This window comes from Fringilla coelebs (genome assembly GCF_963513975.1).
Source record: "Fringilla coelebs genome assembly, chromosome: 2".
Classification (NCBI taxonomy): Eukaryota; Metazoa; Chordata; class Aves; order Passeriformes; family Fringillidae; genus Fringilla; species Fringilla coelebs.
The window spans coordinates 57,752,978-57,897,156 of NC_140029.1; the positions used below are offsets into that span (position 1 = coordinate 57,752,978).

Consider the following 144,179-nt stretch of genomic DNA (forward strand, 5'->3'; position numbering starts at 1 on the left):
CCATAGAATCCTGCAAGCACAATTTCCATGTTGTTGCTATCATTTACCTCCAAAATAAATTAAAAAAAAAAGTAAGTTTTTTTAATTGCTTTCAAATAGAAGCTGCAAGGTAAATACTTACCCTAAGTATAGTCAGTCTTGTAAGGCAGAAAAATGATGCAATAAATGAGAGTTTAAAATACTCAGATTCCTTCAAGATAATTGTTAAAGTACTTGTAGTGTCAATTCATCCATTATCCCTCTCAAGTATAGCTGAGTTTCATGTAGCATGGGGTTACAGAACTCCTTCATGAAACCCCAACAGTTCATGGCTTCTGCTCATGAATGCTGGAGAAACAAGGGTGCTTTTTCATAAGCAAAAGATTTTCAATTTGCTAAAATTTGCTATCCTACCCATTTTCTCTCATAGACTGGATGTAATTTCCTCTTTAGTTAGGAATCAGTCTTCACCTTTTGCATGTGAATAAAAGTTTTGTGGATTCAACAACTGCAGAGAGTTCAAATAAAATGTAACTGAAAACCTGCATCCTCATCTTTTTTCCTACATCTCTCCTTATGAAGCCAAAAGTATCCTATCCTCACCTAAGTCAATAACAAAAGTCCTTGTTGACATCACAGGTGTATGGTTTTACCCTTTGAAAATACAAAAGTGCATGAAACTCACTTTACACTTCTACTATTCATCTCTTATTGTATAAAATTAGATGCTAATAAATATTTCTTAGCACTGACTTAGAGAATAATTTCATGTTAGCTTTTGCAGGCTTTAGTTGGTAGCACTAAAGTGTTGATCTTTTTCCCAGCTGTTGCAGCTATTCACGATTTTGGGTACTGGAAATCAAAGAGGAAATGTTTCTGGTAAATGTAATAAATAAAGGTAATGGTGCAAAGCTGTGAGAGGGCTCTAACATTAGTCTTGAGGAATGCACACCAGCAAAAAAACACTTGAAAAATCAATAGAAAGGTCTCACCTTTCTTCAGACATCTAAGTGAGCAATACTTTGAAGGGAAAGAACATAATTTGGAAAAGTCACTGTGATGGTCCTGTGGCTCTTTCAAGTGGGGATATAAAATAATATACCTTATTCTGAGCAAAGTTTCCAAAATGCAAAGGCCTTTTCCTATTTTCTGCTGCTTGCAGAGTTGCGTTGAAGCACTTACAGCAAATTTCTGATGGGTTTTGCTGTTAGAGTCTGCCATCAGTTCATATATTTTTAGCAAAATACACTGGTGATAGCAACCTGTGGATAAACTATTACAATTGAATTTGCTGCTCTCTGAGACTGACTCTGCTTTCTATGCCTCACAATATTAATTTTTGTGTTTTTTTTCTTGCTTTAATTGTAACAATAATGTGACAAGTAGCCACAGCAATTGAATCTATATAATAAACAATTTATTTGGGTATTTTATAATTTTAGTTGCAACTGATTTTTCTTGTCCTCCAAATTTACACATTTTTTCAAACATATTGGTGAGACTAGGACTGATGCTACACCATTGAGCACTGAGGTGAAGTGAGACAACTCACAGTAAATCTTAGCTTCAGTGGGAAAATGTTATGCAAAATGTTTTACAAATGCAAGTTCAGAACCCCTAGATTTTGAATTTTTATGGAAGAAAAAAAATAAATAAAGGGGTTTAGGCATCTGATTTCCTATGAAATCAAGTGGAATGGAAAGATTAGTGTTGAAATACATTTAAATCTTTGTGCAGAAGATTTTAAGAAAAATCAGTGAACAAGAGGACCGTAAAAAGCCAGTAAAAATATTTTTACAGTGCTTTATCTCCCAGTTAATTTGTCCTGGTTTTTCCATCTTCTAGATTTTTTTCCCTTTTCTTTCATAATGTATTTTATAATCCTCAAATTCTTATGTCAAACTCGAAGTATTCAATGGGGATCCTATCAAATAGACTCCTGTAGGACTTGAGATTTCAACAATCTTTAAATTATTTTCTCTCACAGCATTCTGTTGTGTATTTTGCATTTCACATATGGAAAACTACAGCATTGAGAATCTAATTATATTGTGGGAGGAGTGGGAGCTTCAGACAAGCCCTGCCTTAGCCCTGGATTTTGGCAACAGCTTAAATTTTAAAAAATCACTCTGGCCTGCAGGTTCTTATGATGGCAAATCAGGACTATTTATAAAAATGAATTTGTAACAAACTATCAAGAGATAACAGATGAAAGACCTTAATCAGAATTACTCACTGCACATTATAAAACTAAAGGAGCTGCTAGTGGATTACAGCCCAACATAAAACAGTGCACGACCCTGAGGTACCAATATTAAAGATAGTGAAAGAAATTGTATTGATAAGGAGTCAAGTGCAGCTTACCACCAAAACCACAATAACATAGACAGAGCCCTTTCACTTAAACCCTGGGCAGCAACCACAAAGCAGGTATCCCTACCCACAGGAGAAACTCCACACATTTCCAGGGAAGGTGTAGAAGATTTCTACTTTCTGGAAGTTTAGTGTTGCTTGTATAGTCTTAAAGTGAGGTGTCTGTTGGTCAGAAATCCAGCTTATCTTTCCAGATCTCTCTTCAGCTGTGAGATGTTTATTGGCAGTAGGGAGATGCCAGACCAGTGTTAACCCCATGGCACCGAAATCTCTCACTGTAAGACAGCCTGTCCTGTTTGAGTTATCTCACCGCTTAGCAAGCAATCAATAAGCTCTTGGTGGGGCCTGAGATGCCCTGCTACAAATTAATGGACCAAAACCATAATTCAGGCATCTAACATCAAATACACATGCAGTTTAGCAAGCATCATCCCCACGTCATTATCCTTAAGACTCCCCCTCAGAATATCTTAGAAATTCCCAAATTTCAATGATTCTTTACTTTGTGACCTTTAAAAAAATCTTCCTAGGCAACTGAAGCTGAATTGTAACACATGTATTTTAGCCACTCAAACTATAACATTTTTGAGCAACACAGCACCTAGACATTAGATAAAGCTATTTAGAGACACCAGTCATTCTTTCCCTTAAATTCCATGGGGAATTTGACCTTACAGATGCTCTAGGAGCAAGATAAATGTGCATATTAAGCTTCTAGTAGAGGACAGAACTTGAAAACAAATCTATCTGGAAGACCAAAGATTAATTTTAACACTGATATGGTCAGTTTTGTGATTGCTTTTTTTTGGGGGGTTTTTTTCAGAGCTGGCTCTCAGATCTTGATTTCTGACTTTATTAGTTCGTCTAGTTAGGGAATAAATAAATACAAATTATGAAGTGTATAGTTAGGCTCATGAAGTTTAAGCACTTAGATTAGCCAGGCCTTTTGTCAGTTAGAACAAAGTGTACCTCAGTATATTTCCAGTTAATATTTTTAACTGCAGTATTAATTAATTCACAATAAATTTTATTATTTTAAAGGAATATGTCATGAGGTAGAAGTGAATGGTGGGGGTAGAGGGACAACATAAAAGTGGAAGATCAATGGGATTTCAGAGGCTTTTTTCCCCAGTGAGGTGGCATCTATGTATTAGTTTCCCAAATTTTTTTTTCTCTCTCTCTCTCTCAGATGATCCTAAAGTCCCACATGCTATTACACATTAATTCCCACTTTGCCAATTATGCCTTCAGAATGTGAACATGCTGTTCTGAGAATTCATTGGTTTTTTTCCTCGTAATATTAATTTACAATTACATAGGCAATAATAATGTTTCTTAAATTCTTCCAGGCTTTACATATTTTAACAGCCTTTCTGAGTTAGAAAGCCTGCACACTTATACCTCATAAAATCTGAATCAGAGCTAGACTATGGGCCTGCTTTTGCTTTACTGAAATTTGGAGTTTTTCTGCTGGTTTCCACAAGAAAACAGTTTGAGGCCCAACTGTGGATAAAAGAAATCTTTCTGTAGCCAGTACATCTCAACCAGTCCATAATAACCTGTTGGGGTGAGAAAAGTTCAAGCCAAAAGCTGTTGATTTCCCTAGAGCCAATCAAAATGATAGATGCAGTGGTGGAAGATCACAGCTGACTGGGTTTAGTCCTCTCATCTCTAGCTGCAGATGGCATGCAATTTAGGGATGCCCATTTGGTAAAATTTACCAGTTTCTCTGGAGATCACACATATGGGTTTGCATTTAAAAAACAATTGTATCAGGAATAGCATTTTAAACAGCAGATGTAAGTATTGACAGTGAAAGAATGCCCAAAAAGCCAAATATATCCCCACCAGAGAATGGAAAGAACATGTGTTATGCTTTACAGAACTCCATTTGACATTTTAACTTTTTTTTTTTTTTTTTTAAAGGACAGAAAATGACCATAAAACTACAACATTTGCCAAACTTCATAAATTAGATACAAGCATTTTTCTTTACAGTTTGTGGCCTTTGGGCATTTGACATAATCTTTTTTTCCAAAAACCCACAATCTCAAATCTTCATGGAGCAAAGAAGAGTTCAAGAGAATCTTGAAGACAAATATGAGTTGGGCTGATGTCTTTACTTGCTTTGAATTCTAGATTTAGCTAAAAGGAAACACACAAACAGATTGTTTACTGTAATCTTGCTTTAATTCAGAGTAGATTTTTTTCTAGTGTCTAGCTTTGACCAAATGACTGGTGCAGAATTTCAGACACTTGCATGACTAAAATAAAGCAAAATATATTAATAATTAATCCTGCAAAGTTATCTTATCAGTAAAACAGCTGTCAGGGTAAATCATAATACTGAACAAAGATAGTTTAAGAAACAGTTATGTTCACTATAAAAATCCACCAAAAAAACCCCTCAATTGATTTCCTTTTTTCTGTTTAAGTGTAGGTGTGGATATTTCCTGATGAGAAGCATCTGTGTCATCAACAGCATAGGCCATTAAGTCTCTCTAAGCTAACGCTACAAATGAGAAGATAACATAACTGAGAGGCTGGCTTTGAGCATGTACCTTTCACACCAAGCAGTCCTTCATTGGACACAACTGTATGTATTCTTTTTCTCAGTCTCCTGATTTAAATAACCTGGGTTACAAGAAGACATGGTAATTATAACATCAGAAAGCAATATTCATAAGTTACATAACTTTAAAAAATGATAGGATTTGGTTCGGTTTTATTTGTGAGGTAGAAAGATGGGAAATGAATGTTCTGCAGATTCAGTAAATGTGAAATTGGTTTTTACAAAGGTGAAAAAAATTATCTCTGTGATGAAATATTTATAATACCATTATGAAAGGAAAACCATGAACAAGCAGCAATAGGACCTTTAGTATTCTGTAATATGTAGGCAAATCAGTTGCTGTCATCCATTTCTGCTATGTTGATATGTATATTTTTACCTAAAGCATTTTCACCTTAACCTATTTCATTGATAAACTGCTAGCAACTTTTGAGCATGCTAAATCCTGTAAGTGATCTTCATGTGCCTAGGCAGAAGTAAAAACATTTCTGTGGCAAAAAAAAAAAAAAAAAAAAAAAAAAAAGTAGAAGTCTAAAGACATTAAAAAAATGCAATTTACAACTTTTACTGATTTTGTTGAACCAAAGAAAAAAAGAAGTGTTAGAAAAGATTATCAAGTGACAAAAACATACAGGCTTCTTAATCTAATACAAACTAGATTCTGAGGACCATTACAGATAGTACAATCTAATCTGTACAATCAAGTTAAAAAAATATAATGTTTTGAGGCAACTAAATTAATTTAACTTCTCATTTCAGGGACCTTCTTCTGTTGACAATAAATAAATAAGATTAGATCATACTATGTTGTTCTTTTTCTCTTTTTTTTTTTTTTCTTTTTTTCAGGTTTGGCTTTTTTCCCCTTCTTAAATACTTTTGGCCAGATATGCAGCTGGCAAGGCCTGGAGGAGACAATGCAACCCGAGCCTGAGGCTGGGTCACTTAATGTTAAGTCACTCTCAGACTGAGATAAAACCAAGTGTGTAAGGCTATGAATAAGTCAGGGATAAGAAAGACAAAAAGTGACACACATCACAGACAGTCAAAACAGTTAATAACTAAAGATTGGACATTGAATTTACACAAAAATAATAGCTTTTTATTAATTCAGAACTTTGTAGTATAGACAGCCTCATAATAATAGCATGATTAATCTATACTATTATTGCTTTTTTAATAAACTGTTTAGGATATTTTGCAAAATATGAAAATAATGTGATGTGCCAGTGAACTTCTGAGCCTTTTGTAAATGAAGAATGATATAATAAAGGGAAACAAACTCATTGTCTTGAAGGCACCAAGCAGTCGGGGAATACCTCATAGGTCACAACAAACGGAGCATACCACGGACAAGGAAATAGGATTCCTAGGCTTTAGAATCGTGCTAAAAATGCCTTTTAAGATTTGTTAGAAATTTATTCAGTTATGTCCCCAAATACACAATTTCCATGTCAGAAAGGGAGGTAATTTGCAAATCAATACTGGAGGGAGACCTGCAGGATAATTGAAGGAGCTGAAGGGAAAGGAAGCAGAAGAACAGTGAGAGCCTCTGTAAGCATCCCTCACTACACCAAGGTCAACATGAAAACTAAATGTGCCTGTCAATATCTAGGATGTTTTTGGTGTGAAGGGGATATCTTGAGCTTTTATTTGCTGAAATAACTGGGACTACCAGTGGGATTATCCACTACAGTTGTACCATTGATGTCAGCTGAGTTTTTGTTCTACACTCTCAACTGGCCATATACAAATGAGAACCTAAGTTCTTAAAGTGGAATGACAACAAAGTTTCGATAATAAAAATGCAATCATGGTTCATCTGATCTCATAGGTGACCCAACATCCACAGATATTCCGCTGTTAGATTATCAACTCTCCTATTTGTCTAGGGACAGGTTCACCCTCCATACATCAACATGAAAATTAGGCACCTAACTTCCTTAGTTATCCTCTTTAAAAACTGGTGACATATAGATAGCCACAGAAAAGATAGCTACTTTTTTCTAAAGTCAGAATCCTAAGCTTTAGATTTTCTGTGTTCTAGAACGGAGCAGTTTTAATGTGGCTGGAAAATTTATCACACCTCACAGCTGGTATTCAGATGTTAGTCTTTCCTACTGTAGTCTTTCCTACTATGTTCATATTAATGGTTCAATTCAGAAGTTTTCTACAGAGCATGTGTAACACATCACATTCAGATTGGTTTCATCCCAAAAGATAGAGCCAGAGCTTCATCCTTAGTTTATAATGGGCTAAATAGTAGTATCCATCCTTTCCCTATAAAGCAGGACACATGAGCTGAAATTCTTTCAAGTCTGGTAACTTTCTATCACAATTCTATCATTACCCAACCCAAGGTCCTTAACTAATGGGATATAGTCTTTCTGAAATATTGGTACAGACATTCTTACTGTCAAAACTGATTGGGAAGAAATTCAAGATTCATTGGCACCGACAGTATTTATTATATGTCACTTACACTTACACCACATCTTTTCATACAATTTTTTCCAACACAAGGCACCAGTAATATGAGGCTGCTTAGCATCTTTTCATTGATTAGATCAATATCAGCATCTAGACTATTGTAGACTCTGTTAAACCAGGTGAGAGATGTTTTAAAGAGAATAAAAGGAACAAACTTGAAAATTGTTGGTGATAGGTACAGCACAAATTATTTTTAATATTAAAGATAGACTAAGGGAGATAAAACTGACAGAACTGGTTAATAAATAGAAAAGGTGAGGATTAAAAAAATGCCAGCAAATTAACAGAGAGGTGGTTTGTCGTTTCACATTAAACTCCATGTTTTTTAATAAATTTTATTAATGATCTAAAAAGAAGATTGTGCAGTGAGGTAGAAAGATGACACAAAGTTGGCAGTGAAGACTAGAAGGTATTGCAAAAATCATTAGCAATGGAAAAGCACCTGATATTCCATTTTAGGCTTCCTGGTTTCACAGATAATAATTGCTTCAAAACTACCTAAATCCATTGCCTACACTGGAGAAAGTAGGAAGACTGTGCTGCAGTGCATTTCCATGGCTTGGGATTTGTTTTTGTCCCAGCTGGAAAACAGGAACTCTGCAGACTTGGAAAGTCTGTAAACAAGTCAATGAAATACTTGCATCAAAAATGTCACCAAGTTATTTGGAGGAATAGCACGATAGTAATTAATGTGGTAAAAGCTAAGAAGTCTTTCCATAAATCAGTAGTGTGGTCTTAATTCCAGCAAGTGTTGTACAAATTAGCATCCATCAGAAATATTATTTGGGAATTAAAGTGTATAGAAGAAGCAGCAATAACCCAAATTCAGAAAAAAAAAAAAAAGAAAAAAAAGAGTAAAGTTTGGCAGAGGAAGGGCAATACAAAAAACGAGCTGAGAATTAGCTTGCATATTAAATTTGTGTCATCAGTGCACTAATAAGTCTTTATGCCCTGGAGCAGTCTCACCTGGCTGCTCAACTGCCACTTTGACCACATGCCCAGAAGCCAAATTCCATCTCAGTCCTGGGCCTCCAAACACTGTCTGGACTACATTATAGGGGTTCCTGTCTCCAGCCCTGCTGCCTGGATTGACCTCATTCTCATGGACGTCTCATGGATGGATCCCTTAGATGTACTCTCTGTCTTTGCTCAGGGGCAGTCTCTGTCCTGTGTCTTGCTGCCCCTGATGGGAGCCTGTGGATGTCTTCTGCAGCTGATGGATTAATTGCCATGTTGGGAGTTAATGATGGACATTACATACAGAGCCTGTAGCTCTGCCCACTGTGCTCCAGCCCTGTAGGACTGCATCCCAAAGTGAGAGCTCTACCTGCTCTAGGGTCACCATGGCTCCCTTCCAGGCTCCTGCTACTTCAGGAAGCAGCCTGCTGCTGCCATTCCTTATTCAGCTGGGAAGTGAATTTTTAGATGTCTATTTCTAAACCAGAAAAATTAGTCTGAGACCCCTTGTTTAGTCTACAAAATAACCTTATTCACATTAGTCCTGTTATGGAAAACATCTGGAACTGACAGTGTCTTGGCTGACCTGAGCATCTAGATACTACTCACCTAAACCCATTCATTCTGCTGGACTTCACGTCTAAACCAGCACCGCAGTAACACAGGCTGGCAGGGGTAAAGACTTGTTGGTTGGCTAGCTAGCATTTGAGACTCTAGAGAAGGAAGAGTCTCTGCTAAAATTAATAACTCAGTGTTCAGAGCAGGGTCAGAAAAGTGTGTGCTAAACAAGGCTTTACATCACTCATTTTGAATAATGACAATAGTCAATGAACATCATCCCCAACTTTGCATTAAATGAGGGAGAGGGTTGATTATGTCAATGAGGACAGTGCCACAGGAGGAGTTCCAGTTGCTGTAAATTATAGGTACATATTGTGCCTTAGCTTTGGGTGTTTAGTGATTATGTTCTCTTGAAATGAGTGGTTTTTAAATGGATAAATTGAGTGTCCTTGAGAACAGTCAGGAAAAGATTGGTTCCACCTATGTGTAGACATCTAAACATAAAACTGATTTAAAGCGACCTTATTACTGTCATTTTGCAACTTTGTATTTTTTGATTTTTGCATCCTTTACGATTATCTGTCAGATTTTTTTTTTCCTACAACATATTCAATATGCAGATGAAACATTATCTGTTAACATCCTGAATTGTATCTAAAATGTGAAACAGATTTCCTCTTCCTATTATTGTACAGTAAGGGAGAATCCCAGCCATTGCTAATATCCATCACATAATGCATTATATACTCTTTTCTTTTCTGGCTTCATATGCTTATCTCTTGATGAAATGTAACACTTCTTGTAAATATGATCCTCCATGGTCTCTTTTTCTGAATCGCTCACATTTATAGCAAAACATTAAGGTCATATGAGGAGTTACTGTGCAGAAAACAATTCATATCTTGTTTACTCCTGGCTTTTTCTTTTACTTTCAGGCAACTTTATGTATCTGACACTCTTCAACTTGTTTATTTTGCAACACCATTGCATCTTTCACAGCTGTCTCTGTGGAAATCTTAATTGCAGGTTTTAAGGTTAAGTTCCTGCTTTTAAAAGCTGCATCTTTGAGTGCTCATTACCATGCAGAGTGTGCAAAAAATCTCTTTGGATATCACTCCAGTTATCAACAGACTGGCAGGATTCAACCACTCACCTTAGCTTTACTATGCTGACTACAGTACACTCACTTTTTGGCTGAAATTAGTTGGGAAAAACAGCAAGGCATTACAAACAACAAGGTGCATGTTTTAACTCATAGAGAAAGGCAAATTATTTTCTTACTTTTTCTGTCAAAAATTTTTCATTTTTTAAAAACTCTTTCTGAGTGCCTGAATCAGTTTACCTTATCCAAAAACTCAAATTGGGGTCGGGCAAAACCCTCTTTCATAATGTGGTGCAGATAATACTGAGCTAGTCAGAGTTCCTATCCCAGTCTTTCAAAATCTCACCAATCCCAACATCTGAAAATGAACCTATCCTCAGATTCACTGGCACACTGGAGGCAATATTCCACACACACCCCTGGAGCCCCAACCCAACACTAGAGTAGCAACCAGAGAGGAAGTCCCCCCTGGGGGAGGGTCCCAGGAAGGCCAAAGGCTGCTTAAACCAAAGCATGAGACAGGTGCAAGTCCTGACCCAGCCTCCTCTTGGAAGTTATGTCAGCTGAACACTGCTGGAACCAGGGATGATAGCCATGTTTGTTCTCTTCATATCTTTTCTGCCTTACTCTCTTTCTCCTTCTCCTTCTCTTTGCAGAAATTTGAGTAACTGAAAATTGGGCAGGCTTGGAGTTTGCTAAGTTGAATGGGCCAAGTGAATGCTTTCAGATGTGTTTTATGTTGGCTGAATGCTGCTTTAAGCTTTTTGTCAAAGTTTTCTGATTTTCTGAAGTTGCCAGTAAAGTTTCTGGTTGTTTCGACCCCTTGAGAATATCCTGTTGGTATTTCCTCCATGAAGCTGATTCAGAATACACAAAAACCACACAAGCCCTTTCAAGAGGCTCTTTGAGGGACTTTTTTGGCAGTCTTACACAAGGATGAAGCAAATAATATGTAGAAGGGACTAACTTTGAACAGTTTGGACACAAGTCACAGTACTTGGCCCTGGAGAACATGGATCCCTCCCTTGCAGCGTGTAGCTACTGCTGTCTTAATATCATCTGAGTTAGGCTGATAGAAATCAATCTGAGTCAAATTTAAGGCATTATGTTCAGTGAAAAAAAGATAGAAACATTCTTAGTGTTCAGCTTAGGTTAGAAAAATGCATAAGTTTTATATAGAAAGAAGTATGCATCATGAATGTAAATCTGTATATATTTATTTGTATAAAACCAGTTTCTTACACCATCAGAAAAGGTAGTTTTCATTCAAGCAATTTGCATGGGCACTCTAGGAGAATACACTGTTTATTAGTTTATAGTTCTTGAATGAATGAATGAATGAATGCATCTCAAATGGTAGATAAGTCTATAAGGTGGCATGTGTGAAAATCCTACAGGTCTCCCAAGAACATTAGTGTCCCCACAGCAAAAAAAAAGAGATGATTCATTTAGACCAACGTCCCATAGCCTGCAGTGAGTGATTAGAGGAAGATGATGAACTAGACAAGGATAAGTGACATTTTCTCTGGTCTTGCTTTCCTGTTCCAGGCATCAACTGTCTAGGGCTTCTAGAATTGGAAATTTCATGCAGAGCTTTGTCTTTAGTAAGTACAGAAGGAACTTCACTTTCTGAACGTTATTGGCACTTCATGAAATTTATCAAGTTCCTCTGAAAATAAAAATCACTTTTTGAGTACACACCGTATGAAAAAATACTTCTTTTTGACCTTTATAAAGCTATTGTTTCTTTATCTGCTGAGATGCTTGTTAGATCTTGACTTATGAACAATTACAAATTAAATTCCCTATTCATTTACTATATATTTTTTTATTATTTTATCATATTCTTTGTGTATGTGTGTCTGACTGTTTGTCTTCTTTTTCTAAATCAGCTTTTCTGGATACCCATTAATTTACAATTGCTGTAGATTACATTTTCCCCACTCTGTTTTAGAGGGGCAATTATGAACCTTACATTTCAAACTCTGAGGGAGATATCCTACAACAGGTATCTATAGGAGCTGAACTTCTATCTGATCTGAACTACCTCTCTCAAGACAGCTGCTTTCTATCTTGAGACAGCATAACATAACAATCACAGGAACTCAGAGGATCAGTTTCCCATCACTTCTCTGACCCTGAAGAATTTGAGCACTGGTTCTCTTTTCAGATCACTGCACACAAACTCGAGTTCTCATTTCCAGGCTTTCTTCTGAGACTCAGTAAATGCAGCTGTGCTGGAGCTTGCAGCTCCCATAGATTTTGTGGTTTTTCCCAGATTCTTCTGGGTATCCTGAAATACTGTTCTTCAAGAGCTCTGTGGCTGTTAAAGGAAAAGATAAATATTTTACAGAAATGAACTTTTATAAAATAAAAATAGTTATCTATACCATCTTCCATTATGAAATGAAAGAAATGATGGTCAGGTTTCTTATAAATCCATGTCCATCATCACTAATGAGCACTTTTAGCAGACAGATCAAAGACTTCCATGAAGTAGGGATGAAGAATGTCTTCTCTCAAATCTCCAGCAAAGAGCCCCTTTGATAAGTTTTGTCATGACTGGTCAAGGCAAGGAGAAGCATTTGCTGTCAGCATTGCTTAAGAAGAGTAACCTGACTGGCAGCCTGACCACTGCAGGTAGCATTAGGCATAAAATTATTCACAAGGTGAAATGGAGCATAGTAGCTTGAAAGGATTTAGTACAATCCTTAACAAATACACCTCTGAAATACTAAAGGTGTTTGTTCTATAAATCATGTTCCTTCTGGTTTCTGTGAAGTATCTTGTCCTCATGATCCTCTTACTCCTTATCAGCCTGGATTCAAAAATACTGTTCTTGAACTTCTAGTGTGGGGTATCTGCTGAAGATATTACTTCAAGCAGTTTGCATTAAGACATTCTCCTTCCATCTACCCCCCCACGCCCCCCTTTCACAGGCAAAGATTTATGAGCAGTGTTGTGGGATCCAAAGGGCATCACACAGATTGTAGAAGACGCCTGAGGCTGAGGGATTTTTTTCCCATGAGACCAGTATATTCTTGAAGGACATAGCAAGCTGTGAAAAAAACAAATATGAGCTAACCTGTCCCTTGGGGCGCAGTTCTGGCCTCAATCCCATCTTATTTAGCAATATTGACACAGGGTACATGATGTGGGTTAGAGAAATATAGATAAGTGAATTTAGAGAGGAACAAGTTTTCTGTAATACTGGATGGCAGTAGCCTCAAATGGAATCCTTTAGCCACTGTATGATACTATGCCCTACAACATAATGAAAGATTATTTCTTTTTAAGGTAATTTTAAAGTGAAATGAATGCAAAAAAGCAAAACACCCACAAAATGCCTAAACATTTTCTTTGACATCTGTTTATGTACTCTTTGTACAGGCTTAAACTGCTGGTGATAACAGACGTTCAAAACCTAAATTATACAAAGACCAGGGTATTATAAAAAGCATAACTGAAAAAAAAAAACCCAATTATCCCTAAGGATTACTTTAAATAATTATGTATTTGTGTTGCATAAGCAAATATAGTGGTCAAATATTTATGAACAGAGTAAATAAGCCCATACAGAATCTTTGTTTAAAACAAAAAAAGTCTCAAGAATCTTTCCCTGTAGCACTCTAATTATATGAATCTTTAGATCTCCTGACTTTCTGGATCAGAGCAGAGGTCTGTTTAACATGATGTTCTATTCTGACATGTCCGGTGCCAAATGCTTCAGTGGAAGTAGCAGTAGTTCCCCAGAGTGAAAAGTTACTGAATAATCTGCTCATTAGAGAGTTTTCCTCCTGCCTCTCATAATTTGGAAACAGCAGCATGTTCCAAGGTATGAGGGTATCATAGATTCCTCAGAGCTGAGGCTGGAAAGCATTAGTGTAAACCATCTAGTTTGACCTTCTGCATATTGCAAAGACTTCTCTAATCTTTCTGTCAAGTCATTAAATAGCATAACCAAATCACCAGATTTTTTGTATATTTGATCCTATTTCGTAGAAAGGAAAATGTTCTTTATCTAAGTAAATTAGTTAAACTCTTTTGTTGGAGCTGACTGTAGTTTCTTTTTATTATTATTATTTTGTTTTTAAGGAACATTGGTTAGTATGGTTGAGTAATCATGTCATTATTATTTTAAATTATAATTTCAGTGTTGTTTTAATGTTCACTGATTGTTCCTGCTGAATGCACATGATGAACAAAATTTTTCAAAAGTGACTGATTATTTTGCAAGACTAGGAGCTATTTATTTAGGGAAATCTCTCTCATTTACATTTTTGCACAGAAAATTTCTAGAAGCTAATTCATCTTCCCAAAATTATTTTAAAAGACGTTATTCCAGCAATCTACAATGCCATCTGCCAGAAATAAAGATTCCTTCCTGAAATAAGGTGAAAAAATCCTATATGGCTGTAAGAGTTGTGTCAGATGTCTGAAAGGAAAGGCCAAAAGGCAGTCTGTTTCTGATAAAGCCCATGCTGAAAAATTGTTCTTCATTTGCAGACAGGATATGCTCTGAAAGCTTTATACAAAATGAAAATGCACCTTGTGTTGTTGAGTAATAAATTTTTTTTTGTTCACAGTCCATTTCTTTCTGTAGTACAATGTTAAAGGAAATAAGTGTTCCGTTCATCCCATGTGGCATGTTAGAGCCCATATTGTTCCATACAAAGGATGCATTTGCATCAGGATCAAATATTACCAGCAAAAACCTCTGACATGCATTTTTAGCCACATTCTACATCTAATACTAGCCTGGAAATAATTTGATATGCAGGAAAGGGGCTAAGGAAAGGAAGAAGCTGCTTGCTTTTATGACCAAAAAGCAAACCACAGGTGGATGGAAGAAGAGGAAGGAAAAAATTGATAAAACATCTGAAAGTTTGCTAAAAAGTTGCTGAAGGTTTTTCAGATTTTGTCAACAGAAGAAAGAAATTTGATGTTATGTGTAAGGCAGACAGCAGCTGTCAAATTTCTAAGCACTCAAACCCCTTCTTTGGGTGCTAGAAGGAAACGTAATTGCATGATTAAAGAGGACCTTCTGCATAATTAATACAAATAACACGTGTTACTTTATCTTTCTCTCTCACAAGCTCTTTTTTTTTTTGTTTTTTTAAGAAATTGTTTATTCCCAGGGTGAAAAAAATGCTGTCTTTCTGAAGTATCTTTTTCACCATAATATTAGCACATCTTTTGGACAGTTCATTAAAGTTTCAAGAAGTAGTCATGCAAATTAGCCTAAATATCTTATTTTGCCTTGCCACCATATTCCTGTTAAAACAGATCAGATCATTACATTAACTCATTATCCTGTGGCTGTGAGGTTCCAGGATTCCAGAAATAGTAAACACTTGTGGATTCTACAATAATTGAGAGCAACAATAAATTACATTTTAAGTGCTCACAAGGTGAGAACAAGGCACTTCATGACTCTTCATACACCCTTGTTAGGAATGTTGCCAAGCTGGAAGAATGTACAGGTTGATGTAGAAGGTTCTATGAGTGCTTTTGTGCCAGAGGAACCCAGTGATTTTTTTTAGAGACACCTCTTCTAGATTTTTTAAACAAACAAACAGAAGAGGAAAGTAAAAATAGACTTCCTTGGATAGAGATTCGGGCTAAAGCCTCTAATATATGATGCACTTGTATTCCAATTTGGTAATTTAAAAGGTGGCCTGGATAGTTGTTTCATTTACTTTGGGGTTCAGGCAGGATGAAATCCTTCATTTAGCTGCAGCTTCCTATAAAAAAAACTTCCCGCAGCAAGGCACAGCATCAATAACTTGACATTGAATATTGCAAATAAAGCAGCTGTTGCTTAATTTATCAACATACACATATGCTATAGAGTCGGTAGAAAAAACATTTTAGAACAACTGTCTGCTTTTCATACTTTTTTTTCACAGTTCCACCCTTATGCAATGCAATTAAAGGAGCTGAAAAATTTGCCTTTGGCTTTAACACAGCATATTAGCAACACACATTTTTTGGAATATCCTCTAGCTGGAAATTCCATTGCTTGGTCTTGAAAAATTCAATTTGTAAAACCTACTTGGTCTTCTCTTGCCATATATAGATAAATCACATAATCAAGCTTAATCACATGATAAATTAATTGCGTGTTGCTCCTTTGTGTTGGCTTTTCTAGTGTCCCACTATGCCTGGAATCAGATGATTTGGACCAGAAAAGTCCCAAGGGGTCAATGGTACATCTTACATGTGCAGTAACCAAGATGGGAAGGACTTGATCACTCATGCCAGGAGATGACAACAGGAGACCCAGGACATGGCAGGGCCTCATCTTTGCTTTCCCACCCTCGCCCCTTCATCTGCTTTCCATGGGTTTGGCCAAATCCAGTGCCTGAGGCAGCACTGCCCACAGCAGCCTGTCTTCCTAAAAGCTACTCTGGGCATGTGGGGGTTCAGCTCACTCTGGGAACAAGAGGGACAAAAGACTGCCACCACCCTTCATCCTCCTTCCAGACCATGGAGGCCATGAAGAGTCTCCAGTTCCTTCTTTATTGCCCATGGGATGAAAAGGATATATCCTGTATCTAAAATTCTTGTTCTTATAGAAAGTTTTGGGGTGGATTTTTGTCTTCTGATGGCTCTTCTCTCTAACTGTGCTACTATAGGTGGCTCCAGCTGAGTGGGATAAGAAGCAGATAGCAATAATTATTGAAGACATTATACAGGAAGTATTAGAATGAAATGATATTTTAAAAATGTGAATGCTACACTGAATGCAAATTGCATTTCTAAGATGCACAAGTCCTTCTAGACTGTGGTCATATATTATCAGGTGACTCAGATAAACCTTGGGAAAGCATAATAGACACAAAGATCCCCTTTGAGATATTCTGAGTGGAAATTGCCTTTCCTTTTATTCTCTTAGCAAAGAAGACAAACGGCTTTAGAAAAATTTTTGAAAGGTTTTGTCCTATAAAGATAAAGGCCTCCTGCAATCCAAGGCCTCCTACATATCTTGTTTCTTCTCTTTGCAGGTGACATGATTTGGTAAATTATACAGTTGGCTAAATTCTGAAGCATTGAAACAATGCTCTCAGGCAGAAACATTACCACAACATGGGTTTTGGTAAGGAAATCTGGCATTGTCTCTCCCCTATCATTCTTCCTCTTGTGTTAAAAAAACTGATTAATGTCATGCTGTGAGAAAAAACAGAGAAAAAGTTAACCATGAGATGATGGAAATCTGAGATTCTGGATACCCAGAATATGCATAGTTCTGGATATCCATGTGTATTTAATGAAATTCACAGGTTTCTGGATGTTAACTGCATGCAGTGAGACCTATTAGCAGAAACTGGACTGTATGCTCAGAGTTTTGACTTAACAAAAGCACCTTTGATTTCCTGAAAAATACAGTCAAGTGAGAAAAAAATTAAATTCAAACATGCTAAGTATATACTTGGTTTAATGAAGAAATCCTTGAAAGCAATGACTGAATATAAAGCAGAAATAGCTTGTTTAGTCATTTCAGGTTTAGAATAAATCTTTGTCTAATTTTTGTCTGAGTTTGATTTTGGTGAGGAATTGGAAAGTTCAGGAAGTTTCTGCTATCAGTTAGTCTCTCTCTTTCCTTGTTGACAATGAGACTTAAATGTTGTTGTGCCCGCTCACGGCAGTTTGATCTGGCAAAATGCTGGGTGCCCAAGAAAGATGCTCTACCACTCCTCAACTGGACAGGGGAGAGAAAACAATGAAAGGCTCCTGTTAGAAGATAAGGACAGGGAGAGATCATTCCCAATTGCCATCAGGTCTCAACTTTGAGAAATTAATTGAATTTGTTACCAATCAAAATCAGTGTACAATAATGAGGAATAAAACAGGACTTAAAAATGCCTTCCTTAAAAGTGCCTTCCAGACTTAGCTTTATTCCTGACTCTCTGTGTCCTTCCCCTCAGCTCCCTTCATTGCCCCTGAGATGGGCAATGGGGGTTGCAATCAGTTCATGCCATGCTGTTTCTGCTGCTGCTGCTTTGTCCTCTAGAAGAGTCCTTCCCCCTTCTCAAGCATGGCTTTCCTCTCATGGGAGGCAGTCCTCTACAAATTTCTCCAATGGGAATTCTTCCTATGGGCTATAGCTCACCCCTCCGTTAGATCCTCCCCAATTCCATTTTTATTTCTCTCAAACTAAGTAGTCCAAAACTGGATGTAGTACTTTATATGCAGCTCACTGGTGTGAAGCAGAAGGGAAGAATAACTTCTGTTGATCTTGTGGCCAGAATTTCTTACCAGTATATATAGTATATAACAGTTGCATACTCAGTATGTAGTTTGTCTTATTCAGAAAGAAAGAGTGCTGTGGAATTTTCTCCAATCTCATATACACCATAACCCTCAAGCTCTCTTTAGAAGGGCTTCAACTCACCTAGTCCCTTCCTAACCTCTGTTAATGCATGGAATCCTTTCTCCCTTGGTTCAGATAATTTTGCTTGTTCTTATGGAACCTCAAGAGCTTTCTTTTTCTCTGTTACTGAAGTTTATTGCAATCCCTTTGGGTAGAGTTATGACATTTTTCATGGCCACAGTTACACTTTCCAGTTTATTTCATCTGCAGATGTTCTAAGTGCAGTTTGTGTTACTATCAAGGTCACTGAAAATGTTGAACTTAACAGGTCCGACTATGGACTTCCATGGTACTGAACTTCTCTCTGATCTCTCTAGAAAGACATTATACCATTGGTCATTTCTGTGGCTGAGTCCAGTTAATATTCATACCTCAAAACAAATCCACCTAACTGTTTTCTCAGCACATGCTTCTTCATGTGTGGAGAATGACAAAAAACTCACTAAAGTCAAGAAATGTCATACACCATTTTGTCTTGTCCTATACCAAATCATTAAATTGCATACTGGTAAAAGATTTTTTACGCACAATTTACTCTTGAAAAATCAATGTTGAGTATTCCTGATTACTCTTCTTGTTTTTCACTTACTTGGATGGGGATATGAATTCCAAGAGCATGTGTTTCTTGATCTTCCCAGGGACCGAGACCAGCCAAAGTTTCTTTGATTCTATTATTAACTTCTGAGCTGTCTTTAGGCTCTCCTTAAAAATTACCTAGCTTTCCTTGACATCCTTGTTCTTCATGGCAGCTACCCAAAGAATTCTCAAGCAACATCCTGAATTAGAAGAAATATGCAAATGTAAAGTTCAGAGTCCAAAATGGGCTGCTTGCCTTCCCATTTCACCTCCAAGTCCTTAACTTAATCATTTTGGAGATGCTGGAATTCAAGCCAGATCTAAGACTGCCAGCAGGTCTTTCCTATTTGTGAGTAGAGAACTATCCCTGGTCATCCCAGCCAAGACTTGCATTAGGAGATATGCTAGAAGTATAAATACACCATTCCTGGAGAGCTTTAACTTTTCCCCAAGGATATGAAATCTTTCCCTGGCTAGTATAATTACATTGCATGTAATAAGAATGCATGGTTAATGAGAAACAGAATTTTACACAGTTATGAACTACCTTTATTCTCTATCACCAGAGTTCCAAGAGATGCATTTCATGGCAAAGCGCAAAGAAATTTTTTTACCTATTAATTACATCTTACACACGGCAGTGTGGTCACACAGGGCAGTGTGTGCAGTACAGCTATTTTGTGTGCTTGCTTTCTAATATTCTGTAAATAATTTTCATTCGCTTAGTAACTGTACAAACATTTGTTATAATGAATCTACCTGCATGAAGAGAAACAGTAATTTTCCAGAAGAGCTTCAAATATTCCTGAAGATAGAAAATCTTTTTTGGCTAATATAAAATTTCAAATTGAAATCTGCTCCAAAAATCCACAAAAGTAAATATAGTTTATCTACAAAAACTGCCTCTGAGCCATTAATAATCAATGACATGTTGTTTTACTTGCAATCCAAAAAGAAGCAGCTCAAGGCAAGACAAGCCCTCCATTCTTTCCCAAACCAGGATGGCAGTAGAAATGTGGCTTTGGATGAACCCACTTGGAGCAGAAGGAACAGTTTCTTCTACTTCTGGCAGCCATGTAATAGATGCTCAAGGCTGCGGAATACCACAGCTGACAGAACATTTGGGAAGAGTCCATATCAGCTTAGAACATAATTTTCAATTCATCTTGGTACAAGAAGGAGGAGAATGAGGGGTTCCACTATAAGCTCTGAAAAGGCAGGGAACTTATTGAGTGGAATAGTTTTGACTAATATTGATTAGTTTAATGTTGACATGGAAGAAAAGGACAGTATCACCTGATAAACAGTCTAGTTTACTTAGCAGAGTTTTAATTAGTACTGTTTTTCTTGGAGAGGTCCCAAGAATTGGTTAGGGTGAACTCCACTTAGTTGATTGGATCTGGCACAACTATATCATGTAGTAAAATATTTTTTATGTACACTGAAGATTCAGACTGCAGCTAAAATGTAAATCTCTCACGGTCATATATACTCTAAAAAATCTCAGTGTCTGTCATCAAAGAAATTATAGTGCCTTAAAGAAGCAATAAAAATATAATGTGTGAGAAAAATTTGCAAAATAATTTGGATTAGTAATGTGGACAGAAACAAATAGCTCTGTTATACTGAAATGTTGATTATAATCCAGAATTTTGATTGTGGTAAAATAAGGGCATTTTAAATATTTATCTATATTTCAAAAATATTTCTTCATGATGAAAATACAAGCAGAAAACATTCACAGGGAAATAAATAATGTCTAGATGCCATTTAAATATTTGTAATTTAATGGATTCTCAAAAATGTGATAAAGATCCCCAGATAAGAATGACAAACTTTTGATTAGCTAACCATGTAGTAGTATAAAATTTGTCCCTTTTTATGGGTAAATACATCTATACAAAAGGTTTGGCTCAGAATGTATTTTAGCTGAATCTGTGCAACTCGGTTTTAAAACTTTTACCTTCCTGTAGTTCTTCTCCTTGAGTGTGTGCATGTTGCTAGATTTTAAATTTTAATTTTCACATTCCATTAAAAGATAGGCACCTTTTTCATGATGCCAGTTTCCTTAGTTACTCCGAAAGCCAAAAGAGAATATATTTCCTAATATTATTTAAAACAAAAACCTTGGCTCATATAGGGATTTTACTGCCACACTCATTCATGTTCTACTGTGTGTCAGATGCTAGTTTTGATATGTATCTTGAGATAGAAAACAAGCATAACCAAATGGTTTTATACAGATTTTTTGTGTGCAACAAAATTATAAATGATCTTGAATATTGTACACAGAGGTCAATTAATTATCTTAAATCAAAACAAGTAGTTACAGTGATATACTACCTATTTATCTAAAATTCTATTAAAACAATATTCTTCCTGCCAGAAAATTTGACTTTGAAAAATCCATAGTTTAAGCAACTATCTGAATCATATAACAAGACTCAATTACACCAGGTGGTATTGACTGATATATTTGGTAATGTAATAGAGATGCCAACCCTGACAAAATTTGTTAGTTTGAAAATAGGGCAAAATGCCATTTTATTGCAAAGCTAATGAAAAATATTGCTTACAGAATGATGAGACCCATCAAGTAGATTTATAGCATACGACATTTGTAAGATCTCAAATATTCCAAAGAGGTTGGAAGGGCAATATGACTATTGTCTACTCAGTATAATGAACCAAATAAAATGGAGCTTTGACATTCAGACTTGCATGATAGTGGGCTAGAAACTTTCTGAATAGTAGAACTCTTAAAGAGAGCAGGATGTTCCTTGAGCTTACACAGACGCTGTAATAGCTGGGCCACCACCTGGATGTTTTGCAAGCTCCACAATTCAAAAAGATACTGCTTGGGGGGATTAAAGACTGTGAGTCGGATTCAGCGAACCCAAATCCCAGCAGAAGTTTGGCAGAGGAATGAGTCAGTTCCTGGGATGCCAGCATTAATGGCTGAGGTCCAGACACTAATCTCAGATGCACGGCACGTGTCGCCTCCTATCTTGGTTAAGCCACGTCTGCGACTTGCACACACAGTGCAAGCAGATTGTCCAAGGCATATGCTACTTCCAGTGCCATACGTTTTAGTTTAAAATCTGGTCCATAAGGTATGAGTATTTTGTTGGGTTTTTTTCCTTCAGTTGTTTGATGAAGAAATAAAAACAAAAGAAAAAGAAAGCAAAAATTTATTTACAGCACTCACCCTTGATTTACCCCTCTGACTTCTTCATCCTCTCCTTCAAGAGGATTCAATCAGAACCACACCAAAGGTGCAAAGAAATTAAAGTAATAATAGAAGCAGCACAGGAAGATTATTTTCCTTCATTTGTTCTTCTGTATATGTGAGACATGACAGGATTCGATAAACTCGCAAGTATTTACTCTTTAAGCTAATTCTGCAGTGTTGTAAAACATGCAAACTGCAGGCCAGAGAGAAATAAGAGAGTCAGCATAGCAAAACTCGATTAGAAAGTTTGATTTGATTATCTGTTCCTTATTTGCATCACACTGCTGTTTCACTCCAAGCTACCTGACTGGAATATTTTCACTGCAATCTGAGTGTGGAAACCAAAGCTATCAGCAGAATAACAGGCTGCAGGAAGCACAGTGTTTTATGCTGGAACATTCCAGCACACTAATTGCTGCTTTGACAATCATACTCCAAACATTTTCTTGCTTCATTTAATCTCTTGGTTTCCAGTGGAAAATGTCCAGAAACAATGCAGTTGAGCTTAAAGATGGGAAATGGGAGATTAAGTGGCTGAAAGGTACCGTACGAGCGGACTGACGCAGTGCCTTAATGTACTGGCCTTGAACTGTACAGGCTTCATGGTGAATTCAGCCAGATTAAGGAGGGTGAGAATCAATCGGTTTCAGATGGTTCTAAAAGTTGCAATAAAAGGGAAGATGGTGGTCCATTCATTGTCTAAGACCTATGTGGAAGACCCTCTTGTGTAATAATAATTAAAAAGATTCAACTAGAAGGGTAAGTTTGAAAAACAAGGAAGAAAACCACCGACCCTTCTGTTCTGAGAAGAAAGCACATTAGCTAAATTATTGATTTTGTGCTTAAATTTTTTCTTCTTTTTTTTCCCCTTATTTCTCAGCAAGTATTGATCTCATTTTCTGTATTGCACTAAACACCCCAATGTACTATCAATTGCATACTTAGCCCAGATTGGGAGAGCTAAGTGTGAGACTCATCTAAAAAAGTCCAGTCATATAAATTTTCACTTTTTGATAAGCTGTCTTTAACCTTTCACATTAAATCATGACAGGCACCAGAAAACAAGCTGCTGTTAGCTACTTTTAAATGAAAGTTTGTACAGGTTGCATGCCAGTTTTTAAAAACATGTGCCTGTTTTGCTCATGTATAACCACCAAAAAAGAAATAAACAGTTGAAAGGAAAGGGACACAACTCTGCTTCTGAGGTGATGTAACAAAAAATGATCTTTACTGTCACTGTCCCTGATTTACAGAAATTTCTGTCTTGCATCCTGGAATCATATATAATCTAGATGAGATTGGTAGGGCCAGAAATCTTAATTTATTTATTGTATAAGCATAATGTCAGCCACCTCCTGTTTTCATTATACCAATCTAATGCCAGCCATTTCCTGTTTTCATTAGACCATTGTAATGTTAGACTCCTACTGTTCTCATTAGTGCAGGACTGTGTAATGGCAACCACCTCATGTTTTCATTATAACAGAACTGTATGGTGCCAGCTGCCACTTATTTTACTTTACAGAAGAGCATTTGAATAGTCTATATCTTTTTCAAGAAAATATATACAGAGATGTCAAGGACCCTAGGGGTCTAAGGCCCCTGAGAAAATGATGGGAAACACCCTTCCTGACAATTTTGTGGCTGGAAGAATAGCAGCATTCATACAGTATGTACAGAGAAGAGGTTAAAGGCTGGGGTTAAACTGTTGTGGAACAGGTTTAAATTCTAGGAACTGCCTTTCTGATCCATACCCTGTCTGATCTTCCTGAAGAAGATAAAAAGGTAGCTGCAATAGTTCAAGGTCTGGATTAGAATAATAGGGAAATGCAAGTCAAATTCCTGGTTCCAGTACACATTGCCTGTGCAGACCATAACCTATAAATTATGTCGTATTACTCCAGTTGTGACTGGTCTGGAGATAATAAGATTTTCACTATCTGAAATATTGTTTTGTTTTGCTTTGCTTCGCTTCTGTAATACTTTTTCAGTATGAAACATTCCACTGCTTATCAGTAGTGCTTAAAAAGAAGCTGTAACTCCTTCTCTAGGGTCATCCAATGCTATTGTGATGATATTAAATAGTACTCAGTACTGCCTGATGACACAAAAATTTTCAATTGAGACTTCTTAAAAATACAGTCCGAAAGCTGAAAGGGTTCTGTTACTAAGGTACAGTTAAGTTGTTCTTACACTGCTGAACATTAGGGCTATACTTATTTTTTGTAATAGGTATCAGAATAAAATTTCCTCTAAATAAAATAAATAAAGGAAAAATATAAGATGCTGTAAAAGTTTTTTTTCTGAAAGAGTTTTTTGTATTATTATAAATAATTTATATCTAAATGCTCAGGTTTCTGTCCATATTGAACATGATATAGGTGTCAAAAAACCTCTCCAAAATATACCACTGTCATTGCTCTGTAAAAGCTATGTAACTTCTATGTGCATACCTTGTAACATCACTGCAAAAACCTGGTTTACATAAGGGGACTGCAGCCTCAGTTCTATAATGAATGAATGAACTGCATATTAGTCTGGTAGAGCTACCACATCTACTGGTACACACACATCTGCTGCCTCTATTCTGAAACCTTGGGAGCTTCAAATGCTTGGTATCACAACCAGAAAAAGCACCACAGTGAAGGCCATTACTCTGTACCTGACCAAAATTATCACTTCTGCACAGTGACTTTGATTTTAATTATTTGTGTGATGTCAGCTTGTCATGTTTTATCGGTTGTATGTTTTAATGATTTATAGCTTCCCTGCAGCTCAGGAGAGGAGAAGAAAAGCTCTGTGGACATGTATTATGAAAATAATTTTTTCCTGTTACTATAAATGCTGGATGTGGTGGGTTGACCTTGGCTGGAGTCCAGGTGCCCACCAAACTGCCCTAACAGTCCCCTCTCCAGGAGGGCAGGAGAAGGAGAAAATAAGATGCAAAAAACCCTCATTGGAAAAGATAAAGACAGTTTAAAATATCAAAAGCAAGACTGTGTGCATTAGCAAAAGAAAACAAAAGATTTATTTTTTACTTCCCATCAGCAGGTGATGTCCAGTCCTTTTCTGGGAAGTAGGACTTCAGTACATGCAGCAGTTGCTCCAGAAGACAAATGTCATAAATAATGAATTCCTCCCTCCTGCCTCCTCCTTTCTCTCAGCTTTCATGTCTGAGAAGACATCATATAGACTACCCCTTTGGTCATCTGTCCTGGCCATATCCTGTGCCAAGGTCTTTCCCATCCCCAGAGTACTGTTGGGGGCGGGAGTGTGCGCGGAATGTTGGGCAGGCAGCACTGATGCTGTGCCAGCCCTGCTCAGCAGCAGCCAAAGCACTGGTGTGTTACCAACACCTTTCCAGCTACCAGTGCAGAGCACAGCACTGTGAGGGCTGCTGTGGGGAGAATGAACTCATCTCAGCCAGACCAAACACCCTGGAACTTACACTGATTTGTCTGGGAGAAAAGAGCTCTTCCAAAGTGTTTTTGTTCGGTGTTTCCAATCTTGATGGAAAAGTTGTGTTTTCAAGAAAAGAAGTGTTCTTTGTCATTCTCGGATTGCTGTATTATTAACATCACTGAATAGAGTAATTGACAGATGTGTATAAGTGTTGCTAAAATGATTAAAAGCTCTGGAAATCATAACCTGTCAGTGTTCCCTGGGAAACAAAGACCTTTCCATCTGTTAGGGGACTCTGTAAAGGATTTTAATGAGTCACCTTTAAAATGACAGCTGTCACCCTTAGGATTTGAGCCTCAAAGGAAGTGGAAAAATATAAAGAAATACATATAAACCGTCAATCAAAATATCCTTAATTTGTTATCATTTTGATCACCTCACTCTGGGCAGGGTGTGATAACTTGTAATTTTTCTATGATCTCTAGTGTCTGGATTAGCTCCAAGTCAATAGGAAAGCAGTTACATTTAGCAATGTTATAGCTTGATAAAGCACCATATCCCTGCATATGTCTTTGCACATTTTCTGTCACAGTCTTCACAATGAATAAAATTTTACAAGGATAATGGCATGTGATAGCAGCACATTTGAAAATTACTTCTGAGTTTTGGAAACCCAATAAAATAGAAACTGAGTGATGGAACTGAAAGATGTGAGGGGATTGGTACACTTTCAGTTCACTTGCAAAATGGTATACTCTATACATTCCACCACACCTTCCCCTTTTTTATTTGTTTTAGTAAATGTAAGTGGATTGTCATTCTTCTGCTTGTGCCATTTTTCCTGTTTCTGATACATTTTCTGAACTAAGGCAGGTGGAGTCATAACATTTTCTGTGAAATAAAATGCAAATTCTGTTATGCTAATGGACCACTAAGAACTGAATTAGATTAAGCAGTGGTGGTAAATCAGCAATTATGCTGCTTTTTTTTTTTTCATAGCAAGATTTCAGCAGAAATAAAATTCAGTGGTAGTCACCACTAGAGGAGAAAGCCTAGGGCTGTTGATGTGCTTTACTGAATTTAGTATACATTTTACCACTACTCAGATGCAGTCTTTAAAACCAAGGATGCTGAGCAAAGTGCTTTGAGTCAGCTGGTAACACAGTATATTAATTACAGCTCATAATAACTTCCATTTTTACATAATTGTTGCATGGTTTTACAAGTTATGCCAAATAAAATCCTCAGTCTTGACTGGTGATTGTGATTAATATTTATGCTGCTTTTAAAAATGAGCATGCTTTTAGCTTCACCGATGCTGAAGATTTTCTGGATTATTTATAAAATGCAACAAAAACAATAACTAAAGAAATTCCCAAACTTAGGAAACAGGTGGTTTCTTCAAATAGAGCTCTGATTTTTTATCTGTCTGCAAGAAAGCATTCTCTGTTAACACACACAGGCATTGAACCAGGATTGGTCTTTCTCCAGACCACCCTTCAAGGCTTGGAAGTGTCAACTAGCATTTACTAGTATGCCTTATAAACACTCAGGATGAAGGAAATAAAGTGAATGAGGGGAGCTGGCATGCACTTACAAGAAACTATGGGATTCAAGATTTGGTAGCTGCACCTGGTAGCTCCTTGCAGTTGCGTGTTGTCATTGCCCATGGAAGCTTGAAATTTTTCCAGGCAGGAGGTGATGTGAACATCACCTTAGACTACAGGAATTACTGGCTATCAGCAGAGCTGTCTCAGGTTTACATTCTTGATCCCACAGTAAGCTTGGCAAATCTCCATGAAAGCTTTTTGAACAAGAGTGCTTGAATCAGACGTCCTCCAATTGTTTGTACTTCTCCTCCTGTTGCCATAATATGATGGGCCCCTGACATTTCACCTCTGCTAAAGGGATAAGATGTAATAGGAACTGGATGTTTGCCTAAAGCATAGTATTCCTTTTCCTTCTCTATCTTGATTTCTACTGCCAGCCACATTAATACTGCAGCTGCAATGGTTTTACAATTTAGGAGTGCACAGAAGGTTAATAATAAGTGCAGAAGTAGGAATCTTTTAAAAGAGATGATTCATTTGGAAATTAAAGGACTGACTGTGCTCGCTATCACTTTACAGGCTATTTTTTTTCAAAAAGTGGGTGTTCTTTTCCTTTAGAAGGATTGTTTGTCTTACTTTGACATATCCAAAAAGATGTGCTAACAAAATCGACCTTCTGTCCATATTGGATCCCTAAAGAAGTCACCTAAACAGACTCTGCTAAGGTAACATCGGAGCACTGAGCGGCAGTGTAGCAGTGAGCTGGTATGTACCAGGGAGCTTGGTTCACTTACACTGGCTGATGGAGGTGCAAAAAATTATTATGGAAGCATAATTGCCAGCCTCTGGAGTCTCTTCTAGAAGAAGACAGCCCAAAAGAAACCTAGAGTCTGAACAGAACCCTTATTGTGGTACTCTCCACTAGTACTACAACCCTCAAACTTAGGCAAAGCCACAGTTAAGAAGCTTATCTTGTGGTCAAAGATAAAGGCTTATTAACAGTTGCTAATCTCTGTTCTAAATCTCTTATAATACAATGGTACTATAATGGTGTTAAAATAATTTCACATGCATTCTGCTCTACTGTATTTACTATATTCACATGGCATTCTACAAATACTTATTAAATTATATAGGAGTGCTTATACTTCTTTTGTTCTCAATTTAAAATGAGACACAAGGGAATACAGAATCATTCATATAGCCAATGCATCTTCAAGCATAGAGACTCAAAGGGTATTCAGAGTAAATACAATTTCTCATCTGGTCTAAGATGAGGTAAGTCCCTAAACATATACTCATAACGAAATACAACTACTTTGAACTGCATTGTAGTTAGAGGATGCTAAATTTATTAGTTATCCAGAATACACATATTAGATTTTTTCTCATAATTTCAGTATAAAAAATCACAAAATAAATGACTTTTCACTCTAGATGAAAAGGCTATATGTTTAGTTATCAAGAAAAGATTCTTATTTAGAACTGACTAGTTTCTTGCAATACTCCTAATGAGATTCCCCATGGAACTCACAATAGTGAATGAAGAATTTGCTCATAAAAATATAAGTATTTCAATTGGAAAATAAAAATATTTTTTAATATAGTTTAGCAGCTTTATTCAATTTTTAAATCAAAGAATTTAAAGAAATAAATTGAGGTCTTATCCACAAATATTATGATGAATATTTTTTATTATATGGTAAGAAGTGTGAAGACAAATAAGAAATCTACTCTAAATTCTCTACATTAGATAAACTTTCCGTGTAAAGAATTTTAAATTGACGTATATAAAGAAAGCAGTGATGACTAATAGGGTCACTTGTAGAAATCATTACCGCATGCAGCATCATAATTGATGCCTGTTGTAAAATGCTTAAAAAATATATGCATGGAACATTTTCCTATAGGCAGTAATAACAGAAGTAGATGTCATTTCCTGACGGTCAGACACCTATGGTGTTTTTATTTCAGTGCTGATGGCAGTCTAGTGATCCATTTTTATTGCTCTCAAATCAAACCATTGAAAAGACCGTGCGACTGTGTGTGATTGCCCTCACAGAGATGGAGAATGTACAGGTTTTGCAAAATGTAATTGTACATTTGTTAAGGAGTATTTCTTGTTGCTGACATTTCTATGCTGCTACATGAATCAATTGATTTCCAGATACAACTTCAGTGTTGCTTTTAATTTGGAAAACTCTGAGGATTACTGGCCAGTTGTTCTCCTAGTTCCCTGGTAGCTGTTCAGTAGGTGCACTCTAATAAAATTTCCATAGAGTTAGTATTCAAAATATTAAATAAAATATGTTTACAGAAATAGAATTTTCATTATTCCTTTCCTCCATAGGTTAACATCTGAATCTGCTGTCCAAACATCTATGTTTCAAGCTAGTCCTATACTATTAACTCTTACCAAGAAAAATTTCAGAATGTTTACAGACAATTTGGAGTCTTGTCCAAATCAAAGGTATTATCTCTAATGTAAAGAACCTAAAGGGAGAAACCATGTCAGAACACCATTTTCACAATGTAACAAAGGGCCCAACATATGACTAGTCTGTATTTAGGAAAAAAAACATTCTTAAAAAATATTAAACATAATTTGTGTCTCAGACAGAAAAAAAAATCCCCAAAATTAGAACTAAATATTTTCATAAGCCAGGCATTATCAGGAACAAGATGCTGTGCTCTTTTCCCTGAATCATAACATATGCATTATGGAGTGTGCATCTTGGAAAATTCTTAGATGGCTCATTAATTCCCTGATCCATTTCTTCATGCACCACTGAAACTAAGGTGACCTTTCACAAATCAAACTATGCGTACAGCAGACAGTTGTCCTTTCTACTGGAGAAATTTCATTTTTAGGGAAACATTACTAACTGAAGAAATAAGCTTTCAGCTGCCTTCATGTCTTAGACTCAATAAAGGATAAGGATAGGGTATTTATCCCATGAGTGAGCACCCTGAAGCAGTAATACGTGGTTGGCTTAAAGGAGATCTAAGAATCTCTGTTTGATGGACTGGCCACTTTCCAAATGAGAAATCAATGACTGTATTCTGGGTAAAGAAAAGCCAGGATGGTTTATGACTTGTTCTACATCTACTGTGGATCCAGCCAAGCTCTGAATCACACACAGTTGAAAACAGTAAAAGTAACATCCCATGTCCAGTGAGGTCATTAGAAGCATAAGGTACATTCTGTCAGGACTCTGCACAGACGGTGACTTGCTAGATTTTAGAAATTAGCCAGTAGAAAGACAGGTATATGTAGCCTGGAAAAGGGGGAATAACATTGTTGAGTTTCAGTGCCTAAGATGGGCAGCTAACTAGATGCAGCTGGTTTTGTTTCTGGTGAGACTTGCAGAAAAAAATGAAATGGGTAAAAGGTAATTCTGTCTGCAGGAATAGCACACACCTTTATAGTACCTGTAGTGTTCTGAACAAACTGAAATTCTATTTACATGTCAAAAGCAATACCTATATACTTAATTACTTTTTAAAAAACACCCAAACAAACAAAACTCAAAAAACTCTCCACTTAAAAAAAACCCAAAAAACAAAAACCCTAAAAATTCCGGTTTACACGCTTTACACTATTTGGTATGTCATTGCTACAGTAACACAGGGGCAGACAGAGAGGGCCACACATTCTGAGGGATTGATCATTGTGCTCAAACGCATTAAAACCCAACCAAATAAAAGAGGTTAATGAAAGTTTTAAATTATAACAACAAACTCAAAAAAAACAGACATAGGACTTAGTAATAATTTTCCCAGCAATTTGTCATATTGTTTACAGCAACATGAAGAAGATTACTCACACGCTTAAGAAAGACATACTTTAAAAAGTTAAAAAGCAAAAACCAATTCCTTGCATTCTTCAGGTTGTTCTCCACTTGTATACTCAAGCCGTGTTTTGATCTCTCCTGCTAGGCTGACAATCTCCAAGAACTTACAGCCCCACGCCATTTTTAATGCTTCTGGTGAACTCACACCAATGTACCAAACCAAAATATCCTTTATTCTGCTCCATGTTCCTATGAGCAAATAACAGCCTGTAGGGATTCAGTGCATCAGCTGCTTAAAAGATAAACCTACCCAGCTTGATGAAAACTCTTCTCCACTTTCCTGTTGAGAGAAAACGGTTACACATTTCTAATAAATGAAGCAGGAACTGTCATTTTTTTGGCAAACTGATAACTAGCTGTAACAGCCGCATTGCCACAAGTTGCTTTTCCAAAGTAATTACCATCAGGCTCCCTGTGGTATGCAGTGTTTAACACATTTCTTCTGTGTTAATGAATGCAAAAGCAGGCAACACCACTATTAGTAATCGCTTTTTATTCGTAGTCCTCATTTTCCAGATAGGTCACATTAAACACAGCCATTAAACAATAGCGGTTGAGAAAATCCATACAATGTATGCTGCTTTTGTTTGGTTTTTTGTGTCATTCACCAGTCATTGGTGCAACTTTGAGCCATATGGGGAGACAGGGGCTGATAAATGAGAATGCCAACCTGTATCACAATTGGGCCAGAGAAGTCAAAACCTTAATCAGATTTCATTCAATTACACTTCAAGTCAACAAATCTTGATAGCCAAAACTCCCATTTAAATTAATGCAATAATAACTGCTGTCTGATGTCAAAAGAAAGCAATTAGACAATAATGAGTGGGTGTATGTTATGCTAGGCTTCAGACTCCTCCTTGACCTAAGCAATTTCCCTTCTATTTGACAGCAAGCAACATGAAAGCTTGTTTGAATGGTTTATCTTGCTCCACTATGAACACAGTTTGACTTCTAGGGATAACTTGGGTTGGGAAGCATCTATTCTTAAGTGGCAAATCACAGTTTAGGAGATTCTGTTTCCTGTTAAACATGCCAATTAAAGCAAAAAAGGAAAAAAAGAAAGGTCTGATTTTGAGTTCTGATTTGATTGGCCAATTGTATAAGGAACTCCCAATTGATGGCTTTTTTTAAATTAAAAAAAGATACAGAATGCCTTTTTCGTTATTCACAGTGTACAGTACAAATTTATTAGTTGCTTTACTTGCCTCCCTTAGCTCCAACTTTCCTTTCATACTCTTGTGACAGATATTTCCTTTCAGTCTTATAAAGCATGTGTGTAAAAAATGAGAGAAATAACTCATAAACTTTATCTTTCATTCCTGCCTCTTTCTCCAATGGTGATAGTAGAGATATCACGGAGAAAAAATCTTTTGTGTGCAATATGTCCTTCACACACAATCATGTTAATTTTGAGTGAACCAGCAAAACTCACACTCTATAAGCTCTGCTGGTTTACTGGTTCATTATGTATCCATTCTAAATTGTGAAATAAATTTTTTAACCTGGGGTAATCTTATACCGGGAAGCAGTATGCCAGAGTTCTACAAAACAAGGCAGTTGAAAGACAAATTAAATAAAAGCAAGATTTCCTAAACTCTTCTATAAAGCTGTGAGTCATGAATTCTGAATTACATCAGAGTGGTAAATAAATAATCACTACTAAATACAGATAATGTGTTAAACAGCTAAAGCTAGTAAATCACTAGTGACAGAGAGCCTTAAGGTAAATTCCTCTTACATTGGCACAGCCCTTTCTCAGAATGTTGTGGTTTTTATGTCTTCAGAAACATACAATGAATTGTACAATTGGTTACTCAGTGTTAAAATCATTTATAAAATACACAAATCTCCATCACTTGACTGCATTTACATACTGGCGTAGATTTTGCTGAATAATGGATCTCACTGGCAGAGCTAAAGACTCGGTGCACAGACACTGAAGTGATGGGCACCACAGAAATACGTAGAAAAGACTGATCAAACAATAAGAATCCTCTTCACTATGGAATTTCAAGCTATCAAGCTATCAAGCAAAACCAATCTCGGGTCTCCTGGCCAAAAAAAAAAAAAAAAAACCAAAACCAAAATTATATAACACAGACAACACCACGTTTTAGATACATAAATTGTCCAAAACATGGAGAGTAGCTTGATAAGACATGTACAAGATCCTTCCTTTTGCATGTAATCGTAGACATTTTTTAACAGGAGCTAAAAGCAAACTCTCAGAATTGGTGTCTCCCAAAGACAATTCATTGTAGGACTGACTAGGTAAAATCACCATTTAAATGCAATCCCTAGACCAAAATAGGCTGTTGGGTAAACTTTTGTTTTTGAACTGATAAAAAAACCCCTATGGCTTGTGGTATTTCAGATTGCCAACCCCTTTTATAAATGTTTTTATAGTACAGATTAAATTTAAGAAACCAAATTCATAGTTTTTAAACAACGTGCCAGTGGTATTTCCAGCACAGTATCTAAAGTATATAAGGGACAAATCCTGAGCTAAACATTTTATTCTTCTGCTTCTTCTTGTACTGTGGAAGTTCATTTGCTCTTTTCCAAGTTTCATTCAATTTTGAATTTTTCAAATGCAATAAAAACATTCTTAAGAAACAATAATAAAGTAGAAACTATATCCCAAGTTATTTTAAGTTATTCTGCAAATATTATTCAGATCAATTGAAAACCTGACTAAAAACACCTGCCCAGAATAAGCAGTATTTATCTAGAATTGCAGTAAGCTATTGCGCATTCTATAGAATCAGATAAAATACTGCTCATGCCACATTGGCACTGACATAATTTTCAGCTCTATAAACTTAATATCAAATCTTTTAAAATGGTGGCATCTCTGAAGAATTCAATCAAATATCCTACATTGAACAGGCTGGCTGCATGTGTTGGGGAAAAAAAAAAACAAACCCAAGGAGGTTCCAGATGTTGGTTCGAGTGTAATTTTTGTTATTAAGCATGGGCTCGCAATAGAAGCTTCTACAAGGACTTGCACATAACCATGACTGATGGATGTATTTGTAGGCTGTTCAGTTAGCTCCATCAGCTCACTCAAACATATTTTGAACAGATTATGTACTGCAGTACTTCGTAGACCATACATTAAACAAGAGACTTTGCTCTGAGGCGCTGCTTCCCATATTCCATGGGGAAAAGGAAGCAGGAAAAAACAAAACTCATAGAGTTCGACAGCTACTGAGGCAACACTTGCCATTTACAATATAAGCCCAAATATTTTTGCAACACAACTATATATTAATTTAATAAAATACACAATATAGCTCTTATACACTCAACAATTTGGCTCATATGCACTGAATCTGCAATAAATCAATAAAAATATGTCATTTGATGTAAACACACTGAATCTTCTTACATTTGCACATTTAAATGACTATGTGATTTTTGTGGATGTCTGACATTTTCACTTTCCTGAGCTATTTTAGTGTCCACAAATGAATAAAAAAGTGTTAATTATGTTAATTTCTTTTCTGTTTTACCGTTAAGGTAACTCTTTTTTACCCGAACTTTATTTCACTTCTTTTCTTTTTTTTTTTTTTAGCTTATCACTAACTATTTATAGCTTTGTTGGACACTAAAATGCTAAATAGATATTAAAATCTTTTTTTTTTCATTTTATCAAGTGAATTAGCTTATGTGTGTGCAGGACAAGATGTACTATATAATTTTACATTTAACCTTAATATGATATGTAGTGTTTCATTAATGATGAGGATATGTTTTCTTGAATAATGATCTGGAATGGTTCTTTTTGTTTTATTGTTCTTTTTTTCTTTTTTTCTTTTTTCGTATTTGTGGCAGATAACTTTGTACATAAATGTTTACCACAAATGAATGTTAATGTTTGGTGTCGCTTGGACTACTACAAGAACTCTTTATAGGACTTTCAGTAGAAGCCTGTGGTGGCTGCTGGAAATTCACCACAGATCAGCATTATTCAACCCTGTTTTTCTTGGGGTTTATACGTAAACAGTAAAGTCAGCATCAGCTATTGAGGACAGTCTTAAAGTATTAGACGTATTTCCATTCCATCTTTCTCACACCTTCCTATCAGATTGTCAAAATGGCACTGTCTTTCCTTCTTTCATTTTGTTCTTGGTGTACTTGACTCTGTCCTAATGAAAGTTTGGTCAAAATGAAACCAGTGTTATCTGTCAAAAAGAAAGAGCAGTGAAAAGAACATACTTGTGGGCACTTCAGATGTTCACTAAAAGCCTTAAAGCAGCATTGGTCTTCCTTCATTCCTGTAATTCTGTTATAACCAGGGAATTTATTTATTTATTTACTTTCAATCAGCAGAAGAGGAATGCAACTGCCAGCCTGTCCTTATTTTCCCCCTCACTTTCTGATGGCCACAGGGTCGCTTCCCCGACAGTCCTGCAAGAGCTTGTCTATTTCTCTCACAACTTCCTCGGCATCCACCGACTCCCTGCCTAGATCCCGGGCTGAACGGTCTAACTGCTCCAGAACAGAGTCCATCTCGCTCGAGTCTCGGCTCACTCGGGAGTGCACGTCTGCAAAGGCCCTAGCCATCTGATCTGATGCAATGAAGGAAGCGTCCTTTGACTGTTTACTGGGCGATAGATACTGACTGTCAGTTGACAAGTACTGGCTGCTTGGTTCAGCCAAGGCTCCTGATTTCACTTCACAACCATCCAGTGGTCCTTTTGTTGAGGTGCAAGGCTCAATGCATGTCTTGGTTGGGCTGCTCGATGCTGAGGGAACCTCCTGAAGCAGAGGACTCAGGGCACGTTTGGCTTTTAAGTAAGGTTTAACATTGGCAATGAGAATAGTGTGCTCTCTCTTGTCTTTCCCAAATGTACAAAAAGTCTTTTTCCCAGTGGGATTCACAGTTTCATATGTCTCAGTCTCAACGTTAGCTTCAACTGTGGGTACAAAGAGATTTGTGCGATAATCTGCATTCTCAGCCTGACTGGCTGCGGGGAACTGTGGCATCCAACACCTGTCAGAATGACCAAGCACTCTGCATTCATCTGTGCAGTTAACACATTCTTCTTGTTCTGCAAAACAAAGGAGAAAGAGAAAAAACTCTCATTATAAGTGGATTTATTTAGGCTAATGAATAGGCGATGATCATCACGTGATGGGCTTACTTGACATCTGGTTTCTTAATTATGGAGAAAAAGAAGAAGCTATAATTAAAATATTTCAGAAGGTTTGCATAAACCTGTTAGTCGAGACAATAGATTTATTTAACTCTGTTCTCCACATATTAAAGCATTCACACAGCCCAATGGAAGTATAAAGGGGTCATTAGAGACTCATTCTCAGTGGAATTGAGCTTCATCTGTAAACTAATCTGCTGTAGAAATCTTTTAGGCTTTATTCTGTAAAACTCATACTAGAAAAGAGTGAACAGTACTTAGGGAACTCAAAAGGAATTATAAGGATTAATTTTTCAAATCAAATAACTGAGCAGTGACTGCCTTTCTGGAAATACAAACACTTCATAAAAAATCAGCAAGCTGTTTTTTCTTTTTTTGTCACCTCCATTTCATTTGTAATTGTTATGTTGTGTGACAGTCAGAAAATAAAAAGGTTTTCTTGAAAAGCCTACTTTTCCTGCTGAGAACAGAGAACTAGAATCTTCCATCAGTATGCATTAAATATAAGCTTGTCAAAAAGTGCATATTGCAATTTTATTAGACATGAGTATGGATCATGTAATCAGTTTTCCCCTTTTTTGTTTTGGTGCAACTAAGTGAAAATGGATTTGCTCAATACATACAATTTAGAAGAATGACAAATGGTGACACACTATTTGAACTGATGATGTTTTCAGATAGGATTTCTGTATCCTTATTTCTTTCAAAGAATATAGTTAAATGAGATTCCTTGGTACACTTTTAGAACATAAGTTTTGGTAGTTCCTATTCTACAATTCAAAGTAAACGTTCTGTTTTAAAAACCTTGGCTCATGTGTCATTTGCATTAAATATGTTACATTTGGGCCAATATTCACTGTCTTATAATTGCACTCACAACTCTAACCAACTATCAGAAATAAGAAAAATAATATATAATATAAATCCTTTTATCATCTCTAGGTTTCAGTTAACTATACATTGATCTTAATAGTTTCTCTTTCACAAAATGGACATATTGGTTTAATCCTCATTTTTTGGAGGAATTCAGTACTTTAAAAGTGAATGGAATCCCAATTAGACCAAAAACTGTTAGCATGCCTTTAAATATAAGGATGAGCCACACATACAGACATGCAGAACAAGTCTTCAGAAAAGCAGAACAAACATATTGACCCAAAGATGGGGAGAATTTAAGCAATCATCATCTTTCCAAATTAGAAAATAAATTCCTAGTAATCTTATTAATGAATGATTGCACTGCAGAAACATGACAAAAGAAACACCAAAGATGATCTATGGAAATCCAAGAGTATAAACCATTTCTCACATTTCTAAAAAGATATTAATAAATAGGACTTTAATTAAACTAAAATTGTATTATGCCACAGTGATGTTAAACTGTGATAATTTTCTCAGAACTGATAGTTGTTAGTGATACAGCAGTATGAAAAAGTGTCATTCTGTATATGACCTCCCTTCCTTCAAGGCTTTAAAATCTAAGTATGGTGTAAACCCTGAAAAAATACCAAAAACAAGTGAGAATTAGGTAGAGAGGCAACAGAACAAAGTGATTGTTGAGGAAAAGGATGTAACATAGGGGCCTTAAACGTGAAATTCATAGAGGTGAGTCAGCCTCAGCTGTGTATCTGGAAAAAACCTACAAGATCTTCCTGGAAGATGTATCAAAAACATATGGAACATGGGGAGGTGATTAGACACAGACAACAAGGCTTCATTGAGGACAGATCGTGTCTGACTAATCTGGTGGCTTTCTAGGATGGAGTGAATGCATCAGTGGACACAGCAAAGTCTTTTGTAAGGCCTTTGATATGGTCAAATATTGATATGGCCACAATATTGTTGGTGCTAAATTGGAGATTGATGGGTTTGATGATGGATTGTCAGATCAATAAGGTAGTGGCTGGATGGTCACATGCAAACAGCTGCAGTCAATGGCTCAATGTCCAAGTGGAAACCATTATGAGAGGTGTCCCTCCAGGGTCCACACTGGGGCCAACATTATTTATTATCTGCATTAATGAGATGGACAATGGAACTGAGTGCACCCTAGAATCACAACAAGCTGAGTGGTGCATCTGGTTTGCTGGAGGGAAAGGATTCCATCAGAGGGACTGGCAGGCTTGGGAGGTGGGGGCCACATGAACATCATGAAGTTCAACAAGTCCAAGCGCAAGGTCCTGCAGCTGAGTTGGAGAAGTCAGTATCTACAGAATGGGGGATGAACAGATTGAGAGCAGACTGGTTGAGAAGGATTGGGGCTACTGGTAGATGAAAAGTTGGACATGAGCCAGCAGCCTGTGCTCACAGCCCGGAGAGTCAATTGTGTCCTGGGCTGCATAAACTAAAAGAAAGCAGATTTAGATTGTACACGAGGTGGAAGCTCTTTGGTATGAGAGTAGGGACACATTGGAACAGATTTCTAAAAAGATATTAATAAATAGGATTTTAATTAAACTAAAATTGTATTATGTCAGAGTGATGTTAAACTGTGATAATTTGCTCAGAACTGATATTTCCTAGAGAAATATCAGTTAATATCAGATAATTTGCTTAGAACTGAATTTCCTAGAGAAATTGTGGATGTCCTATCACTTGGAAGTTTCAAAATCAGGTTGGACAGGACTTTGAGCAGCCTGATCTAGTGAGGGACATTCCTGCCCATGGTAGATATTTCAAGGTCCTTTCTGACACAAACCATTCAATGATTCTAGGATCTCCAAAGAAAATTAATCCACATGCTGCTTTTAATATCCAATAAAAACTAAAATCATCATGATGAAAAGCAGGAGTAAAATAACCCCAACCTTAGGACTGTAACAAAGTGGCAGAACTGAAAAGATTTTGAGCAAGAAATTTAAATTTGTTGCATTTGATTTTACTTCACTTGAATGAGATGGCATTGGTATGCATAACCACAGAGACAACATATGTGTGGCAATTGCTTAATGAAATGGGAGCTGTACAAATGAAGGACGCAGCTATACACCTCATTCCACCCATTAGTTCACCTCCACTAAAGTTCTCTGTATCTGGTTTTCTGGAGCTTCTACAGCATCAGACAGCTGCTGCTTTAAAACAGCCAAGGGAAACTGCTACTCTCACTCTCTCTCTGACTCTCTAAAAAAAAAAAAAAAAAAAAATCCCCAAACAATCAAACTACCTCCTCCTGCTTCAAAAGAAGTCATTCAGAAACATAAAAATCCACAAAACAAACCAAATTAATGTATTTTTGAAAACACCTTCATCTTCCTGATCCTTCAGAGTAGACTTGTGGCAAGCTCAGCCTCTAACTTTAAAAGTGGATTTAGAGAAATAGGAGAAATAGGTGCTTTCTTCAGGATTTTCCCTAACAATAACTAAAGTTACTTTTTCTCTCATATGGAATTCATGACAATTCTGAGTAAATGCCTTCTGTCACTTTTAAAAATTTACCTAAACAACTAATCAGCTTTCCAACTAACTTTTATGTTGTAAGCTTTACTATCCTTTGTATGGATATTTGTAAACAAGTTTGTTGCTTCGTAACAAAAGACAAAAATAAAACCCTGCTGCACGTTAGCTACCATAAAAAGCTCAGAATTGCACAATCAACAGACCAGTACTTTTCTCAGCTCTTCTCTTTTCAATTACTCTGTCAAAGCAAGACCCCTCTTTGCTCTTTCCTTTCTCACAAAAAATAATCCAAACATTACAGTCTATTTCATTATACCACAAAAAAGTCCTCTGTAGCAGAAAAATTCTTTCTGTCTTTAAGGGAGTAGTTCTATGTCATATTATCTTAAAATAAATTAAACAAATATACATGTATATATAAAATATATATATATATGTAATCCTCTGTGCATTGACAACACACACACACACACATATATATATATATGTATGAAATATAGAACTAGGAAATTCTATTTTCACACTGACTCTTTTTCTAAAACTCGACTGAACTGTATTACTTAAAAAAAAAAATATTCCCTGAACTAAGATTGAAACAAACAAGCTCAGATGAAAGGTAAAGTTCAGAGAAGTTCTCAGTCACTGGAAATAAGGACTGCGAACTTAGTCAGTAGGTATTCTGTTCTGTGCCAAAAATGATACTTTCAGATTTTCAAAGCTCATAGGATTAATTTATTACAACCAAGTTATGTTTGAAGAATAATATTTTTAGCTCTCACACACATGCATACACATCCATTGGTATGAAGAGGGGCCTTTCACAGTGTTTAGATTATTCATTACTGCCAACAAAAATACAAAGTTTGCTAGCAATCTCTAAGTAAAAGATCTATATGTCATATAGCATTTATATGTTATGTACATATTGCATGCTCTATTTTCTTTCCCCTTCTCATTTCCTGTATTTGTTAAAGCAATTTTTATACTTGCATTCCTAGTCACTGTATTGACTAACTTTCCATTTCTTCTCCCTGGACGTGGTAGCAGTGACTGAATTAAATATGAAGCAAAAAAAAACCCTACAAAAAATACAGGGAATGACCTCCACCTGCATTACACGAGCTTTGTTCCTCTAGCCCTGAAAATGTCTGCCTTCACATTTCATTCTTTAATGTCACATCGTAGGGAATGGATTTTGAGTATTGATTATCATACATTATAAGCTGCTTGTCTCACCATTAGCCTGTAGTTTTGACTGCTACAGCTACCACACAGTGAAGAAAATCAAACAGGGGTTTTTATACTAGTAGCAGAAACTACAAACACGAAGTGAACTATCACCACCAAGGGCCAAATTAGTACATATGAGAAAATAGAATCAATTTAAAGGTAAATATATAAATATATATATGTAAAATAGGTTATATGCTGTGCTGTACAGCAAGATGTGCTGGTAGAGTGATATGCACCATCAGTCTTTATCTCTGTGCTTGTCTCCCTCCTGTTGAAAATAAACCCTTAACAGTGCATATGTGTACAATAAACAGAAGCAGTCTAGAGGTTTTCCTAACTCTCTGGAGCTTTAAGGGTAAACAGTCAGAAGTGCTTTATGCACTTAGGGGAGAACATACACTAAAATAGAACTGCTAAATTATCAGCTGTAGAAAGAAAAGGAAACAAGATATCTGTAAACAACAGTCGCCTAGATAGGAAACATATTCTGGATGGAAATTCAGAGAGGGTGTAGGATGAAAGTTATATTGGAAATGTATAAAATGTAATGCAAGGTATGTATTTTGGAACAGCAGAGACATATCTTACATATTTTAGTCTATCAGCAGATGAGTTCTATTTAATGTCTGCCTTCTCTAGTAATCTAAGAGGAAAAAGATTCTTTTATTGTGGTATATACAATTTCCTACACTTTCTTTATAAATATTGAACAAAATTAATTGTGGGTACTGATTTCACCCTAAATATATTGCACTATGAAGTTAATTAATTAATGTTTTAGATAACCGTCTCTTTTCAATGGCTAAAACAGATATCTTATTTTGACTCACTAATTATTTGAAATTTGCATAATGATAAAAAAGAAGAAGCTCAAGAATTATAATTTTTTTAAATGGCAACTCAATGGAAAAATCAAGTCAATAAATACAATGTTTTTTGCAATTTAACTAGTCCCTAATTATTTAAATTTTACATACATACAAAACAAAAAGCCAAATTTGAGGTAAACATCAACATACAAAGAATTCCAAGAAATGTTTTATGTACTATATTTATAAGATGAAGAACGCTATAGTCTGTATTGAAGTACTCCATGCAATTTAATACTAAATGTCAAGATTCCCATATATGGGAAATCAGACTATAAATATACATATATACACATATACATATATGCTTTTACATATATTTATGTAAATAAATGAATCTATGTATATTTAAAGTCTGATTACCCCTATAAACAATTCTGGATATATAAATAAGCATAGACTTAGACCTACAGCTAGATCTATGCCATCCTACTCCTCACAAAACCTGTTAACTATTTTATCAAATTTTATTTGTAGCTAAACAAGGCAAACAGAGTAAGATCATTATAATTTATAAGATTTGAACTGATTGTCATTCAAGTGCATTCTTTTCTAAGAACTTCTCACTCACTAAATTTTTAAAAATATAGCTTTATTTGCCAGTTGTTCATCAATAAAGACTAAATAAGAATACGGCTAGCTAAGTACATGCATAACAGGAAATATTTTAAAATACCAGTAGCTTTTGTAATTTTTAATTGTACTAGGAGAGCCTATCTTTCAGATTTCCTTTTTTCTCTTTCAACGGGGAATGTCTCATTTTTGCTATTTCATAAACACCTTCTAACTGACTATTTTTCAAATTCCATTCTATGACTGTGGAAGCTAAAAATAAGCCTTAATTGTCAGGGATGCTTCATAGGTTAATTCCATTGACTGGAATGACTATCAACTAACAGATTCAAACAAAAAATAAACTAGAGTACCCATTTCAAAATATATGCTGCCTTCTTCTTGAAAGCAGGCAGTTTCACAGTACCTTCACTCTTTAAATAAATGCTCTATTCTTCACTGCATTGCAGAGAATAGTAAAGCATATCTTTGATGACCCTTTTTTCACATGACAAAGATCTGTCTATGAATGCATGCAAAGAGTTCACACTGACTTGTGTAGGAGATCACCCTTGATGTTGTGAATTTTTGTTCAGTATTGAAAGTATTTCCATTTAGATTTTACTCAGTTATGAAACAAAGTGTAAAACTCTCTGCAGCTTATATTTCCCTGATCTAACCACAAGCACAGTATTCTTTACTCTGAGGGTGGTGAGGCACTGGAACAGGTTATCCCGTTCCTGGAAGTGTCCAAGGCCAAGATGGGACCTTGAGCAACCTGGGTTAGTGGATGGTGTCCCTGCCCATGACAGGCCAGTTGGAGCTAGATGATCTTTAAGATCCTTTACAACTCAAACCATTCTATGATTTTATTTTAAAAACCTCCACCAACACCAGTACGTGTTTTAGACTAATAAAATAATGCCACGCTTCATATTTTTAATACCTTAAATAGATATGAAAGATCTGTATTTTCTGTACATATGTGTAAGCAGATGGACAATAAATGCCACATAATATCTAACAGAGGATGTAATTAACTCCGCTTTTCAGAACTTCAGTAATTCCTAAAATATGACCAGAAACCTCACAGAACTTACATTAAATGGTGGCTTACTCTTCTTAATTTTTTTTTTTTTTAATTGAGAAAGGCAATTGCCTGTACTAAAGAACTGGAAAGGCTATAAGTAGATATTTATTACAGGAGACAAATAATGTGTGCTTTGGCATGTCTTAAACACCGGGTCTATATGACATTTCTATTGAGAACAATCAGCTAAAGCACTACCTCTGTGGTTGGATTTCTGTTTAATTACAATTGATTTTGACATAAATGAGCAGAGATAAACAAATACTTCTATACTTCTCTTGCTGTTATTAAACAGAGCTGTCTCCTATCTGAGTATTTATATTGGCTTGTCTGTTTAAAGGCTCCTTTCAGTCAGGCAAAGCAATTAGGTAGCTCAGATTAGCAAAATAACTGGCAGTAAAATGAGAGTGGACTGCCACATTTGTAAACCTCTTGGATCTCATGTTTTTCTCCTGATATTATAAATACAAGTTTCTGAGGTCTATAATCCTTACGCAGTTTCTCACAGGTGGTGCTGGGTTTTTGTTCAGTTGGCTTTGTTTGCTTGTTTTCTAGATACAGGATAATGACAATATATAATTAATTCTGTTATGACATAAAACACTTCAAAAGCCATAAAAGCATGATGACCTATGGATTTAATTCTAGTTCACATTTGTCCCAGACAATAAATATCGGAGGAATATTTCAGGATTACAGGGAGCACTAAGGGAAATTTAAAACATTTCTTACATAAGTATGCTTTAATTAAATGCTTACAATTTAATGACAATCACATATTTTTATTAAAAACAATATAAGAGAAAGAAAATATTTGTGTTACCTGAAAATTTTCCATCCTCACAGCGGGCTGGTCCACAGATCCCAACAATGGGTCTTTGGCCTCTGCCTTGCTGTTCTGGAGGCAAATCAGACCTGTGAGTCACAGACAGTGATAGGCTCTGCTTCCAAAATTCACAACAATGTCAAAACTTCTGCAGCAGAAAAACAGCTTCTACCTGTGATCCAGACACAGCTCATGGCCCTTGAAACTTTTCACTAAGTTTCTCAATGGTACAAACACACAATTTTATAGTTGGTAGTGAACTGAAAATGTCCAACTAGTAAAAAATATGTCTCATTTCTTCCTAATAGAGGAGAAAGAAGAAAATGGACACCCAGTCTTGATTTCCACTGTTTGCCTATAACTTTACTGGCCCAACTAACTGGCAGTGAAAACACCATACAGCAGTCATGAAACAGTCATTTTGGTCTCTTCCCCATCCCACATAAGAAAGTCTTCCTAGCCCAGGGCTGCAGGTAGAAAATGTACAAAGGCTAGCTGTGCCAGCCTCGCACTTAGCTGAGAAGCTACTGGGAAACTTTAGCGATATGACACATTCATAGTTTTAAATTGTGAATCTTTGTTGTAGAGCCCCAAACTGTTTCCTGAGAAAGAAGGAAAAAACTGCAGTAATTAAGAGAAGACAGCCACGTGGATCTTTTAGAAAGAACATTTTTAATAAAGCGCATTTTCATTCTTGATCAAGGCAGTGCAAAAGATATTACAGTGGGATTGTTTTGGCACTAGCATCTACAAAAGCAATGGTTCTTAAATCTGAAATTTAACTGAATTTGTGTAATCATTTGCACAATTTGCATGATATTCACATTCTTTTTAATAACTTTATTGTGAGTTAGTCATAATTATAGTATCAATGATTTCCATATCTAATTTGCAGCACTTAGTAAATGCTGCATATTGTAGTATGGCAATGCTTATAATCTAGTCATTAACCAGGACCATTGTGAGCCCGCCTATACAAATATTAACAGATTGTACAGTTAGAGACAAAAGGTAACAAGTGATTATGACAAACAAAAGCAATGAATGAGAAGAAAAGACAACGTTAATGAAAATATAATCATGCTGTTGACATTTCCTAAAAATACCAATATAAAGCTCCATAATTTCGAGTAGCTATCTCCATCTGTTGGACCATCAAGTCACCAGCAATGAGCTATATGTTACACCACTGAACTTTCCTTACCAGTTGCCAATTATCTCAGAGTACAAATCTTTAATTAGAAGGTACCAAGCTTTTGCTTTGCAACCTTGCCTCAAATTTGGATATGACAACTTGTTTACAGACATTGACTGAGGAGGGTGCCACTGAGGAGAGACATGACAGGTTTCTGAAGAAATCCCTATGTTCTTTTGATGGCTCTGTTTACATCCTGACTGTAGGTAGACTCTGTTTAATGGAAGTCTGTCAGCTCTGTGTAGGAGCCTGATTTTGTCCGAAAAAAAAATCAGTGCAGTAGCGCTCCTCAAATGCTACCTGTTTTCCTTTGCAAAGTCTCATAAAAATAATTACAAAGGCTGCATGGATGCTGAACCATTCAAAATCTGAATGGCCACTTTGGTGAAAGAGAGTATTTTTCCTCCCCATTCCTGCCAGTATGCCTGGATTTAAATTCAAAATCTCTTTTAACAGCCATAATGAGACCATGTGGGTTTTATACTGACAGATGGAAAACCCTACTGGGTATCATACTCTCCTTCAAGGGTTGATGTCGTAAGCAGGTCATATACTTTGGACTTCATGGAAGGTTTACAATGCATCTGACAGAACAGGAGGAAGAACAATTTTTATGATGCTGCTCTCGGAAAAAAGTTTAGGCTCTCAAGACGTCTTAAGGAGCTCTCACCTGGACATAGAGATGCAGAAATATCTTCTTATAAAAGAAAAAAACTTTTAAGAGTTTCATGTAGAGTCCTCCTCAAGCTAAGTAATTTATTCATTATCATATGATTAGAGGGCCCCTTAGACTATTATTTAGAAGATTTCTGGTGTGTTGTTACCCCTTTCCAATGAGATTTGCAGAATGGGATTACCCTTGTGCCACTTTATGAAGAACCCAAATTCTCTTAGCAATTTAGGTTTCATAATGCTATCCTACTTAACTTTCTGCCTGGATAGTGCTCCAATTAGATCAATCAGAAAGGATAATTAAGGATGTCTTTTTCAAATCTGACTCTCTAAATATAACCAGTTTGGCAAAGAGAATTGTACATGTAAACAGATTCAGGACTGCATTTTCAGATTCTCCATGAACAGTGGATTAATTTCTGAAAGACACTTACTGAAGATATCTTAAGAATATTCATATCTTCTTTTTCCCAGATCCTTCATCAAGAACTCTAAGTTACAGATCACCTTCTCATATTTCAAGGATTGTAGGAGGAGATTTTAGATATTAACACCACTAATACAGAAGAATCTCTCCTACAAGTTACTTTTATGTGCAGCAGTTCAGTTGCTCAACTGAGACACACCTTTTTACTTGTCATCTTTTCATTTGTTATAGCTTCAATTTCTGAACTGATGCCAGACTACTTTGATGCAACAAAAGACAGCTTTAAGAAAAATTGTCAATTTCTGGAATTATTTCCAAAGATGTTGTCATTATGTGTCCCTTGTTTTCACTAATATCTTCACTTTTTAAGCCTGGTAACTATTGGAAGCTATTTTTCTGGTGTCTAGCAACCGCTAATCTGAGCCATGTTCTTACAAAAAGTGTATTCTAGTCTTGGAGATAGACTTAAAAGCTAATTACAGATATCACCACCAAGTAAGATGTAGTCAGGGTAATTTCTGTTAGCTGTGCCCTCAGCTTACTTATCTGAACACCCTACAAAGGAAATCAGCAGTGAGGCCTTAGATAAGTTAAACACTATTCTGGTAAAGCAAGTAAAAGATGCAGCTGCTAAACTTAAAGCTATGGAAGGATTCAGAATAAGCCAGTTAACATTAATCTATTGACATTCTTTAAGAAAATCTTTACTCTGTAAAGATGATGAAGATACTACATCCCTAGAAACGGGGAAAAGCTGCTATAAAATGCAGTAAAACCTATTCTAGGTAGGGATCATTGTCAATTTTCTCAGGGTATTTAAAGCAATCTTTTAATTTACTGGAACTCATCACTATAATATTTACTTCATTTAGGGTTTCACGTATGCTTTACAACATTACTTTGGTGGGTCCCCCTCCTCCCAGATTTATAGTTTTATTGGAGAAAAAAGGCAAAAGACCTGTACAGTTATTATTGGCTTGAATTCTGATTATCACAGATAATGGAAAGCAGAGAAATCTGAGCCCCGATATCTACTGCATTGTTCTTCAAAAACAGCCTCTAGATTCTCTAATAAAAATGTAACTTTGCTTTGTTTTTTTTAAGAAGAATTTCTTTTATTCCCAAGGAGACAAAAATAAAGCACCGTATCTGAAAGTAAGGCTCAGCCTGACCGTGAACAAATTCTGTAAGGAATTAAGGTAAGAAAAATTTTTCTTACGGGAAAAATAACCAAACTTTTTTGTTGTTCTTTTGTTTCCACCTGTTACATAGGTGCCTGTACTAGGGCATGGTATGTATACCACTTTTCAGGTACTTCTCAGGTACCCGAGCTCTGCTCAGTCTAGCAGAGCTCTAAACTTATTTGTAAGCTCTCAAGTGACTCTGCAGTTCCAGCTGAAGATGGATACAAGGCAGCTAATTTGCTACCACCAAGGGAAAATGTTATAACATAAAAACATTCCCTCCCTTAGCTTCAAAACTGTCGAGTGCCTAGGGAGCCTGACTATTTGTAGAGCTGATACTATGCATATGCTTCCTCTGTAACTGTTACATGCATACATCTGGCATCTGTCTCTGTGTTAAACAGACTTAATTGTCCCCACTATTGCTGCGTAGAAACCCTCTAACCTAGATGGGTAATGTGAAAGAAATAAATGAAAGGGTTGAGATGATTTTTTTTTTTTTGGTGGCACTGTTTTTGCATTATTGGCAAGATTTCCAATGAACTCTGTTCTATGGCTATAATAAAAATATTTTAGCTGTGCCTTCTGTGTAACTTTGGGTAGAGATTATGTTCTTGTCTTAGCATGACATTTGCACTTTGAACAGTCTTTTAATCAAACAGGGTTGTTTTAATTGGAACTTTTTTTTTTCTATTTATTCTTCTTTTATTTTTTTTTCTTGTCTTGGTTGTTTATGACTCCTATTTTATCCATATCAGACTTCAGAGCTTTTAATCATTTGATAGACATAGCTGAACTGATTCTGAAGATATGCCATTTTTTTTTAGGTGTTATTTGGGTATTCTACATGCTATTACATTATTCAGATCACTGTTGCCAGCAGAGTCAAGACTCAGGCAAAGCACTTGATTTCAGATTTCAATATATTTTTAAAAGATCAAAGAGCATGGAAAATCTTGTTCTTTGGTTAGACAGACCATGCAGAACAGTAATACTCTGAAAGATGGAGGCAGCTGCATAGAACTAATACTAAATTGAAAGCCTTTTGAAGTTACTTTAACCTTTGTGTCAATGTTCATCTCAAAATCCCCCAGCAAAGTAAAAAATGCTTTTAATTGAGAAAAAACACAGAAATCAGTTCCTCCCGTTAAAATAAGAGGTGGAAATAAAACAAACAAAAAAAAAAGTTGCTGGTTTGACATCTGAAATTTGTCATGCTAGCAAAGATGAAATATCCTCAAGGTGTTTCTTCTACTAAGATTTATTTCTTTGAGCAAGACTGTAAAGCATAGACTTTTCTAATGCAACTGTACCCTCCCAAGTCTATTTAGGACTCTGAGTAAAGCTATTCCTACAGCTGAGGAGAAGATCTTGACTTCCTCAAGCATGTGCATTAAACCCTAGGGAACAGGAAGATGACAGGCCACAGGTTTTTCACCTCTCCTGTTAAAGTTTTATTATCATGCAACAAGCAAACTAGAGAGTGCTTCCATTTAAACTCCTCTTTAAGGTTGTCAGTCAAGGGACTGAATAAAAGCCCACAGGATGTAGATTCAGATGCTGTATATTAGGTTCATCAGTGACAGAGCAGCAGCTATAAAATAGAACAATTTCATTCAACAGAGAAAGTCACATAATCTAATTTTTGACAATTAAAATTAGGCTAAAATTCTTATGTCATCTCTGGAGACAATGGAGAGGGATGGATTCAGAGAGCCATTTAGAAAGCCACTGAAAGGATCCTAACCTAGAACACTTCATAGGCAGGTCTATCTATCTTCACACGCATAGAGTTGATGGGATATAGGGATATATATCAACTGGTCTGCCTTTTCCTATAAGCTCAGCTTTTCATCACTCAGAAAATTGTCTGCTTTGAGTCTAAGAGCCCAATATTTCCTAAATTAATGTAGGTGGGATTGAGGTGTGTAACTCAGCGACATGAGTCTCCTTTTCCACAATGAACATTGTCCTACCATTGGTAAGAAAATAGTCCCTTTGCAAACTAATAGCTAAGTGATTCCACGCACACATAAATCCTGGGAAATCCACAGAATATTTGTCAGATCAAATTTCATGGTATTTTTCCACTGAGCTATTTTCAGGAAAAAGCAAACAAATTTCCTTCTTCCCTTGTACTGTGATAGCATGCTTATAACAAGATATGGCTTTTTTTTACAGAATTAAGACTTGTGACAAATTGCTGCACTTTGAATGCCTAAAGGAACACATTGGGATCTGATGTTCTTCATTGACAAAATTTGTAGCCGATCCAGACCCCTCTTGCAGTTGCAGCCCCGACTCCAAGTTCATATCACAAGCATAGCAGGGAGTGACTTTGCTGATGTATAGATTCTTCCACAATTACAAAAGATATTTGACATGGTGTGAAGTGGCATTTTATTTTAATTCCAGAAATTTAGCAAGAGAAATCCAGATGAGATGATCAACTCTGTCTCCTAGCAAGCCAGCTTAATGTTGCCAACTTAACCACAGCATCATCCCATCTCCTGAAGGAATCTGGGGGCAGAGCCAAATCTTCTGTCCAGCCATACCTTGCTTTTTGCAGCCCAGGCTCTGCTGGCTCACACATCTAGCTGAATCCTAAACATAGTAGACTACTGGACAACTTGTAAATCTATTGATATAGACCAGCATATTTGGAATTCCCACAAGTTGCTGATTCCGTTCTCAGAAATCCGATCTCAACATTTTTATTTTAAAAGCTGAGTGGGACTGAGCTCTTTCATTCATCAAATCTGTTGCTTTCACAATCAGCCCAAGTATTCCTTCTTTAGATAAATTCTCAGTTAACATTTGGCATGTACTTTTTCATTCAACAACGTTAAGTTGGTATTTCTCCGAGAACCAGACTATGATGATAAACAACTGTCAAAACTTTGTTCATAAAATACCAGTCACAGTCCTCTGAAAAGCTAATACATTTACTTAGCAGTTTTTTTTTTTCTTTAAACATAATCAAGTGGAAAACCAATGATGGTAATCCTGCAAGTGTATCTGCATTTTCAAATGATCTTGTGAAATTTTACCACCGCTAGATTTAGGGACTACAGCTTATTGGTCTTCTTGATATACAAATACATTTAATTCCAGCTTGATGTTACAAATTGTCTTCAACGAGTTTATTTGCAGTTCATTGCACCTGTACTTCAAGAGGCTTTTCAGAGCCTTAACACAGAAGTAAGGCTAATACTCACAAGATACACTGGGATAGAATCTGCCAGGGTAGATATCTTTAGGTTTAGACCATGTTTTTTTTCGTAGCTAAGGGTTATTAAAAAGGAAATAATTATATTAAGAAAAAGTAGAACTAGTATGGGAAAATAAAGAACAATTCTTTGTTAGGCTAAACACTCTGAATAAAAAGAAGGTCTTATGTAAGTCTGTTTTTCAAGACAAAAAACAAAAGAGAAGAAATAATATATTGAATTTAAATGTTTATGTAAACCATCTTCCCTAAAGTTTTCTATGACTAATTCATTAGAAATTAATTTGTTTGAAATCTTTATTTGAAAAAATCATATCTAAAGTAATATATTTATTTTGCTTACTGTGAAAATCTGTTTTATAAAAAAATCAGCAAATGTTGTTCTGGAGTGTAATTGCCTATTAAATTTCAAAGAGGTAATCAAAGAGGGGTAAAAATACAGGATAAATTATTTCACACAAAGAGGGATATGTATATTTCAGTCACTTTTTATTTTCTGACTTTGGAGAGGAAAATACAGCATTTTCTATAAGCTTTCAGTGTCCCAGTTAGCCCGCTCTAACTATGATGACAACATGCATCTTTGATGACATGGATGAATACATCTAAAATTCAAGGCTTCCTCCTAGCAAAACTGGAATCCAGGACAGAAGGTCAATGACAGCCTGCCTTTTAAGGCCAACTCTCTGTGAGTAGTAAAGCAGCATTTTTTTGTTAGGATTTTGCCCTCTGCTTGCTATCTGATTTCTGCAGGGACATGCATCTATTTACCACACTAAATCCCGTTGTTCATCATCTTTTGCATGTAACATATTCTTTATTCATTTAATAGAAGCAGACAAAAAGAACTAGCTTTTTTGTCAGCAGTCTCCAAAGACACAGACAATGCAGACCTAGCTAATCCCCTCCTACTTATTGTTCAGCAATCAGTGTCTGCCAATAGGATTTGGGAATCCCAAAAGACAATGTTTAAAGGGAAGGGTTAAATTCAGCTTGTGTAATGCCATTCTCTGTTCATGGGATAATTCATCATATTCAAGAATCTGTTCCATGGAGGGACCAAAGGCTGCCAATTAAAATAAATTAAACTGGATGGAGAGCCATTTGAGTGAGTGAGATTTCTGCCATGATCTGAAGCAACTTTATTAATGGTGAGAAGCTATGTTGGTAGAGGCAGTTCTTTTAATCTGCTCCAAAGGCCCTCATATTCCTTGCAGAAAGTTGCGTTTGGGAGGTCTGGAGTTAAGCTCCCTGAGAAGCAGGGATATTAAGAGAAACCTGCTGGGGTACTTTATTTAACATTAAAGTGAATTTATCAGCTGCTCCCAACTTTTTGAGAGACTAATTGAATTATCAAAGGCTGCAATGGGAAATGTAAAGCCTTCTGAGAACAGATTTGTAATATAGATAAAATCCTTAACTCATGCCATGTGATTATCTTAAAACATAGAAACAGCCTGGCTGCTAAAACACACCTGAATTTTAAATTTCTTTTGCCTGTCTAAAGCCTCTCTCTACCCACCAAAATTATGGGAAAAGTAAAGTATTTGAATAGGTAAAAAGAAAAAATTATTTTAAAACATCTATTCTGTGTCCCCTATCAATGTCTTCAGGTGTGCTAGGTGGTCACTAGGGTAAGGTCTGTTAAATTTGTTGCTCAGCTGTTTACAGCATGAATTTTAATCTTTTAGTTTTTAAAAGCTTTCAGAAAGAATATCCAAAAGTTCTTCTTTTCAGTGAGACCACATGACTAAAATCAAAGACGAATTCGTCATCTGCATGATCTTAGGCATATAATAGTTATGGAAAAGCTGTTATTAGCCTAGACAATGATTTTGCCTGTGAAAATTCAACCTTGCTTAAAATTTTGCAAGATAATTATCTGAAAATATATTTTTATTTTTTAATTATGTCACTTCCATATACATATTAGAGTGGAATTGTGGAACGGATCCTGGCAAAAGAGACTAGTGCTTGGGAGTGTCTGAGTCTGAAAAACTTAAGGACCAAAGGCCATTTATTGTATCACACTGACATTTTGCAAGAGATCACTTTTATATACATAAACAGTAATGTTCACAAGGATGTTGTTGGATTTATATCATAAAGTCAAATCTTTTTCTACAATACCTAACTTATCATAAGTTTTTTAAGAAATGTATAAGTACTTAATTACCCTACTAACAATTATAAAATACCTATAAAAAGAGAAAAAAGTCATGTTAAAATTGAAACTATGAGTAAAGCTTTCAATACTTGCATGGCAGAACAAAAGATATAAAACTAATTTTGCACCTCTTAGCCTCCTATGCTTTAATCAAGTGCAGTTTCAGCAACCTGGAGGAAACTGAAGAGGTGAAAGAGATGATTCTAAGTGTGAATGCAATCCTATATACATAATAAATTAATTTCAGAGTTCAAGGGCATTTGTTAAAATGCTTTCTCTTAACAAGCAGGTTTAGAGATATTTGAGAAAAAAAGCAGGTAAAGAATCACAAATAGAGGATAATTTAATAAGATGCTATAAGGCAGCAGAAAGAAAATATACTGTAATCTTATTCAATGATAAAAGTGCATCCTGTCCCATGAATACAACTGGTATAATTGCGAGTAATTAGTAATTATACCAAGAACCAACAGCTTATCTCTTATGCACAAATAAAAGCAGTCCCAACACATGCTGTGTTGTTTGCATTGTCCCTTTTATGGGGACTTTAATTTATTTTTTATCTCCCTTTTATTTATCTCCTTTTTATGGAAAACCTTTTATTTATCACCCTCTTATGGAGACTTCTTAGAGAATGCAGAATCCATCATTGAGTAAAGTGGACCTGGGAGCAGATCAGAAGAATATCCTTTTTTTTTTCTAAATAGAAATATTCTGGTTTTAAGAGAAGGTAAAGAGAGGTACAACAGCCCTCTGAATTCAATCCATGTGTATTCTTTCAATAGATGCAAATCAAATGTCTTTCCAGAGTTCCAAGAGCCTCAGAAGTGTGCTTGTCCCTGATTTTTTGGGAGTCATTTCACTGACAATTACAGATTTCACAGAATATTCTGGGTTGAAAGGGACCCACAAGGATCTTTGAGTCCAACTCTTAACTGAATTGCCTGTACATGGACTGAACCCAAAACCTTTGCTTCATTAGCACCATTTTCTGACCAACTTCACAAATCTTAGTGGCCCACATCTTTTGACTTTCCATCTGTCACCAAAGGGAAATTAAACTTTTTCAAAATTTTGAATATTTTTTGCAGGGTTGAGTGGGGCTTTGAGCAACCTGGTCTAGTGCAAGGTTTCTCTGTCCATGGCAGGGGGGGTTGAAGTAGATGGATCTTCAAGGTCCCTTCCAGCAAAAGGTATTCTATGATTCCCTGATTCTATGCTCTTTGTCCCACTAATATAATAACCTATTTGTGACAGTTCTGTCCTCCTTGAGCTGCTCCAAGGGGCTGCTAGTGTCCCTGTGCTTGGTTCTGCTCCCTAGACTGGATTCTGTTGCACTGCCTACAAAGATAATGTGGTTACAATATCACACAGTGCCATGAGCAGTGGAACTAATTAAAGCTTCTCTTCAGAAAATTTTTGTATTGACTAACATGTCTTGGAAGACACAGTCTGCTTGAAGCTTTCTAAGTAACTGAGGCTTTGTTAATGACTCTCTTCAGTCAAGAGGCTTCAGCATCTAATAATCTGTGACATCAGTTTTCCACTGATATTGAACACTTAAATAGTCCATTACAGCTGTCTATATCCACAAAATTCATGGAAACTTACTTTTGAGTCCTGCGTCCTTGGATAGATACTGGTTCAGAAGTTATGGGTAATCAGGGAAATGTGCAGACACAGAATGTAATTTCATGGATTTATTACTAAAAACCCACGAAAAAATATCTAAAAAAATCAGGTAATTCTTTCCAGAACTGTTGTTGAAAGACTGACTTCCCTACATAGGATTTTTTTTTCCCTTGAATATCTGGAATGGACTTTGGAGATCATTAATAGTACCATAAACTACTTATTAGCCAAGTTTTTCAAATATGGCTAAGCAAATCAATGTAAAATATGTTTAAATGACTGCTCATGGAGAAGCAGATTATCCTGATTATCCTGAAGAAACCCACTAATTATCAGATTATCCTGAAACAATTCACCAAAATGTCCAGGTTGACTCTGAACTAACTCAGACACTTCCACTCAATGTGCAGTACTGTACTGCTCTGTGCTGTTTACAGGTACGCACATTTACACCTTGACAAGGAATGTCAGAGGGACATAGCACCAGATTCTGATCCTTGCATGCCTCCAAGGAAGGTGTCCATGAGTGAGATAGCATATGGAGTCCTACTTAGGAGAATCACCATAATGTGCAGGCCAATTTAGATATTTACAGTTGATCTAAATCCCTAATTAGGTGTATGAATATGGATCAAACTGGCACTCCAAATATCTAAATATAGATGTAGGTTTCTATCTTTTGGCAGAAAATACTTGGTTTCCTACCCTAAATATATTCTTACAGTCTTCTGTAACAAGACACTTTGCAAAGAATTTTGTCAGTGATTATGAGCAGAGCTGCAGAAGCGGCTTCCAATTGGTTTCTTTTTGTTTCTGTGTTAGGCAAAGTCCTATTTTGATTAATCACTCTTGCTACAAAAATGTGCTATTTTTTTCATAGCAGTTTTCAAGAAAGCTGTCTTGAAATTTCTTGGAAGACGTGCTCTGGCTTGTTGTGCCCATCTGTGTTACATCACATAACAACACACTCACACATGATTAATGAAAACCATACCATCCTACACAAGTCAAGAAAGAACTAATTTAATTCACTTAAAAATTCCTATCCCTTCCATAAGAAAAAAACGTCTTCTAGTGCTACTTTAAAAAATGAAGCAGATTAGCTTCTGTACTCACACTTAGAGCAAAGGACAAGAAAGAAGTTTCGAGAGATAACAGGACAAAACTTAACCACGAGGCCAACATATTTCTATCAGAGAAAAACATAAATGTTAGGGAGAAGAAAAAAGCAAAACCTGAAGAAATGCGTCTGATAAGAAGCAATTCCATCCTCCAGCGTGAACTACATTGTAAACCTCCAGCCAACAATAAATTTTACTTTTTGGATACACTTTTAATTAAATACCATCCAAGATCAGTTCACCCAAGGAAGGAAAATTTATTAATATAAGTGTTCAGGCCAACAATCTTTAAACCTAGCAAGATTAAGCATTCCATTTTCTACATGAGTAGAAAAAATCTTTTAAAATGGAGAATTTATAATTGGTCAATTTAACAAATTCAAAGCACAAGGAAAAATTTACAAGTATGTATATAATATGTGATGGCAAGCATGAAGTAAAGGGAATGTGGGGTATATACCTGCTTTGTCTAAAGGCAACATCCTATTAAAATCAAAATAAAATCAAAAAGGAATCTGTGATCATAAAAATTATATAGACTGCCTCATAAAACATTTTAAACTAAACTTTTAGTTTATCTGAATTGTGCTGGTTAAATTCAGCTGTGTTAGGTATGGCTTTGTTCGATTATTTTGGATTTTTTTCCCCAGCTGATATTAAACAAAACTAGAAAATAAAATGTTATTTGTCTAATAAGCTCTACACAAGATTGCATTTCAGCACATTTTAACTTGAAGACTGCTTAACCAACATTGGTTCTGTCATAAATACATAGTGAAATTAAACTACTGTAATCACTTCCATAATCTCTAGTATAGAACTAATTCTTATTGGTGGGAAGAAAAAAAAATGTAGTGAATTTTAATGGATGTCCAAAAGTGGGCTCTGGCTAAGGTAGAACTGAAGTTGTTCCACATATCCAGAGTTTTAGTCAAAAGGAGGTGACAAAGATGAAATAAAAACAGCAGGAATTTTTATCCTGTGCACACCTAGAGGATCTCCTTTTAGGAATAAATTTGGATATCTGTGGTGATGAACAGGAGACATACCTTCTGAAAAGTATGTTTGCTTTAATGAAGTATAAGCTATTCTCAAATATGTAAATTAAATATATTATTAATAACTAATTTTGTTTATATTTTATCAATCAGTCTTTTGTTTCTCATCTTGATCTTGTGTTTTTTCTGCCCATGTTTCTCTTATTCTGTTCCTTCTGAAAAATGTGTAATGTTCTATCAATGCTATTTAGAGAGCTGGCATATGGTTTTCTGAAGTCACCACAATTTTATTTTTTCATTGAAAAAAAAAATCCAAAACTAAAAATAAACCATGGAATTAATCTCCAAATATGAACAAAACCTTGAAGGGTTACCACCTTTAGTTATTTTAATTTGAATATTTTAATGAATATGGGGGTTTCCCTCATGAAGTACAGATTAAATAAACTCATAATTGTAAACTGACTGCAGCTACATGACAACAAATGAGAGTCAGTCACATTCACTCACATAAGGAAAAAGTAGTAATACTGTTTCAAGCTTTATGGTTTTGGTCAGGTATAGAATTTCTCTCAGCATGAACAGGCAGGTTGTAAATGAAAAATTTTCTCATTCTCAGCTGAAATTTGTGTCTTTCAGTAAAGTAGGTAATAATAAGACAAAATATTTCATGCTTTAGCAAAAACTGCCTTTTCAATACATTTAGACTAGGTAGTAATGAGCTATATTGTTCATGGTTTAATCTGTTCTTAAAAAAACTGGGAAGTCATTCTTCTGCCCTGCTCTCAGGTATTAAGTCTGTACATCTTTTATGTTGACAGTTCAGCTTCAGGCTATAAAATAGAAGAACCTGTTCTACATCTACTATTTAAAACAAGAGCAGAAAAACTAAACCTCCATCAATCTGCTGTCTTTGTCTTATGGCTTATCTGTGGCAAAAAATGAATCATAAGAAAGATTTGTTCTGGTTCTACAGACAGATCCATCAAGCTACCAGTACCCATGAACCATGCATTCCTGAAGAGATGGGTGCTAATGGTGAAGCTGGGATTTTAAACCTAATATAACATCAAACTACTGCTATTCACTCGCAATCTGTAAAAAGAATGTATTTAGAGAAAGAACATGCACACAGCACACCCAAAGTAATATGGGTTCACACGGTCTTTTTTACTTCTTTCAAATATTTTTTACTTCTTTCAAATAGCATGCTTCCTTTAGACCTCTATCAGGACCAAAATGAAGACAGTGATATTATTTTGAACAGGTTTTTAATGTCTAAATCTCCTAAATGCAAAATTAATACAAATATGCAGTTTCTTCACCAAATTATTTGTAAGATCTTCAAAGAATAACTGTCTATCAAGCTCTGAGATGTGATTTTTTTAAGCTGCAACTTTTCAGAAAAACAAACCCTACACATCTTTATAATCTCACATGTAACCTTTGAATCACAAGAGAAGACAGCTAGCAGATGAATTATTTGCTCACCTGAAAGAAGCAGATCAACAGACTGAAGTCTACTTGTGATGGTTTGTAGGGTGAGGATAGCAAAGGAAAGCAAAGTCAGGAATGCTTGAAAAATAAAATATTTTTATTTTAACAGAAGAAAACTAAACTTTGGAGAAAGGATTCATTTTGCATTTGAATCCGTCTTCCAAAATGGTCTCTGATTTAATCTTAATCCTGTGAATATCCTTGTCTGAAAAAGTGTGGTAGCAGTTGCAATAAAGCACACAATTCTTTCAGTCAAGGGCCACTGCAGAGTGTATTCAGGAATATTTCTCACTCTCACAGGTAACTCTAACTCTCACAGATAATAATCAGGGTAAAATGGAGCATACAGTGTAGCAGTAATGCAAATGATTTAGTGTAGTGCCTACATGTAGTTTCATCCCCCCGTTTTTTAGATAGTTCTATACAGAAATTTCTTAATGCAATCAGACCCAGTACCAGAAAATATCAACTAAGTGGAGAAAAAAAATGAGACATTCTTTAAAAAATATAGATCTGTTGGATTTAAGACATGACACAAGTGTGAGAAACATAGAAAGCATACAAGTAGTTTGATGGCATTTATTCTGTAAAGATTGTGAAAAATATATCTTGTATGGATTATCTGGATACTTGCAAAGGATGAAAAATACAGCTAATTACATAAGCTATCAACAACTTCCCATGAAAAGAGCTTATAGGGTTTCTGACCTGATATGATATTCATTTAATCTAATTTATGAAACTGCTTGAGGAAACATTCAGCTGCTCTCTTGAAAGACTGACTTGGGGATTATTGGAGCCGTATAATTGTTCAACTGATCAGACTTAAAAAGAAACATTTTGTTTTACATTAATCTTGCCAAAATGGGCAATGAATTTGAGAAATAGATTGCTGTCTAAAAGTCTTGCCAAAAAATGTCTAGCTGTGAACAACCACAACTATTTTTTTCTGAGTCTCATTTTCTTATTTTCGATCTTTATTCAACATCTGTTTTCTCCCCTCCTCTGTAACATAATTATGCAGAAATCCAGCATGAAACAGGTTGAACAGTTAATAACAGGCAGCTTTAACACTTTTTTTTCCATTGATGCACTGCAGATGTTTCCTTCTTATTATTATTTTCCTTTGCCTTCTCATCTAATTTGTATACATTTCTATCCTGATCTTGAATATGCTCTCATAACATATGGAAGCACCTGAAAGTAAGTCTGGAAAATGCACTTGTTTATAAGGCTTTTATTGGATATGTAGCACACGGAGCAGGAAAGCAGAGTTTGTCCAAATAGCATTGAAGGAATTTGACTGAGATCAGTGGTCTGACACAACAAGAAAGACTTCCAGACCTTTTAAAGATATTCTGCATAAAGGCTTGATGTCTTTCAGTACATATCTATACTTATATATTATTTTTCCATGATAAATTCACTTTGCTTTTTGTTTGACATGAACTTATCTCAAAAGTAGCCATAGCTCCATGATAATTATTCCTCATTTTACAAACACTTCATTTCAGTAATTAGAACTTGACATCTAGCTTGAAAGAGATGGCAAAATGTCAGGTATTCAAAACGTCACTAAAATATAAGGGTTCCTCCATACAGAGGAATGGATAAAAGATGCTGTTTTACCCTTAATTTCCAAAGGATATTCTTATTAAGATAAATAAAGGATTCTAATGCATCTGGAAGAAAAAAAAAAAGTCTAAACCTGTTGAGGCTAACTTTGGAAAAAGTACTAAAATTCAAGGAAATCTTCAGTTCACACAAAGAAAAACAAGAAGATGCAAATTACAAAAGACAATACTATGCAGAATTAGAATGGATTTCATTTTATGTGGTACATGCAAACAAAACACAGTGAGTGTAATTGAATGTACAACCTATTGTAATTAGAGGATTCTATATTCAGGATCACATAAACACCGTAATTGGAATTATTCCTTCAATGTTGAATGAGTTTATATGAGATGAATCCTAGCAAGCCTGGTAAAGGAAATAGTTTCCCCTATGGGTTTAATAGTGTGTAGCTGCTCCTGTTTGAAAACTGAGGACTGGACAACTTGGGGTTTTTATTCATACTGTCACTGATTTAGTTCTATATTCTTGGTATGGCAGAAAACTATTGAATATTTTCCATATATTCTGGATGCTTGTGCAAAAATGTTGATTTTAACATTTTTCAGCCTGTCTGCTGCATGAATTTTTTACATTTATTTGCACTCCATATTTAATGTATTATATACAATATGGATGAGATACTACCCTTTGTTACTGAGACACCACATAGTCTGATGGCTGCTGCTGAAGGAAAAATATTATTTGCTTTCATTTTTCTCACAAGATATGATGAATAGTTAAAAATTAGCCCAGAAGACACATGTAAATTCCTCGTTTATCTATGAAGCACTTATTCTTTAAGAGGTCAAAAACCTGCAGCTTCTAAACTGTTGTTTTAAACTAAAAAAGAAATTCTGCCATTGAATAATGGCATACCTAGTAAAGTAAGTTTGACAAAGATGAATAAAAGGATGTTTCTTAACTAAATATGAGTTTTAAAGAGATCTGAAACATTAGTATCTTTTTGAGGGGCAAAATTACATTTAGGAAAGTTACAGATTATTTAATTATTTAATTTTCCTTTGTTTCCCTGAATGATGGTTAGTTTGTCTCCAAGGCAGAAATTAAAAAATAATTTTCAACTTCAAAAGAAGCCCCAAAGAAAAAAAGACCAAAACCAGAAAAAAAAAAAAAACAATCAAAACCAAACTCAAATTTCAAATGTCCCTTTTCCTAAAGGTAGGAAAAACATTTGATATTTTTTAACAGCTACCTAATGCTAGAAGCTGCTTTAATAATGAAAGATTACATGGATAGTTTTTGTAATGTGCCCAGTCAAGTTAGCCATAAATATGTGCATACAAAACAGGAAAATTCTTTTGTAATGCAAAATATTATTACTTTGTGAAAAAATATTATTTTCATGAAGGAGTTCTTCAGTATACTTGAAAGGCCTATCTTGATAGTTGCACTTTTAAATTATCGAAGTTGCAGAAAACTCTTGTTGTTCCACATCGTCCTCACCTGCCCCCAGCAAAGGAATCAAAGCAGAAGAGGAAGACTGGAAGCAGAAGTATGTGGGAAGAAACTGAAAGACATCCTGCATCCAGCATATCTCAAAATTGCCCTGAAAATCTGCTTAGAACTACCTGCCATGGAGTGGGTCAGAACTCACAGTGCCCTTATGCATGCCTAGAAAATTGGGATTCTTGGAATTAATCCATCCAGACTGCAATTTAATGAAGTTTATTAGATTAATTGGGGGGTGAAATTAATTGGGGGAAGAAAATTTAAAAAGAGAAAATAAAAACCATGTAGCAGCATTTTCAATACAAACACAAATCTTTGATATGGGATTGACAAGACTGTGCTATGGTTTATGGTAGAGTTTTTCTGCGCACCACCATCATACCTGAAGGAAGCCTACAAGAAAGGTGGAGAGACAATTCAAAAAAGTATGTAATAACAGGATGAGGAGCAATTTCTTAAACTGAAAGAGAGTAGCTGTAGGTTAGATATTAGGCAGAAAATCTTCACTGTCAGGGTGGTGAGGCACTGGCACAGGTTGCCTAGGGAAATTGTGGTGTCCCAGCCCTGGAGGTGCTCAATGACAGGTTGGATGGGGTTCTGAGAAACCTGGTTCAGGAGCAGTGTCCCTGCCCATGGCAGGGGAGTTGGAAGTTTTATGATTTTTAAGAGCCATCCTAAAACATTTTATGATATTGTGAAAAGTATATTTTACATGGATTTAATTTGTCTGTTATTTTATTTCCCTTTTCTTTCAATACATGAAATTCAAGATTTTTTCCTAGTAGTCACCAACAGCAGAGCTTTTGTAATTGCTGTTGAGTAATGTTTCTTATACAACAGTAAAAATATAATTACTACATATACATGAGATCACTACAAGGTTCTACCAAGACATGATATTTCTCAGAATAATGTCTTCCTGTATTTGTGGAGGGAATTTTTCCTGACTTTAAAACATGTTTTTTACAATGTTGACAAGCCTTAGTTAAGGTTTGCTGATATTTAATTTAAATTATTTTCAAATTTCAATATTTATGCTGTTCTATGTATTCTGATAATTGTCTTCCTCCTCATGAGAACTGATTTTTTTTCTTACCTCCAGATTTTACCACTTTAGAGTTTTCTGACATTGTTGTCAAAGTTCCCAGAAAAAAAGTATTATCTGGTATCTGCTTCTTGAATCTCTAGTCTTGTAAATATAACATTCTGCACAAAACTGCTTTTACAATTTTAAAATTAGAACATATGTATTTATATACAGAAAAAAACTATTCTGGTATGGCAATTTAAAATAATACTGCCTATTTACTAATATTTTAATAAATAATAGCAAAATAAGTCAATTGATACGCTGTTTAAAATTGAATCATGCAAGCTATGTGTCTACCAAAAGTCTCAAACTTCAATATAGCTATTCACAAAAAAAAAAAAAAAAAAATTATCCCTAAGTAAATGTTTATCCAAAAAGTCTGAATTATGGCCTTTGCAGCTCAGGAAAACAAATAGTGTTGACTGGAAGGTGGCTGGTTCCAATACTTGCAAGAACAGACATTCAAATAAGTCATCTCTCTTTTCTTTACAAAATGAGTATTCTAAAAAAATGCTGAGATTCACCAACTCTATCCACTCATCTAAATCTTTAGTAAGCTAAAAAAGATTTGAATTAATTAAAAAAAAAATCCTAAACAAGCTTAATATTCTTGGAAACTTAGTCTGGACTTGGGTCAAGGATCAGACTTGGCAGTACACTGGGTTTTGATCTAAAGAGAAGACATTAATTATTCTTATACTTCTCTACTTCTGTGTTGTTAAATATTGTCAACAATGAGATCTGTCTATCTTCTTTGATCTAGGGAGAGGATGTGCCATACCTTTATGTCAGAAATGAGCAATAGTACCTAACTAAGACCCACACTTGTGGTGAACAGTATAATTATCAGTATAGCTTCAGGTCTTACCTAAATATGATCATTTGATAATATATCATGTATATTACCTGATATAATTCACATGATATGGACTAAAAAGCGAACAGCTTGCATTAGATGACAGCTTTTTCTGTCTTTATCTCAGGAAAATGATGCTACCTTCACCAGGGAGATACGTGGAAAACATCAGCTTATGAAGGCATATTTACTAGTTCAGCAGAGCAAATGGTCCTAAAAGACTCACAAAGGTATTGTGAAACTCTCACAACTATATCATAGTCTCCTGGGCTGAAATTCTACCAGTATAAAGAATAAAATAATCTGTGTTCTGGGAGGGCTACATTGCTTAGATATGTAAATTGAGAAGTTGCCCTTTTTATGCTCCCTACCTAGTCTGTGAAAAAAAAAAAGGCTCTGTCAGACAGAATTTCAGTATAAATCCTTAATACAGAAATTCAAACACTATTTAAGTAATCTCTCTCTGTTGTTTTTTTTTTTACCCCTTTATCTACCAAAACTTAGGAACAAGAATCTTTAACCTCATGAACTTCAAAAAAGCAAAATGCAATGCAACAATACTGGAATATGCATGGATTGAGAGCAGCCCTGCTGAGAAGGACTTGGAGCTTCTGGTGGATGAAAAAGTGGACATGACCCAGCCATGTGCACTCACATCCCAGAAAGCCAATGGTATCCTGGGCTGCATCCTGGTAGTCTGCTGTGGCCAGCAGCACAAGGGAGGGGATTCAGTCCCTCTACCCCCCTCTCATGACACCCCACCTGCAGTGCTGTGTCCAGCTCTGTTATCCTCGGCACAAGAAAGACATGGACCTGTTAGAGAGGGTTTAGAGGACTAGAGCACCTCTCCTGTGAGGACAGGCTGAGAGCTGGGTCAGTTCAGCCTGCAGAACAGAAGGCTCTGGTGACACCTTACAGCAATCTGTCAGTATTCATTTGGGGGTTCATAAGAGAGATGGAGAAAGGGCCTGTGGTGACAGAACCACGGTCCAATGGTTTAAACTGAAAGAAGATATGTTCAGATTAGATATAAGGAAGAATTTTTTCACAATGAGGGTGTTGAGCCCTGCTTTTGTTAGAGAGGTCAGACCAGATCATCTATAAATGTCCCTTCCTACCCATACCATTCTATGATTCTCTGACTACATATATAATGTATCTTAACTTTTATGTTCTTTGTTAGTATGAAGTTATCACAAAGAACAGCCTATATAGCCTTGGCTACAAAACTGTCTCAGCCAAGGAGAAAGTGGTAGGCCCTTGGTCCAGTCTTCAGTTTTCTGTATGACATGCCATAGTTCAACCACAACTACAAATTTTAATTAGAATTGGAGTCCTTTGGGACATAGACTACCAAAAATGCATTGATTTAATGGCGCACTCAGCTGTTTTCTCCTTCTAGAGAGAAAATGAGAGAACTTAAGTCAAGAGCTTTATACACTGCTGGGAGGTACTCAGACTGCTGTGATGAGTATCAACAGAATGAACAGAATATCTAATATATAATAAAAGCAGTGTAGGAAAAGGTTGATTTTCAGAGAACTACCTGCTCTTTTCATGAAAACTTGGCAGTATGTGTGCAAGGTGTGTGTGTGTATGTATATATATATATATATATATATATATATATATATATATATGAGTGTATGTGTGTATTAATATAACTAATATAAATATAACAAATATAAATTATAATTATAAATATAAATATAAATATAAATATAAATATAAATATAAATATAAATATAAATATAAATATAAATATAAATATAAATATAAATATAAATAGTTATTTCTTCAGAAAGAGATACATGACTTTCACGTCCAAATTGAAAATATGGGTGAAAGGCCTGGATGCCTTTAAGTTATCGCATTTTTCAAGAACAAACAGTAATACAAATCCTGAGCATGAAATAACTAACATGAACAAAATCAGCAACCAACCATCCTGCTGAATGGCAGCACACTGGAATGAACACAGCATGAAGATTATTATAAAAAGATAAAGAGTGAGATGGATCACAGGGTGCAGTCACTGTTACACTTTTTTCTTGTTGGACTCTTGTTTTGAAGAGTAAATTTAAGAAGTAATCTGAAAAAAAAAAAAAAAACCAAACCAAACCAAATCATTAAAACATGGTTAGGGCAGAAAGGATTTGGGGTCATTAACCTGGACAGAGCTGTCTTTGCTCTAAGCAGTCTTTGTGTTTTTATAACATGAACCGCCAATGTTCATTTTGAGACTGAGATGAAAATACAGCCACATTTCACTCATGGACTAATACTCATGTTTTGTTAAATAACTAAGTTAGTCACTGACATAGACTTGCTTCCTTGACAAACTTTAAGAGATAGTGAAATTATTCAAATGTGAAAACACTATAGATTTTTTTTTTTTTTAACTCATGTATTACAGCAATTTAGGCTGTTTCCAGGGTGATTATGTAATCACGTTCAAGTGCATTGCCCTAATCTATACAGAACTGCCAAGAAGTTGCAAACTTAGACTTCTAAAATAAGGAAATCACATTGCTGTAAACAAGGACAGTACAGTATGCAAAATACCTACTGGAAATTAAAAAAAAAATATTAGAAGTAATGTTTCTGATCAGAGGGGAGTGTCATGGTTTAACCCCACACAGCAACTAAGCACCACTCAGCTTTGCTCAGTCACTCCCCACTGCAGCAGGATGATGGAGAGAATTGGAAAAAAAAAAGTGAGAAAATATATGGGTTGAGATAAAAGCAGTTTAATGGTTCAGAAAATGAAAATAAATTGATATGTAGTGCAGCTGCTCACCCCTCAATGACTGGTGTCCAGCCAGTTCCCAAGCAGTGGCCCCCGGTCAGCTTTCCCCACAGTCTGTATGCTGAGCATTTTGCCGTACAGTATGGAATATCCTCATGGCCAGTTTGGGTCACCTGTCCTGGCTATGCCCCTGCCCAGCTTCTTGTATCCCTCCAGCCTTCTCCTTCTCGAGAAGCTGAAAAGTCCTTGATTTTGGGTAAGCACAACTTAGCAAAAACTAAAAACATCAGTGTGCTATTGACATTATTCTCATACTAAATACAAAACACAGCATTGCACCAGCTACTTGGAGGATAATGAACTCTTTTCAAGCCAAAAGCAGGATAGGGAGTCAAACTAATGGACTGAGGTTAGCCAGAAAAAAAAAAATAAGAAAGGTAAAACTGTGTAGGGGAAAGTGGTGAAAAGATTAAAAATACATACCTTATGCAAAATAAGACAAAAGGTGATCAAAAGGAAAAATGCTAATTATAAGATCAGAGGTAGAAACAACATACCCTAATTAAAACGTAATTAGAGGAAAAGTCAAATAACAAGGTGAAAAACAGTATGTGACTATCAGGAATGATTTAAAATACTAAATAAGAAAGATAGAAAAGGTGATACTGTAAGAAAAACTTACGCAACACCAAAACACACGAAACAGAGGGAATGTTAAGGTGCTGGGGGAGAAATGTCATGATTCTATCACAGGACTGCAGTAAAAGTCACACAAGTGTGAATAAGAATAATGATGAAGATAACTGTAGAGATTTTTTTTAAAAATACAAGTCAGGAACTAAGAACTGCTATGATGGAAACAAAATAAAAATCACAAAAAGAACAATTTGATCCACTTGAAAATACCACTAATATCTGTGCACTAATATCTGTGCAATCTGACTAAATGTACATTTCCTAATACATATTTTTGTGCCCATCAATAGCAGATAAGGTATTATGCAGAAATGCATGCATAATACTAACACAAGCCTAAACCATTCAGCTGTATCACAAATAATAATTATCTGGGACACTAAAAGATCATGGCAAAAGCTAATCTAATAAGTCTTCCATTATCCTTTAATACTTTAAAACTGTGCCGTGAGCTAAACAGTTGTCAGAATTGAGTTCTGTTTACACCGAGCTGAGTATCAGTGAAACAGAGATCACTGCTGAGCTCTAATTACAAAAACAAATTGTTCTCTCTGTAATCGAGCTGCAAAGGTTAGTCTGCTTCTCCTTCTGCCTGTCCTCCACTCCCCCAACAGATTTTATGCTTATTGGAGACACAAAGATGGATGAAAGATCATATGTCATTTGCTGATCAGATAGGAATTGTATGAGAGGGGACATAATACAACCCCACCAGATAACACTGATTAGCTGCAGCCTGGCAGGGATGAGGTCACAGAGAGCCCGGTGACTACTTTAACCCGGATATTGTATTTCATTTTAACTCAGCTAATGGCATACTCCCTTTTCTCCAAAGTGCATTGGCTACCAGATAAGTGCTGTTCTTGGCTATCCTCCTTCTGAAGGGAAGTACAGATGGCAGAATTTATCCAAAGAGGCACAGGGAGTATCCACTGCTCAGGTTGACATGGACTTCCATCCTCCACTGCAGTTGTACACACTCCACCTTATGCAGACGTGAGCTAGCTAAGCATTTGTGGAAAGCTGGTGTGCAAGTCTGCATCAGGATTGAGGTCAGATTTTGTATTGTGGAGTTCTGCCCATATAAATGTCCAACATGAATGGAAGTAAGAGAGCTCACTAATTATCATGTCTTCTAAATGTTTATTCATTCCTGACAGGAAGAGTTAGGGTTCTATTTGTTTTGCTGCAACAAAGTCTTACATTCATAGCCAGTTTGATATCCAGCTCCCCACTTCCCTCTTGCCAATAATTTCCTCTATCACAATCTCAGGTTAGATAGTGTCTGGCACCAATGCAGATTTTCATGTCTGAATATAAAATTCTGATTGTGTACTAATAGCCATGGTTTCCTGTGCCACCACATCTCTATGATATGCAATTCACTTGTTGAAAGAAATGCTATTACAATGCAACTAAATATAACACTGTTCCACAGCAGGTATCACTGTGGTGAGAATAGCCCATCACAGTCAGATAGTAAAAATTTGTTTTACACAAGCCAGTCTCTGCTTGTTCACTGTCAGAGAAAATACATTTTGCATCATCACTTACGTTGTTTTCCTTATCTGGCATGATAGCTACAATCTATATTTCTCAGCTTTGTACCCCAAGGACTGAAAGTATCAAAGTAGATGGAAAGAAAATATGCTAATAAAAATGCAGTACCAACCCATCTCATGAACAGAACCGGAGTCATCTTTGATTTCCAGCATGCTTACAGCTCTTTCCAAGACAGCTGCTAAATTACTACTTTAAAACACTGAAAGCCAGCATGAGAAAAACTCTTATTTTATGAATAACTGCTACCTAGTACACACAGCCTAGCTCAGGGAAGAATATTGTTTCATTATGGCTAGTACTCACTTTTGCATCTAGAACTCAAATCAAAGGAAAGGTTGCTGAGAAACTTTATATTATGATGGCAAAGCGTACTATTCCTTTGAATGATGAATTACTAAAATGAAAATAAAAACAAACAAACAAAAAAAAACCAATTAAATCTACTTAATTCAGCATTCTACAAAACTCACCAGATCTAAAAATCTAAGGCTCATTTAAAGCAAATGGAGTGGGTCATTAACAGCTTATTGAAGATGTCAATCAACTGGAGATGTGGTAAGAATTTAAACACGTGTAAGTACTGGCAGTCTTCATGCCTGACTTTTTTTTTTTCTTTTTGTTCTACTACAGAGAAAATTTATATCTTTCACCCTGTTGGAACTAGAAACTCCTCCTAATGTAGATCTGCATTTGTAATTAATTCATAATGTATCTCTTTTAATACTACAGATGTTTAGAAACTTCATGCCTTAGGAGTGGAATGTATACTTCCTTTATCTAGGCTAATTAAATAAAAATTGTTTTGCTATTCTGAACTTCAGATTTTTAAGACATATGACTAGGTGCATTGCAATGGCATGTGTTTTTCATTTGTAAAAAAATGAATTTTACAGATTTACAATCTTTAAAATTATTTTAATTTGTTTGTGTGTAGTGCAATTCTGAATTTTCTGCTGGGGAAATAATTATTTCACAGTAGCCATTTACAATTTGCAAGTAAAATTCATTATTGTTTAATATACCTTTAATAATTTTAAATGGTAGAATAGAAAGTCGTTACTCTGAAAAAAGTGAAAACTGAGCGGAAATCTGCACTCCCTTCTCAGCCCGGAATGATGAATTTTGGGGTATTTACTAGCAAAATGGGACTTGTAATCTGGTTAGGCCTGTAAAACAAACATAAATCACTACATAATGAATAAGAGTGGAATTTCTAATATCTTATCTGTAAGTACATTTTATAAATACAATATTTACTGTTAAATGCAAAGTAATACATACACATTGATATTAAGACTTTTATGTCTCATCGTTTACACAATGATAGTTTCCATCTTGCTGTATATCTTGCTTGGTAAATGGAAAATCTAACCTACTACTTAAATTTTAAGGCCTACCCTTTTTGCATATGCAGAATGAACATTCATTCATTCTGTGTGCCAAACAAGTAGCTTACATTAGAAAGATAAAAAACCACCAAAATTGCAGATAATGTAATTAGCTGGAGATTATCTTGCAACATCTTGCCTATATGTACCACAAATTATTATTCAAAAGGTGTGATTATTTTAGAAGACATAGGGAAACATTTATCTCTTTTTTTTTCTCCTGTTGCAGCATCTGTGGAGAAACACATAAAATTCTCTGTGTCAAGACGTGCCTGGTTTCAGAAAGCTGTTTAATCGGCAACAGGCTAAAGTGACTGCCCACTTCTTCATTTGCTCAGATGTTTTGATGATGATCTGCTCAATATTTTTACTCAAATGTGGGAAAAAATCATGGCATTTGTCATCTTTTTGTTTTGCTTTAAGCAGTTTTGCAGGGTGGATTCACAATTTTTTGGGCTAGGAAATATCCCTAGTGAGACCTGCCTTCCTGCTGAGGCAAGCTTCTCCTTTCTTTAGGCTGTTGTTTTACAATATGTAAAATTAAGCCAGATAATTCCTGCCTGGAATCTACTCATTGTTTCTACCCAGTTTCAATTTTACAGTGAGCCGGTTCAAGTGCCTAAAAGAACATTTAAAAAAAAAAAAAATTAGTTCACCTTCCTGAACCAACTTGCTGAGGGAACATAAGTCTGCTGTCCTTTGAAATTCTCATCCAGAGAATGGAGAATGCACTGTATGGAACAGGATGTTTTAATTGATTTAAACCAGATAATATTGAGAAAGTTTCTAATTTTGAAGAGACTGTGAGCGATCCCATCCTTGCTATCAGGATCTAATACTTATGGACAGTCACTTGTATTTTTATTGCTTCTTTTAATGTTAAAAGTTTCCTTCTTATTTTGAACACATTAATGCCCTTCTAGCAACGATCCTTTCTGGGACCACAAGCTGCAAGTTTGCCCACAAGCTTGCATTACAAAGACGGTGTAAGTGGAGCTGCTATGAGCAACAAACTCATGGACCCCAGTCTCTTATCTTCTGGAGTAGTGTCACAAAATCTAAAGGGTAAAGAACAACTTATTTAAGGTCAGTCAGATGAAGAAGGATGTGGTGCTGGAACATTCTGAATGTCTGTATGTTAGTAATATCTTCTGTTTCCTTAAATTATATATCTTTGTCTTACTCAAGTAGTTCAAAGTCTCAAGAACTCATTCGACATCCTTCTCATCAGAGAAAGGAACTGAAATTCCTTGGTTTCACCTCAAAAAGCATTGTTCTTTTTCTTAATGTTGGATTGGATAGCAATCATCAATGTGATAATCTTGTTGTGCTCATACAGTTGTACTTAGTGTTATACAGAAAACAGCCCAGGACTGAATCACAGAAGAAAAAAAGTTAATTGTTTAAGAGGACAAGCCACCTCAACCTGTCATATCAAGAACTCATATTTTCCATTGGTTCTCCATTTATTTTCAATTCCAGTTCAAGAACCTAGCCATAATATTTACAGCTTTACTGAGCAGGATGTATCTGAGGATAATTCTCTGTTCACTGCACAATGAGACAGCTGTGTCCCTCTAGGCCACTCTCATGAGTGTGAAGCTCTCAAGACTAGAAATAAAATGTTCTCTGTTGATGTCCGTCATTTGATGGAAAAGACATCTCACAAGAAATAAACAGGGGCTCCAGTCAGATTCTTCTGCACTGAGGAAACAATCAAAGAATAATAACTAAAGTAAACAATCCCAAAAGTTTAAATGGAGTAAATAAAAGCAGCCATATCTGTTAGCTACAGGTTGGAAAGTCAAGTCTCTCATTAACACCTCCATGGCTACATCAAACTTGCATTGTGTGGATCTGCTGGGATACACCATGCCTCCTTCTTCCCATCCACACACCTAATTCTAATGAAAATCAGGGTGCAGTGAGATAAAATTATTCCAACAGACTTGTGGGGTCCCATCCAGGACACCTTCTCAGTAAACAGTTGAGCACAGGCAACTCTCACATCGACATCCAAATGTCTGCGGTAGTTGGCTCTCACAGGCTGCAAGAAGAGGCACCTGGAATTGTAATTAAGGGTTCGGCAAGATCTGAATCCTATGGACTTCATTTCAGCATACTGTTCTAAACAAAATTAATGTCCTGTACCTTTCTTCGTCCTTTCACAAGAAATATGGCTTCAATTTTTATTTTCTTTTTTTTTATATATCCTAACGCTTTTCACAAGGAAAGAGGATGGATTTTTTTCCCCTTCATATAACACTACTGTCTTTTTTTTTTTTTCTTTTTTTTCCCAAAATCATCCTCCTTGTGAGCACTATTCCTTGAAGTATTTGGAAGAGCTCCTTTGGAATGAAACCCGTTTCTGCTGGATAGAACAAATGGCAGGATATACTTGAAGAGTTACACGCTGGCAGTCACTGCTGAGAGTAAAGCATATAATGCTAACTCTCAGCATGCATCAGGGTGGAATTCAAGCTCAGCTGAACAGAGTTGCAGGTATCCTTGTCTACCTTTGAGCTGTTCAACCTGACAGAGCAGTGTACCATAACTTTACATTCAGACCTGTTTTGTTCTTTTCAGTAAGGAAGTCCTGAATACAGCATTGATGGCATCGCTCGTTTGAACCAGCAAGCAAGCTATTAACAGGACACGTCTGGGTCAAATATTGCACAAGTTTCAGCTGTTACTGCAACCTCTTTGTAAAACTGAAATGGAAAGAAGTTATCTTTCCCTAAGGTTCCAGATGAAGGTTTTTAAAATAAATATATATTGTAATTGAATGAGAGTCGGAGGAAAAAATATGTTAAGCCCCTTAGATAAACTGTGAGACTCCTATTCTTGTCTGAGAACATGAGTGACACTCTGTGGAGCTCAAAATGTTGATTCCTTTTCTATGGATTCTTTAGCTGAATCTGGCTTAATAAGTGTAAAACTGCCACAGCAGAAAACTGTCTAGTGTAAAAGCTGTACCCATAATTTCCATACGGCTGGAGTCGTGCTGAGCCCACCTTTGGCCTGATCCAGCTCTCATGTTGCAGACATGATTCAGAAGTCAGCATAGCCAGGATTCATGGCTGTGTGATCCTTCTTCTTAGCATAATGTTATTTTTGGATTTTACCTTGAACCTTTACAGAAATTCTGTGAAATGGGCTCTTGGTGGTTACACAAGGAGGTGACTTTTCTGTACTGCAGGGTAAAAGAGACAACAAGCTGTGCCTGTGGCCAGGCTGGTGAGTTCAGTTTCAGGGTCAGAGAACCGCTGACATCGGAGTGCCATGCTTTATTTGCACAAAGCAAGAGTATGAGGATGCTACTGATAGGATCTGAGCAATGGGTGAATGAGGATGCATTACCAACATGCTTCTTTCATCTATAATGACCTTGTGTTTACCAAACTCAACCAAGAAGCTGCAGCAATCCCCACAGAGCTATGGCAGCCGAGTCAGGAGCTACAGCAACCCACAGATTCCACTGCAGTCCAAAAAAGAGGTTTGAACATCAGGTGGAAAAGCATCTTACGGCATTGCTTTGATGAAAGACCTCCATAGTGGACACAAGAGCATGTAAAAGCACACCTACTTCTATCTGAGGCTACAAAGAAACAGTCTGAAAAATTAAAGAAGACAGACAAAGAAGATTTGCTCAATCGCATCAAACCACTAAGTAGATATTCTTATACACACTTCTTGTTATACTCTTACTCTTTTCATTATTTGTTTTTCTAATTCTTATTCAGATCTAAAATGTCCTGATTCTCTTTACTTTTATTCACTTTGACACTTTGGATTTAAGCTCAGGTGAAGTGACTGACTGTATTTTATGCCTAAATAAAGATAAAAATAAATAGCTCTACAGGGTTAATTTGGACAAGTTTTCACAGCTGCCTCACTGTGAAAAATAGAAAAAAAAAAAATTAAGATTTGTGCTAGATTGAGGGGAAAATGGTAATAATAATATTTGCATTCCTAAGAGGAATTCTGCAACAATAGAGTGTGAAAGATCTCTTAAAGTATTTTTCCAAGGGTGAGGAAAGTCAAAATGACAAAAGGGTAATATACAAGCCTAAAATAGCCATTTGAAACATTTTGTAACAAGGGAACAATAAAAATATTGTTGTTGCCTTTGATATGTGATATTACTAGTATACCGAGGAAAAAATGGACATTGTCTGTATATGTACATAAAAAGGTTATCCTTGTTGCCAAAACTTGCAGGAAGAGTTAGAATAAAAATGAGAAGGAGCTGAAAATGGGAAACTGGTGGCAGTCATCAGAGACAACAAATATATGGTGTGGGTGTTTTTTCCAGTAAAAAAGGAAGTGCAACATTGAATTTCACTTGAATGTTAGTTACAGGTATAACTATCAAGGCTCTCTCTCTCATAAAAATTCATTATGAAGAGGCAGACTTGAGTCACTTGAATCACAAGCAAGAGATAAAATTCAAGATGAAAAAGAGACAGCTAAGGATCTCTCTAAAATTGATTTGGAATAAATGTGTCTTCTTTTTCCTTTTCTCTCTTACTGTAATGGCCTAAGAAAGAGCTGAAAATGACATCAGATTTCTGCACCATTTCCACATTTCTGTAGAGATTCTGCTTCTACTTTCTGACTTTTAGATGCTAAAGCTCACATACTCTTTTGAATTGAAAATTGGTGAGAGGAGAGTATATTTTAAATAGCAACCAAGGAAATGTTTGTTATGAATGGTACATATTCAAGAAGACTAGGCTTTATGTAAACCAGCAGTAGAAAAAGGCTGGTGACATTTGAATTGTCTATGATAATGGTTTTTAGATTGAAGACAAATGACAGGTATGGAAAAGCTTGTAATCTCAGATAACTTATCAAGTAGACTGAAGTCACAAACTGTAAAGTGAAAAAGGAAAAAAAATAGGGTAAAGTAAAAGTTGGTGACATTCAGAGAGGGAATAGCAAAGAAAAACTTCAGCAAATAAAATCCTAATTGAACAAGGAACAGGAAAATTGGTAGCCAGACCAAAATCAAGTATTTACTTGATTCTACCTTTTTTTTTTTTTTTTAAATCTAAAGGATAAGAACTCCAGCAGCTGGTTGTAAGAGAGAAATGTGATGTAAAAGATGACTCACAAAGGTAATAGAAAGAAAACAGCCAGTGTAACCCAGCATAATTATAATTCCAAGATACAAATTGCATAGGAGTGATGAAGTACAATGAACTTATAACAACTAGTCAAAGAGTTCAGGAGAGGATAAACAGTGCTTGCTTGATTTATTTTTTAGCATTCAACAGGCCAGGTGGAAAAAGTAACTATAAGTTACACTGTAATGCTGGCCACTAAGCTCTCAAATTTAACGTCTACAGAAAAGAGAAAAAGGAAAGGAAAAAAAAAAAGCTACAGTATCATTTAACTAAAAAAAAATGGGAACTACCTGAACATGACAAAGCTTTTTGAAAAGAAATTGAGGAGGACAACTAAAAGACTAAATCCTTGCAGATAGCATGACAGACTGCCTAAAGATACTATATTAGGGAGATCAGAGAAACCGTATACCACTTATCAAAAACGCTTTTAAAGGACAAAAAAATAGCCAGCATGGTGAAAAAGCAGACTGAAGAAGGCCATTAAGAGTAAAAAGATACTCTGAAAAAAAGTCAAAATTGTGAGCAAATTAGGATGAGGAAAATGAATTAAATCCAACACAAAAAATGTTACAATATTGTAGGGAAGTATGAAAAAGGTTTTGAAGACTATTTATTCATGACATAGAAATTAATGAGGATTTTTATCCAAAAAAATAAAAAAAAAATGAAAGTCTGCCAGAGGATCAGTGAGGCTAACAGAGAATCTGTACATACAGAGTGCTAAAAGAAAATGAGGTCATAAGTACCCGCTCCTAAAAAAATTAATAATCAAAAAAAAAGAAAGTAAAAAATGTTTTGGAAAGAAGGAACCCAGGGTGATTCCTACAATGCAGATATTTTGTGGATAGAAATGAGTCACTAAAACTGCCTGGAACTAAAAGATTAATAGGGTAAAATAACTCCTAACAAATCAGCAGACCATATGGAATCCAACTATGAAATTTGAGCATTGTAAGAGTGTCACTTAAATTAGCTTTGATATCAAACAAAAGTGAGTAGTAAAATCTGAGACTGGGAAGAGCTGCAGATAGATGTCATGCAATTGAATAACCAGTGAAATGCCAGTAATATTCATGAGGAAAATAGTTAACAAGTCTCAATACCTGAGCAAGGGACTCTAAAACTAATCTCTGTATTAGTCTGGACAGTTAAATGAAGATGTCAGCTCATAATTCATCAGCAGAACAGTTAGAATAAGAAGGTATTTTGGAAAAGAATAAAGATTAAACCACAACACATTACTCTTTTAATCCATAGCTGCTGTGTCTAGACTTCTGTATTCAGATCTGCTCATGCCATGTTCAAAAGAATATAATGGAACTGAAAAGACAAAAAAGAGCAGCAAGGATGATCAAAGTTATGAAAAGGCTTTCATAAGAGAAGAGATTAAATAGACTAAGATTTTTCAGCTTGAAGAAGACACAACAAAGGGAAAATATGAAAAGATTTTTGAATTGTGATTGTCACTGAGAAGACTAATAGGAAACAATTATTTACTGTTTCCCCTTAAGCAAGAAGTAGGTACTGCCAGTGAAATTATCACGTGGCAGGTTTCAATCAAAAGCAGTGTGTTTGTACACTCACCAAAGTTGTAGAGATTGTTGTGCAGGACAAGCTAAGGGTCCATAAAACCATTTCACAAAATCACAGAACAAAAATCCTCACAGGTTTGACAAAAAAATATCCTTTTTTTTTTAATTTTCTTGCATTCTTTTCTTTAGACTTTTAATTGTAATTGTCCTGAAGTCTTTGTGCAAGAGCTGGAGTAACAGGAAATTCCACAAGGTGACTCAGATGTGGCATTTGGGTGGATGATTGAATTACCTTCAGCTGCTGTAATGAAGGACATACACATACTACTGTTGCCCTAGACTGCACAATGAGTCAGAGTCTGTTACTCCATGTGTAACATCCACATCTCAACCCTTTTTAGGTGGGGTTGTTTTCATATGCTTTTAAAGCCCTACAGATTAATATCTTATGTACCAAAGAAAATGTTTAAATCAGTGTGGTAGTTGCTGAATCAGTGCTTGCACTGCACCTTCCCAGCAATTTTTATTACTCTTGCTTTCATATCCATTATTCTGAATGTCAGGGAGCTATTTTTAAGTAGTAGCTTAGTTCAGTTTAATAAAAGATATTAAATTATCTGTACCAAAAAATTAAAAGAATTCGTTATTAAGAATTTAGTTTCATAAAATCAAATGCATATGTAGCTGCCAGTGTGCCTGCTCCAGAAAAGCTACATTTTACAATCTGCACTGGAATGGTGAGATAGAAAAAGAGAGATGAGACCCAAATTATGAGAAGTCACAGAAGGAATACAGTTAAAAATTTCATATGTCCAAAAGAAAATTTACCTGTCTTTTCAATAATTCTTTTATATGTCCAATATTATTACTAAGTTACTGCTTTAAGCTTAAAGTAATTCCTTTTGAAAATCACTTCTATTTTTTCTGGGAATACAACAATCATAATATTGAGTTCTTATCTTTCTCAGAGTGAAATTTTCTGATGATAGTAAATAAAAAATTTAGTTAACTTTCAAAAAGCTGAGGGACCTAAAGCCCAAATCAGAAATAATATTAAGAGTTAAACTGACCTGTATTATCTCTATTAATACAAGGCAAGGTATAGATATATTAAAACCTGTGCAAAGATGTAAATTGAATAAAATGTTACACTATTTTCAGTAATAAACACTTTGGCTTTCCTGCTCTTCAAAATAGATAAACTTAGAATATTTTGTGAACTACAAATTTAGCTGTAAATAGCAAAGCATAAAGTATTATAAGGGGCGTTAATCTAAATTGTATTTCCTATAATTTCTGAAATAGTAATCTGTAGTCATTTAAAACTGTCTAGTTAATATTTTCACAAGAAATCATTATTTTTTATCTTAAAATAGGGGGGATTTGTTTGTTTGTTTTATAAACTACTTCTTTATTTTCTCATCCTTTGTAAAAGTAGTAAAATATTGAATAAACCAACCAAACAATTTTTTTGGAGGGTACAAAAATAGTAAACTGAACCATCAGAAGAAAATACTCAAAATTCCCAAAGTAAAGGGACTGCCTTGAGAGAGAGTGAAAAAATAATCCAGATAGGATGGTTACTCCGCTACTTGTTTTTATGTTAACAAAGCTGAAAGAGCAAACATAAAAGCAGAATTCAGTCATAAGGATTTGAGTGACGTACAATATAGAGGATTTACTTTCTGAGATAGTTCTGAGAGGCACTTACAGAGTTAAATAGTCATTATTAGGGTTAATCTGTACATGAGAAGATGTGTAACATACTTCTGACAACAGTGTTCAATTTGCCAAAAATGCAGTTCAATCTTTCTCTGTGTGAGCCTTGCAAGAAAGCAGACAATGTTCCCTATCAATAACACTGATGCTGAATAGCAACTTGTGAGACCAGATCTATATTGTGAAGCATTGCTGGCAAAGATATGTCATCTAGAAGTGTGAAAAAATATATGACAACCCCGTTTCTCACAGCTACTTGGCAGAAAACTCTGACATTCATGCAGTTATATGAATATATATTTAGTTTAGTTTATCTCTTTCAGGGGCACAGTGCAGAAAGGTTAGAAGCATACCTCTTTGTGCCAGCATGTGCAACACCTCCAGCAGCTGGCTCTGCTGATGGAGCTGAGAGGAGAGTGGCAGGTGTACTAATGCAGATAAACCTCACCTTGCCATCATAGCGGCACACCCTACAGTGGGTGTGATAAAACAGGACAGAATTGAAGTATCTTAAACAAATATTTACTTAGATTTAATGGGATTGCTCCTGTATGTTTATGAAATGCCAGTTGATTCTTAAATGTATTTGCTGGGGATTAACAGCTATTCCAGAATCCACTGCTATTTAATGAACATACAAGAACTGTCTTAGATGTTATAAGGAGCTAGGCTTAAAAAGTTCATGAATTACTTCCGTTCACCAAATGATAAAAATTTACTGAAGATTAACATTATGTAAGGTACAGATATGTTACACAGAGATTAATCATTAAATAATTATATATTTCTTCATCCCTTGGTATTTAATTAACTTAAATTAAAATAGTTCCAGCAGTCAGATAAATAGGTTAATTTATTTTGATTTTAAGAAGTCCATATAATCCAAGACCATGCCTTTCTTTTCTTGTGAGTCATTTCAGTAAGGCATTTCAGCACATTGGGCTTCTTAGAAGGTTGATCTCAGATTCTAATTTTAAACCTCCAGCACACTATACTCCATTGCTTCTGGCACCACCAATTTGGCCATAAGAATCCAAACCAAAAGCCAAGTAGATAAATATTTAAGCGAAGCATAAAAAATAATGCACCTTACACAGTTGCCTGATTTTGTGAGGGAAAAAATCAGTTCTCATCTGCAGTTCTCATCTGCAAATACATGGAAGAGGGAATAATAGGCATGCAAACAGAAATTATATTTCTGCCATGGAAGAGAGATTCAACACCTCCACAGCATGACTGATGAAATGGGAAAGATTTGCAAAATAAATTCGTGATGATGTCTCCAGAATAAACTTGGGCTGCAACAATTAACACCTATAAGACAAATAAGAAACACAGAAGCCCAAAACTGGTAATAAACAACAGTCAGTCTGCAAAAAGCTCGTTCCCTCAAAACCTGAGAATACTTCTTTCATAGGTTTAGGTATATACAGTTATTTATATCAGTTAGTCATCTTTTACTGACAGTAAAGAAGATGTGATTCATCTTAAACAGATCAAAAGAATCATACTCTGGAAATACCTCACACTCCTCAGCAATTCTAGAAGGCTCATCAGCTAATTGACTACAAAGAATTAGGGTAAATAGCTCAGATGTAGGTGAGATAGTAGGTGAAATGATAGGGACAATGTTCCTGCGAACATGTGGCTGTTCTTTTCTTCAACAGGGTTGAAAATGCAGAACTTTGGGAAGCATTCTGTTCCTTTTTTTTTGTAACTAACAAAACCTTCAGATCTTTCCATCTTATTGTATTTATAGAGGACTGAAAATCTAGAAGAAAACCCATGCCTCAGTTTCAAATCTATTTTGGAAATGTAAAATGAAGTCTAAATGAAGATGCCATTAACTAGAATATCTTGTATTTCTTTAAGATTTTGAAGAGTATTTCTGGCTGCCTTAAACATTTTTCTTAATTTTTTTTCTTTTTTCCAGAGTATTATATTTACACATCTAAAGGAAAAATATCATCCAAGTTTTTTGAAAACTTTTTTTTTTAATACAAAGGCTTATGCAAAAAAATGATATTACCTGACATTGAATTAGAAATACAAAGTTATATTTTGTAGACTTATAACAAAACAAAATTAAAAAATAGTATACAGTGTTGATTCAATATGGACAAGGTGGTACAGTTCTGCTGACCATGATGAATTTCTACAAAAAAACAAACACTTTTCTGATATGAAATATCTCCAGTTTAGAAATATTTAAATGCAGGTCAGCTCTAGAAAAATTACAAATTTTTATCACTTTTTTGGCAGAGAATCAAATTTAACAAAAGAACACTACCTCTCACAGTTTCTTACTTCCTATGAAATCTAAATGGCTTGATTACATGTTTGGCTTTCTTTTCTCCTCTGTGCTATACGTTATGTTCCCACACCCTTAACTTCTAAGTTAATATTTTTTTTTCTTTTTCTTCTTCTAACTCTCATCCTGTCTTTCCAGATTTCTGCATATCAGAAAAAGACATTTAATAAGTTTACAATAAATCTGAGCTTCTACTGACATCCGAATCTATGTCTTTGAAGAATTTAAAGTAATCTTTAGGCTCTAAGTAGCAATGAAGTTCTCAGGCTTTAAATATTGGCTTATTTTGCCATACTTATGAAGGTTACACATCTCCTGAAATCACTGTAAAATAATGGCGAACTAGTAATTGGGTTAAGATTTCCCAATAACAAAAGGAAGGTGAGTTCACTCTAATCAGTAACTGTCCAGCCTGTGTTTGGGAGGGTCTTTTCTTGCGCCAAAATTCTAGCAAAATATTTCTGCTACTCTCCATAAAATAAGAAAAAAAAAAGTGAATGCACTTAAAATTAAACATATAAAAATAAATAAAAAGGAATGAAAATATGCATAATGAATGAATAAACAGACTCTAAATGTAACAAAAATATAAATATTATCAATGCTTTTGTATAAACAAAAGGTATCCATAAGAAAAATTCACAATTTTATATCCCATAGACTTGAACATCTTCTGGGATTTTATTTTCACAATCAATATAATGAAGAAAGAAAATTTTGAGAGAAGTTTTATTTTGGAAGTCCAAACTACTTGACTAAATTTTTTATTGCCAACATGATCACCAAAAGAATTTTGCTTTTTTTGTTTTTTCAGGGTGTTTTGTTGTTGTTGGGGTTTTTTTGGGTTGTTTTATTTTTTGGTTGGTTGGGGGTTTTGTGTTTCATCTTTTGGGCTTTTTTGGGTTTGTTTGTTTATTTTTTGTTTTTGTTTGGTTGGCTTTTTTAAAGTAATTTTTATGGTCCTGTTCAGCAATGGGCTCTGGTTATTCATGTACTCTGGTACTCTCGAGAAGCAAAAAAGCAGAACACCAGCAAGTAAAGCTAAGTTTAAAGCTTTCCTTACAGCAGTAGGTTCAATGTTCACTGTAGCTTTTTGTCTCCATCCTTCTCTACTCCATGTACTTCCTCTCAAAAAAGAGGTAATTTATGTGAGCTTTTCTAACAACAACAAAATACCATAGGGATAAGGGACAGAATCCTTGCTTCAAATCAAATTAGCTATGTTGAAAAGAAATATGACTTGTTAAAACTAATCAGAGACATGAAATGCAGGAATATTCCATAAAGTGCAGGAATACCCCACAGGGTGTAGGAATATTCATATTCAGCAGCACACACAGATCCAGTATACACTTTCCAGGGCCATGAAGATTACAGATGTGCTGCAAAAGCCTCTCCACAGGCTCAGAACAGACACAGTTCTGCTTCTGCTTTCTTTTTTATGTTGGATTTGCACCTTTTGAAAAGTTGTTTGGGCTCTGTAGCTGTCTAGAGATCTTGCCAATGCACAACCTAAACTGCACTTTTTATGCAAGAACTGTATTCATTTGTTCAAATAAAAATTGGGTCAGATAGTGCTATACATTATTAAATAGATATTTTAAAACTTTATTTGTAAAGTACAGCTTTACAATTATATACTCTATTTTTTTCTGAAAACTTTTGCCTTGGAATTAGTATTCTTTCCAAAACAACCTTTATGATGAAAATTGAGTGTTTTGTGTAAACAGATTTGTGAATTGTTCTCATTGTTGCAATTTTAAAACAAGCAAGAAAAAAATGTTGCAAGGCATTAAATTTCCTATAATGTTAAGGTATAGATTTATATAGATTACAAAATTACGTTACCAGGGATATCAGTTAATGATGTCCTATTTTTGTATTTATGAGTATGTATGTGGACATATATAGACATGCACACTACATATATGTAGACAATATTAATTATACTGCAGCACTAATAATAATAATAGTAATAATATTAATAAAAATAATATTAATAAAATAATAGTAATAAAACAATAGTAATAATAATATCATATATGTATATGTATATATAAAATAAAATACTATGCATTTTTGATATGAAATTACATTAACATCCTCACTAATTTATAGGAAGAAATTTCTATATTAAAAAACTGGAAGAATATGGTCCTTAATTTAAAAAATACCTATACTTTTCTTAAATAAAGGGGTATTATCTGTGCCACAGTGTGACTTGGTTATACTGGGCATATGCTCTTCTCCATTTCATGCTGCAGAGGGGAGCAGATGGAATTAAATATATCTTGGCATGCAGCACAGGGGCAGCCATGGAGCACTATTTTTTTAGTACCATGCAGGCATTACCAGCTCTATATACATTAGAGATGAAACACAAAAAAGGGCATGTCACCTTCAGGAAAGGGTAGTAGTCAGGGAACATCTGTTATACATGCAGTGCTCCCTGTAGAAAGAACTGAAACATGATGAAATATGCATCAAAAGTTCCCTATGCACTGAGGTACATTAAGTCCCTTTCAAACCATATGAAGCCCACTTGGGGAAGGGAGGTTATTTGAGTGCAGCAGCTGGAATAGGAGAAAGCAGCAGCAGGGAATGGAAACCAGCTGTTCTGCCATTCTGGAGATCTGACTGGGCAGTAGGTACACAGAAGCTGATACATGGCACTGGGTATCACTGAAGTACAGAGACTTTGTCTACACAGACACAGACTTACTAAGTTCTGTTAGTTAATCGTTCTGCAGCTCTGTCTCTGAGCCAAGACCACGCTAAATGCTGCATATTATTGTTGGGAAGCACTACATAATTCACATTCCCTGCAATTCTCTAACATGGTCAGTTCTTCAAGATGATGTTCACAGAGAAGAAGATGAGGAACAGATCAGAGCAAATATTGTCTTTCAGTATGTTTTACTCAGGATTGGACAGTGCAATACATCCCCATATTTCATTTTGGCACCATAAAAAGCAGGACTAGAGCAGATCCTCTGGCCTCAGACAGTTTAAAATAAATGTAGATTATCACTGAAAAGTGTGTATTAAACCTGTTTTAAAAATCTCCAGGACAGGGTATTTTTAACTCACAGGGGTAGTGTACTACAGTGCCTACATATCTTTATAATAAAGTTCTGTCTCAAATATGACTTAAATACTTCTCCCAGAAAATTAAACATAAAAGAAAAGAAAAAGCAAGCACTATCCTGTTTATAACAACTTTATATACACAAAGACCTTTATTATGCTTCACTCCAGTCCTTGTTCATTTAAACACACACAGATTCTAAACAAAAACTTCTTCCAAACTTCACCTACAGGCGATGTTTCACAAACCTTTATTTTTTGCTGTTATTATACCTCTTTTTTGATTTTGAATCCTTCCAGATCTGTCTCTAACATATGCCCACAAACTGCATACTGTAGATGTATCCCTAATTAGACCATGCTGCAACTCTGGCTCAAATTAAAATGAACCACATTTCCCTCTCTGGAAGCCACAGCATAGGAGAAAAGTAGTATGTAAACAGAAAAAGGGCCACGAAAAGGACAGTCTCTATTAGTGTGCACAGACATTAGGAGATAATTTTTGTTCCAGAAGAACAAGATACAATTAGTAGTATTCCAGCTAAAGCATTGCTGAATGGAATAATTACCTCCTGTCTCTTATTTAAGACACTTCTCTTTTGTCTTCCCCAGCTGGACATAGAACTATTGATAAATACAATCATTCAGATTTCCAACTAATATCTGTCATCTAATAATATATGTCATCTTTATGGAAACTCCATCTTCAGAACATTGTTTTTTTGGTGAAAAGAACGTGGCTGCAATATGCAATGGGATTTTGTTAAATCTTGTCCACTATAGTGGTTTATCATAGCAGTATTTTCTGCTGACTTAATAGGAGGAGATACATAAATCATAAAATGAGGATTTAAAGTGATGAAGAGAGAAGATGTCTTTATTTTGCCTTCTCTATATTACTGAATAAAGACACATACCTTCATATGTATGGGGTTTTTTTTAATACTCTAATTCTGTGTAAGCATAATTAAAGGAAACCTGTAAGTACACCATTGAAGGACATTTTCAGACACAGAGCAAGAGTCGGGAATAGACTCTCTAGTCCTGCTACAATAGTTTCCTTGATATTAAGTATTCATCCAATATATGAATATATGCCCTAAAATATTCATTAACAAAAGTAAGCACAAGTAGTGAACATCCATTTATCACCCAGGGAAATGCATAAAGCCTGATACTATGAAAACTCTTTATTTTCCGATTTCCTTGTTTCAAAAGTTGTTGATCTTTCTATGCCCCCACTTTTCTTTCAATTTATAAAAAGAATCTGAAAAGAAGAAATGTTAGCTGAAGATAATGATTTTGACATAGAAGGACCTCCTCTTATTGAGAACTGCAAATCCTTTCCTCGCTCTTCTGGTGGGAATAAAGTGAAAAGATAACTTATGGATTCTAAGCCTTTCAAGAACAAACTGCAGTACAATAACTTTGCTCAGCCCCAGGAAAGGCAGTGTCAAAACAGAAAGTACAGAAAGGATGTAATGAGATTTCCACTAGTGACAGGGGAGGGATATTCTGCTTTGTTGCCTCTGAAGAAAAGCAGAAAGAGATGAGCACCAACAGCTACAGCACCCAAATATTAGAATCTCAGATACGAGACTTATGGTAATATACTTGTGATCTTGAAGTGCATGGTATGAATTAATTTGCAAATAAGCTCATCAAAGAAATCTCTTCTGAAATTTATGAATACTTTTATTGGTGCAGTCATGAACTTTTCAGATGTTAGTAAGGGCATTATCTAAATTGATTCCATAGTGAAGAGTCCAATGAAAACAAAACAGGTCAAAAATACATATAATTTTCAACCACTGAAGTATTTTTTAATTATAAAATAAGTAGAAATAATGTGGGGAAAAAATGAAATTACCTAAAAATGTAGCATGACATACCAAATGGTGCATAGATGAAGTTGTGCTGAATGGCTGTAATCCCTCTGTCACAGTGACATATTTGTGTGTACTGATGGAGAAAGCTCTTTCTGTATGTTTTGAAAGTCAGTTATAGAAATTTGCCCCCCTAATCTTTGCCTAAATGCATTAATTGTGGGATATGCTGCTCGCAAAATTTCACTGCTACCAGATACATGATGGCAATAATCTGCCAGGTGATGAAACAGGCACCTGATTAAAACCCTAGTTTGGCAGAACACAACACAGGTTGAAATGCAGGATAATGGGCAATTACAGGCAGCAGTAACAGGCTAAGGCAATCTGATGCAAACTGTGTTCACTGTCATTTCAGCTGCTAGAACGTTTGCATCACTCTTCTATTTTGTATCAACAAAATAGAGGCAGAGAAGTCATGAGGCATTGAGTGAATATATCCCTTCTCTGTTAGGATGTCACTTCACTTCCTTTTCTGACTTTTCTGTTCTTTTAGGACAAACATTTGCTTCCTCACACTTCTCCTTCCTTACCTGGACAGCGTTGCTTGAAAACTAAAGCTTGTGTACTTCTGAGAAGGGCACGCTATGGTAAAGCTGTGCCTGGGAACCCTCCCACCTATAACGAGGAAGCACCAAACAAACTGGATTCTGCTTTGAAGCAGTCACACAGCATCAATCACAAATCTCAGCTTGGTATAAAAATAGCTGAAATCTAAAAGACGAACTTAAATTGACTGGTAGACTAGGAGATTGTCTAAAAATAGAACCTAAACCATGAGAGATATTCAACATAATACTCTGAGTGAAGAAAAGTTGGCAGATATGAGAGTTTTTTTCTTTATTTTGTCTAAATCCATCATATAATTTGCCGCAGACATTATACAGCAAAAGATATGTCATAGATTACTAGGTATTAACATGAGAAGAGCTGACAATCATCTGTACAGCAAAGGCAACTGACCTGCATTTTTCTTTGTAGTTCATTAACTCTGGTTAGAAGGGAGAATATAATTCCAATCTCTCAGAAAAAGGGAATTATTGAACAATTGAACAGTCTAGCTCAGCCCAGGTAAAAAAATCTTGCAAAAGTATTACCTGGATCATCTTAAAATGCTTGAGATCAAGACACTTAGAACATTTGAAACTTTTTATTAGTTTCCTCTGACTAAAAGTGAAATATATCAATTTAAAAGTTTAATGCCAATCGAAGTTTCAATATCACCATTCACAAGGACTTAGAAGTAGTATGAGACCAATAACAATGCTGGTAATTCTCATATATTTAGAAGTACTGTTTCACTGAACCAAGTAATCACAGCAGAAAAAAGGAAAGAAGTAATGTCAGTGGCTCCAGTGTCATATTGATCTTGCTATACGCACCAGAGTAGATATCAAAGAATGATATTATTCTTCATAAAGCTCTTCAGTTCTACCTACATTTTTAATCTTAAAGTCTCATTATTAGAATAAGGCCAAAATCAAATATCTCCAGCTTATTGAAAACTAATTTGGTCAATCAGAAACAGTTACAGTATAGATAAGTTTTCTTTGACCTGTGTTAGTCCTCATCCAGGATCATACACGTGCTTGCATAAAACACAAAACCAAAAGAAAACATGAGAAAAATATATAGAAAAGAACAAACAGAAGCAGAAAACACAAGGCTCAATACCTCATTTTGTGTGGGCTTCACCTAAAAATTTCCAGAATTTACAGTTCTAGAAACAGATTCTACTACTGAGACATACCAAAAAAAGGAAGGAGACCCTCAATACAATTAAGTTGCTCTTATAGCTTTCCTGGAAATCAATTCATCAGATGAAACTGGAAAATGGATACTGTGTGCAAGTAAACAGCAAGTTAGCATCTTACCATATTAGAAGTAAGCAAGTTAGAAAGGATGATAGTGCTGGACATAAAGACTATTAAGTGGTGTCAGAGCAAGAAGGGCAGTCTGACAGATATTCTGAGCACAGAGAAAATGTGATAGATGTTCTGTCCAGTCAAGAAAACCTATGTGAGGAATCATTGTTGAACAAAAGATTTCACATGTTGTGTCAGTTCCTGGAGACTCCCAGCGTTCATTAGTTTCTCAAAAAAGGCCACCATCACCAGTTTTGCAAACTTTGAAAAGAAATATTACTCCACAATCTTCTTTTCCTATTATCTCATTAAGCTGGTGTATTCATAAAAGAACTCATCATCCCCAATGGCATGGAAAGCATTGGTGATGATGTCAGACAGCAGAAATGTGTTTGATGAACTTTCTGCACTTATCAGTCTAGACTGATTCTAACTCAGTTAAACAGAATGGATTTTAATTATCCAACAGACTCCAGCAAGATTATGCCAAGAAAATTAATGGATAGCCCAGAAAAATTGTGGTAAAAAATTTTTGTCATTTCTGCTCTGCTGCAGATGCATAATGCAGGATACTTGATTTCTAGGGTGAGTCTTATTTAGAAATGGAGACTGCAAATGAGCAAGTTACTACCGACTTGTTATATGAACACGTTCAGTGGGCAAACACAACGGGTAACAGTGTTCATAGAGAGTCTCTAGAACTGATATAATTTTTATTCCTAAGACTTACATGTAGAACTGCATCAGTTGTGATGCAAATGTATTTTTGTTGTGATGAAGAAAGAGCTATTATATTTCCAAATTACACTTAGTATCACTTTTTTCATGTAGATACATTACATTTCTTTTATACTAGTAACAATACCCTAGACTAAAATGGTGCTGTTTTACAGAGAAGCCTGATGGGCAACCTTGGTCCTAGAGGAGACTCTGACAACTATGCTGAAGAGTTTCATTTCACCCTTCCTCTAAGCATCTGCCTCTAGTTTTTTTTCTTTATTCTCAGGATCCACACTATTGTTAATGAGGAAACAGCATATGCAGAAATGGCTCTTCTATGGGATGCAGGTGTGAATGGCAAGAAACTGTGTTGAAAGAAAGATGTAACGTACAGTGATAAAGCAAAAACCCAACAAAGCTACTGAATTTGGAGATATTTAATCCCTTGAAGTTTTTTTTTTGACAAACACATGAAAGTCTAGATTTACAATGGAACAATAAAACACAGACAGAAAAAAAAAAAAGAAAAGAAAAAGAAACTAAAAATTCCTGGGGAAATCTAACAAAGACAGTAATTTATGAGTAACTACATAAAGGTCCATAACTTGGTATTCTTTATTGATTATAAGGTAAGGACATGCAGGATTCACTAAGAAAAGTATAAAATTAACATCTTGCTATTTTACTGCTCCCTTGCAGATATTATTGTTTATGTTTTATGGGTTATGATATAATTTTCAGCTTTGGATACCTTTTAAAGAAATACAGATTATTGCTGTTATTCTTAAACCATACCAGACAAAACAATTACTCTGTTATTTGAATGCAAAAAGTGATTATTAAATGCTACAATCTCAAGTGAAATAAACAGGCAATTTGACAGATGTGTTCAAAACTAATAATTCTTGTAAGACTTCTAAGTAGTGTGATCTCAAACTGTCCAGACTAGGGATAAGTATCAGCAACAGAAGTGGAAAAAAGACAGGTAAACAAAACTAATTTATTAACCATTCTATTAAAGGACTAGCAGGCACGTGGAACAAGCTGTTTAGTAAGACAGCTGATTAAGATAGCACAAGTAAGCTTAAGAGACAATAAGAGATATTCTTATGCAGAAAGTGGCCTGGATATCACAGTGAGAGAGCATAAAGCTGATATAACTAAAGTGGGATGTGCCTATTGCAACACAAAACTTACTGGCATGATCATTTTTACAGTTTGGGAGGGATTTCTGCTTTCCTTTTATTCAGACCACTCCATAAGCATTTCATTAATTATTAAATTAATTCTATCTAATTTGCATTGTCTTTCTCATTTGTGAAAATGTTTAAAATCACTACCAGACAAAACTTGCTATCTGGATATATTTTCCTTGAAATCAACTATTTCAGTAGTAAACTGACAGGCTCTATCATTCACTGTTTTCATTAATGAAATGAAAATCATAAAGTAAGCTTGATTGCTTCCCATCTTACGCTGAAATCAATAGACATCTGTCTAGAAAAATGTTTTTTTGCAAAATTTCATACTTCTCTGTTACTGACAGAAGCGCAATTGCTGTTGTGCAACCAACATATTTTTTATTTTAAACATCTTTAAAAGACAATAGTCAAGTCCAGAACATGGCTACAAAAAAGTGAATTCCCATCCCTGCATATAATCCAGAATGATGACAGAATCACAATTTCTGATATTGCTGCAGGTATTTCTGGAGAAAATTGTTTCTAGCAAACTTTCCATCTCCTTTTCCCAGAAAACAATTTTTCTCTAAAGAAAAATTAAATTATTTTTCAATCCTAATCACATATATCATATTTCTTACCCTCCTTCAACTTGGCTTATGACTAGAGAAAACAATTTTATTTATCTTGTTTCAAAAGAAAAATATTACATTGGGCTAAGAACCCTAATCATACTAAGCTCAATGACAAGCAATCATTGATTTCATTGGGTACACCACATAGCACCACATTTGTTACTGCAATCACCTGAAATCCCATAAGGTGCTTGATGCACGTTCAGTTCTCATAATATAACAATGATTTTATTACATCACACTAGAGATGGAAGAGTTCATTCAAGCAAACTAATTTATATCATTACTATTTGTAATTATATTTTGAGGGAAGAAAAAAATTTTAAAAAAAAGGAAAAAATAGTTTGCTTCTCTATCTCCATTATTTTATTTTCTTCAGCAAAGAAATCCACATAAACAGCCACTGCTGTAGATCAGTGGCTGACAATAATTAACGTCCATAATTCAATATATGTTTCATAAGAACATGAGGAATTCATCTGAGCAATTGGAATAAATTTTCTTGATGAATAGGGCAGCTCAACTAGGTATAATGACAAACATAAACCTGCATATAACTCTTTGCATTATAATGAAATTAAGCAATGGGAATGGTTGGCTTAATGTGCTTACTAGATCATATATATTTTGACCAGAATTGGATTTGATGCTGCTGGACAAAACGCAGTACTATGAACACTAGCCATACAGTCCTTTTCTAAAAACCACACATTTTTAATCTGAATACTAGATAGTTTCCTAGTGAAACGTTAAAAATTTGAAAGCTCTTTCATGCCTATACTTGATAGATGGAAATCCAGAATTTTTGTCTTCATGTCACACAAAACTGAGAGAATAAGACATATGCTCAAATAGCTTCTTTAAAAAAAAATTCTGCACTGCATCTTTATACAGATCAATGTCCAATTATAGGCAGAGAGTTGCTGTGGCAAAAGGTCAGGAAAAAATAATCTTTCCGGCATTTATTACTTGGAAAATAAGGTCACATATGAGGTCAACCTCCAAATGTATACAGAATAAATTATACTGCAGCATTCTAAATATTCTGCACTGCAAAAATTATACTGCAATCTCAACATAATCAGAAAAATGAAGTTGAACATGTATTTCCTGAGAACTGTACTACAGATCAGACTAAGCTAAGAGGTGAAAATCCCAGGGCCAATTAATCAACAATTAATAAAAAGTTTATCATATATTTCTGCTTAATTAGAAAGAGAACTTCTATTAAGGCTGACTGATTTAATAGTTTCCTAACTATCTTGAACACTGAAACACCCTCCCCACAACAAGTAAAATACTGGAATACATACAAAACATTTTAAAATAATTCAGTGATGCACTTCTTTATTGCTTACAGCATAGAAGCAAAACATAAAAGCAGAGAATGCTGGAGTGCTTGTCTGTCTGATTCTCTAAAAATAAAGAAGTGTATCTTTTGAAATAAAAGACCTCCTAATTAGATAAAAAACATCCAAAAAAAAAATATTTGGACACAATTTAAGGAAAAAAATATGCTTTTTTGTCAGAATTAATGTTGACAGAGAACATTGTCATTTTCCTGACCTAAGTAATTTTGCTCTTTCACAGAAAGTCTCAATCTTTGCTATCTTCCCAGGAGTGAATGAAAGTATACTGAAAATAAGATTGTATTGGTATTTGACACTTCTCACAGTACTCTTAATTGTGAAATCAACATTATAAACAGGAAAATGCACCCATGAAATGAAAACATCTTCTGATTCATTTTTACTCTTGTCTTATATGCGAAGCATTTTCTTTTCCCCTTTTCCAAACTACATGAGGAATATAAATGACTGGTGTTCTTTTATCTTTTGCAGCCATGTCTAGTTTGAATTTCCAAATCAGGCTTTGACAGAAGGATTGTATATAATATATCACAGGCAATGCCAGTGGAAATAGAGTATATTCTAATCATTTTCAAAAGTACTAATTTTAATTTTTTTTTAAATCTGCTTTGGACACTTATGGTTTCATTTCATGTTTATTCTGAAAGATACTGCGTTCTTTGCTCTGGGCTAGTGACAAGATTTACTGTTTTCTCTGATGATAATATCAGTGGTCTATTCCTCCCTGATAAACCACAACTGCAATACTAATAGGTTGATAATGATGTTTTAAACTTAATGCTTTTGTAGGCATTGTAAGCTTCACTCACCTTGTTCAAGTGGCTGGCTTTTAGTTGAAGTAGTTTTCATCTTGAGTGCCTCCCTAACAGACATGTCACAGCAGGAGCCTTTGTTAGTGTCTTGGTCACTGTCAGCCTGATCACTGTCCCCATGCCCGCTGTCCCTCAAGCTGGCTCTTTCTGGATCCTTGAACGTGGAGCTACTGAAATACATATTGAAAAAAAAGAAAAAAAAAAAAGAAAAAAAAAAAGAGAGAGAGAGTGTTGTATTTACTTGTTCTAAGTTGAATTGTACTCTCTGGAAAAGCAATTTTGACAAGAATGCAAATGGGGAAGCCAAGAAAGTTATTTAATAGGCCTTACCTTTGAACAAACTGCTGCCTGCTGCCCATGTAATTGGGCTCTGCGGGAAAATTGTCTGTCTGTGAAAGAGAAGGAAAAAAATACGTATAGTTGTACACTGGACAAATCTCCTGCAGAGCAACAAGATTTCCTAGAGGAGAAATGATTAATAATTCAAAAATTCCCTTAATCTTCAGATTTGTACATTTTAATTAAATTGGAAAATGCTGGCATGTAATTATGTGCTCAGAACAATTAAATGATTCCGGTCCACAAATTACCTGCTAAAGTAAACAATGAAGCTCCAATAAGTGGCATTCTCTGTTAGTAACCTGACAGATGACACTGTTTATGTTTTTTCATTAGATAGATATTAAGACTGATGGTTATTGAAAATGAGAGAAAAAATAACTTTGCATATTAAAAAAGTGAATTATTCAATAATACTAATTTTTAATCATAATTACATAATCTACTGGGATTCTGAAGCTCTTACTGCTGTAATACAGTTTTTTATATGCTATATTACACTTGAATTGGAAAAAATAAACAAAAAATCAAGAAAATTTATGGCTGACGAGCTGTGGGGTTTCTCAGATGCTACTGGAAAATTGCAAGTGTGAAAATATTTGGATTTTTCTCTCTTTAATTTTCATCAGTATTAATATCTATGTCAGAATAATGAGAACCACACATGCAAACGAGAATATTGAATGATCACTGTTGACAAGTAGTTTTTAAAAGAAGATACTTTCATTAAGTCTGTCATGTATATTTTTAGCAGCATGAGCCAAGTAACTGTAGAAGCAGAAGTATTAAAAGGATCCAGACCAACATGGAGTCCTGCCAAAGGGAACTGAATTCCCCTTGTATCATTAGCTGAAGTTCTTTGGGAGAAAGAGAGACTGCATCATTCAGAAAACTCCGCATACTGTACATTCACGCACGTCACTTCTTCTTGCAGCTGACCTAGCGACAGAGCTTCTACTGTTTTCTGCATCACTTCACATCACACCACTCTGCTCCGCAGCAGCTCCGGCTTTCGCAGCAGCATCCAGCGGATCAGTATCCGTAACACAGCCAGCACAAAATTAATGGAGCTGAGGGCCTGGGGTTTAATGTCACACAGCAAGTGTTTACACAGGTGACTGGGATCTTAGGTATTTGGACTTCCCTGCCACTCCCCGCTCCCCATTTTTTTATCTTTGTTCTGGTTTTGTCAGTAGGAGGTAATTAGAAATATTTGCTGCTTTTGGTATGGTTGGAATTTGAGCTTGGAAAAGAGGCAAAAAGTTTTATCCAAAATTTAAGTCACTGCTGTTTGCAACAAAAATTGGGCAGACACCTGTTACTCCCAAGGGATTTGTGAAATAGATGTGCTTGTATACCATGGATGTCTTTGTGTTTTAGAGAAGGGATGGAAAATATAGAACCATCTTCCGTTCAGCATGTATGTCAATGTACACTGCACTTTCTCCTAGTTTCTAAATCCTTTCATTCAAAAAATAAGTTTATAACACATACTATGTTCACATCCATCCTAGCTTTAGTATATGCAATTAGAATAAAAGTTCATCTTCACATTTAGTGTGCATCAAGTTAGAAAAACAAATATTGGAAACAACAATTTCAGCATTCTTATGTGTATTCCTCAAATGCAGCACATACTTTGGAAGCAGCTAAAATTCTGCTGTTTTTTTTCTTCTTGCAAGTTTTAAGCTAGTATCTCTCTTTTGTGAAGCAAAAAGATATATATATATATATATATATATTTATATACACTCATATACAATCATTATGGCACTTACAGAACCCAGCACTTATCAACCTGAATAAACCTTTACAATTGCAGGGTTCCTGTCTCTTTTTCATGTCTAATATCTCAAATAGAGATATCCAGGAAAACTGACCTTATGCTTTTACTTACGTAAGACATCTGTCTCCTCATAAACACAGCTGCTACCAGAATCAACATTTCCATTTTTCATGACATTGGCAGTGAAAATGCCTGCTATAAACTGCTTTTTCATTGATTCTCTGACATTAAAAGTCATATTTTTGTCCTGAAAATAATTATAACTCCTCCTTTTAGATGGTTCTAAGAACTTAACTGGAAACTGGACCACTGTAAGAACTGGTCACACTTTTTGTCTCTGCTTTTTCTTAGCAAAAAAGCATTTCATACATCCTGGATGAGCCAATACACAGATATTAAAATAGAAGATATGACCACATCTTAGCTGCTGAGAAATTCTGTATTTATGGTAATCATTAAAGTCCTTTAACTAGATAATACTTTATACTGTATTTTGTTTCAATACAATGAATTGGGTGCCATGTTACAGCAAGTTCATTATTACAAAAGAACAAATGTAAGTACTTGCTGATCATATACAGACACAGAGCTCAGAGTTGAATACTGTTCTTTCTGCACTAAAAGCATTAGCCCTTCTTCTATGAATTATGAAGATATGATGCTTGTGTTGAGTTGTAACAGCCCTCTGAGATACAGGCAGCAAAGGGAAGACTGTTTCGTGTATGAAAATATCTATAAATTTGTGATAAATAAAATAATCAATTTTAACGTTTGTCAGTTTGGAGGAATCTTAGAAATGTAAGCATCTGCTTCACAATGGATGAGAGAGAGAGATGAATATCTAACATGTCTAACTCCCTTAAAATCTCTTTTTTGTCATTGTTTTAATCCCAGTTGAAGTGAGAGGTCATATACTTAAATTTTTTACACTTTAACATTTATGGAAGTGATATTACACATTCCAGCTCATGCATTAATCATACCTCTTTAAATTGCATAGCTGTAACTCAAAGAAACAAATACTACCTAAAAAATCTAAAAAACCTCTGGTTCTTCTCTGGATATACAGCTCTTTCTAGGACAAAAAATCACCAAAACTCCGGACTTCCAGTTTTATAGTAGGTTACAATTCACCTGCAAAAAACCACCTAGTCAGCTCAAAACCACCTAGTCAGTCAAAATCTAGTCAGCTACTCTAGCTAATCAACCAAAATCCCTCAATGTGCCTTTGAAAAATACAAACTATCCCATTTGGTCATCTAGTGTCAGGTACATAATACTCCTGGGGAGCATTATTGGCATAGGGGAATCTTGACAACCAGCAAGATGTCCAGTGCAATAGCTAAAGCTAAATAAGATGCATCAGGTCAGAAGGGAATTGCCTGGAATTTCAGTCTGCTGCTAAATAACAAAAAATTATTCAAATGCCACCATCATTAACTTCCCCTGAAGAACAAAATAAAACAAATTCCACCCTCGTTCTCACCCTCCCTCCAAAGAAATCTCCCAGAACAATCTGTCTCTAAAAGTCACCAGAGTTAAACAATAAAGAAAAGTGAATTTTTTATCTCTGTGATTCAAGACTGAGGGCTGGAGTATCAATGAGGTCACCGGCAGCTACCACAGCACAGGTTCTCCAGTAGAAGGATAAATGTATTCTAAAGTCAAAAAAAAAAAAAAGAAGCAATGTCCACTGCCACCAGAAAACTAAAGTCTGTGATATCAACTTAACTGTCCAAAGCCACCTTAGAGAAGTGGCCCTGGTTTTATGGCCCATTTTCACAGATTAGTGGAACCAGCTAATTTCCAATGAGAGTATGTTGTTAAAACATTTAACTGATATTCTTTTTTGATGGTTGCTATAACAGACCTTTACAAATAATTTCTTCTACCTATCTGTTCTAATATGTGACTCTGGATCAAATATGAAATTTTAGGAACACTGTCATTAGTGTAATGTTGCAGAAAAATGTCTCAGGATTTCTGTACAAGCATTTGATACAGCTTTCTTAGAAGTTGAAGCTCATTAAAAAAAGCCATTTAAAAAGAGGTCAGAATGCATAGGAACCTTTCAAAAGCTGCAAAAATTTAAAAAGAAAGGGTTGCTTCCTTTCAGAAAATATCATACTGTTTGATTTTGTTACCTTTTACTTCAGTGAATTGAGGAAAAGGAAAATAAAAGAAGAGGCAAATTAAACCTGTGCAAAATATACTTTTCATAGACTCATAGAACAGTTTGGGTTGGAAGAGACCTTAAATTTCATCTAGTTCCACACATTCTCTACCCACCATGGGTAGGGATACCTTCCACCAGTTCAGGTTGCTCGAAGATCCATCGAACTTGGCATTGAACACTTCCAGGGATGGGGCAACCACAACTTTCCAAGGCAACTTGAGCTGGTTGGATTTTCTGGTTTAGAATTTCAAATGCAACAATATAATTGCTACAGTCCAATAATGGGACTGTGTTTTCATGAACAGCACATCAACTGTCTACAAAACTACTAAGTTTATTGCACCTGTCAGTACTTGTATATTATGACCACACAAGGACCTGGATAAACTAAAATTGTTGCCAAGTATAGGTCTCACATGGTGTATTTGGAATACTAAATTTTATAGACTCAGAAATAAAACCATTCAAAAGTTTGAAAGTCAACTGTTAAGATTCTACTAATTAATTCTGGAATGGCTATGGTTTCCAAAAGTTTAATTTAGAGAAAGGAAAATGAAAAATTATAGCCAAGAACAGAGTATGAGAAACAAATTTTTCATGGGATCCATTAACCTTAAATAAACTCATAAGAAAAAAAACAGTATAAACCTCATCACTGGAAACAGCTTGAACCAGCCTGGGCCAAGCATTACACAATGAATTATGGAGAACATTTTTAGCAATGGGCTATATTCATCTCTTATCCTTTTTTTATCTTTTCATAAATTCATATTCACAAGGTATATGTGTTTACTTCTGTTGAAATATTATGCTATTTTTATAGATACATAAAATCTATAAGTGTGGCTCTGCACACTTTTTTTTTAAATTCAGGATTAGAATTACAGCACCATATTAATCAATCAGGTTTCAAAAATTCTGCTGTTGCTCAATAAGACAACAGTAAACAACTTCACAAGTCTTCTGCTTTCAAAAATTGCTGCAAAAAGCAGACTGTTTCTTAAAAATTAGAGGTTCCTCACTATTTTTCTCTTTCTCTTTACTTTTTAATAAAAAAAACATTTTTATGGCACAGTTTTGAAGATTTCTAGCAATATTTCATGTATTCCATACTGTTTGAATGAAATTAAAGAATTTTTTTTTAAAAGAATTTGCAACTCAACAAGTTTGTCTAATTAAAAAAGAAAAGATCAATGCCTACAAAGAAAAAGAGGAAGTGAGAAAGAAAGAGACAGGGACAGAGAGAGAAATTCAATATTTAAGTATTCTTGACAAATTATGCCTAGAAATAATTGTCATATAAGGAAAAGATGTGCTCTAAAGTATGAAAAAAAAAGACTTGGATATTAATCAGATTTATGAATATCAGATTACTAGAATATTCATAATTTTTTCTCAGAATTACAAGAAGTATCACATTTTCTGAAATTATTTAATGCATCTCCATTTTATGTAGGTGTTCATACCTGGAACTATAATAAAGCAAAATGTCTTTGCTGACTCTAACTTCTTTTTAATTAAACATTAAATGCAAAAATGAAATGAAACATTTCTCACCTTTATCAGACTGCCACTTAATATCTAATTCAAGCATCTTCTGTGCCTTTTCTTGAAAAGCTGAATTCCAAGTATTCACCCTTCCCCCATGAAACAAAGATCTTATATAACGGCAATCTCTTCTGGAGGCAAAAGAATTTTATTCTGCCAAATTGAGTTTTGAAAGAGCAGACAATTGTCTTCATTTTGTTAGGAACAGTGTGGGTTCAACATAGTACAATTTTTCACAAAGACTGCTCAGTATAAGACTGCCAGTGAGTGTGTATACTTAGCCTGAAATAGTAGTTTTTGCTTCCACAAGATTTACTTCATTAAGAAAATTCACTATCCCAATAGCAAATACAAAACCAAAACAACAACAACAAAACCAAAAACTGGCCATAAAGCTCTCATAGGTTCTTCTACTCCTTTCAAGGACAAAATTAAATAGGCTATTTTAAAATACTATGTGGTCTCCACTCTCATTCCTTTGAAAATGCTTTTGATATATTATTTATATGACTTGTACATATTTGGGAAATTTCACACTTGCTGCAAGATGTGTATTTTGGTGTTAAAAGTTCTACAGTGTGTTTATGTGAATTTCTGACATATATAGCATTCTTCAAACGCACACTGAAAACCCAGGGCAGTAAAAACAGTCAAATGCACAAGGCAATATCATTCACAGAGCTGCTGTACTCTTTCTTAAAGTGTTGGTTGGTGGCTCCTGTTTTCTCTTCCTCTTGAATGAGAAAAGCAAAACTGTGAGAGGAACAGGTCCTGAGCTCTTCAGTCAGTTGCACAGTGACTTCTGAAAAGTGAAGCTCTGAAGACAGACACTACCATCCTCTCCCATAAGCAAAGGAATGCAGATCTCCCTGTATAAATGCCTAATCCATGCACTGTTTTCTCTTAGCAAGTACCATATTTGTTACCAAAATAAATTATTTTTATTTATTGGTTAAGGTGTCACACTAAGGCATTGTAGATTATTTCAGTTGTTTTCACTATTTGTTTAATGAAATTATTTGTTAGATTTTTCCAAGAGTTTATTCTGCAATGCACAAGACACTAAAGATAGCAGAAACCTGGACTGTGGTAATTTAATACAGTGCAAGGATTAGAAATCACAAGGCCCAGACAAGGTTCTTCTCATCTCACTGATGACTGCACCAAGTAAGAAGACTGAAGAAGCTAAAAAGGTCACTACAGAATGACATAATTTTAAGTGATCCTGGTAAAAAAAAGTACACCTGAGTGACATTCAAAAGATGAGGTGAGATGAGACCCGGATCAGACTTTCTGATATGAAATAAAAGATTTAAGCATTTCAGGAACAAGCTTGTCTCTTTGTCTGCAGGGAAGTCAGCTCAACAGAAGCCTTCAGCTTCTCTACCAGTGCAGGATGTGTGTTTAAGGTCATACTTCTCTCTCTAAGAAAGATGTGACAAACTGTGGAAACCGAACCCAAAACTTTCTCCGATGGAAAAGGGAATCAAAATATTCCAGACCAAACTCAAATTGCTGGATTTTTTACAATGAATTCAGGTTTCTGAGCCTTATTTTTTTTTTTTTTTCACTGGAAAAACATGAAATGCAATGAAATTAGCATGATCGCAGAAGAGAATGTGGAAAGTTGTCAAATGTGACTAGGAAAAAGGAATTGTAATATGAGTTCTGAAGTTGAACTACATTTTGGAGAAGATGCAAGATAAGAATGTAGAAAGAAGTGCCAAACATCACACCACATAAAGAGCTCAAGCTGAAAGTACAATAACGTTATCACAGCGTCAATAAATAAACATAATGAAATTCATGACACATTATTGCATTGCTCTGCACTGCCGCTATTCATTTAAAAATGATGAACACATTTAAAATAATTCACAACTTGTCAAATGCCTCTGAGTGCTGCAGTTAGACTGGTGTTGTAACAGGCATTTGTAAAGGTCTTACAAGAAAGCTTTACGCAACTTATAGCAAAGTAAAGATGGAAGTATGGGAAGACAAAACAATAACTGCACCTGAATCTGCTAGTACAGTTGTATCCAATATATTTACACTGCTCACCAATGATATGTACTTACTGAAGCTACTCTGTCAATAAAAACCACATTAAGAACCTTTTGAAAGAGCTTCCCTGTCAATTAGGATGTAGATACATTCTATCGCTCCAGTTTTCCTGTCAATTTAATATACTGGATCATATTAACAGTACTGGCTTGTCAATAAGGCAAATCCGAATCCTATTAATAGAGTTACAGTGCCAATATAATCGGCTTCCCATTTATCGAGCTTCCCAGTATTTGGGAAAGCTGTGAAATGGGATTATAAGGTTAGGTTACATACATCTGTCTCTATATTACATAAATATTTCAGGAATTATATCCCGTGGTGTAAAGAAATACATGTAACCACTTTTTTCCATTACAAAAACTTCAGATGACTGAATAGTATAATAGTTTGCCATTGCTGAGAAAACATTAAATTATCCTCATTTATCACATTGTTTCCTGCTTTCACTAAGTAAAACTGCTTTTTATGACACAATCTACTTGTGTGCCACACATATAGAACTGCTAAGAGATGTAGGCACTTCACCCACACCACTCTCCAACCCCCCCCCCCCGCAAAAAAAAATTAGCTGCTTCAGAACACAAAAGGAAAGAGATAAAACATATTTTAGAAACAAAATATAAAGCACTCCACAGTTTCAATCTGTATTTAGCCCTTGTGCTGTGCTGTATAGTCTTTGTGGAAATGAAACATGTAAGTATAATTCTAGTGTAACAGAAACCCCCGGAAATAATTACTAAAAGGTATTTGTTCATGAATTAAAAAATAGCAGAAATTCAGCAAAGCTTCTATTTAATAGAAGTCTTAATGAAGTTGAACATTAGTTGCTTTTAACCACATTCAATATGAAATAACTACTTTCACTGGATTAGCAGAACATACAAGAGACCGTTAAACCTGATTATATTAAAAAAAAAAAAAAGTAATTGCATTAAAATATACTGGGTATTCTCTTAGCAAATTACCTCTCTAGGTCTGACTTAAAAATATGGATTTAAGAAAACATGGTTCAAAATCGACAGTTAGGGGTCAATGAATCAAGTGGCCCATTATATTTTCTGGTAGCAGATGGGTGCAATGAAACCTAATGATTGAATTTGAAACGCTTTAATGCTCCTTTTATCTATGGCTCCCACCATGTTGAATCTACCTTAGTATTCCTAACAGATAATATGTTTACTGCATAACAGACTCAATTACAATTAGCTAACTAGAATGAAATCTGCACTTATCACAATATCCAGCTTATTCTAAGAGTATCCTACCATGAACTCCAAATAACAATATAGGAGTGTGTCTTTGATAGCATTTGTCAGTTGGTTTTTTTTTTTGATTTTTCATATTAAATATGAAGTCTAGAATTTACAGGAAAATTTAAAATTATAGGGAAAACTTTGAAATAGTGCCTTGAAATGTAAGGATAAGATTAAAGTATTTGTTTAGAATTTAAAAATTATTAGAATCAGTTTTTCTGCATGAGAACAACTGCATCTTTTCTTTCTTTCTTTCTTTCTTTCTTTCTTTCTTTCTTTCTTTCTTTCTTTTTCTTTCTTTCTTTCTTTCTTTCTTTCTTTCTTTCTTTCTTTCTTTCTTTCTTTCTTTCTTTCTTTCTTTCTTTCTTTCTTTCTTTCTTTCTTTCTTTCTTTCTTTCTTTCTTTCTTTCTTTCTTTCTTTCTTTCTTTCTTTCTTTCTTTCTTTCTTTCTTTCTTTCTCTCTCTTTCTCTCTCTCTTTCACATTCAATGTTGATCTCCTGGCATTTTTTTTTTAATTTTGAGACACATCTGACAGTTCTTACTTAGCAGGAATTCTCAGTGAAGCCAGTAAGTAAAGTGAAATTCGTCCTAGTCTTAGCACTGCTTATTTCCTGTTTCTAAGAGCAACACAACCCAAATGTTTTCTGAACAGATAAAAGGTTATAAACACTGCAGTACTGGATGGTGGAGAAGGAGAACAAATTATGGCCTTTAAACACAGTTAATCTGTTTTGTACTTCTCATAATTAGTAAGGAGAAAACAGAGATACTGGATATTTAAAATCTGTTAACTTTGTGTTAACATCTATCCAGTATGTTTACCTTTTTCTGTCCAACCCACACTTGCACTAAAGGCAACAATAAAACTCCCACAAGCCATGACCTGAGGTCCAGTGAAATCAATGGGTGTTTTCAAACTGGCTTCAATAGCCCTTGGATCAGTCTGCTTACTTCAATTACCAGTTAAGCGAGCCTTTACATGGCGTGCTACATTCCCACAGATACATATGTTGTATGCTGAAGAAAGTTGCATTTGAACAGATTTGTAATGGCAGTGACGGGGAAAGGTGATTAGCTAGGCAGCAAATGCTGCATGTGGCACGAAACTCCAGTTCTGTGTTTCTTCCCTACAGAGTGAAAGAAATTAGCAACAAAGATGGAGCAGGATTTGGTTCTGAAGCCACACTGCCTGCACAGAAAACACACACAAAGAGGAACACTGAAGCTTTCTTCCTAGGTGGCGATCAGAAAAAAAGGGGTAAATCTAGATCACCTCCTTTTCTGTACAGCTGCTGTCTTATCCCCTTTGTCTTTCTAAAATCCCGCACCAGAAAAGCAATGATTCCCTTAAATTCCCTAGGAATTCAGAAGAAAATCACAGTTGTTGAAACTTACATTATAAGATTTTGTCTAATTTCTTATTTAGGTCATGCAACTCTTTATTTCACCTTTTTCTTAAAAATACTCAACAAGGTATTCTCTAAACATTTTGTGACAAGATACAAAGCCCTACTTTCACACAAATACCTTCACGTAATTATTTCCTCTAAGCACTAGGAAAGCACTAAATATGCTGCCAAAATAATGGCTGAATTTATGACAGAATAGTAGATCATCAAGCTTTACAGATTCACACGGCCATGCAAGGAGATTTTCAACTGTAAAATGGTGATGAGTTGATTTATTATTTGTGACATAAGATAAATAATTTAGGCTTGCACAAATTTAGCAAGAGGTTCTGTCCCTAAATATATTTTAAAGCCATAACAGTCATGTGTCTATGATGAGGTACCTCATAAAATGGAAAGTTTGACTGAATACACCATTACACCATAAGCATAGTAGCAGTGGTCAAATAGACTTGGACAGAAAAAAAAATAAGGCTATTCTTATACAGGGCTGTGTGCATTCATCCACAAGTCTGTCACTTCAATGTTAGCCTAGCGCAATGTCTTCTGATAGTACTCTATATTAAATTGATTCAAAACAAGCAAAAGAAAAATTAGCTACCTTTCTTTATAGGATTAGCTCATCTAGGACACAACACCCACTTAACCACAGGTAATCTCTAACTTCTTAGGCATTTAAAAGCTGAATTTGACCTGCAAGTTCTTAAAAGACTGGGAAAAAAATGTTCTGGGTTGCCCTTCTCATTATGGCTTTCAATATCACAACTCTGAAATCAGATCTTTCTGTAAAATTAAGAAGATCCACATAAGATATGTTCTCTGCAAAGATTCCGGGATTAGATAAAGTCATCGCTCTGTTCCAATGCAGTGTTGATTTGTCAATATCTAGGACACTGCTGCAGGTTTCACCAGGGATAGAGTGACTGAACATGAATGCTAATATTTGACTGAGGGGTTTGTTAGAACACAGGGATTTAATTACGGACTTCCTCTCTATCTAATTAGCAGGATGCTTACCCAGAATGTGAGCACTTTTTTCCAAAGTGGAATGCATGGGACATCAACTGAAGGATGCATATATATTTTATTTTTTAAAATTTTATTTATGACCTCTCAAAGAAAATAGTTAATGAAACCTTCTCTAAATAATGTCCACATCACAGATGCCACCAAGTTGACATTCAGAAGTGTGCATATGTGAAAACCTCTTTCAAAGGGGGAAAAGAAAACGCTCCAGGTGTGGTGCAAGAAATTTCAAACAAAAGTTCATGCAAAATGTAAAATAAATACCTTGGGATTGCTCATACTGCTCTTCCTGGATACTCAAACCAGATGATGTGTAAAACAGACTAATGCTGCTCCCTGCAGGTGGATCATGAGCCCATGTGAAGCCACACCAACTTCCAACTTCACTGGAATTCAACATGGAGTTAGGTGCTTAGCTGCAGAGAGTGATATCCAGGAGTACTGCTTTTGCATGCAATTCACTTACTCATATGCTCTCAAAACTTGTTTACAGGTAGAAAATCCCAATGGAAAATGAATTATTTCCATGGGAGTTTGTACATTTATATAGTTTCAGGGCCATCTTCATTTACTGGTGTTTCATGCATTGCGCTATTTGGAATAAAACAAAAGCTATAAACTATTAAGGAACTACCTGCAGCTTTATTAATGTCTTGATAAATTCCTAAGAATGATTAAACTTGAGTTTGATTGGTGTTTTTATTTAAATCTTTTGAGGCATAAAGCAATAAAATACAAAATACCCTTCTAGACAATGCTAAAATCAACAGAAAAATCATCCACTTTCCATGAAAACAGAAGTGGTATCTTACTCCTAGGATGCTGCGGATCATACTTCACCACAGAGACTTTGCAATCCTAGTCCTAAGGGTTTATAGTAGCATTCCTTCTTTAACCTTAGCCACAGGATAACAAACAGTACCAATATAATGATAGTCCGAGCTACCAGTAACCTTAAGAATGTGCAAGGAATAGACTGACAGGAATTAATCTGCCATTTTCATACATCTGCCCAAGGGAAGCATTGTAATTGCAAAAATTTACTCTTAGACTGCTGAGACTCATCGTAATTATGTTTCTTTTTTAATAGAAATAGCCACAGGTAGTAACAAATTGGGTTTTGAGATGGGGAACTGGGCATGCATTCTAACCCAAATTACTATGTAATTGTCTTTATTATAAAACACTATAGAAAACCCAAAACTTAAATCAGAACAAAAACTTTCCCTTAAAAAAGTGTTCTCCTCCCATGGCTATTCAGCATGTGTGCCTGTTTCTTCATTCACAAGTATCAGCAAGACCAGTATGATTGCAAGTAATTTATCTAAATATTTTTGCCATTGCTAACCAAAATTCTTGAAACTTACATTTGTTTAATAGAAACAGCTTCCTCTTGCTTTACAAGAAGGTCAAAATCTGGAAATCCAGATACTCATTCCTAAGTTTCCTTTGCCAATATCAGGGGATGAAGGAAAGACTATTTGTGGTCTATACATATATTAAATGAACTGAAATTGAAGTTCTCTTAAAAATTCTAGAAGGTTGTTTGAAATTAATGAGCCCAGGAAAATACTTAAAATTAGTTATTTCACGCTTGAAGGAATTATTATTTTGTTACATCACATTGTTGCAACAATGAGAGGTATACTTTTGGGAAAGATCATGTATGTGATGGCCAATAAATACATAACAAAACAAATTGATACAGTTGCTTCTGCTCCTTGCAATACTATTGCCTGTTACACCTGAAAAGAAGCTACATGTGGTTTATATGGACAAAATACATGTACAGATTTAGACAAAATAAAGACTGCATACTGAAAGAAATAACAGACAGCATCTTGTTTTCGCCTCCTTTTCACTCAACAGCTACAAAGCTTACTGATATATTTCTCACCTTGGAGCTATGAGATGCAAATTATCATGTGTTTTTTAATAACTAATGCAGGCTATGGAATCAGTTAAGTGCTGCTTCTTTTCACATGTTGCGTGAATTATACTTCCTTTTAATCATCACTCTCAATCCTGAAGTTTGATAGCAGGATTCTATCACAAAGTGGAAAATGAGGTCCGTCCTTACCAATACTCTTGCCTCAGGAAAAAAAATGACAACATCATTTGTCTCTAAACTTGATGCTTTCTAGTTTGCAGCAAAAGGTGCAGCTTGACAGCATCTTCCAAAATACTGCCACACAGCTCTGTACAGCTCATACACAATATTAAAAGAAAATTAGATGCACATTGCTCATTAATAATATCTTTTATCCATCTAGATGGTCCTTTTGATTCCATTCTGCTCTCTTTTCTGCATACATCCATATATATGCACGCATACACACACAGTTACATATCTGGCCCATAGCCTAGAAATATAATAATTTCTAAGGCTTCATGATTGTCATTTTAAAAAGGCCTTTAATTTCATTATTTTCCAAGCACTCTAAATTCCACTATATTCTTATTGTCATTTGATCCACTGAAATGTTGAAGAGATCACAAAAGAACACACTTGGTACTTTACAGCTGTGGCTGGATAATCTGGCTCATGATCATCAAAGCAGGATTGTTTTTATGATCTTCAAATCTGCATATCAAATTACTCAAGTCTCTGCAAGAAAGCAAGACATCAGGACTATCTCAACAGAATACGAGAAAATGTAGTTGGAGGCTAAGTGAAACTAACAGCTTTAGCAGCTTTGCAGTGTTCTTAAAGCAAAGGAGAGAAGGAACAGGGAACAGTTCAGGTAACACAGAATAACAGATTCTGGGCTGAATTCTGCAAATGCTTATGCACATCAGCCACCCCACACCTGTAAATGATCTATTTAATTTTATATTTCTATTGACCTAAATTAAAATGATCACTGATTATGTGTTTTAAGGATCCTGCCCTGAAAGAAATATTATTTCTTTAATTATACATATATATCCATATTTCCACAGGTCTCCAAATGACTGATGCACTGACTGAGGACATGCTTTCCTCTAGATTTGCACAAAAAGAGCATTTTTGACTCTGTTGGCAGTCACACAAGTGCTGAATCTGAGGTACCTCGTTAAGACAATGTTCTTTTCTTTGTTACATTTAAAATTTTATAGAATTTAAATATTTTCATTAAGAATTAATGAACATTTGTTTAGCCCACTTCAGCTTACCTTTTTTTTTAAACTGCTTCATAGCTAAACAATCATAAGTGGTTGCTTAGCAATCAGCAAAGAGCGAGACAGAAATATAGTAAGTAAAGAAACTGACTGACATGTTCTGTGTTTGAATCATGGTATTCAGTAAAAACAACAGAATAACACCAAGAGAAGTTTAAACCAAAATTCTCTTAATAAAAGAATACGAAAAACTGTCTTTGAGAACAAATTATGCATTTAAAAGCTACAAATTGTTATTCACATGTCTGTCGCTATAACCAATTCCTGTACTTATTATTAAAAATACATTAAAATCCTTCAAATGTTCATGAAACCATTATTTACCTTTTGTTTTAATTCAATTGTCAACTACTGTGCTTCCAATGATTTTTAAAACAGTATATATCTACAAAGCAAGCAAGAGTTTACAGCTTTGAAGACTTGAAATTGATTTTTAATGCACCAGCTTTCAAACACTACAAAGGCTGCTCTCTGCTGATAAAGACAGTAAACAAGAAATTGTCCTTTAAATGTTCCCTTTAATGTTTTTCTTTAATTAAAAATCAATCAAAAAACATTGCCACATAAAAAAATTAAAATTAAGACATTAAAAATGCTTTATGTTTTTGACACACAACACAGTCAAACCAGAATGAAAACTTATGATGTTACTTTTGTTTACTTGTATTAGTTTAGACTTTTTTTTTGCACTGCAAACATTGTTAATCAAAAAATAAAAGCATGTAAAAGTAGTTTATCACTTAGGTCTTTTTATAGAGTAGAAATGTTAAAATTATGATGAAATTAAACTAAAAATGATAAAAGTATTTAAGTGAAACACTTAAAACACTTTAAGATTATTTTAATATAGTCCTATCCTCTAATCAGACTGAAGCTTATTTATGTAGATTAGTTACATCTGGGGTTTCATTTATCTAACCTGTATTTATTCTTTGATCACAAAGCTTGTTAACTTAAATGGTCTTTTATTGTTATGATTCATTTTCCCATAATTATGCAGTTTAACTGGCTGATTTTTTTTTGTTTTAATAAATATTTGCACATGCACCAATCATATTCAACAGTATTATGCTGGATGCTCAATGAACTGTAAGAGCCATTTCAATATAATAAAAGTGCCTGGAAGTGTTCCAGAGAAAGGCCTGGAAATAGGAGTAATCAGAGTGTCACTAGAACGAGTACGGGCAATTCACACACATCATACACAGACCAGTGGATGGTCTGCACCACTCTCTGAAAATAGCTCTCAATGACTATCACTGCAAGAACCTATGATGCATCCATGGGAGCTCTCACCCACACAGCTGAAATGATGCATTTGCATCCCATGACAAGACTGTTCCTTTCCCCTTTGGAGCTCTCCTTTGGCAGGCCACAGGGATTGCAACACAAAGCCACCCAGCAGGGAACAGGATGAGATTAGGAACTTTTCTGTTACGGGTTAAAGTATTTTATGAATGTGAGAAACTCTGATCTGATACATATGACACAAAGCCAGTAGAAAGATCCATGGATAAAATCAAATATCTTCATTTGAAGGACTTAACATGCCCAGATTGCTTATACCTTATTCTACTGAAAACAGACCCATATGGTACTGATTGTCTTGAGGAATGGAAAAGGGGATACACCCCCCCTGAACCAAAGTCAGATTCAAATTGATCTTTACACTGTTCCTCTGTACAAATGGCACTAATAACTGGCTGAAGCTATGCAGTTTTGTCTTTGTATGTAGAGGGACTCCCCAGTTTTAAGGACAAGAAAAAGAGATTTCATGTCAAGCAAGTGAATGAATTGATCTGGTACCTTTCCCTGCAGGTAATACCACTACCTAATGGAAGCAAGCCAGTAGGAGAAGGAGATGGTTCTTGTGTAACCTTATTAAGAAGGAAATGTATCAGTAGCCTCTGGGATTTAGCTAGAAAATATATGACTGCTCAAGAAGGTTATTTAAAGCTCTGTCTAATATCCTAATTAACAGGGACATTCATAAGAATTTGCTTCTTCTTGAATGTAGTACTTAATACTGAGTATTTTATCAAAACTGCTTAATAATTTACATTTTTTTCTTTCTCATAGGATTTACAGTAATGAATCCAGAATCTTCCTCTGTTAAAAAAAAAAAAAAAGTCAACAGCAGACTGAAAAACAGAGGTTGCACTATGACAAATAGATTAGTAGGACTTAGAATGCACCCTGGCTAAGAATTATGGCAGCTGCACATTACTGTTTCATCTCATCAACAAAAGCAGTGTCTTGTTAATATCCTTGATTCTCCATTAAAAACTTAACAAATAAAACACTTAAGGAACTTTTTCCCCCAGTAATTTTGCCACTCTCTTTCTAGTACTTTTTTTCTATTTCTTTTCTTTTTTCGCTTTTTTCTACTAAGGCAAGAGCCTGCAGTCCCCTGAGAGTTTTACTTGTTTCCTGTATTTTTGAACACTTTGGCATTAATTTTGCCACTTCTCTTACAGCTGAAGTAGCCAAACAATTGAAAGCATAAAGCTTTCAGGCTGTCTGCTGCAAAAATTTGTCCCAACTGTTCTACACTGACCTTTTGGCATCTGAGGATTGCTTCTACATTTTAAAGATAAAAACAGAGCTGTGTTTCTGCTCTGGTCAACATATCCTTTAAGTTCTCATCACTGAATTTTTTTACCTATTTGAAAACATTAATACTAGTGTCAAAAGTATCTTTTCTTCATACATGCAGGTGCTCCTCAGGCTTGAAGTATCTGAAGAATTCTGCCATGCAATATGTTTTCTTCAGAAAAAAACAAGTCCAAAAAAATAACCCACATACATCCACTTTTTGTATGTAGAATGAGTGCCTTGTCTGGCAAAACCTAGAACTAATTTAACATGACACATTAAACTTTTATAAAAACAACAAAAGAAAGAAGAGATTAGGCATGATACTTAGAAACATATATGTAACTATTAGCTGATATGTTCATACTTCCAGGGGAGGAAGGTAGTGAAGAGAAAGAAAAAAAATCCTGGGGAAAAAAGACCAAAAAAATACTTTTTTTTTTTTTTTAAATAAAATCACAGCTGTTCACATCCAGATGTTGTGACTGGGGAGGAACTTTTTAGTGACACTTCTGTCTTATCAGAGAAACCAGACTGTATCTATGCTTTCTTAATGCCAAGTAATATTTGTGAATATTTCACACATACCTATTGCTAATTTTCCATGTAAAAATATTTAGTGAGTTTTAATAATAATGCTGTATTATTCACAGTTTCAGAAATATATGAAAACATGTGGTAACGTATGTTCTGCAATACATTCAATGGAGTATTTGATTTCTTTTCCACTGTACATGTGATTATTCTGGGTTAACCATTGGAATCCTAGAAGTACTGCCCAACCTAAACCATTCTATGATGCTGCATTACACTTCACATCATAGTTACAAAACCATCTAAATTCCAGTCTCATTAATTGTTTGTAAAGATGGTGTAAGAAAAAATAACCACAAAACCCTCAAACCTCAAAATGAAGGGCCCAATCATACTATTTTTATCTGCATTCCATAGAGGTCTCAGTCATGATTCACTCTTGAACCACCAAAATAATTTATGAAATCAAAATTATGCCTTTTCATCAACAAGGGGAATGATAATAGAAACTTGAGGAAATATGTTGTTAAAGATAACTCTTCAAAGGATTGATCAGCCATTGAAATTGCACTGCTAATCACAAATCTGTAGGGATCTTTCCAGCTAAGTTGAGGTAGTGACAGTGAACACAAAGATGTAGAAATCTCAGACAACTTTAAGAGCAGTTGAGAGCTGTGACACTTAATCTTACATAACTTGCTTCATGTCTTTTATAAACCAGAAAATTCTACAGAGATATTATTATTCTTATTATTCTTATTTTTTTTGCTAACAAGAATTTCTGTTCTGGAAAGACTGTTTTCTTTTTTATAATATGTATATTCCACTTTAGACTCTTAAATTGTTTTTTCTCTAATTTTTAAATTGTTCCTTATTACAGCTCTTCATCTTGGAAAGTTCTTTAGATTTCAAATACATCTGTATATCAAGAATGATCCTTTTAAAATAATAGTGCTATAAATATCACCAGCAAGGAACTCTGATCAAGGCCAGAACAGATGTAACACAAAAAATGAGTTCAATTCTGCTTCCTCTGTCTATTACAGCAGCCAGTGCACATGCCACAGTGAGTGGTGCGTTGCCAGATCTGGTCCTAAAATGTATACGTTTTGTGCCACTATACTATGCAGGGCATCTTGACAAAAAATATTAATTAAAGCTTCATGGATACATAGGAAAGCTTTTGTCCTGAAATTTTTACATAGTCAACTCTAGGATGGACTTCATCCAGTGAATGAAACTAAAGCTGCAGAACAATGTAAAACATTGTTCACAAATGTAAAATGTACAAAACTAGACTGTACACAAAACTGCAGACTGTATTAACAAAATGCAAGCATTCTGAGGAATTATTTTGCAAAACATCTAGCCTTGCAAAATGCTGTTAAAGCCACAATAATGATACCTAGGCAGGTATTACAAGAGTTGCATGTCACAACTTCATGTCTTTAGATACAGCCCTAGAATATGCAGCTGGGAATCTCTGGAATATATAGAGAACAAACCTGCAAACTTGCAAATGCTCAGTGCTCTAGTATCCTCTTGATAAAAAATGTTATCTTGTACTAGTTCTAGTGAGAACAGAGAATAGTACTCCTCAGTTGAAGTCAGAGATATTAAAAAAATATATACCTCTGTTTTCGGATAGAAATTTAAATCACTGAGGATGAGTGCAACTTCTCTGATGAAAGCTGCTTCTCCTTATATGCAGCAGCTGCAGATTTCCTTTTGTAATCTTGAAATTTCTGAGCAGAAGTTTCTCAAAGTATGAAATAGCATATTTAAAGACAGAGCAGCACTAATATGGCTCATGGGTTTTTTGTTTCCCTTGAAGACTCTATCTTGCTGGGTATTACCAGACACTTGGTGATGAAGCTGCACTGGGACTTGACACTAATCTATTGACACATCATAAACATCAGGTGCCTGAAGTATTAAGAATGATCTGTACTTTATCTTGAAATGCTGTGGGAGTGCCTGGTACAGCAGATAGAGCGATCCCCAGCTTGAAAGCTTCTTTCTGCAGATTCATTTTTAGCTGTTGTTTAACAAAAGCTGTGACCACCTCTTTTTATTCACACCCACCTTATTCCTGATACATTTACAAAATTCCCCAATTACACCACAAGTACAGCAGTAAATAATTTCTAGGATGATCAACACCACTCTTGCATAATGCAGATAGTTTTCTACACAACTGATATTTCACGTTGAGGAACTTATTTCTGGAACCTACTTGTGTAAAGAAACTATTTGTTTTCCTTTATCCATCTACTCTTACCTATTGAAAAGCTGCAAGAAGTTGTGATTTGTTCACACAGGGAAAGGCAAACTAACTAATCTAAAATTTTGGTAGGAGAGATAAACTTGTATCTATGTTTATACTTTTTTTTTTTTCCTGATATCTGCACTTAAAAATCAAAGCATAATTCTGTTTTTTTTAGTCAGGTGAGTAGGTCACCAGAATGAGATGGGACAAATTTTCTTTAAGGTCTAGAGTGAACAGAAATCTTCTTTCAGTCATGTTGAGTTTCCATTTTCTCCTGCTTTCCTTCTTCCCAATAAAAATTAATAGTTTGGCTCTTAAGTGATTCAAAAATCACACGGAATTTTGACCCTGGCAATGAGAATTGTACTGCACTGCCCCATATTTGAATATTTGTAACAGACTTTTGCTTGAAAATACTGTTTCTAAACTATCTTTAGAAAATGATTGGTGAAGATTAGAACAATATAAAATGGGCTGGTGAAGTGTAAATGTGTAACTTCCCAGTATGTTACCAAACACTGTTCTTAATGCACACCAATCTCAGGTGCACATCAAAACACAAATGATCAGTTTTCAGAGGGCCTAAGAACTTGCAAGTCTCTTGCACCAATAAAACCTGAATGTATGCAGCATCTTCATCTGTGCATCCAAAATTTTATACATATATGTATATATGCATGTTTAAATTATTCCATTTTTATGGAACTGAAGAAGTTCATTGATTCATATATAAGTAACACAGGCAACTGTGGTACATAGGTGGATGCTGCAAAGTAATGAGCAAACACACAAGCTGTCAAATTGTGTGATTAGTGTGCAACAGAAGTCACTTAGAGGCAAGATTATACCACTCTTACCCATATCAGGAAGTATTTCATTCAACTGCTGATCCTTTTGGGTCAATCTGAAACCCCCAGTCACTAAGTAACACTTTACTCCACAGGTATTTGTTGATATAAATTGGGCTATCTGTATAGTAAAATACTATTCATGAGAAATAAGGGAACCATAAGCCCCACTGGCTTCACTAGGTCTTACTAGCAAGTGAAAGGAAAAAAAAATGCACTCCTAATAAGAGTGAGAAAATTTGGATCTTACTGAGAAAGAAATTATTTATTTGCTATTAAATATTTATAGAATCAATTGGATGTACTAAGTAATAATATAATATTTAGCATGTATCTCAATCTCCATATAGTATGTACATATATATACATATATACATATATATATGTACATATAAAGTTTTAAAGAGAATTGTGCCATTAAACATTTGCTGAGAAAATGAGAATGAAGAAATGCAGTTCCATTGTATGAATACATAGTATGGGACTACCATGTTTCAAAAATATATCTGTAAAAACTAATCAGAACATTTGTTAGAGAACCCTCACACAATTTTTTACCTTCCCTTTACTGAGGTACTGAAGAAAACTGCTTAACTGGATTGATTAAGTAAAAGAGATGATAAAGCAGCTGGAATTTTTTTTTCTCCACTGCCCACACCTTTGACTCCTAACTGTGTAAGTTACACATGGAGACACAAGTTAGAGTGATTCAAGACACACTAGATCCAGAGAGAGGGCTGATCCTTTACTATTTCTCCTTAAGTCTGCAGTTTAATTTTTACATGAGGCAGAAGTACAGGACCAGACATAAAGTAGTGCCTACATTCTAAATGCAAATTTTATATAAAATTTACTCCAGGGATGTGGAGATGGAGAATACAAAATGTATTTTAGTAATGCAAAAGTACAGTGAAGAGGATCAATTTTCCCCTCTAGCTACTTTAAATCTGAGCCTTTTCTAAATAGAAATCAACTACACTGTTTTTTACTGTGTCTGTTTTGCCAATACAACTACAAAATATAGTATCAGTGAGTATGTTTGAACAGGTTGTACACTAGGTAAAACTGAATGTTTTCTACATCTACTGACCATAAAAACCTCCAAAACACTCTGTGTAGATAATGAAGGAAAACAAGACCAGCATTAGATAGAGTATATGTTATGAGGAGTTTCAGTTAACATTTTCCATAGTTATCATAATAAAAACTCTTATAGAAACCACAACACACTTTTTAAGGGAGGAAATTCCTCTTTTAGCTTTATATAGGTTTCAGGGAAAAAAAGTCATGATTGATCTTATACAGTGAACACTGTAAAAAAGAAGGAATCATATTTTCCATAGGGATTTTACACTACAAGTGAAACTTTACTATTCAGTAGCATCAATACATTAATTAATTGCTTTATATAGACATTACATGGTTGTAGGAAAGTAAAATTTTCTGTCTTTTAGTAACTATTACACTTGTCAGTAGGAAAAAATGTGGAGTGTTTCTTTTTTAACTTTCTGACAACTCCATTTTACAGTAAAAAAAAAGTTGACATTACTTAAACAAGTGTCATGGAAAGTTATTTGTTTTTTAAAGCATGAGTAATAAATCAAATTATCTCTGGTTGTGCCCTAACCTAAACTCTTTCCTAAAGTGTCACTTTTTGTTAAAATCAATTTCAGATTTTAAGTATTGCTCCACTCACCTAATTGATAGCAACACAAATTCATGATAGGCATTAAATGAAATTGTTTCTGTGACACAAGTCAATAGTCGCTTGAGGATTAGTTTACAGTGACCTTGTACAGGCAGGGGTTTATTTCAGTTCTTTTTTTTTTTTCCCCAGTTATAAATGTTCCATTTCCAGGTCATCGATTACTTGAATTTTGGTTCTTTAATCTGTCAATTACCACTGGCCATTTCTATTCAGTTTAAAATATCAGATACAGCCGGCAAGTGGAACATTTGGTGTTCACAGATCACAGGGCATGGTAACTCCAAGGTATTATGAATCTTCTTTAGGTACATCAAGTGACTACAGTGCAACTTCTTTCCCACTAGCTGCATACACAAAATGAGTCTGTGTCACTTCTGATACACTCAGCTCATTCCCCTATGACTCAGAACAGCATATCAGGAGAACCACAGGATAAAACAGATATGACATTTCAAATATATTTAATAGTCATTATCCAGAGCCTGCTTTCAATCCGAACGTTAAAAATCACTTTGGAACATACCTGTAGTGTTTGAACATTAAGCTGCATTAATCATGAAGTAATACTTTAAATTAAATCAACTGGAGCCAATTTCTGCCCTCACCTTCACTCTGCAAGTTCACTGCTCTGAAATAAATCTTCTGAGTTTCAGCTTTAAACTACCTGCTAAAAATTAAGTCATTCTTTGATTAGTATCCTATATCCAATGGTCCAAATTATGCCATTTCTCACATTCACAAAAGTCAGTAGAGGACAGTGTGGATTTAACTGGCAGCAGAATGCAGCCCAGCTACAATTTCTAAATGAGCTTTGGTAGAAGACAGAGTGTGTAAGTCTTTCACTATAAAGCAATCATCAATGTTGACTCAGGCTACTGGAAATCTGACTAGTTGTTTTGTTGGTTTATGACAGGATGTGAGTTTTGTTAACATTTGGAGGAAGGAGGGAGTCACCACATATATTTTCTGTCTATTTAACTAAGCAGAATTTTCAGCACTGAAAAATGAATTGTTTATAGGGAGAGGAGGAGGCAATGGGGCCCCAATGATACTGACAAAAAATATATTTATGGATATATATTCTGAAGAAGGAAATTTAAAAAAAAATTAGCTCATATTTATATACAAGATTGGAGGGCTATAATGCACTGTTGCAATAGATGTCCTCAGTGTGCAATTTCTTCCCTGTCCTGTTAGTTACTGCAGGTGGTAGGACCACTTTAGAAATGCCCTCCCTCTTCTACACCCCAAACCAAAGAGAAGTGAAACCTGTGGAAGTGCCCACCTCTATCTGACGGTCTCCTGGGAAAATACCTCAGTGTGCCTCAAATGAGCTAAATGCCTGCCCACACTCTCACATGCACCCCTTTGGCACTGCTGTAACTCTGTGTTTCAGTGGGCATTTTCTTTTGAATCACATGGGAAACATCAATGAGACAGCAGAACCAGACCCACCAGATGTTGTCTGGTTCCACTTCCATTAAGTCCACCTCTCTTTAGTGACTTGTGTTGGTTCCTACAGTGGTGCTTTACAGCAGATTGCACTGTAGACAAAATGGAAAGTTAAACCAGTGTCTAAAGTGAGGTCCAGGGTATTCTAAAAGTCTCCTACCTGAATTATGGACATCCGGCTCGGGGGAGCCTCGCTGGCGTTAGTCCCTTGCCCTGTGAAGCTGGTGTGGCAGCCCACATGTCCCTGGGGTACAGTCAGGTTGTTGGAGGCGGGCTTCAGGTACATCACCTCAGACCTGGGAGAGCTGAGGGGCAGGCGGGTCTGGTAGTCAAAGTACATGGGTGAGGTGGCCAGGGATGGGCTGCTCACAACGTTCATGACATTGAGGGGACCCCGGCTGTCCTCGCCCTCACTGGGCACCAGCATAATGTCATTCTTGCTGATCTTCTTCTTCTTGCCCTTGCCCCCTCCACTGCCACTGCCTCCTCCTCCCCCGCCACTGCCTCCCCCTCCTCCCAGCTGGGGGTGGCTATACTCGGCAATGCGACAATTATAGGTGCGGATCTCCTTGTTCTCTCGCTTGCACTTCACAGCAATAGTGATCATGGCAGCCAGCAAGATGATGGAGACAGTGCTCAGTGTCACAATCAGCGGCAGTGACAAGTCCCAGTGCGGCCGCCGATGCTGCTCACCATTCACCTGCGGCTCACCAGCCTCGGGCAGAGGTCCTGCCAAGGCCCTGACTATGAGCTTGGCCACAGCAGAGAGGCTTGGCTTACCATGGTCACTGACTTTTACCACCAGTTCAGCCACAGGGCTGAGCTCCTCCCAGTAGGGGTGCAAGGTGCGTATCTCACCACTGGTGGGGTCCATCTCAAAGAGGTGCTCCTCGTTGCCTTCCACAATCTCATACGTGAGGCGCCCACTCTCCCCAAAGTCACTGTCCAGGGCACGGACGGTGCCCACGGGGTAGCCCACCCCAGCATTGCGTGGCACCTGCAGCTCAGCAGTGTCGTTGATGAGGGCAGGCAGGACGATGAGGGGCGCGTTATCGTTGACATCAAGCACGGTGACGCGCACTGTGGCATTGCTTTCACGGTGGGGTGAACCCGAGTCTTTGGCCAGCACGCGGAACTCAAAGTGCTTTGTCTGCTCATAATTGAAGCTCCTCAGAGCGTAAATAGCACCATTTGTGGGGTTGACAGAGACATAGGTGTAGATGGAGACATCTCCCACATGCCCAGGCAGAATGGAGTAAGACACTGTCCCATTTTGGCCCAAGTCAGGATCCTGGGCCAAGACTGAGCCCAGGTACTCTCCAGGGATGTTGTTCTCAGGCACCTGCAACACATAAAGATTCTTGCTGAAGCGGGGTGGGTTGTCATTCTCGTCAAGGATTCGGACAGAAAATGACTTGGTGGAGTTAAGTGGGGGATTGCCCCCATCACGTGCCACGATGGTCACATTGTACTCGTCCTGTGCCTCACGGTCCAGGGGTCGGTCGGTGACCACAGTGTAGAAGTTATCATAGTTCTCCTCCAGGGTGAAAGGAACGGCACCAGGCCCACCGCCACCGCCCAGCACCCGACACTGGAGCTGCCCATTCTTGCCTGAGTCACGGTCAGTGACCCGTACCAGGGCAATGACAGTGCCTGGTGGGGCCGCCTCACTCAGAGCTCCCTGGCGAACAGACACAAAGCCAATGGTGGGAGCATTGTCGTTGCGGTCGATGAGGCGGACAGTGACCTTGCAGTGAGCGGGGATGGGATTTGGCCCCAGGTCCCGAGCTTGGACATCAATCTCAATGAGGCCACTCTCCTCATAGTCCAGGTTGCCCTTGACACGGATGAGGCCGCTCTGTGGGTCAATGCTAAACAGGTCACGGACGCGCTCAGGTGCATAGCCGCTGAAGGAGTAGAGCACCTCTCCATTGGTGCCCTCATCGGCATCAGTGGCATTGAGGTCGATGACTGCCGTGCCTAGCGGCGCGTTCTCTGGCAGCTCTACCACGTAGGAGGCTGCCTCAAAGATGGGGCTGTTGTCATTGGAGTCAATGAGGCGCACGTTGATCTGCACCGTGCCTGAGCGTGGCGGGTCACCACCGTCCAATGCTGTCAGCACCAGGGTGTGGTGACTCTGCTCCTCACGGTCTAATGGCTTCTGGATGACCAGCTCCGGAAACTTTGTGCCATCACCACGGGACTTCACATCGAGGGAGAAGAGGCCGTAGTCATCACGAGTGAGCAGGTAGGTGCGCAGACCATTGTCTCCAGCATCTGGGTCATGGGCGCTGGTGAGGGGGAAGCGGGTGCCTGGTGCAGCATTTTCGGAGATGTCCATGTCCACTTGGTCAGAGGGGAATGATGGTGCGTTGTCGTTCAGGTCCTGAATCTCCACTTTGATCATGCAGATCTCCTGGTCATTGGCGAACACCTCGAGGGACAGCTGGCACTTGGCGCTGCGCCGGCACAGCGCCTCACGGTCAATGCGCTGCTTGGTGTAGAGCAGCCCGCTCTCCCCGTCCACGTCCAGGAGGTGCGGGGCTGAATTCTCCAGCACCCGGAAGGTGGACTTGGAGCCGCGGCCGCCCCCGGGGCCGCCACCGGGAACGCCACGCTCCGCGGGCAGCATCCCGCCTCCCGCCGCGCCTGCCGCCAGCCGCGCATCGCGCCCGATGTTCCCGATGACCGTGCCCGCTCCCTGCTCCTCCGGCACCGAGTAATTCAGGTTCTTCAGCGACAGGGCGGGAGCCCAGCAGAAGAAGAAGCAACAAATGGAAAGGTACATCCCCGTGCAGGGGTGGGGGCGGCAGGAGCAGCAGCGACGACCAGGGTTGTCCCCGTCTTCTTTGCCTCCTGCGGTGGGGTTGTTCTTCCTCCTCTGACGGCTCTTTCTTTCCTTCCTTTTTGGTTTTGATTTTTTTTTTTCCTTCTCTTTCCCCACCCCTATATTTCAAGTTCCTGAACCTGTTGCTCTAAAACATCTGCAGAGACACAGGATGAGAGGCAGCAAATAGACCATGTAGCTCAGAGGGAGGGAGCAATCGGAGGGGGGTCGGGGGGAGGGGAGGGAGAAGCTTCGGCAGCGTTTCAGCAAGAGCTTGCCGTGCTTACAGTCCCCTCGCAGTTACTTCGTCTGTTCAACTTCGGCAGTGGGAGGGTTTCAAAAATCAGAAAATTTACAAAAGATCTTCTCCTCCGGGCAGGCGCTGTGTTCCCGATCCTTGAATCCCCGCAGATGTACAAAGAATAATAAAAATAATAACAACAATAAAAAAACGGCGGCAGTGGTTGTTGTTCTAAAAACGATCAGAAATATTTTTTAAATATGTGTATTTATATATACATAGAAGAAGGGGATGGTCACAGGTCTGTAGCAGAGGTAAAAAAGCTTATTTGCTACTCATCGCTCGAGATGCGATTGATGGAGTGGAGGGGTAGGAGAGAGACTGAAGGGAAAAAAAAGTCTCAGCTTGTTGTTGAAGCCCTCTTCGTGTGCAGTGAGCGGCAGTGAAATGTCTGATTGCACCGCGGGGTTGTTGGTTTTCAGGGAGTGTTTTGCTGCATTTAGAGATCTAATCTTGCATTGCTTGCGGCGGAGAGCTGCATCTCGCTGCCGTCGGTATTTCCCCCCTCTCTGTCTCGTACACCCTGGGTCACAGTTTCCTTCCCGAATCAGAGGGAGAGGGAATGAGGATTGCAGGGCAAGAGGGGAAAACAAAACACATTAAAAAAAAAAAAAAAAGCCCAAAACCCAAACCACTCCGCCCCCGCCCGCAAAAACTAGTGTTTGGATTTATAGCTTCCTTTCTCCTCCTTTACTACCAGCCTCCCACCCGTCCTTTTGGGGTGAAAAAATTAAGAAACCCACCAGTTCACCTTCATCACTAGCAGTAAATATATATTTTGAGAGAAAGCTCAATCAGCAGCACGCTTGGGTTTCTTTAAGACAGGCCAGTAGCCGCCGCCACCACCACATCCTTTCTCTCCGTGTATGTATGCGTTTGTGCGTATGCGTGTCTGAGGAGCTGCACTTTTCTCGATGCAGTTTAATTCCAGTTTGCTTTTCTCTCCAGCCGAGAGGAAAGCAACAGGCAACCCATGGCTGGACGCATAGATTAAAAAAAAAAAAAAAAAAAAAAAAAAAATAGAGGCAAGAGAGGGGGTGGGAGGGCGGGGGAAGAAAGAAAAGCCACCACACACACACACTCTCTCTCTTTTTCTTAGTCTCGCTAAAAGGGAAACAGTCTCTGTATTCACAGGGCTGCGCTATCAAGTGCCTCTCTTTTCTTTCTATTCAGTGTCTCCTTCCAATGACACTGCCGCCTAGCTCTCTTCATTTAGGGGAGGTGAGAAGAGGAGGAAAAACAATCTTGGGGATGAATAAAGTGGGAAATCTTTTAATCGATTAATTCGCTTATATTAAAAACTATGCAGTTCCGCGATCAGTGTGATGCATTTTTTGCAGTCCTTTCAAAGATTTTACAGTCTCTCTGAGCATCTTGGTACAGGGGAGAAGAGCGGCAGCAATGCCAGATGCGTTCCCCCTCTCGGATATACACCTTCCCTAGTGATACGGTGTATAGGTAAATACCGGGGAAGGGTAGCAAAATATTATTTCAGGTTCTTTTAACAACCTGAAATAAATTAATGGCAAATCCAGAAATGCAGGTGTTTCAATCTGCTTGGATGAGTCAGATCCAGCGGAACAAATCACATTCACTATCGCCTCATGTTCCTCCCTTCACAGACATTAGTTGCAGCTTCTTCCTAACGCTTCTCTGACTCACTCTATAGACAGGAAAGAAATTAATCAGATTTATATTTTGGAGAGGAAGGAGGGAAGAGAGAAGGAAAAAGAAAAAAAAAAAAAAGAGAAGGTGGGGGTGTCGGATTCAGCTACACTTTTACTATACCTCTTTCTCCGGGAGACTGAGGATCAGGAAAACAAGGCTGTTATCCACTCACTGGCACAGAGGCGCGTCTGTCTCCTGCTTTGCTGAGTGTTTTTAACCACCTTTCCTCAGTGTTATGTGTGAAATATATCAGAGATCTTTCACATTAAAAGAAAAAAAAACCGCAATAAAAACATAGGTTCCCAATACATAGCTCACAGATCTAGTTCCGAGTCTCAGTTCTGCACTGTTTTTTCTCCTTTATTTGAGTCCGGACCCAAAGTACACAGTTAATTCTGCAACGTGTGGCAGGGAGGCTTTCAAACGCAAAAGAAGAAAAAACAATTACTCTTCTCTGCCTCATTGATGGGTGGCCCCTTGCAAACAGACGGTCGCCAGTCTTAGCCAGGCAGCACGCGGAGCGAACGCCGATCCCCGATAAACCAGATCCATTTCACCAGCCGCCCGCAGGTAAGTGGAGAATTCAGTGAAAATTCAACAGTTGGAGCCGCGCTCTGCCTCGCTCGCACGCTCTCTCTCTCCCTCTCTCTCTCTCCCCCCTCCTCGCCTCCCTCACTGCAGCACTCGCGGGGCCGCCGCGCCGCGCCGCGCTCGCCCAGCGCCGCTCTCCGACTGCCTCTATTCACCTCACGCCGCGGCTTAAACATTGATACGGATTCCCCGCCAGCCAATGGGCGGCGGCGGCGCCGGCCGGCCCCGGCGCGGCCCGGCCAATGGGAGGAGGCGGGCGGGGGGCGGGGCCGCGGCGGGGGCTGGGTGTCATTGATTAGATCGGCTCCGAGGGGGACGCGGGGCGCGCGAGCGGCTCGCGCGGGTTGCGGTGTCTGGCCGCTCGCGCGCCGCAGCGCCGCGACCCCGGCCCCCGCCGCCCCCTCACCCGGTCTCCTTCCTTACCCCGCCTCCTTCCTCACCCCGCCGCCCTTATTTATTTATTTGTAGGACGTGTTAACAAGTCTTCCCCGTTGGCGGGAGGGGAAGCAGGGGGGACGCGACGCCCCCGAGCTCGCCCAAAGCACTGCCAGGGCGAGGACTTGGCTCCGCCGCGCGGTCCCCGAGTGACCGCCGGCCCGGGGGTGCGCGGCGAGAGAAGGGGCGTGTGGGTGGGGGGACACCCCCCGCCACCTCCGCCCCGGCCCTGCGGGAGCCGCCCCCAGCGGGTCTCGCCCTCCCCGAGGGGCAATTCCCCAGGGCTGGAGCGCATCCCCTGCCGGCCGGGAGCGGGGCGCTGGCAGCCACGCCGTGAGGGGCCGGGGGCCGCAGCAGCGCCCGCCCCCGCCCCCGGCGCGCAAGGGAGGCTCCCGGCCGGGAGCAGCGGTGGCGGGGGGAGGACTGAGACTGGAAAGGTGCGTGCTCGGATTGCCGGAGGGCCGGTCTCGACCCGTGCGTACGGAAATGAAGCTGCCATTTGTGACGAGCGTGTAAGTAGCAAGAATCGTTTAGGGGAAAGGAGTAAAAAAAAAAAAGGAAAATATATTTTAAAAAAGGAAGAAAATAAACTCTGGAGCACTTTTAAGACGCTCCTGAATTATTTCAGGAGCGTCTCTTAAAAGAGTCAGTTAAGGCAGCTGCTCGTTTGCCTTGCTCAATAGAATAACCTTCAGCCCTGAGTTATTATGTCCATAAATATAATATGACTTGGAAAAAGTCTTGCAGATTTATAAATTCAAATGAGTGCTCTTTCCAGACCCATCTTCTCGTCCTGAGGACCTCTTTGTAGCTGTGAAACAGATAGTTTGCCATCCAGAGCGAGTCTGCTGGTAACCGTTATAGAACTAATGCCACGTTAAAATTCAGCGTATAAATAAACTATACATACATTAGTGGCAGCAGAAAACCACTACTCTCAGCCGAGCCAACTTTCTGTGTGAGAGTGACGGACAGATGAAATAAAGGATATGTTTACAAAATGGGCTTTGCTTTCTGCATGAGGGCTTCAGATTGGCTGAGGGAATTTGGCGTGCTCGGCTAAGTCACGTATTTGGAGAAGTTCCCTATAAAAGCAGCACAGTATTAAAAGTGGAGCAAACACCAGCGTAAGCCCCTGAGCTATCAGGAGACCTCGGTTGACTGCAACTTGAGTCCTCCGCCTTCCTCTCCTTATTCTGCAGTTTATGCCAAACCTTTAGGATGGCTCAGGATGTCCAGAGATTTTTCCACGCCAGTTCTGCTAATTGAGGGGGGGGAAAGGGTCATTGCAATTATGTAATGGCTCCCTCTAGCGTGCCAGAGGTACTGCTGCATTTGGGGTATATCCCGTGTGGGGCGCGAGTGTGTGTGTATGTGTCTGTGTACATACATACTGTGGGCTGTACCCTGTGCCTAAGTGTGTACACATGTGCTAACACTAGTTTCCTTTCAAAACATGAAAACACTAGCAGGAGTAAAAAAAAAAAGTAAATTGTAATATAGTTCTGACAATGTTTCTCATGTTTAGTTTAAAAAACAGCCTCGAAACCCAGGATGAAATTTTTTTTTTTTGAGGACGAGGCTACTGTCTTCATCACTTTTTTTTTCTCCAGCTTGGTGAGTATTTTTTTTTTTATATGACTCAGCATTACACGATAAATACTCTTACTCCACAATGAATTCAATACATTTGAGGGCACTGCAGTTTGTAAAACAAGTACTTGGGACTCTGAATTAAGGAAAAAACTATATAACTCTTTATGCAAGTAACTGCAGTCTTTGCTTGTAAAATCTGTCTTTTTTATCAAACATCTTGTAGCTTACAACAATCCATTGATACCAACTGCATGCACGGAATACTTAGAGGAAAAATAAAATCTGAAACACTAGCACTGGATCTTCAAACCTCTGACTGAGTGCCAGGTGATAATGATAAATGAAACTCCTTGTTCTACAAGTCACTTTGGTTTTGTGGTGTTAAGTTCAGCAGAGCTGCTTGTTAATACTCATTCTCAGGTATGACTGATTATTAATTATTTCTAATGGTTTCTTGGAAATCGTGCCATCTTCGCATCTTTACAAATTGTGGCTCTTAAACCCAATAAAGACTTAGATGCCTAACTGGAAAAATACACATTAAAATTATGCCGGCATATGAACATATGCCTCTGTCAGGCTGATGTTTGTTGCATCAGACAGTTTATAACAACAAAATAGCATTTATTGATTTTAATCCACCTGTGCAAGTAATGAATATTTTATTAGTTTGATGATTTTATGGTATATCTATAGTACTTTTTTGTCAATTTTTTTAGCACACATTACATATTTGATAGCTTAGACTGTCATCATAATTTCATATTCGTTCATCAGAAATTGTTGTAATTTTCACAAAGAAGAGTTGGAAATGAAATGTATGATGGTAATGCACATGAATGCAAATAATACCTATATGTTGTGGCATGTCACTTTATGTGGAATATATAGTTTGTATTTGTTGATGAAAAAAAAAAGAAAACAAAATTTAAAAAGTGCTTATTGACAGCTTGGAGAGAAAGCTGGTCTGTGGAGAGGCTAATACATAGGAAAATCCCAAATCCTTAATAATAGAAATACACATATAGAAGACTTGTACTGTCTGCCAAATCAATAAAAGCACATTAAATACTCTGTGAAGGAGAAGCTCAACAGAGGAGCAAAGTCCAATTTAACAGCCCTAACAATTAACTATGTGTGGAGTTAAATTATGCTTTGGAATGCTACTTTTCAATAAGTGATTTTAAGTATTTGTTTATTGGAAGCTCTAGTTTGGTGTTAACATAAATAACAAGTAGTAACAGAACACATCTCCAAACATTTTTCTAAATTTATTGAAAATAAAACAGTAGTATTCCATCTTTTTTAATGAAGTGTTCATGATGAAATCCAGCACTTTATTATTCTATCTTTAGCAAAGACAGGTAAACCTTTCTTCTTTCAAAAAATAAAAAAAAAAAAAAAAGGAAATGAATAAGAAATACCCTTAGTCAGAAGTATTGAAATGAAAATCTATTGTCTTGGTGTGGAGGGTGCTTAAGCATTGCACAGAAGTCTCAGAACAAATAATCCCTAAACAACTAAAAGAAAATAGGAAGGCAAGGGAAAGATCAATATAGTTAAATGTCAAGGTTCAGTATTTAAGGTATTTGAGCCTAAAATGTATCATTGGGAAAGCCCAAATCCAATCAGCTTGAGAACAATAGAAAGAAGTAAAATTAGAAAGGTCAAGGAGCAAATTTGAGGAACAAATAATCCATATATAAGACAATTAATTACCTGCTAATAAAGAAACACGTTGTTTCCTGTGTGAGGAAGCCATGGCAAAACTGTCCAGTCTATTATTTAGCCATAGCTGTAAACCAAAAAGTACTACAGAGAAATTATATTTCTGTACTCTAATACTCATAGAAAATGAAGACATTTCCTTAGGTCAGCTTCTTTTTAGTAACAAAGATGAGATGTGGGCGTGTTTAAGGTGTCAGTGGTGATATTCTTAAAGAGCAGAAAGCATGTTACTAAATGGTAGTCATCAAGCGTTCTTACAGAATCTGAAAATGAGGTAAATGAACTGTTAAAAATATGCAGTCATTAAGATCAGTTACTTGGTTTGAGGATTAAAACATACAAAATCTGTTTCTCTTTTAAAAAAACTAAAAGGATGATCAACAAATTGTGGTGATCAACAAATTGTGGTGTGGCAAGATTTATTTTTTGTAGCAGTAGTACAAAATGTAATAAAATAACAATTAAAAGTAGAAATTATATGGCATCTAGAGAAATGTAAGAGAAGTACTGTCCAGAAACTCAATGAAATCAATAGAAACCATTCCACTGATTTGATCCATCCCATAGTAGCAAAGTAGTGCAATTTGCATAGACTAAAAGGACATTCTTTCTGTTTGTTAGCATTGTTTCAAAGTTGTAACAGAGCAACAGAGGAAACCCCTTTTGTTGCTCTTTATGTAAGCAGTTTTATGTCAATTAAATTGTGAGGTCACACTAGCAAGACATGTTCAAGAGAGAATTGCTGAGAGAGGGAATACAAAATAACAGGGCAGTAGGTAAAGGCAAGAGAGGGTAAGTGTCTGCAAATGATGTTAGTGGGCTAATGGGAGGATAGGACCCAAGAAGAAAGAGGAGTAGGAAAAGGCTGCTGAAGCCAGGCACAGGACTATTTAAAAGGCTTCAGGCAAACTGAATTAGTGAGTAGGAACTAAGTAGGAAATTCTCACTGAAAGAGTTGATACCTATGCCTTCTATGTAGCCAGGAATATTATGGTTACAGTTGTACCTGTGTCATTTTGGAAACACTAACAAACATACACCCACAAGTGTTTATTTGGCTTACAGAAAGGGTGAGTTTTAGGCCAGACATGAGATCTTAGGATCTGTATTGTTATGCCTCTTTTCAGCCACATTATTTAATGATTACTTAGTACAATGTACAAAAACATTTTTTGCTTTTTTATTACAGTGAAAACAGGGCACACTGAGATAAAACCCAGCGTGTTTCAAACAGACTAAGAAGTTTTCTTAATGAGTTTTTTAAAAACAATTTCTTTAAGAGCAATTGAAATACTGAAAACTGGTTTCCTACAGGTGTGTCTTTTAATTTTCTCTCTGCCACTAGTACCAGATTCCTCCTGTGTCTGATGGTTGCCCTGCAGCTATGAGTGGCTGGCTGAGAGGGACATGCTGCTGGGCTAGGCAGCAGCTGCCTGGAAAGGTACAACAGCTACCTTTACTTCTCTCAGGGTATCAATTTATATTACATACACACCCACTCACTGAAATTTAATCTAAAACCACCTTTAAACCATTTTGCAAATTTGATTGAAATTGTCCAGAAGCTCACAGAGCTGCTGGGCAGAATGATGAAGGGACAGAGACACTCAGATAATGGTAAAGGGGGCTGGTGTTTTGACTTGCATAGCCTCCTTTAAAAAACAAAACCATTTTAAAATAAAGCACTTTAGCCATTTGATTATAACATGATGCCAGTGCTGGAGTTAGGACATGGCATGTTAACATAATGCACGCACTGCCAGTACCAGTGAGGTAGGAATATACTGTAAATACTGACACTAGATCTTGTGAAAAAGAAAAGGAAATATCTATGTTTTCAAATAAAGGCTATTCTCCAAAGCATTTTAAAACTTTTCTGAAGTAAATATTGTATGGATTTTTCTCAAACATGACAATTTTTGTTTTCACAGTAAATTACATCAAAACATATAGAGATGAACAATATGCTTTACTTCACTGAATAATGAAGTACTTCACTGATGAAAATCTGTTTTGTGAATTCTTTGTGACAAGTTTGTTAGAGATTAGAACACACAGACCTGTCATTAATATAATGATTTATATATTTGTTTAGATACTTATAAACATAATTAAATTTTATTAAATACTTGGTTTAGTAGATGGAATTAATTTGATTGCAGTTATTGCTAATGGTAATGTCTGCTATGTCTTTTAAAGATTATGTGGCAAGATAGGACAAGTTTTTGTTGTCTTCTTCCCCTTTGGCTTAGGCTGCATTCTGGAAATATTGTGCCTTCCTTGGGAATGGTCAAATAAAGAAATTTAATGCAGGATAAAAAAGGAGAAGGAGGATGGGGGAAAGCAAAATCAAGAGTGAGCAGAAACTCCAATAAATGCTGGGAAAAGCAGGGAACAGATCTACCATATAAGTCTCATAAGGGAAAGAAAGAAAATATTTGCTTTGGGAGTGGACTGTGCATAATCTGCAAACCTGCAGAGCTGCCAGACTGGGACCAAGCATGGACAAGAAGACCTGGCATCTTACATCAGCATGAGCCAGTGGATGTTCATCTGCACCTTTTATATCCTGTTTAACTTTGGATGTTTTATCAAGCTTTGCTTTGGGTAGAATCTTATCTTTGAGATTTAACACTTTCTTGGGAGTGCTGATAGTGCTAGCTTTAAGGAAAAGGTAGAAGCAGATCGAGCTCAAAGATCTGGATAAATGATTTATTTTATATAGACAGAAGTACTGATAGAGGACAAAGCTGGAGAAGCCAAAATAATAGAATTACAGAATGATTTGGGCTGTAAGGGACCTTAAAATTATCTAGTTCCAACACCTCTGCCATGGGCATAGACACCTTTCACTAGATCAGGTTGCTCAAAATCCCATCCAGCCAGGCCTTTACTTGAATGGGGAGCAGCAAGTTCTCTGAGCCACCTATACCAGTTCCCCATAACCCTCGCAGTGAAGATTTTTTTTCCTAATACCTAATCTGAACCTACCCTCTTTTGTTTTAATGCCATTGCCCCTTGTTCTGTCACTATAGGCCTTTGTAGACAAAGTAACATTTCTAGACATATCTGATTATATGAAAGATCAGGGAAATAAAAGAAAATGGAGACCTTAACCTTAAATTCTTGATAAATAAAAGACCCTAAAATTCTTGATAAATATATTTCATGAGAGCTATTTAAGAGCAAAATCATGTGCTTGAACTCTAAGACAGATATCCTACCTTTAAGGTTATTCTCAGTGAGATTTGGTATGGGAGAAATATTTTCCTTCTCTTCATTAAAAAGAACAATATATCAGACAAAATTACTGACCCAACAGCATCTAAGAAAGCTACTGGATATTTCTCATGCTTCTTGTGTAGGGACATCTGTAAGAATATCATTATATTAATACTATTAATAATAATTAATACATTGGAATTCACTGAAATCTCAATACAGCTTGTCACTGAATCTCTTTTCTTGTATTTCACTATTACAGTTTCTTAGGAGCTAATGTTTACTGGCTGTAGCCAAGGAAGTGTGGTAAAGTTCAGTGCATCGCTTTTTCCTCACAAAGCACTGCTTAGAGATTGAAAACTGTAACATCAGTCAGACATGTGAGCATCAACAATTTTCATGTGAAGGAAGACCAGTGTCTTCAGAGCTGATGCTGCCACCTTCCAGTATTGGTAGAAAGCAGAAGACTGAGGAAGACTCCAGAATAATTCACATGAAAAGTACTTGGTAATCCTGATTCAGAGAAATTCATCAGGTGGGATGAAGATAAGACTTTAAAACTTTTGAATTCCAAGTGCAGCTGGAAATCAAGTTCAGTTCCCTGAAGAGAGTAAGCCTGAACTGTAAGTACCAAGTAACCTGTGTATATCAATTTGCAGGAGATAAAGTTCATACTGGAAACAAAACTAGTAGCAACAACAACAACAGCAACAACAAAGGAATTAAGCCAGATTTCTGGTAATTAGCTATTTCCATTTTTTTTAATTTCAGTTTTTCTAAGCTAGTATTTTGCGCTGCCTGACAAAATTTCAAACTCTCCTAAAGGTGTATGAAATTTCTTATACATTGGACACTAAAGATACTACAAGCTAAATTTACCCTTTTGTTTCTAAAGTATTCCCTTATTTAGTTATGCAGTTAGTAGCTCTACTTTAAACATGACGGATTGCCACTCGGTAAACAATTATGTAGCTAAATCTCTCAGAGAGATGGAATCCTATTTACTCTCTCCTAGCTGCAATTTCAGAAGATTAGAAGAAAAAACCCAAAACCTAAAGTAAAAACAAAGAATCCAAAACAAGTAATGAAATTGTCTTTGCACAGTATCCCAAAAGTTCAGGGACACAATGAGGAATAAATTATGATAATAAAAAATAAAATCTGTTGAGTCAAGTGTTACATTTGTATGCCTTTTAAAAGGGAGCAACATCTTTAGACTTTTTGTAGTAGGAACAAAGCTGGATGGTTAGTTTCAATAGATGTGTAAGCTGGCAAAGAAACCTTTCTTTGCCAGCTTACACATCTATTGAAACCAACCATCCAGTTTTGTTCCGACTAACCCTTTTCATTTGTATACTCCTGTGTGAGCTCCAACATAAACAAGACTTGTAAACAGCAGACTATAGATAAGCTTTCAAAATGTTGTGTGGCATTTTGCCCACATATCTGTCAAGTGAAAGGTTAGAATCTTCACTTTTTAAAGAAAAACATTGCAATTAGCAGCAAGGCTAGGCTGTCTAGAGCATGAGGTTTTCAAAGTTTGACATGTCTGTAGGTGCAACACAAGCCATTTATTTGTACGCAGCTCCCTTTCATCTCTTGATGGCTAGAGAGAGTCTAGGGAGGGGCCCACCTATGAGGAATTTGCTCTCAGGAATTACAAAATGAGGTTCTTGCCCAATGTGTCCAATATATCTACAGCTGGGTAACGGGGTAGGAGATTACTGTTTTGCCTTGTTTGACTGCAAAATTGAGGTTTCTATACTGGGTTCAGAGGCATAATCACCAAATAGGATTGTCAAATACTCTTATCCCCACTGTGCAGGAAAATAAGGGAGACTTGAGGGCTTGCTTCCTGGCATGGGCTAGTGTGACTTCAGGTCACAGCAAAAGCTGGAGAGTGATGACAGCAGCCTGTGAGGGGCCACTGGTCCCTGTCCTGATGGGGCATTGGCAGCTGGTGCTCAAGGCCATGCAGGACTTTGGCTTCATCCCCTCAACACATTGGCCATCTGAGATAAGCTGAACTGACAGTTGGCTGCCAGCACAGAGCAGTAGGGGTTTGTGCCCCCCTTAGAGCCAGGGGTAAGCAAGAGAGGAAATAATGTTTCTAAAAGTCATAATTCCCTTCTCTGTTTGCTCCTGGGATGGTTCTGTTATACATCCTCCTTTCTGCAGGCAAACTGTTGTCTTACAGTCTTGTCATAAGTGATTAGTCAGAAGCCAGTGCTATAAAAAAGCCAGAACAGAATGTAATAACCAAGGTGCAAAATTAACATTTAAAAAATCCTAAAACCTGCTGCAAAAACAAAAACAGCTTCTAAAATTAAAATATGAAATACTGTGTCCTTAAGACCACAAAAAATGCTTAGTGAATTTTTCTATCTTTAATAAAGACATATTAAGCAGGCTTGAATTTTTAAAAATTACTTAATGTCCATGTCCTGGAAATTTGGTCCTTTAAGGCATCTTAATTATAAGTTCATAAAACAATTTTTTTATTCTTTAAAAAAATGTATATGTTGGATAAACTATGCAAAAAATAAAGTAAGACAAACAAAGAAATCTATGCAAATATAAATCTTGGGCAATATTTCTGTCATTAATGTTGATGTGTTAGGTACCAAAACAGGTTTAGTTTTATATAAGAAAGTGTATTCATGGCTGCTGCCCTGAGGAATTTGGTGTCAGTAAATTAACATAAATGAATTGCTACAATTTTCTGTTTTATTATAATTTCTAAAATTGTTAGCAGACTTAATGGTTCTACATACATCTAGAGATAACATCTGAATTGCAAATAAATCACTACAAAATATATGTTGTAGACAGTTTTACTTAATGTGCAGAGGCATTAAATATTTAAAGGGCTAACTTCTGCCATTTGCCTGTTTCTCTAAGCACGTCCACTGTGGTGCATAAAGGAGAGTCTACTATTTGGAAGGGGTAATGGTTTGAGGTAAGATTTGTTTTACACTACAAGTATTTAATTTAAAGCTAATGAGTCAGTTATGTTACTAAAATAGCATACTTATTTTAAATATATTTATTTAGATGTAGGGATTATATAATTAGGTTTTTTATCCTTGTTTTACTCTGTGTTTCTTAATAGCTAGTTCTTGTTTAGCATGCAGTAACTCGTATCAAACCTAAATGAAATGCTTTTTTGGAGGATTGTTCTTTAAATCTTTACTGAAGAAGTAAAATCTGCTTTTTTAATTAAAAACTTATTTGAAAAGAAAAACTAAGCTAATGTAAGCATCTCTAAGGCACAAGAGCACACCATTGGGTTATGGTGAATGATGATCAGGAGCACTTATATCCTTGTTTGTATCATGCTGTAAACACACCCTCACTGCCTGGGAAACTGTCTGCCAGGGTACTACTGGGCATGCATAATGCTCACTGCCACCTGACATGTGAGAGCACAAAGCCTGTCTCAGAGTGCACCAGCCAAGTTCAACATCTCACCCTTATTTCAAGGTGCTTAATGACTCAGGGGATCAAAAGGACCGAGTCCTTTGTGATGACTGGCTGACAGTTTTGGGGTTTTGTCTCATTTGAACAGTCTGACATAAACACAGTTTATCTGAAGGGGGACTTACATCTTTGGTGGACAGACTCAATAATGTGGAATGAAATCTCATGAGAAACAATGACCATTTGACAACTCAACAAGTTTTTGCTTCAGTTCTCTTGATTTACCTTGCTTTAATGAAAATACATGCAAAATTTGTATGTAGATAATTTTAATTTATAAAGATGAAGCAGGTCACACACTTCTCTTTCCAGCAAGCATGCCAGAACAAAATTAAAGTAGATTAATTTGTAGTTCTTGGTGCACTACTATTAGATGTCCTCATCCTACAGTGATGAATGTCTATCAAAAAACCTGTGTGTTGGAGAATATCACATACACCACAAGAAAGATAAAATAATCACTAATATGACGTGTCAAACTGTATGAAATGTATTAGGTCACAAAAATGTCTTAATTCAGACATTATTGAACTCTTATTACAATACATAATCATATAGAAAACTACTGAAGAAATTAATTTTTTATTGCTTTGTTTTCTTCTCTAATGTGGTGTTCCTGATCATTGTGTGTGATTTTTAAAGGCTATAGTCATGTTAGTATAGTATAGTATTCTTCAGCAGACATAAATTGTCTCTATGGTAATTATGATTTTAGTCCTGATCCTGCTCTTCCAGACCAAGTAGCTGCTTATTGCATTTTCCTACTAAAAGTTCATCAAATCATAACCAGATTTCAGCCTTCACCTGTGTTATAATCCTGATATAATTTGGCTCATATGATGCAAAAATCACAGAAGTCCCCATGCAATTGAATTTCTAAAGAAAAACAATTAGTTCATGAACTTTTAATCATAACTTCTATCAGGGGTTTTTGGTTGGTTTTTTTTTAACGAATGAGTGAGGAGCATTCTAAAGTTTTGCTTGTGACTTTTCTAAAGAATTTCATGTAGCAAGCTCTTTGGTTTACAGACTTTATGAGAAAGAATTCACAAACAGGGGCCATTTTTTGATTTTCCTGTAGTAAACAGCAACTTTCTCAAACAACTGGTTCCAGTCCTGAGGGAATTGGACCCAAACCTCTGAAAAGCCACTTATCATAGAGTAAATGCATGAAAGAAAAATGTTAAAAATTCACAGGAGGATTTTGAAAAACCTCAAAGAGATCGAATTATTGTCTATGCTGTCTAGCTCAAAGAGTTTAAAATAAGATACAATACAAAATTGCACCTGGCAGCTCTAAACAATATATCACTAAATGCCCACATACTCAAAGTGTAAGGCCTCTACTAAATAACTAAAGTAAATTTGAATATTAATCTCTTTATTCTGTTTGGAGACATTATTCTTTTTCAATATATTAATTTAGAGTTGAAGCTGTGGATGCTCTCTGGTGGATTCCAATACATGTCATCCTTCCAGTCAGTGGACCAAAAAAGAAAAATGACAATAATTAGTGTTCACACCTTATCACATAAAGGGAACAAAGATGGTTAATACAAAGAATTAGGCAAATACCAATGTGTTAAGAGACTTACTGTTGTATATAAATGGCATGAATTTAAAATTATTAAATCTTTTCATAGTTGGCTATAGTATAACCAAGGCCTAGCACTTACCCTTCTGAACAGAACAAATTCTCATTGGGTTTAACAGGTCTATTCCAGTATTAAACATATTTATGCAATTAATTAGGAAGAAAGAGATGATAAAAACATGACCTTTTTTACTTCTGTGATGTAAATATCAGGTGTCAATATTAACAGTTATGCAGCTAACATTTCTAATGCATCAAGACAACTATTTGGAATATTGACCTATGGAATAAACAAGTATTGAGATTTTGTCATCCCTTCTAAATGTCACATCACTGAAAATCACACAGGGAGAAAATTGGAATGTTAAATGGAAAGCTGCTGTGTTCCACAGTAACAAGGAAACTGAGACCCACGGGCTAAACAACCATGCTTGACTATTGTCATTTCCTAAACAATACCAACCCTTCCTTCCTTCCTTCCTTCCTTCCTTCCTTCCTTCCTTCCTTCCTTCCTTCCTTCCTTCCTTCCTTCCTTCCTTCCTTCCTTCCTTCCTTCCTTCCTTCCTTCCTTCCTTCCTTCCTTCCTTCCTTCCTTCCTTCCTTCCTTCCTTCCTTCCTTCCTTCCTTCCTTCCTTCCTTCCTTCCTTCCTTCCTTCCTTCCTTCCTTCCTTCCTTCCTTCCTTCCTTCCTTCCTTCCTTCCTTCCTTCCTTCCTTCCTTCCTTCCTTCCTTCCTTCCTTCCTTCCTTCCTTCCTTCCTTCCTTCCTTCCTTCCTTCCTTCCTTCCTTCCTTCCTTCCTTCCTTCCTTCCTTCCTTCCTTCCTTCCTTCCTTCCTTCCTTCCTTCCTTCCTTCCTTCCTTCCTTCCTTCCTTCCTTCCTTCCTTCCTCCCTTCCTTCCTCCCTTCCTCCCTTCCTCCCTTCCTCCCTTCCTCCCTTCCTCCCTTCCTCCCTTCCTCCCTCCCTCCCTCCCTCCCTCCCCCCCCCCAATAGAATTTTTCCATTCACTATGGAGACAGCAAAAGTACGCACTGTGTTACTCAAAATGGAGGTGATTGTTTTAATCTTAGTATAGGTGACCACAACAATGATTTTAGTTTGGGGTTACTGATTTATAAAATTTCTACCATACCAGCCAGTAAGAAATTATCCTAATAAAAGGTAAGGTAAATTATTTAAAATTAAGTATGTAAGTATACTTGGCTGCCACACTGAAATTATGCTTCAATTAGGTTCAGAGATATACTGAAAAAGAAAAGATAAGTCTGTTTCAGTGAAATTTGAATTTTTAATTTCCTTTTTCAAACACAGTACTTGCAATCAAAATATTTAGATTTGGTCATTATCAACACTAACTCACTAGCACCACAAAGTGGGAGTAGAGTCTCTGATACATTTTTACTAAAACCAGTGCAATTACACCTGACATTAACAGGTGTGGTTGAATTTAACAATATGTTTTCATTATAGGTTTCAATATTTCTAGCATCGTTGGTGTATTTCAAAGAAAAATTATAAAAAAACTTCTACCAACACTGTTAGAGCAGATAGATGAAGTTGGCATGTGTCTCCAGATGTGGGGAGTATGTGTCACAAATGTGAAAGCATGTCTGAGTTTAAGGAGCTAGTGACCAGTGTTGTATGTTGTCTAAATCGGATTAATTCCTGTATCACTTTGTAATGACACATTTTTATCTCTTTTTCTGTTCAACTTACTTTGATAAATTGGAGAGGGGGATTGTTTTCCCACATTTGGTAGCTTCAGATACAGAATTTTAATTTTTTTTTCTCATTTATCTACCCATTACAGTTTAAGAAACATACTTCTAATTAATCAAGTTAATTACATATCAAGATGCAAATCTTGTGTGGCCAGGGTTATTTTTTTTGTTAGTTCATTTCATAGCTAAACTAAAAGAAATTTATCACATACACTGCATTTCCTTCAGAAAGAGTTACTGATTTGCTGCTGCAAGTTTTTCTTTCAATTTCCCATTGCTTCTATCAATAAAACTGATAGCAGTTGCCCTTAGATGATTCTGCTATTATAATACCATCAACAGTAAAGATTTACAAACATTAATTTAACTGACAATAGATTATAGAATCTTGTTACTTAATAGCTGAATTATGGGGTAGATTTGTGTGATAAACAAGCTGAAATGCCCCTTGCCTGAGGAAACTCCTAGGAGTAAAATGTTCTGTTGTGTCTCTGCCTTTTTTTTTTTTTTTTTTAAGGAGGGGAGAAATCAGCTTTTGCCCAGCATTTTTAATTGTTATATGCCTTGCCTACGATTTCTTTCCATGATCCATTTTTTTTTTTTTGTGCTTTACAGATTTAGGTGTACCTGTTTTTTTTTTTAGTAGGAGCTGTTTTGTTGAAAGGCAGCATATTTATTTTAAAATTAATGGTGGCTCAAGACTTTTGTGAGAAAGTCACAGAGCTCAGAATTTTTCTGGGGTCACATCTTAATGAGAATCAAAAGTTTACTCTACCATAAATTCCAGGCTGTGGTTTAAATACATACCAGCTGGTTGTGGTCAGCCTTCAAAAGAAAGGCAATCTGATGAAGGAATCAAATTTTTCAATTATATCTGACTCACACATACTAACCACTATTCCTTTCCTTTGCTGCACTATAAATCTGGAGAAGAAGAGAACTGGAGACATTTTGTTGTTTACTTATTATGAATATATTTAAATGCTACTTTGTATATTTATTTACAGCAAGTAAATTTCATAATTATTTTGTCAACTTCATTGGTATGCCTGCAACTTCACAAATACTTAATATTTTCAAAAACAAGCCTCTTGCTCCAAAGCACTCATAAACAAATTTACACAGAATGTGCAAAGAGACATGAAAGAGGAGTGTTAAGTTGGTTGGCAGGTTAGAGCAGAGAGGATATTTTAGGCACTGTAAACAGTTTTGGGAATAGAAAAAGGAAGTCATGCGTGAGATATGGATACACACAGTAAGCAGGACTGTATCAGAGCCAGGAGGGAGTAAGGACTCAGTCCACTTGTGGAGTAAGGCAGATTCTTGCAAAGCCTCAAAATTTAAGAGGAGAAGTTTGACCTTGTAGAGTAATGAGACAGAAAACCACCTGAGGGACTGAGAGAGGACTTGACATGATCAAAGTTGTGAACAAGAAAGATAACCTTGGCTACAGTGTTTAGAGTGGACTGGAGGAGAGAGATTAGAGGGAAGAAGGTTACAGTGGCTAAGAGGTCACAGCAGGTGAGACATAATGAAGTCATGAAGCAGGCAGGAACAGAACATGAATAACTAAAGATACTGTAGATAAGTCAGAAGAGATGATTTGGCCAAGGACCCCAAATTCAGATATTTGAAAGTTGATAATGTAAAAAAAATTTACTCAACGCTCCTGCTGTGTTTATGTACTATGCTATTGACGTGCTGCAGCCAACTTATTGTAGAGAAAGTCACAAAGCTTTCTAGATTGCCTATATTGTTAACTGTCTCTATACATTCATGTGTATTGATAGACAGCTATTTTTCTATTTTTACTGTAGAGAAGGAATATGGAAATCTGATGATGCAAGTTTATTTTGCTGAATCTGCTATTGATTGGGCCTGTGATCTTGGATAGGTGTTTTCTGTTTGCTGTGCTCCAGTTTCTCTGTACAGCAGTAAAAGCAGTTTTTTCCTTTCTTTGTAAATTTATAGATGAAAAAGAATAGGTACTATTCAGAAGGCTTAAAATTCTCTGTAGAACTCAACTCACTTAGGAAATGCCATCAGACCACGCCACATGGACACCTTCACAACCACCACTTGGGTAGCAATGGTCCTTTTGTAGTGGCAGCATCCCAGTGCCTGATACTAGGGTGGGTCCAGATGTGTTTGGAGTTGCAAGAAAGTTGCAAATTACTGTGCCTAAGTAGGTAGTTTTGACTGGAGATGTCACAGCTCATCAGTGTCTGAAGCCATCAGAACCAAAATATATTTCCAGACATACTTCACCTACCAATTGGCTCTGTGGATTACATGTGGCTTTGAAACATATGCTGTCAAAAGACAGTGATGCCGTTCTTCCCTGAGAATGCTTCATTCAACATGCCAAAGGGCTTTTTAATATATTGGTAGAATAAGACATAAAGCAGACAAAATACTTATTGGGAGTTTCACTCCAATATATTTAGAGTGTCACAATTCTAGTTCAGAAAAACTGCAGACAACAAATGATCATGCCATAGAAGATAGAAAAAAAAAAATATAGCTAGCAGAATAACCATAAGCCTAGAAAGAAAGAGCACCTCAGCAGTAAACACAAACATAATAGTGACTATAATTTTTGCTAAATCACAGACTCTTCACTGATGAATAAAAGCAAAAAAGAATAGAAGTAGGTAAAGAATATTCTTTCCTCTGAGGAGCTTCTGCCTTAACAGTATTCTTTGTACTGCTGGTACTGAAACTAAGACCCCAAGAGGATGAGGAAAGGGGCAAGGTCCTTCAATATAGTGTTAATGTCTCTATAGCTGCCAATTTTCACCAGCTGAAATTCTGAATTCCTGAATTCCCGTGGAGATAATTTCTGAGGGTTACTCCTCCTGGTTTTCTCCCTATAAAGTATGTGTATAAACACCTGTTTGCAGCATCCACTGTTCAGATGAATCAATATTTAGAAAAAAAAAAAGAGATTAATAGCATTTAAAACATTAACTGCACATTAAAAGAATGGTCCAGTAAATAATATCTTTTGAATTTACTATAGGAAATCATGCTGCTAGAGAGCAGAAAATTCTTAGAGGGATAAAGATCACTCAGGAAGATATCCTTCCAATGTAGTAAAGGACTATAATACAGAAAAAGAGATCTGTTGAACATGTAAGATAAACTTTTTGACTTCCTAAATTAAATCATTGCCATTTGCTGCTGAGACAATTAGCAGGTGTCAGTTAGAAGACACAATAGATTATGTACCCAATTACTTTCTCTTTTTAGACAACAGTTTGCAGCCATAAGAACGTGTGAGGAGTTTTAATCAAAGATTAGAACTTTTTAATTAAATACGACCGTATGTGACTAGTCATTTGACATTAATTACTGTTTTAGTTGGATTCCTTTTGATTTGTAAAAGGCCCTGAGCACTGCAAAAATTATGTCACATCAGAGAAACTGCTGATTATTAAAACAAAAAGTTTTCTTCATCAGCCCATCACTCTCCTGAAAAAGAAATGTAATTTCAAAAGTGAAGCGGCTGGCTTAGAGGAGACCAATGAGTTTTGAAAGCAAAATAGCAGATGGTACTTTAGCTGACTTCCCTTAGAAGGGACAGTCTGAAGGCACTTAGTTGTAATGATTGATAAGGTCTTCTGTCAATGCTCAGCAAAACTTTCAAGGGGCTAAACAGCTGGCATGAGGTTCATGTGGAGTTTTAACTAGCTGACTACCCTTTGGGGTGTCTTAAAGCTAACTAACATCATTGATATTAATAGAGGACATCAGTCAAAATGAAATGCTCTTGCAGAAACTGATCTGAGACTTCAAGTAATATTTTAATTTGTTGGCCTACAGAGAGGAAGATAAATGTTAGCAGTGTCCTTGTGAGATAACTTTAAATTCAAGTCCAATGGTGGCATCAGTATTTGTGAGTCCTTTTGTGATTTTGGCTTTTTCATACACTCCACTTATACAGAGTAGAGTGGGAACAATGACAATGAAAATCCTTATCTGAACAGCTTGCAGAAAGAGAAGGGGGAAAAAAAGAGAGATATGAAAGGAGTAGGAATAATTCTTAGCTCATGTAAAGATTAGGGGTGAACTTCACAAAAACACATACTCAGAGTCACTGTGCCTTTTGTGGTGAATTTTTAGAAAGATTTTTCTGTTTGAAGGTGAATTAAGAAAGGTGAATTAACCTGTAGTGGCACAGTGCAGTTTCTGAACATGGGGCTTGAGTGCCTGTTACTGTAGCTCTTTTCTTAGCCTACTGAAATGGTGCTCAGTGCCGAGCTGCAGGGTCTATCTAACAGAACTTGTTCCTGGAGATGACAGCTTACCTGAAACTCAGAGTGGGCAATTTATATCTCACAGAGAAAGTTTGGAAAAGTTTGAACCAGTGATAGTCTGATTGCCAGCACTGGACTTGTGTGTCCCCTGTTTTGCCACAGTCTAATAATACTCAGAAGTTTTAAATTGGCAAAGCAATTAAAAGCCATTTCCGGACCTCAAGTTTAAAAAGCTTGTGCACCGAGTCTCTTTTGTGGGCAGAAGTGTTGACATGATAGAAAGAAATAATATTACTTTGAACTAGCTAATCTCCACAAATTGATACTGGATTTACATGCAAGTCTGCTCCTTTTGGCTGTCAGCACAGGAGGTTAATCTGCAGTTTGAATAATAGTTAAATGGGGTAAATTTACTCAATGAAAAATTGAAGTCTAGTTTATAACCTGGTCTGAAACTCAACAGATCAGAGTTCCTTTCTGTGGCAGTCTTCCTATATGACTGTGAAAGAAACATCTTTCAATTTCTTTGTAACTCAATTTCCTAACTATAGAAAGATAGCAATGCCTTCCTGCTTCACTTAGTAGATGGTAGGACTCTGAAAAGTTATCTGTTACTGGCATTGGTGCAATGCCTGAAACAAACAGATGCTCCTAAATACTGTCGTTATTTCTACCATAAATTGTATTTATGCCTATTTTTCTAGTTTAGCCTCCAGCCTGATACAGTCTTAAAATCACTATGGAAACTGTGGTAGTAAATGTGGTATTTAGCAACCAGTCTTCATACCACATCTAGGTTAAATTTTCTCCTAAAATTATCTGAATCACTGTGTATTTCTTATAGGAGTGCAACCTCTCCTTTCCTGGACAGAAGAATTCACTCCATGCAGATAAAAAGATTCCATTTAAAGTGAAAAAAACCCTATAAGTTGTGTATGAAGACAAACACTGTTGGAAACTTTAGCTATTGAATGAATGAAAAAATGTGTGCTCTATTATTGAAGAGATATTATTTTTCAAGGGGAAAAAAAACACAGAGGAAAACCACAAAATTATCATAGCATTTTGTATTCACTGCATCAGTTATTTCCCAAAGAAAGCCTATCAGTTAAAGTGATGAATTTTAACCTTTACCAATTCTTCTAGAGAACATTCAATTTATATTCTTCAGGCACTTTGCTACTTGTTCACCATACTGATGCAAAATTATTGTTTTTGTAATATTTATAAAGATCTAGTTACAAGTTTTCAAGGACATATTTCACTTTTTTTTTCCCCAAATCTAAACCCTTTAGTATAAGTTAAGAAACAAATGGAATGAAAGTTAGCATATGGTATACTTATTTGCCTTAATGCATTATTATTTAAATAAAGTATTATATTGAATACAAGTCTGGTGATCAATAGAAAATACAAAGGTCATATTATCACAGAGTACAGAAAGCTTTAAGAGATGAATACCAATGAATAAACATTTCTGCATAGAATCCTTTTTCCTCATTGCTCCTTTGAGATCAAATAATGCCCATATGAAATCAATGGTTTCAAACTCCCTCTATGAAATCAATGCTGTAACTGCTGTTGGCAGAACTAAACTTGAAAAAACAAACAAGCTAGGAAACAAAGAAATAAAAAGCCCCTGGTCTGAATATAGGTTCAAATATTAAGCTTTGTTTAATTTGTGCCTCAAGCAATTTCTGTAGCCATGGAGTTACTTTCTTTAGCCACTTTAGGACTCTGGACACCCTTTTTCAGAGAGCAGTAGTTTTACAAATTAATACTGCAGCCCTTGATTACTGCTGCAGTGTTGCAGAATTAGATGCTATCCTTGCTCTGCAGTTGAAGGGTGTATTGGGTGATAGGCCTGGGATGCAAAACTGCCAACACACTGAACGAGGAGATGGTGTGTAAGAGGGCCATGAAGAAAAGGGATGACCTAGTTTACTTGCCTTCTGTTTAGATAATTTTTGTAGAGTAAGGTTAACAGTTGTAAATTCTTAAGGGAATTTTCCTTTACTTTTTTTCTCCTTATTTTCTATTAATTACCTTTTCAAAATTATGTTTCTGTTCCTTCAAAATGAGTGAGCCATGTGGATCTCTGTAGGAGATTTTAGATTTTTTTCTGGAGAGCAATGTGAGTAAGCACAGAGGTAAGAAGGGCAGGGGTTTGCTAAGGGTGAGAGAGAAGTAGGAGGCAGTGAGAGTTACGGCAATGAATTGGTATCCTGCAGGTCAGGAATACTGAAAACATTGTTAGAGGCTTCACAGTTGACAAAAGCAGTGCCCCTACTAACTACAGAGTCCTGTGCCATTTGCTCCACCTGGGAAGCTTCCAGAATGACTGAAATAAAATATAGAAGCAAGAACTACCTTTAAGATCACAGAGGAACTAAAGTGAGGGGAAATGGTTTAGATTATAAGGTAATTATTAATTGAATTTTTTTTTAATCATCCTAGTAATTTTGAGTCTTTCTGACCAAAAATTCCAAAAATTTAACTATCCTACTTGAAAGAATTGATGAAGCCTGTATTTTCAGTATTTTTCAGAGAGGTCACTCTAGCCGAAAGATCTAGACTGGTCCTCCTCAAAGATTTGGCTGATTTGGGGTCCTGCCAAAATTTTTGCAGATATTCCAGTATATCTGAAATACTCAGAATGTGTTTAAGGCTTTGCTGTGAAACACACTGAGTAGTCTCTGTTTTATGAAATTTTAATCTAATTATCAAGACACCTACCAGTTTAATGCTGTGAGAAGTTTGGTGTTAATATGCATGGCCTCCAGCAAGAGCTTAGTTATAAGCAGGATATTAGCAGTGGAAATGTTAGTCACCTCCTAAGTGATATCAGAGATTTGCAAATGTCACTGGCACAAAACCTTCCCACATGGATACCTAAAGCAGTAGTTGTAGCCTAAGAATAAGCTCCAAAGGAAAGCTTGTGTGCTAGTATATGTTTTTTGCAGTATCCCAGGAACTGAATTTTGCTGAATTAGACACCTAAGAACAGAACATCTAGATACTGGAGTATTAAACAGAGAGATTTAAAGATCAATCAGCTTGAAATTATAAAAATAGATGTCTGAACACCTTTTCTCTTCCAGTTTGAGAAGGTAACTCTGCGACGCACTTAGCTGCCTGCATGAGGCTGGACCTCACGTAGGAGTCTGCCTTTCATATGACTAGCTCAATGTTTAAAGCAATTGCCACAACAGCTGGAGATTTGCAATAAAACCTAGTTCTCCTACTCTGTCAGGCATTGCACTGAGTAGAGGAGTCAGTTTTGCATTCTGGTCCATACTCTTGCCATCACCATAACTTTTTTAATCTAATGGCACTTTAATATAAATTGGGTAGGGAAGTCTGTGCCCACTTCGCCCTGCTATTGAGCACTTCAAGCCCTGTGCTGTATTCTTCCACAGCTGTTGTATGTAAGTGTAGAATTCTTGCTTGGCATCCACCTTTTGAATTCACTCCAAGCTCTTCTGAAGAAAAAGTCTGATTTAAGTATGTCTTGGTTCTTTCCTAAAGTTAGTTTGTATTAAGTTTGAGAACCTGCCTTACACTGAACAGCAGTTGATTTGACTATCAATCATTTAAATACATTTTTGAAAAAAGTTAATGTGTATTTTTTTCTATATTTCATTATTGTGCAGTAGGGAAAAAAAACCCTTTCTGTGACAATGACAAAAGTGCACAGATCCATTTTAAGCTTGGCTAACTGACACAGGAAATATTCTATATCTGTAAGTAGATAGCCAGCAATTTATTCATCCACATTAGAATGAACAAGAAAATGAAATAAAAATTCCCCTGCAGAATTAACGGAAGTTCTCAGTTTGACAGAGGGGATGAAACTGTAAGACAATAACATTGAACATAGTGATTTTCTACTGCATTTACCTCAGGCAATAGCACAGTGATATTTAAACAAGTTAGTAATTATATGAAAGATGTCAAATAAGAAACATTCAAAATTCTAATTTATATAAAACTCTGTGAGATATTTTAGGGCTTCTAACTTGTATAACTAGGTAACACAAATCCAAAGACAATTCTTTTTACAGGATGTCGTAAGAGTTGTGGGTGTTGCTGGTATATCTTTGGTAAAAAGTGAAGAGTTTTTAGACATAGATTTACTCTGATGTCTCTCATTACATGTCAAAGTCAGTACATAGTACCTCACTTTATCTCTAGGGGGATGTTACACCCTGTATTTTTGCCAGTCTTTTTAATTATTAAAGGGATGGATGAAGAATATATTTTAATCCCTTAATGGGGTACATAGAAGACAGGTGAAGAATTGTGCCATAGTAGCACACCCCTGCTCCTCAGGGGCTGCAACTAAGAAAAGTTTGCAGATTTTCTAAAGTACCTAATCTTAAATGTTTGGACTGCAGATTGCTTGAATTAATGGTTTCATTCCACAATTTGTCCCTATACTGCTTCCTAACATAGACATACTTTCTAATCCCTAAGTCTTCCACCAATCTATTGCAAAGTCATTAAATTTATAAATATTGTTCATGGACTGCTACTGGGTTTGTAACTTTTATTTAAAAATAAGAAATAAAGAAAAGGTTATATTTTCTTCCTTTCATAAGCTGCTAAATTTGTGTCAAGTACAACTAAATAAACAG

The 144,179-nt window shown here is 36.3% G+C and overlaps 1 protein-coding gene across 1 annotated transcript; it reads right to left on the bottom strand.

Annotated features, from left to right (window-relative positions):
• Positions 1–35,396: 35,396 nt before the first annotated feature.
• Positions 35,397–118,912, bottom strand: PCDH17 (protocadherin 17; the record flags this gene model as incomplete). Its single annotated transcript, XM_084201398.1, has 4 exons — positions 35,397–36,079; positions 91,949–92,121; positions 92,282–92,340; positions 116,285–118,912. 4 exons carry the CDS (start codon positions 118,910–118,912, stop codon positions 35,397–35,399), a joined length of 3,543 nt encoding a protein of 1,180 aa, XP_084057524.1.
• Between the last annotated feature and the right edge of the window lie 25,267 nt (positions 118,913–144,179).